Raw genomic sequence first — 121,896 nt, 5'->3', positions numbered from 1 at the left:
CAAGACTGTAACTGTAGTTATGTACGATCATCATCCATCCATCCATTATCCAAGCTGCTTATCCCAACCGGGGTCGCGGGATGCTGGAGCCTATCCTAGCAGTCATTGGGTGGCAGGAGGGTAGACACCCTAGACAGACCTTCAGGCCATCACAGGGCCCACACACACACACACACACACACACACACACACACACACACACACACACACGCACACATGCACACCTAGGGACAATTTTGTACGGCCGAGTCACCTGACCTACATGTCTTTGGACTGTGGGGGAAACTGGAGCCCCTGGAGGAAACCCACACAGACATGGGGAGAACATGCAAACTCCACACAGAGGACAAACCGGGACGACCCCCAGGGTTGGACTACCCTGGGGCTCGAATCCAGGACCCTCTTGCTGTGAGGTGACTGCGCTAACCACTGTGCCATCATGCCGCCCACCATCATCCATCCATCCATCCATTATCTGAACCGCTTATCCTGTCCTCAGGGTCGCGGGGATTCTGCAGCCTATCCCAGCAGTCACTGGGCGGCAGGCGGGGAGACACCCTGGACAGGCCGCCAGGCCATCACAGCCCACCATCATCATAAAAGTCAAAATTTCACTACACTGTAGTTATTATTTCCTCTGCCAAGAATGTTTCAGATTTTCCTTTCCCAGTGTTTAAGAGAAATAATTTAATAAAAAAGAAACAGATTAGAATAGATTGCCCTTTTTGATCTCCTCAAGGAAAGCTTGATATTCATTTCAAATATATATATTAAAAAAAGTAAATTAAAAGTCTTGCACTCAATCCGTCTTGAAAAACTATCACGAGTCTACCCTATCCGAGACTGAGTCAAGTCAAGTCAATTTTATTTGTGTAGCCCAATATCACAAATTACAAATTTGCCTCATGAGGCTCTACAGCAACACAACATCCTGTCCTTAGACCCTCGCATCAGATAAGGAACAACTCCCTAGAAAAACTCTGTAACAGGGAGGAGAAATAGGAAGAAGCCTCAGGGAGAGCAACAGAGGAGGGCTCTCTCTCCCAAGACGGACAACGTGCAATGGATGTTGTGTTTACAGAATAAAACACAATTTACAGAATACAACATTGGAAGAGGATAACAGAAATATAATGGAATGATAAAATATATGAAGAATATAATGAGGACAACGCCAAGCAGTGTCCAGGACCTGAGCTAAGCGACCACCATCACCATGGAGACCTGACAGGAGGACAGACATGTACACAGGGGAGACTCACATCACACCATTCACATACACGGGAGAAGAGACAAGAACAAACATTAGCCACACATCGGAGAGAGAGAGAGAGAGAGAGAGAGAGAGAAGGACACAAAATTGAAACAGTATAACAAAAGTATAACGGATTCATAAGATATATAAAAAAATGTGGAGGAGGATGCCAAGCGGTGTCCAGGCGGCGACCACCGTCGCCATGGAGACCAGGGAGGAGGACAGAGTACATACACTACTGTCAAGTCTGAGTCATCATGCTGTGAAGTCCATGGAACAGAGAGTGTTCACACTCAGGTGCTACAAACCTACCATGGGCCTTAGCCAATTAGCTGCCTCATCAAGTTCGATTATTTAACAACAAAATATGAGTATGTTACATTGTTTGTACCATGGATGAGCATAAGTGGATCTCCACGATGCCCGTATGGGGTGCATCATGTGAAAAGGATGAATGGTAACCCTCACTGTCTTATAAATCTAACCACTACGTGCACAATACCTATTACATAATACTGTGGCGAATTCTACTGGAGTGTTCCTGCTCGAAGTCAGGGGGTTCATTTGCATATTACCCACGATGCAACTGAAGTGTTAACGTCTTGGTTATGTTGAGGGATACTGAACATGTTAAAAACGGGCATACCTGTTACAGATAGCGGGGATGTGGTGGAAGGTAATGGGGACGTTATGAGAGACGTTGTATTAGACAGCATGCTGTTTCCCACCATGAGGGTAAAGGGTAGGCAAATAGGTAAGGTCGCTTCTGTGGCCTAGAAAAGAAGATCAGCTGAGACCAATACTAACTCGTGTCTGGTATGACCGGCTTGTCCTGCGGTCATTAAATGCTTGCTGGTTAACTCTGAAAGATTGGCTGAGAAGTCCATTGTCTGACCACGTCACAACAGGAGCAGATGATCCCCTGTCAGGTTTTCTATAAGGGGAGCCGGCTGTTGGAGGGTGGGAACAGCAGAGGAGCAGCATGCGGGCGGGTGTGGGGGGGGGCGGCTTCAACACGCGCGTTAAGATCTGAAAGCGTGACACCGACGTGGGCGCGCTGAACAGTCAGCCAGTCCGGGGACTTTCGGCTTGCGCACGGATGTTTCCCCCCGCCTCGTGCTAGTTCGTGTATCGCCAGTTTACCCCCCCCCCCCCCGCTTTTTAAAATCCGCAACACATTCAGATCGCTGGCACGGTCGTTGTTGCTGGCAGAGCAAAACTTCCAAGCGAAACGCAACGCGGTCCGAAATGGATGCACACACCAACACCAGCCTGGCTGTTGCGCAGCTGGCAGAGGAGACCACCGGCCCCCCGGACTCTTTCATGACCAGCTACGACCCGGACTACGAGATCCCCCTGGAAGAGGTACCGGACACGACGCGGGGTCGCGCGTTTTTCGTGGCGACCATCGTGATCGCGGTGGTGCTGGTGGTCATCATCCTGGTGTGCGGGGTGGGGAACTGTCTGTTCATCGCCAATCTGGCGCGTTACAAGCAGCTGCGCAACCTCACCAACCTGCTGATCGCCAACCTGGCCGTGTCCGACGTGTTCGTGGCGGTGGTGTGTTGTCCCTTTCTGCTGGATTACTACGTGGTCAAGCAGCTGTCTTGGGATCACGGTCTGTTGCTTTGCGCCTCGACCAACTATTTACGCACCGTGTCCCTGTACGTGTCCACCAACGCGCTGCTGGCCATCGCCGTGGACAGGTGCGTCCTGCGCTCTCGGCGCCCTTCCGCAGCAAGCCACCACAGAAAACAAGCAGGTGCAGGTTCTCGTCCCAGCCCAACACCACAACACTATGTCTCCTCTGTGTGTGTAATCAGTTGGTGTGGTGTTGGATGGAGAGGAAACCCTGCACACCACTCACAACACAAAAGTCATCCCAGTGTTCAGGAAAACTCTCTGATCTTTTTTTTTAACCTTAAAACGCGCCCTTTCTGCCAGATGCCATTTCTAATCTGAACTACACCATCTTCCAATCGCCCTTCATCTGACGATTTCTAACTTTATGCGTAAACTTAAGCGCGATTTACTGCCCTGTCCTGGCTGGATTGGCGAGTTTTAAGAGCAGGGTCACACAGTCTGGCGCGTTTTACATTTTGGTGTAAGAGCCACACAGAACATTTCTTGAACCCAGGGTAGTTAAAACAATTTTCATGTTTTCATGCATGAAACATTTGTCTCACGGATTTCCTTTTGCTGTCTTTTTTCACATTTCTCAGTAAATTCAATTAATTAAGCAATTAATTAATTCATCCATTCATCCGTCCGTCCGTCCGTCCGTTCATTCATTCATTCATTATCCAAACCGCTTATCCTAACTCGGGGTGGCGGGGATCTAGCCTTTCAGCTAGCCTTTACATTGCATTGTTATTATGCAAATGATAATTGAATAGTTTTAAACAGAATGTTGTTGTTATGGTGATATTATGTTATGGGTTTCCTCCGGGTGCTCCGGTTTCCTCCCACAGTCCAAAGACATGTAGGTCAGGTGAATCGGCCGTACTAGATTGTCCCTCTGTGTGTGTGTGTGTGTGTGTGTGTGTGTGTGTGTGTGTGTGTGTGTGTGTGTGTGTGTGTGTGTGTGTGTGTGTGTGTGTGTGATGGCCTGGCGGCCTGTCCAGGGTGTCTCCCCGCCTGCCGCCCAATGACTGCTGGGATAGGCTCCAGCATCCCCGCGACCCTGAGCAAGTCAGATTTATTTGGATTTCAATTTAGTGCCAGGGGGCTTTACAATCACATTACACTGTGTGATTACTTCTGTCCTTATAGATGCTCTATTCTGTCAAGGAAAAGCTCCACCGAACGGGAGAAAAAATCCCTTATCAGAACAACAGTTTACACTGCAGTCTCCGGTGATCATCCTTCCGCCTGCCTGTAATGAAAATTAGTCTCTTCACTCCCAATTTGTCCTCCAAAGACATCGAAGAAAATGGAAGATAAAGTAAACAATCCGCCTCGTTCACGCTAGCGCCCGCGCTCACCCAGCGCCGTGCGCGTGCGCGCACCTCCCCGTGCCCACTCTCGCACCAGTAGCGCCTCGCTGTACGTACCGTTACTCTGCGCGTCCGCTGTCATTGGTCAAAAGTCAGCGGCCTGAGGACTGAATGACTTCAGCCCAATTGATCAGTATATCAAGTGGGCGTTCCCCGACGCCTGTCACTCACTTATTACGAAGATGCATGGAAGCTGATGATACTGTGTTCTAAGTTTTTTTTAAACAATAATCTTCTCATCTTTATTGTAAAAGATAGTAGGGCTTAGCCCTGCTAGCCCATATATACCAGCCATCCATCCATATTCTCTTTAACTGTCAAAATGTTAATCTATTTTCCCAGACTCTCTCCGAACATCACATCACCCACCAGTTATCTGATCTGCTACCCTTGCATTCACTTATCTCTCTCCACCGTAGAAGCTAGTGTGAAAGAAACGGCATAAGAGATTTATTCAAAGACTTAACACAACATATACATGTCAAAAACTCAGGCACTGGCTTTTATTAAACTCCGAACGTTTTTCTTTACTCAGCAAAACACATTGGATGGGAGACATTTTTCAATAAAATCCATTATTAGTAGGCTATAAGAGGTCACAGTCCAAGTTTGGAGCAGAGACAGGGTCCATTTGCTTCATAAAACGATGTGTAAAAGTAACCCTAGTAATGAAAGATGGATGACATCCACAAACCTCAATTTTTCAAATTCCAAGCTGCCAAGGGCACCGTGTGAAGATCAACATGTGCTGCTGCCGTGTATATTTGGGCCTTCATCCTTCTTGGTTACGTGTAGTAACAGACATGGATCAAATGTTGCATGTGGCAGACAAAAGACAAGGTTTTAAACTATTTTCAACAGACAACCTGAAGACTTCACCATCACTGCCGGTAGCCATACCAACATGTACCCTGGCTCTGCCGAATGACAGAAGCTAAGCAGGTGTAGGCTTGGCTAGTACTTGGATGGAAGACCTCCTGGGAAAATGAGTTGCTGCTGGGAGTGGTATTGGTGGGCTTGTAGGGGCCAGTCATCCGTCTGGTTCGAAAAATAAAAAATCCCAGTGCAGTGACAGGAAAACTGTGCTGTAGGAGATGCCGTCCTTCGGATGAAACATTAAAACCGAGGCCCTGACTCACCGTGGTCATTAAAGATCCCATGGCACTTATCGCAAAGAGTAGGGGGTCCCCCGGTGTACTCCCAACCTGGCTCTCTCCATCTTGCCACCTCATCATCCCCCTGTGTAATTTGCTGAATGATTCCTCCCTCTCCACCTCAAGCTGATGTATGGTGAGCATTCCGGTGCAAAAAAAAAAATTGCTGCTGTGCATCACCCAGGTGGTGCTACACATTGGTGGTGGTTGAGGTGAGTTTCTCCCCTTTACTGTGAAGTGCTTTGGGTGTCTAGCTAAAGCGCGAAAGTGGTGCACTATATGATAAGCACCATACATGCCATTCAAATGTTTTGTTAAGGATTTTTCTATTGAATCTAATTCAGCAAAGTTTTAAAATGCTTTAATTTCTGTCAGAGTGTAATAAAGAATATAATATCAATCAGTCAAGATTTATTTTCATAGCACGGTTTACAAAATTGCATTGTCACAGAACACTTCACAGACTACAAACAAAGAAATCCACATTTCGCCCCGCCACCATTCCCACCCTCCATTCACATCTACCACCCACATGGGCTACTGCTGTCTGTCAACAAGAGCTGCACAAGCTGCACAGCGGGGAGTCAGACATGGAAATGAGCTGTTTGCTTGCCAGACAGTGTGCCCAACTACCAATCACTGATCACCATTTCTTTCCCACCATGCAGTGTTCTTTTTCCCCCTTTGTTTTAAACTTCAAGTACTTTGACTTAATTTATAACTTAATCTTATACATTTATTTTATATTTACAAGTAATAAAAAGCTAATCATGCATCCAATCTTCTCTCACTACTGCTTAAACTTTCTCGCAACTCTTTCTGATTTCCTGAGTCCTCTGCCCTTGTACTGGCTTGCTATCGGGTCGAATTCCACTCTATACACTCAAAAGTATAGGAAGGGATGGGAGTCACGTTTTGACTTCAAGGGTTGGTTGAAGCCCTGTATGGGTAATGACTCAAGGGCATACTGTCTTTACTGCAAGGCAAACTTTTATGCCAAGTTGAGTGACATAAAAGCATGTGTCCACTCAAAAGCATATTGAGAGGTCCCAGCCTTACAATTCCGCAAAGCAATCCACAATGCCATTTTTGAACAATAACATGGATTCTTCCAAGCAGGATGTGGCAATCATGGCCATGGCCATTGCTGAGCGCTGCTCAATCCTGGTGTGTGACCACATTGGTGAGGCTTGCAAAGCTGCCTCTGCAGATTCTGCCACTGCCACACATTTCCGAATGCACCACGGAAAGGAATGGTGCGCTGGCACCATATTTCCTTCAAAAATTACTGGATGGTGTTGGTGACCAGAAATACAGTCTTCCCCTTCACGAATCCGCCGATATAAGCATGTCAAAGAGCCTTGGTGTGGTGATCCACTACTTTAATGAAGAGAAGGGAACGGTGCCCTCCAAATTTTTAGGGGTGATTGAGTTGGAGGGTGGGGATGCCAGGTCAATAGTCAGAGCTGTTTTGGCTTTCCTTGAGAAATATGCCCTCAAAAAAAGAGAACCTCCAGGGCATTGGCACAGATAATGCATCTGTGATGACAGGGGTGTACAAAGGAGTACACAAAATTCTGAGTGAGGAGAGTGGCCTCAAAAAGCTGGTCCTCATCCACAAAACATCCTGTACCTCACTTTTTAAAATTCTTTTCTCACTGAGGTACAGTCTGCTGTCAAGGCTTTTGAGAGGGAGCAGACTGACCCTCTGAAGCTGCTTGACTTTCTTATTCTTCTAACCAGGTCAGTCTGCAACAGTCATTAACCCGTTTGCTAAAATTGATGTGCCCAAACAGTCCATTGAAGGGCACATCAGCCCCAAGCCATACCTTGGCTACACATTTGAGGCCTACATAGCAGAACTGAGCCTCTCCCCTGAAAATGAGAGCAATGTGTGGATGAGATGTGTGAGCGACACCATATCCTTGGCAAATGAGCTGAAGGCAAGGCTCCCCGATAACATGGAGACATTGCAGCATATGTCTCTCTTTAATGTGGGGGAGACACTGAGGCACAACAACAGCTTGGCAGACTTATCCAGTATTACCAGCCTTTTGGTATACAGCCCTTCCACCATTGACAAAGTCATCCAAAAGTGGAAGAACATAGCTAACACAATGGAATTCTGGAATGAGGTTAACAGATACAAGTATGCAGCTGGCCTAAGCCCATTTGAGGAGTTGGCTACTGCTGCAGTCTATGTCCTGTCCCTCCAACACTCAAATGATGAAGTAGAGAGGCTACTCAGTCAAACGAGTCACTCCTTCTTAACTCCAATTCTCACTGAGCAGTAGCCAACCCGTATCGTCCGAGACCTAACAAATGCAGTCTGCTTCATTTTTAGCGCATCCTCTTCTTCCTTATTTTCATACAATGGAGGGCACACGCTACATCAGAAGCCGGAAGCAGTAGATGCTTGCTCTCCATTTTGTTTGTATACCTCCCTGTGGTACTCCTGTCTATTGCTGGTGTGTTTCATGTTAACTTTTATGATGTATTAAGAGATTTGAAAAGTTACAAGCAAGCAACAACCACCGAGGCAGGTAGGGACTCCCTCCCTATTTGTAGGCCCTTTCACCCAGGGGTTAACATTGGGTTAAGATAAGTGTTAGGGTTAGGTTAAGATTAGGGTTCAATTTAGAGCCAGGGTTGGGGTGGGGGTTAAGATGAATAATAATACGGTTGGAAATCGTTAATGTGGCGTCATCCCAGTGAAATGCCATACAAAGGGTTAGGGTTAATACTCCTGTCTGTGCTCCTGACCAAGGCAATGGAAAGAACTGGAGTTGGTCCCCGGGTACTGCAGCTGCCCACTGCTCTTATACAATAGGATGGGTTAAATATAGAGAACACATTTCATTGTAAGAATACAATTCGTTATAGGGTACAATGACAAAATAAGTGGCTTTCTAAATAGGGAGTCCTGGGGCAGAAAGTTAAAACCAATGCTGAAGTGCCTTTAGTGACAGGTCAAACCTGGCCACTAGGTGGCTGGTTCCAAAATATTTCCGCTCCGTCAATACATTTTTTTTCCTGCACGAAATTGAAGTCTCAAGCACTTGACTATGTTGAGTTTGAAACAGTGAGGGTGGTTATTTGAAAATTATTGTTCCGTTTCCATATTGTTCTCTGGTTGTCGCTGACAATATGTGGAAAAATGTCAATGTATGGCCGATTCACCTGACCTACATGTCTTTGGACTGTGGGAGGATACCCAAATACTAAATTATCCCTAAGTGTGAGTGTATCGGCCCTGTGATGAACTGGCGGTCTGTCCTGGGTGTCTCCCCGCCTGCTGCCCAATGACTGCTGGGATAGGCTCCAGCATCCCACAACCCAACTTCGGATAAGTGACTTGGATAATGGATGGATGGATGTTCCGTTTCAAAGATATTAAGGATTAAGAAGTGGCATGTTTAGGGCGTATACCTTGATTGACAGGTCTGTCAACATGTTTGCCACCAAGGTCTCACCCTCAACGTCACCAATGGTCCACCTAATTGCCCAAATTTTGGGTTTTCTGGCTCTAACAACAAACAAGATGGCAGCAGGCATAAAGCCAAACTCTAGGCTTCAAAATACCCCTTCAGACACATGTCCATCTTTCTTATAGTCTGTAGTTGTGAGGGGATCATTTAATCAGTCATCCCATGCAATTTCTCCCCACTCATAGAGCAGCAAGATTCAAAAGCAGCATTCTTTCAATTTGACATGTTCTCCAACTAGAAGTCCTGTTGAGTTGTGTAATGTGTACCTAGCATTCAATGAGAATTTGTACATTTCTTACTCCATGCAGGCCAGTGCTGTTTACATCAACCTATCTTTGTGTGTCCAGGTACATGGCTATTATCAACCCTCTGAAGCCTCGTATGAAGCACCAGACAGCCTGCTGCCTGATCCTGACTGTTTGGATCGTGCCAATTGTCATCTCCATCCCCTCGGCCTACATGGCTTCAGAGACCACGTATCCACACGTGACGGGACGGATCCAAAAGACCTTCTGTGCCCAGATCTGGCCTGTGGACCAGCAGGTTTTCTACAGAACCTACTTTCTGTTCATTTTTGTCCTAGAATTTCTTAGCCCTGTGACGGTTATGTCCATCTGCTATGTCCAGATCTCCAGGGAGCTGTGGTTCAAGAGCGTACCAGGTTTTCAGACAGAGCAGATTCGGAAGAAGCTGCAGAGGCGTCGAAGGACGGTGGTAGTCCTAATCCTCGTACTGGTGGCGTACATCCTCTGCTGGGCACCATACTATGGCTTCGCTTTGGTCCGTGATTTCTACCCAACCCTCATTTCCAGGGACAGGAACTCACTAGTGGCCTTTTATGTCATCGAGTGCATCGCCATGAGCAATGGGGTCATCAACACCCTTTGTTTTGTGAGTGTTCGAAACACCAGCAAATACCTACGGAGTGTGGCCCGCCTGCCACTGAGGTCCGTGACTTTTAAGGCACGTAAGACAGTTTACGAGGGTGAGGCCTGCACTTCGTCCCTCCGGGTGACAGAGGAGGTGGAAGGAGCTTGGCAGAGATAAAGGTGCCATCTGCAGACTGTAGGCAACCATGTCACCATCCTGCTGCCCACTAAACGATAGAGTAAGATAAAGTTCTCTGATTGACGGCTGGGGAATTAACAACTGGGTTATGGTAGTACACAAGCGGTTACTGGCAGATGATGTTGCCTGAAAATTGAGCTGCAGCCAACTTTTCCGTGTTGACATATAATGAGCAGAGGTCATCGACATAGGCAGATATTTCTCTGTTAGTTGAAAATAAACGGACCTCCACCTTCTGGTCCATGGAGTGGCTTGTGATGTGTACTGGGTTTGCACCTTCACACTTTTACTACATAAATCCTTTTTTGTGCAAGTCACTATATCAAGGCATCAATGCTTCAATAGTGCTTGTAGACTGGTCTATCCCACCCATGGAATTTGCAGTGAGGTTTTTTTTTTTAACTGTTTTTGGGAGGCAGAAATGGAAAGCATAATTTTCAAAAGGTAATCTCAAAGCTGAAGCAGTCAGTGATGACTGTTGAGCAAAGCAGCTGGTAATCACGTTACGTTGACGTAAGCACTTTTTTTTTTAACCAAGTAGATGAGAACCAACCACCTAAAAAAGGATTGAAACAGCTTACATCATTGAGGGATGGAGTGTTATGCTTGCAGAACATTTCTGGTCAGACATAACACCTTTACCAGCTATCATAGGGGGCAGCGGGGCTTCTTAATGTTGAAATGTGTTTAAGGGTGGAGGTGGAGGCATGATTGACATGACCCAAAACCATTACCTAAGTGTCATTCTCATAGCATGATATTCCTCACCATGGCTGATAGCACTCTCATGGCCCAAATCATCATCTCAGAGCAACAATGTTTTATCAGTAAGGCAGAGAGAATTTTTTTCATACAGCACATTTTACACATTAACATACAATGTGCCTTCCCTGAGAACAAGTTAAAGGAGAAGTAAGACAAATATTTACCTATACATAAAGAGAGAAATGAGGCAAATTTGTCATTTGTGATATTCGGCTATACAGATAAAATTGAATTGAATTGAAATTGAATTGAATACCAACCCTCGAGAGAATGAGGGCCAAGTGCATCAGTGCATTCTTTAAACTGGCTGAATTAAATTCAAGGTGAAAAAGGGATGGAGTCTGTCAGCAGAAATGAGACTGAGAGAAGCGAGACACCTTTAACAGGGCACACTCACATTTCTATCTTTACCCTTGGTCAATTAAAGGTTCGAATCTGCATGAGGAAACTCGCACAAACACAGGGAGAGCATATGAACTCTACAGAGAATGACTGGGATTGAATCCAGGACCTTGTTGCTGTGTGTGAGCAGTGTTAACCACTGATCCAGCATGCTAGGCTTAATTATGCATGCAATGTTGGTAAATTATTTGTACATCCCACTTTATGTCTGAGAGGTGGATTACCAAATGGGACTGGACTTCCAGTAGGTTTTACTAGCCTAGTAGAGAACTCCTAGGCTGTTTAAAAGATGTTGTGTTCCAGAATGAGATTACTGGGTATCCTCTCCCTCCTGGCATGAGGTAAATCACATGACAAGAAGCCAGAGTGTGAAATTGTTCTGTTACATAAACCTGTCAGCTTTACAGCACAAACTGGAGTTGTTATATCTGGCAACATTCCTCCATAACGCCATTTTTTTTAAAGGCCTATGTTTAAAATATGTGACAGAAATATTTGGAATGACTTGGCCACTCTCTCCACGTTGCTGGTTTGTGTTAATTATTTAACCTCTACCTTGCCTTGTTTTAATCATTTACTTTGTAAATGGGGTTCGAGTTTGGGGTGCTCTTCCCTGTGAAACTCAGCGGGAAGAGCATACCACCAACACTTCTAGGGTTAAAGACTGTTTCCACCAGGACATTCTCAAAATCCATGCAGTCATCATTGTGTGAGTGGTTAAAGTGAAGTGTTTACCACAAGGTAGAGAGCAGTTGTGATTCATCTGCTTTGCATTTGATGCTTCCAGCATAAGTTGAGCAAGTTGAGTGGCGTCATGAGCAGAGATGCCATTTAGAAGCTGTAATCTGTTGTATTGCAGGAGGCGACCTCGCTGTTCATGGTCGCTTGATTAATAAGTGGTGCGGAGAGTTTCAATTTTATGACATGCTTGTTGGTGTGGCTACTTGCTGTAAAGCACCCAAGTCATTCAGAAATCCCTTTCTTGTGCTGAATTACACTGGATCACTCCCTGCATGTGGTTTAACACCCACCATAACCACTGGCTTACATCATACCAGTACTGTCTGGTTTTCTATTCTGCCGGGCAGTTAATTATCAGAATCAGAATCAGCTTTATTGGCCAAGTGTGCCTATGCACATGAGGAATTTGACTCTGGTTCACAGGGACTTCTAGCACTTGCAGAATCACAAAAAAAGAAGAAGAAAAGAAAACAAATGAACAAAAAAGAGAAAAAATATCAGTCATCTGTTGCTCCAGTTAGTATTCCAGCCTCAAATCAGGGAGGTTTTACACCTGGAACCAAAGGTGAACTAACTAATAAAACAGAAAACCAGTGGTACTGATGGTATCTGAGGCCCTGTCTGTGATGCATGCTCAGTAATCCAGGTAAGGAAATGTAAGAAAGTTGAATCAGTTCATCCGAACACAATGTTTAGTGGGAGAAACGTTCCATCACTCATCTATCCCGCGGCACAAACAGAGCAATGTATGCTGTTAAGTGCCATGAGGGTTGCCATGAAATGTACATCAGGGAAGCCAAATAGACTCTAGCGAAGAGGATGGCACAACACGGAAGAGCTAACGCGTCAGGCCAGGACCCCGCAGTCTACGCCCATCTACAGGCCAGTGGCCGCTCTTTCACGGATGAGGATGTGCACATCCTTGATAGGGAGGAACGCTGGTTTGAACGGGGAGTCAAAGAGGCCATCTATGTGGAGAGGGAATGGCCATCCCTGAAATGGGGGGGGCTCAGAGTACATCTGTCAACACCTTACAATGCTGTGATTGTAACTTTTCCCCAATCCTCTGTGAATAGTACACATGGCCACTGTAACTGTAAATAATGATCACGGTTATTTGCATATCAAACCGAGCGCCGGTTTCAGTCGTTCTGCAACTGTGCTGTTTATAAGAGTGAGGATACCTGCAGTCAGTTGAGACTGACGAATTCACTTACTAAACGTGACCAGATGAACTGATTCAACTTTCTGATATATCTGAGGACCTAACTGAGAACCACCGACCTGGAGAAAATAAGCAGATAGGAGCTCGGTATCTTCAGACTGGGGATAGTGAAAACTTACAATGCCTTTTCACAATCAAGTCTGCAACCTTCATTCACAGGATGGCCTCTGCTTCTGGGCTTCCTGGATTTATCAAATTAGGAGATTTTATCGCTCACTATTAATTTAAATACATTTTTATCATCCAGTTTCTACTTGGAATAATTTATTTCTACTACCACCAAGCTCTGCTTCCACGCGCACCGCGGCGGCCCTCCTACTCGTCATGGCCCGACGCTCCAGCGCCGTAATTTTAATCACATCTACTTTTACAGTTTAATTATTGTTACCGCCATCCATCATACAAGAGCAACCTGTCATACTGAGACCTTGCAGGGAAAAAGGCTTTTAAAGTTGATGTGAGAAATGCAGTCACCATCTGGCTGTACATATATTAAATCTTCACTTGTTAACATGTCAGCAATCAGATGAACCTTTTAAGGAGGAAAAGTCAATTGGCTCCCATTCCAATTAAATTGGATTTGGTGTTCGAAGGAAGAACACAAGGGCAACACATGGCAATTTCAGTTCATCCGATTAGCAGTCTGAGTGATGCAGGCAAGAAAATTACCAAATTCCATCACAACGAATGGGTCTGTGAATTAGAAGATTTCAGCTTCTTCAATTTCCTTCGTCTTTTTTTTTTTTAACTTTTTACTGAAGAACCCATTTTTGGCTTGCAGACACAAGATTAGTGCCATCAGAAACAGAAGCTGAATTTTAGGAATCTAAGTATTGCAGAAGCTGAATATGCACTGTATAAATTTGGATTTCTGTTTGTGCTAAAAAATCCACCACACTTTTAAGTTCTTACAATACAGGTTAAAATCTCTTAACACAAATTTACACGATTCAAATTCAGTTTCTGCAGTACAAATTCAATTAATAAAACATAAGTTAATTTTCTCCTGGCGCTATTCTCATGCTGTATAGTTCAAGGTGTTAACCAATATCCTTGACGACTCAATCAAATGGCTGTCTTGAGTTGATCATGTTCATCTCCCTGGCGGCAGCCAGTTCATTTTTTGCTTCTCTGTGAAAGACGACTAGAGACATCATTTAACCAAGTGTATTGGGCATATTTGCATGTAAAAACAAACAGAAGGTCATCTCAACATGACAATGACGCTCCTAAAATCCCAGTGTGTGACACATATTCTGAGGACGGATTGGTTGAATGTAGTCTGAATGGACTCAACTTTAAACAAAGTATCTTATGAGGCCTGTTAATCAAAAGAATTCAAAATTTGACAGAAACAAAAGGTAATGTTGTAAAAACGGATTAAATTCCAGTTAGTCAGTCAGCCAGCATTATGAATTGTTTATTATGATGACCTAAATTTACCGGACTCATTTGTGTATTCAAAGTGACTATAAAGGTGTAGTGGAATCATGATTTCTACCCCAAAATAAAATGCCAGCATTAAATGTCCTTTTTCCCACACCTTCTGTCAACAGTATATAGTATACACTGTATTCACTGTGTACATTTTGTATCGGAAGATTTCTTGAATGAAAATTATGTAAACGTGGATTATTGAAATAAAAGAAGGCCGTGCTTATTTATTTCTCTTCATAAAAGCCTTGGCCTCCTTCTGAAGCTGCTTGATGTCCTCCTTGCCGCTTTCATCCGAGTCTGGGGGTACGTAGTCCGAGTCGTCCACGTTGTCATCACTTTCATCATTGATGAAGCTGTCACTGTCCCCAAAGTCGTCTCCATCATCGTCATCATCAGCAGGACTTTTTTTCCCTTGCTTCCTTGTGGTCCTTGCTGCAAAACGATGATCAGTTTTAATACTTGCAAACGACTGAAGGCATGCAGTACGAATTGTACCCGCACACCTCTTGTTGAGATCCCATTACATGCCTATCACACTGCATGTTGTGAGCGCATGCTGTGTTGATTCATTTTTACACTGCAATAATCCAGTCTGTCCTCTGCACATCCACCACTGTCTGGTTTGGATCGGCCACCTGACAGGACAGGGACAGACTACAACGGACAGTTAGGTCTGCAGAGAAAATCATTGGTGCCAACCTGCCCTCTATTCAGGACTTACACACTTCCAGAGTCAGGAAATGGGCAAGCAACATCACTGTCAGACCCATCACACCCTGGTCACAACCTGTTCCAACTCCTCCCCTCTGGTAGGCGCTACAGAGCACTGTGCACCAAAACAACCAGATTTTAAAACTCTTTCTTTCCGTGGGCTGTCATTCAAATGAACGCTTAATATTGTATATTGTCAATACATCCAACCATTTTGTATAAACTGTACTGTACATTTTACGTATACTGGTACACTCTGTCGTGTCCATCTACCTCAGGCATGTATGTAAGTAACTTGCTAACATCTACTTCAGCATCTCTGATATATTTTCTGCACCATTGTACCTTATCACCTCTTATCTCACCTGTATAATTCAACCCTTGTGTATATATCTGAAGATTATTGTGTTGTAGTGTCGTTACCCTAACTTAAGTACACTGAGACAGCCACTAAACCATAGTCAAATCCCATGTATATACAAACCTACATGGTCAATAAACACGATTCTGATATCTGTGTACATATGCAAAGTTTCCATGTTTAAGAATCCAACTAAGGTTCATCATATTGAACTGCATGGTAATGTAAAATATGTCAAACCAAAATAAGTTTTAAAATACTCCCTCAAATATTGCAGACCTCTTTTGGGAGAAGTTTTTGGCAATAGATTCTCATTATTAATTTAGACAACATAATTGTGTATCACAATATGACAATATCTGAATTTCACAACCGTATAAAAAAACTGCATTAACACCCTTGAAAGACAATAAACAATGATATTGAAATACTGCCCAGTCCTATATATCCCACGCTATGTGAGCTTTACAAATTCATAAAGCCTTAAATGCAAATGTTAAAGCTTAACCATTCTCCTTGGCGGTTCATTCCTAAAAAAGAACAATGATGTAAAATACTTTAAAAATCACTCAAGCCTTACATTTGACCTTCTCCTCGACCTTACTCCTCTTCAATCACACTACAAACTACTCCCTATTGGATACTACTTCAATAACACTGCTCCAGGAAATATGGAGGGATTTATACAGTCTAGACTAAAAGAAAAAGAATCAAGCATCCGGGTGGCGTGGCGGTCTATTCCGTTGCCTATCAACACGGGGATCGCCAGTTCGAATCCCCGTGTTACCTCCGGCTTGGTTGGGCGTCCCTACAGACACAATTGGCCTGTCTGCAGGTGGGAAGCCGGATGTGGGTATGTCTCCTGGTCACTGCACTAGCGCTTCCTATGGTCGGTCGGAGCGCCTGTTTGGGGGGGAGGGGGAACTGGGGGGAATAGAGTGATCCTCCCATGCACTACGTCCCCCTGGCGAAACTCGTTGCTGCCAGGTGAAAAGAAGCAGCTGGCGACTCCACATGTATCGGAGGAGGCATGTGGTAGTCTGCAGCCCTCCCCGGATCGGCAGAGGCGGTGGAGCAGCGACTGGGACGGCTCGAAAGAGTGGAGTAATTGGCAAGTACAATTGGGCAGAAAAGGGAAAAGACTGTCCAAATCAAGCCTCAGGGAGCACGAACCAGGCCTTGGTCTTAGATGACACCCTGAGAAAAATGTCTAAACTATGAACGTAAATGTTCTTTGGGGAGAAAAACATTCTGTTCTGCTTGAGAGAGGACATCTCATTACAGCAGGGAAGAAAACCTTTGAGTGCGACAGGTCATTTCAGAGGAGAATAGGTTACAAAGCCATTTCCTCTACAACAGTGGCTTTATGTCCTGAAGAGCACTGAAATCAAGTTATAAAGCTGCTAGCTAAATGGTCGGTACTTCCCAGTGGGGTTTACAGACACGATGACCCAGTGACAGTGTCTGGGAAGCTGAATGTATGTGTGTATTGGGATTAACGACTGGGAGGCTGGGTTAGGTCTTTTACACGACTTTGACACAAGTGGACGTTGAAGCTGTGAATCCGTTTTGTCATGTTTTATTTCACAAAGCCAGGCAAGCTTGAGCTAGGAAGCGGAAAGAAGTGAAACATCTGACACGGTCAATTCTACTCTGAATGCGGTTGTTTTAACTGTTGAGAACTTCTTGGTCTTCACCAAAACCATACGTCGAATGTTTGTTCATGGACTCATTTCTTGGCACACTTCATCCAAAGTAGGGTCATGCAGGGGCTGGCATCTATGACAGAAGGAAACCCTGGACCGGTCCTTTGTCCATCACACACACTTACCCCTCAACACACAAAAACACATTCTCACATACAATCACTCGCACACTACCAGGACAATTTAAGTCTCCCAATCAGCTGTCTTTAGACGGCGGGAGGAAGCCCTCACAAACACAGAAGAACATGCAAACCCTGCACTGAACCCAGATTGAACCCAGGACCACCTTGTTGCGACACAGCAGTGTTAACAACTAAGAAGAATAACGACAGAATACAACATGAAAAAACCCACCTGGTCTTTTGGTGTGTTTGTATTCTTTCAAATGAAGAGGGTTTTTTCTGGAAGGACGAAAGAAAAGTTGAAATCATTATGTTATTCGTGTGGCGACATCTGACAGAAATGGCATTGAAAACCCCCATGAATTGTGGTGTAGTCGCTGAAAGAGTATCACCAGCAGGGGGGGTGAACTACAGGGAAGTCACAGATAGCTCATATTGTGAAATTACAGGCGCTTCCCTGAAAACATGACTTTAGACATTTTGGGGTGGAGGGGTCTCTAAAACATTGATTACCAAATTGTTTATTGTTTTTGCTACAATCAAGCCCTTCGGGACTACCTTGTGAATTTAGGCTATCGAACTCATTCCTAACCCCCATGATACCTTGCGTAAATTATGGGCGCGACTTCCAGCATGTCCTCACTGAACCAGAACCGGTGTTTTCCATGGTAACAGTACGCTAACCGTCTTTCTTAGAGCGATTTGTATGGCGTCTCATTCATTCATGAAGATCTAGCCAGCCAAATTAGCTAATGATGTGGGCCAAATTTTAATGGCTAGATGACTGGGTCAGAGCATCTCTAAAACGGCAGGACTTGTGGGGTGCTCCCAGTATGCAGTAGCCAGTATGACCAAAAGTGGTCCAAGGAAGGACAACTGGTGAACCAGCGACAGGGGTCATGGCCACCCAAGGCTCATTGATGTGTGTGGGGAGCGAAGGCTAGACCGTCTGGTCCAATCCCACAGAAGAGCTACTGTAGCTCAGATTGCTGAAAAAGTCAATGCTGTCTATGATAGACAGGTGTCAGAATAACAGTGCATCACAGCTTGCCATGTATGAGGTTGCATAGCCGCAGACCGTTCAGAGAACCCATGATGACCCCTGTCCACTGTCGAAAGCATCTACAATGGGCACATGAATGTCAGAACTGGACCATGGAGCAATGGAAGAAGGTGGCCTGGTCTGATGAATCACGTTTTCTTTTACATGATGTGGACGGTTGGGTGCTGTCGTTTACCTGGGGAAGAGATGGCACCAGGATGCACTATAGGAAGAAGGCAAGCCGGTGGTTCTGCTGGGAAACACTGGGTCCTGGCATTCATGTGACTGTTATTTTGACACATACCACCTACCTAAACATTTTTGCAGACCAGCTACACCCCTTCATGGCAACGGTATTCCCTGATGGCAGTGGCCTCTTTCAGCAGGATAATGCACCCTGCCACACTGCAAAAATGGTTCAGTAATGGTTTGAGGAACATGACAAAGAGTTCAAGGTGTTGCCTTTGCCTCCAAATTCCCCAGATCTCAATCCAATCGAGCATCTGTGGGATGTGCTGGAAAAACAAATCTGATCCATGGAGGCCCCACCTCGCAACTTAGAGGACTTAAAGGATCTGCTGCTAATGTCTTGGTGCCAGATACCACAGGACACCTTCAGAGGTCTTGTGGAGTCCATGCCTCAATCAATGGGTCAGAGCTGCTTTGGTGGCACGAGGGGGACTTACACAATATTAGGCAGGTGGTTTCAATGTTTTTGGCTGGTCGGTGTATATATGCTTGCATCATGAATGTTTTATTACCAATGACTAATTTTAAGTCCTCGCTGAAGTTTGCCACTCAACAAAAAAACTGAGCTCTCCCAAAAGCCGCACAATAGTTTGCACCTTGAGTACCAGAAGTATCTATGCTTACAGTAAAGACTTGAAATGTTACCAGATACAATCGGATATCAGGGATTTGAGCTGCAAACTTGATAACCCTCATGACACACACACACCTTTACCCATTCCTTTAACATGCAATACAGTAAAGAGGTAAATAAGATTATATCCATTTATAATCGATCCAGTCATCCATCCAAAGCCTCTTCTCAACTCCCAAAGCAGTTTTTTTCAGGTTATTTTTCTGTGCTGCATCTGACACATCACAGATTACACTATGTCTCTATAAAAAGTGACTTCATTAACTGGACCCCCTGCTTGGCTGTTAAGCTGTACATGCTCTTCAAGACTGCAATAAAATGTGTAGTAGGGTGGCGTCCAGGTAGTGTAGCGGTCTATTCCGTTGCCTACCAACACGGGGATTGCTGGTTCGAATCCACACGTTACCTCTGGCTTGGTCGGTCGTCCCTACAGACACACCTGACCGTGTCTGCGGGTAGGAAGCCGGATGTGGGTATGTGTCCTGGTTGCTGTACTAGCGCCTCCTCTGGTTGGTCGGGGCACCTGTTCGGGGGGGAGGGGGAACTGGGGGGAATAGTGTGCTCCTCCCATGTGCTACGTCCCCCTGGTGAAACTCCTCACTGTCAGGTGAAAAGAAGCGGCTGGCGACTCCACATGTATCGGAGGAGACATATGGCAGCCCTCCCCGGATCGGCACAGGGGGTGGAGCAGCGACTGGGACGGCTCGGAAAATAGGGTAATTGGCCAAGTACAATTGGGGAGAAAAAGGGGGGGGAAATGTGCAGTAGTCTTCTACAGACACTAATCTTAGTTTACAGCATAAGGGAGTGCTATGTCAGACCAGACCCTGTGGGTATTTAAAGGCCTTTAGCTTACGAAACAATCAAAAATGTGTCTGGAGACGCATCTTTCCCATTATGATGAATTTCAATCATTGTGTATTGATCGGTTCTCTGTTTACAATACCAGTAGTGGTGGCTATTCCCCTGTGATGCCGGTACAAACCTGTAACAGTCAGTGCCGTAGGGACACTCGGGGAGGTCAGCAGCCTCCGCTTCATCTTCTTTCTCCTCCTTGTAGTCACTGTCGCCAGGGTGACTGCACTCCTGAAAGTGTAGTGGATTTTTCCTAAGGGTGGGGGGGATGGGGAGTGACCAATCAGGGAAAAAAACTAAGTAATTTTCAGTTCGTTATGAAAAGACATTTAAAAGACTTGGATATAAAGCTGGCACTGTACATTAAGTTTCTATTTAAAATTTTCTTCGTACATACTTAGTGCCTACTTATGCCATCTTAAAACTCCTTGCAAGTAAACAAAAGTGCTAAAGAGAAAGAGAGACAGAGAACAAAAGAGAAAGAGCCAAAGAGAGAGAGAAGGAAAACAGAGAGAGAGAGATGGGGGGGGGGGGCTTGTGTTTTTGAAACGAACTGACTTGTTATGGAGAGGTCAATGGAGACAAACTGAAGTGTAAAGCAGGTGATGCCTGTTTGATTCTCAGATAAGAGCTTTTGGAACCAAGTGATGGTTGCATGGTTTCACTCTCGCACTTACCTCATTTTGAGGATAACGGACTACGTCAAAGAGAATGCAGGGCTTTAGCTTCAACAGCAAATCAATAGTAAATCATCTACTTATTGGAACATCCAACATTCATCGTTTTCCCTCTCTTTTTCACTCTAATAGCATTGTTAAAGGGATAATATACCTGTAGCAATCCTTCCCATAAGGGCAGGGTTTTCGGAGTAAGGCTTTGGAAGGGGTTTGGTTAGAGGCAGAGCAATGGTCTGTTCCAAGACGCTTTGCTCTGTCATCTGTCAGTTCATCTTCTGACTTTCTGTCTTGCTTGTCAGGTTGGTTGATGCCAGCGGTTGGGTTTGCTAACTTGTTTCCCTTCCTGTCGCCTGTCCCGTTTTCTGACTCTTCTGCATCAAGGCTGTCAAACTCTTCACTCTCTGAAGCTCTTCTGGCCTGCTGCCTGGCTCTGGGCACCTGCAAAGGAGTTTGCTAGAACTTATCCCAAAACATCAGAATCACAAAGAAAACTTTTGTTTTAAGCATTTGAGTATGCTGCCTATCTAAATGAAAAATAAACTTCTCCTGTTCATTCATTCCTTCAAGGATGGGTTGACTTTTTTTTTTTTTAACCCATACCTCATCAAAACAGTGTCAGGCATAATTTAGAATCAGGGTGTCTCCCCGCCTGCCGCCCAATGACTGCTGGGTTAGGCTCCTGCATCCCCACGACCCTGAGCAGGATAAGTGGTTTGGATAATGGATGGACATACAAAAACGTCACTCATCACTTCAGTATTGAGAAATGTACTACTTTACTTCATCTTCCCACTGGGCGTCAACACGGTTGAATGGGGCAACGTTTCTCAATACTGAAGCGATTGGTGAAGTTTTTTTCCACATGATTCAAAATAATTTCCGACAACATTTTAATGCATTCTGTACACCAAAAAGTGAACATATCCTATCCTTTAGTATTAGAGAGCAACTATTTTATTCACTTAGAATTTAAATGATCAAGTTGGTTAGGTTAAGTATTCAGATATTTACCAACTTAGTTGCTATTTATTCGCCAGTTTCACTTTCATGACAACAAATATTTTCAGATGATGTTTCAGGCATGTTTTCACCATTGTACGTATTTATTATATAAAAAAAATTACGGGGCATTTATTTATTTTTAAATAAAATTCAATTACAGATTGTTTTATCACATTTAACCACATCATTTGTTTAAGTGCACTCAACTGCTTCTGACTGAGCCTTCCTCATCTTTCTCCTCTTCGTCAGCATTTGCTCTGCCCCACTGCTCTCTGACTCCTCCCCCACAGAGGTTACAGGGCATGTGCTCTGTGGGGGAGACCCACGCTTGCTGCTGGTTGTCGGCATTGCTGGTCCTTTACTAGTCCTCCCAGCTCCTGGGGACAAAAAAGGAAAGGGAGGAAGAGAGCGAAGGGGGGGGAGTCACACAGGCAGAATAAAAATGAAAAATACAAATGGGATTTCACTCCTACCTAAAATGACCTTGGGCCTTCAATGATGGCCGGTTTTTAAACTCTATATTCTGTCAAGATAAATACCCAATTGAGATATTAATGCATTGCATATATTAGTATGTCTGTTAAGAATTGACTGACAGCATAATTAACATTTTAACAACTTTAATACTATTTTTCAAACAGTTTAAAATGGCCGCTGTCCAACGCCTGTAAATACTGCAACGCCTCGGTGGTAGTCACGGTGCCTCTGAAACGGCGTCTGTAACCAGACATGTTGGCAATAATAAAAAATCAAGTTTAGACTATTACTCTCCACTGGAGAACGCTAGTGTGTTTCTAGGACAGAGCAATGAACGTCACGAAGGAAATGATGCGACCAACACACGTCATAAATAGTGACACATGACGCGCACGATCACGCGCAAATTACGAGCCGTCTTTTTGACAGCTCATGGTTGTTTTAGGTAGATCTTATCATAACTGTTTTTGTACAACTGATCTAAAACTAATTTTAAAGCAAATATAGACAATTTTAGGTGCATTCAGGGAGTGGCAGGTCTGTATCTTTTTTTCCCCACAAAGTTATTAAACTTTGAAAATCCAAAGCCGTCAAAATGACAGCCTTGGTCGTTCTAGTGTTAAAATAATTTAAGATCCAAACTTTCCCCACTAGGAAGAAGATTGTGAGAATTGAGACCAAAAGATGCACCTGTGAAGATTCACGTAAACTTCTCTGCAGGGTGACACAGAAAATAAGTTTCTGAGTAATCATGGCTTGCATGTGTGTGTTTCAACAGGAAGGCAGAAAACCCAAGGAAAATGCCGGCACTTGGATGGACTGTATGGCTTTCTTGCAAAGTATTACAAACTGTTGATTCAAGAGATTTGAGCCTCTATAAATACTGTGAACTACCTCTGAAAAAAGAATTCAAATGAGAGCTGAATGTCTCATGTCTCATCTCATCATCACCCGCTTCTTCAGGGTCGGGTCACGGTGGCAGCAAGCTAAGTAGGGCACTCCAGACATCCCTCTCCCCAGCAATGCCCTCCAGCTCCTCCTGGGGGAGGAGGCGTTCCCAGGCCAGAGTGGACATGTAGTCCCTCCAGCGAGTTCTGGGTCTACCCCACGGTCTCCTCCCAGTTGGACATGCCCGGAAAACCTCCAAAGCAAGGCACCCAGGAGGCATCCTAATCAGATGCCCGACCCATCTCAACTGGCTCCTTTTGATGTGAAGGAGCAGCAGCTCTACTCCAAGCTCCCTCCGGATGTCCGAGCTCCTCACCCTATCTCTAAGGCTGAGCCCAGACACCCTAAGGAGGAAACTCATTTCAGCTGCTTGTATCCAAGATCTCACCCTTTCGGTCACTACCCAAAGCTCATGACCATAGGTGAGGCGAATGTCTCATGTGTGCCTTTTTAATAAATATGGCACAATTCTGGATTACTGTTCTCATAGTGTCCTTCCACCAAAGTACCTAACTCTTACCAGAGCCATACAGCATTTGGGTTTCTGGCATGTTTTGAGTGCATTTTAAATGGCTGAGCTGCAGCCTTGTCCTAAGACTAAGACAGCATTGAGTTGACATTGTATCAACCAGGACCAATATCACTCAGTTACACCCAGAGTACATCACAAAATGAATGGGTGACCCAAATTTCAATACAACTAAGACTGTATGCTCGCTCTTTTCAGCATACTTGTCTTCCTCTCGACGATCTATCCGCCATCTCATTGTCAGACAAGGATTACACAACCCGTCCCTTTGTTCCACAAGGTGCCTGTGGACACACGCACGCACGCACACGCGCGCACGCACACACACACACACACACACACACACACACACACACACACACACTCACACACAGTGCTCTGAGATCCACTATAATTACAAATCTGATGAGACAGATTATATAAAAAGGTCATATGCAGTGTTGGTCTGTTAGTTATTATCAAAATACTAAATGCTCGATGTCACAGTTGAAAAGACTAGGCAGCTCGCAGATGCGGCTTTGTGAATATGACGCAGAGCAATGGTTGGGAAAAAAAAGAAAAAAGAATAAAAAGGACAATTCTTTCAGTAAAAGCACAGCTTTTATACAGCTATACATATTTTACACAGATCAATGCGGACTCTCCACGCTCTTGAAAATCAATTATCATGGCCCAGTCGGGATTATAATCAGCCATTAAATCATCTAGTGCAGGGGTTGGCAACCTTTATGATGTTCTGTGCTGCTTTACAAAGTAAAATAAATAAATAAATAAATAAATAAAAAAATCACACAACCAAGTGCCAGTTCATTTTCATAATGAGCATTTATCTATTTATTTTATTTACTACTGCTGCTTGTACCCCCGGCTGAAACGAGTACAAGCGGCTAAAATGAGTTTCCTCCGTCTGGGCTCAGCCTTAGAGATAGGGTGAGGAGCTCAGACATCCGGAGGGAGCTCGGAGTAGAGCCGCTGCTCCTTCGCATCGAAAGGAGCCAGTTAAGATGGATCGGGTATCTCACTAGGATGCCTCCTGGGCGCCTTCCTTTGAAGGTTTACCGGGCACGGCCAACTGGGAGGAGACCCCGGGGTAGAACCAGAACTCGCTGGAGGGACTACATGTTCAATCTGGCCTGGGAACGCCTTGGGATCCCCCAGGAGGAGCTGGAGGGCGTTGCTGGGGAGAGGGACATCTGGAGTGCCCTACTTAGCTTGCTGCCACCGCAACCCGATCCCGGAAAAGTGGCTGATGATGATGCTTGTACCCCCATCTAGATTTTGCATACCAAAAGAGCTGCACTCTACACACACACACATTTTATTATTTGTGCAAATGTATGAAAATTACTGGGCACAAAAGAAAATTAATTCAATCTTACCAATTTAGTACGACCCTTGTTTGTAGTAATATCTGGTAACCACTGCTAGACATAGACCATTGTTTACATCCACACTCTCATCAAGAGCTATGCTGAATACCAACACATCTTTCAATGCAAGGGTTTGCTGGTGCCTTATGTTTTCAGCCATGTCTGTAATGCCCCTCCACAATTCTCACAGAAACTAGCATTTCTTTAATCTTGTTGGTGATCGTGTCTTTGTTTGGCTACCCATCAAATATGACCTCCGAACTGCTGAGGAAAGCCTCCTTCATACACTCTCCATAGGAGAGTGGCTTACCGTGTCTAGCAATGCACTGTACGACTTTATACCTGCCCTCTGTAGCTTGGTTTTTGGCAGCACATTGAGTTGTAAACATGCTGCTTTGCTTCCTGTACATTGTTTCAGCTTTATCAGTCTTATCTTTGATGTTTTTCTTATGCCTTGTTTCAAAATGATTAGACAATATTGCTTCTGCTGTCGTCACTTGTTGACATAAAGCAAAGAAAGAAAGCTAGCTAGCTATCTACCAGCTCCTCAACAGATCAGAGGGAGGGGGAGGAGGGAAGAGGGGTATGATAGACCACTTCAACTGTGCACACACACATTCATACCTAGGGACAATTTAGTATGACCGATTCACCTGACCAACATGTCTTTGGACTGTGGGAGGAAACTGGAGCCCCTGGAGAAAACCCACGTAGGCATGGGGAGAACATGCAAACGCCACACAGAGGACGACCCCCAAGGCTGGACTACCCCAAGGCTTGAACCCAGAACCTTCTTGCTGTGAGGCGACTGCGCTAACCACTGCACCAGCATGCCGCCTGTGTTATATAGTTCCTCATAAACACCTTGGTGTTTGTTATGTGCACTTTCATTTAGGGGCAGGTGATTACAAGAAGCCTTCTTTATTGCTTCACTCTGTTCATTCATCCTCATTGACAATAAATATAGGTCAGACTGAAGGACATTAGCAACGGTTGCTATTCACACAAGCCCTCCTACTGGTGCATCAGCGGACCAACCAAAAGGCTGACAAAAGGTTCAATTGCAGAATGAACATGCTGCACAATGCCTGAAGAAAATAACTAAAAGGGGCAATTGCAAGTTGTACTGGTGCGCCTAGTTATACATTTTAGTCGCTCCATCTAAAAAAAAAAAAAGGTCTATACTTGTCAGTAAAATAAACAAAAATTACAAGCTTCAGGATTGTAATTTTAAGTGGCAAGACTAGCATTAGTATTAATAATGGTATTAGTAATTTCATTGTGGTTGTACTGGGTGTAGCAGTGGTAGTTTAGCAGTCGCACCAGCAGTAGTAGTAGTAAAGGTCGTGCTAGTTTAGTATTAGTATTAATAGTAAAAGAAGTGGTACCAATATTAATAATGAGTTTTAGGCGTAGTCGTTGCAGCAGCAGCAACATCAGCAGCAGTGGTAGGCTGGTGGTAGCAACAGAAGTTTATTTCTACTGGTAATAATTTGAGTGGTATCAGTAGTTTAGCAGTACTAGTAGTAACATCAGTGGTAGCGGTAACAGTACTGGCAGCAGTCATATAGCAAAAAACCCAGACCACAGCATTCACAATAAATTCCACAGCATTCAAAATGAATTCTGGGTATTGTAGGAATGGCTGAACCTAATCAGAACTTGACTATAGATGCAGAAAACTGGCATTTTCTCGACCAATACAGGGTGTATTTGAATCTTTTTTGCTTCTATAAATTCAGGTGACATTCAAGATTCACAAAACATCTACAATAATGATGGCTTGTTTTCTCTTTAAGTTACTTTCAGACTTATTATGGGTGGTCAAGGTTGTCAATCTGCATTTTTGGACAATCCTCATTTACAGACTGATTGACAGCGGAGGAAAAGGAAAGGAAAATTGCTGTGAAAAGGTAGGAAATTGTACCTTTAGAGGTGGTGCAAGGATTCACGGGAGATGCAACAGAGGCAGTCATCCAGGCAGGTAAAACTCTTTTTTTGGCAGAACAAACTTCATTCTGGGGCCTCTGCACTTCTTTTACTAATCCAGTCTCTCCCTGAAGAAAACAAAGGAATACGACGTCTTGAAAAACTCTCATCAAACCTTTTTTCTCCACAGAAGGGTGGAACATTATGCTTGTTTTTGGCCTGCTTCAGATCACACCTGGGAGCAGTCCAATACAATCAGTCTTAAAGCTGGGGTATGCGTTCTTTATGGCATCATTGGGAAAAAATTCCATAATAACCTCTTGGAATATTATAATTCAAGTGGTCTGAGAGAAAACTAGACTTGTGCGCCTCTTGTTCTTCAGTTTACTGGCGGACTACAAACCAACATTAAAGGTGCATGCAGCCACCTACTGTACTGGAATGTGTAACATCATGACTTTACAAAGAAATTATATTCTGGATAGTAACCCTGTTTCATTTAAGTACTTAAATAAAGCCTTTTGGGTACAGTGGAGCAGTGGTTAGCATGGTCGCCTCACAGCAAGAAGGTCCTGGGTTCGAGCCCTGGGGTAGTCCTTGGTGGGTCATCCTGGGTCACCCTCTGTGTGGAGTTTGCATGTTCTCCCAGTGTCTGCCTGGAATTCCTTCGGGCGCTCCAATTTCCTCCCACAGTCCAAAGACATGGAGGTCAGGTGAATTGGCCATACTAAATTGTCCCTAGGCATGAATGGGTGTGTGTGTGTGTGTGTCAGCCCTGTGATGGCCTGGCGGCCTGTCCTGGGTCTCTCCCCACCTGCCGCCCAATGACTGCTGGAATAGGTTCCAGCATCGCTGCAACCCTGAGAGCAGGATAAGCGGTTCAGATAATGGATGGATGAAGCCTTTTGCACCGGTAATTGTTTGTCTCCTGTCTCTAACAGACCTTTGATGTTCCACTCTCTTCCCATATCTACCACCCTGCCCTTCAGTCTTTCTCTTTCTACACTGAACTTCTCACAATTTATCTCAACCTCCTCTTGGTTCTGTATTCAGGCTTTAAAAAATTTAGCCCATAACAGAAGATTTTAGCGAATCACGGGTCATTTCAGAGAGAGGGCATTCCTATTGGCTGTTCTACAAATGCAGATGCGCATGTACACAATCAATTCGTGTCCGCCCCGCCAGTTGCTTGCGATTGTAACCGCAAAGCTACGGTCACACATGTGCGAATGCAGGAGAATGACCACTGCTTGCGAATTCGTATTTTGTCATGCTGAATGTGGGCAGTGCAGGATGAGACACACATAGAAATCGGTTTTCTGTTTTGCAGTCCGTTTGAGCGGTTGTTGGTTTTGCAACAGGAAAATGTACACCGAAGTCCAGAGTACGATAATTAATATTTTCACTCAGTTGTCTCACTTGTGCATGTTATCATAGTTTTACAGACAAATATGGAGGAACATTGGTTCATTCATTCATTATCCAAACCACTTATCCTTACTCAGGGTCACGGGGATGCTGGAGCCTATCCCAACAGTCATTGGGCGGCAGGCGGGGAGACACCCTGGACAGGCTACCAGGCCATCACAGGGCCAAAACACACACACACATTGGGAAAATTTAGTACGGCCGATTCACCTGACCTACATGTCTTTGGACTCTGGGAGGAAACCGGAGCCCCCAGAGGAAAGCCACGCAAACATGCAAACTCAACACAGATGACCCAGGACGACCTCCAAGGTTGGATTACCCCGGGGCTTGAACCCAGAACCGTCTTGCTGTGAGGCAACCGCACTAACCACTGCACCACCATGCCGCCTGAAGAAAATTGGTTTTCAAGTTATATTTATATGCCGCAAAATATGAATTGATGTTTATTGTTTATTTGACAGGGACAATGCACAATTTTACAATTGCACCACAGTTATTAATAACTTTTCCATGTATTTGTTATTAATAACTTTTACATTTATTTATATTCAATGCCCGTCTCCCGACTCACTACCAGCCAGACAACATCTCTCTTGTGGGGGCAATTGGTAGTGTTCACAGGCAATTTCGTACAATACCGGCTGGTTAGACACAGCAACAATCAAAGTCTCCTCTATCCCGGCTCACTATGGAAACTACAGCTAATTACAGCCAAGTGGAGTCAACCATACACACTTCTTTGCTATTGGTTGAGGCTACGGATTCATCAGTCGAAGTTCACCAAAGTTGAATTCCACGCAAAGCGAAGACGCACATTTCTTTCGCCACTGGAAGCAAATGTTTTATTTGCCCCTTTGCTCGCATAGAATTTCATGCGTGTGACTGTAGCATAAGCCTAAAAATCAACAAGACCAACTTGAAATAGCTGCTTCAGTGTAAGGGGCTGACGAGCAATGCGGAGGTCATTTGTTGGGAGGGACTTAACGAAGTGATACGAGGCAGCAGAGCGGTGGAAGGATTTGCATTGGAATGTTCAGTTACCTACTGCAGCTTTAAACTTTTGACTAATGCACTCTGACCCTTATACTTTTTATGCCACATTCTTTCTCCATGGTTTTTTTTTCTTTTTTAATTCTTCTATTCTGTATATCTTATGTAATGCCTCATGTAAAGTATTCTGAATTGCCTTTTATGTCTGCAAAGTGTAATGAAACTTGCCTTGCCTTTTGACCACTAAGCAGCTCCACCAAAAGAATTGAGGGTTACATGTTTTGCTCCTGGACAGCTCATGTTTTCCACCAGTAGCAGACACCATCTGCACTGGGATCAGCTACAGCAAGCACCAACACCCAACAAAATACACCATTGCCTTTGTTCGAGCAGGGGAGTAGCCCCAGCCCCAGCCAAAGGCCCAGGGTGGGCTGCTCGCAACAAGGGACTGGCACTTTCTGATCAACCTAGGGAGACAACTGAGGTTCCCAGACACCATCGCAGCTGCCACACTCAGGCCAGACATGGTCCTGATGTTTGTGGCAACCAAGCAAGAGGTTTTGCTAGAGCTAACTGTCTCCAGGGGAGATTGGATGGAGGAGGTGCAATAAAGGAAGAGAGCCCGGTATGCAGATCTGGTAGCTGAGTGTCGGAGGAATGGGTGGAAGGCCCACTGTGAGCTGGTTGAAGTGGGCTGCAGGTGCTTTGCAGGCCAGTCTCTACACCGGGTCCCGGGACTCTTAGGATTTTTTGGACCGCAAAGAAGAGCCATTAGGGAACATCTTGGAAACAGCTGAAAAGGCTTCCCATTGACTTTGGGTGAAGAAGGGTGATGCGTGGCGTAATGCGCTACCTAGACAAAAGTCGGGGCTTGATCACCCTCGGCTGGGTCGCTCGGGCGAGGGTGTCTGATGTCAAGACCCGAAACCCCTGATGACCCCAGGTTCATTACTGATGATGCGTCCAGGTTGCACCACATGGTCTATCAAAGAACCAGCAAGTCCTTTCAATCGCAAACCAACTTCATACAGCGAATTCCTCCACCACCAATCTGATTCCAAATCAAGCAGTGTAAGCCCGTAATATCAAACTTTCATTATAAAACCAGAAATAAGTTATCTAAAATGCACATGAGAAAGTTCACTGAGGTTTAATACATTTATCAAAGATAAAAGTGAACTAAAGGAAACAGGTGGCTTGTAATTTCAATAGAAAATCATACTGTAATCTACTTTCATACCAGCAATCATTTTGTTAGAGCACACTTTTTGGCATGAAATCCTACATTAAAGGAAAACAATCACAATTTTCAACATGATTTATCTCTTATTTGTGTAGCTATGCTGTAGGGATAAACTCCATTAGTAGCAGTAATACTGAGCAGTCTTCTGTGTGTCTCTGAAAGGCCAGCGAAGTTGTTTTTGTGAAATCTGAACACTTACTTCCTGTTAATGTGTAATTATCAAATAGACAGACTCCCTCTTAAACTCTCAGCCTATCATAAGCAAGCCTTACCGGCATGGAAATTGATTTACAAGTACAAGTTTTCTCCTCACTGTTACTATGTATGGAATAACTCTAATTTTTTTTATACAAGCACAAGAGCATTTTCTTTATTAACTGGTTTCATAGAAATATTTTAATGGTAGGACAGCTGCCGAACTCAAGGTTATCTCACAACATACGAGTTTCTTGTACATTTTAATTTCCTGTAACAACCACATAATTTGCTATAGTGATGGCAGCTATCCCCAGTGGTTCAATTTCCTTATTGCAAGGTACTTAACATCCTTCCATTATTTCTTTAGTACATCCAAATGTTCTAAAGGAATAATGGACAATAAACAATGTGTGGAAGGGTTTGCTTCACTGAAGCCATAAAAAAACAATAAGGCTGTCCATACTCTTATTTGATAGAGAGTTTATCACTTCTCCATATGTTGTAGCTTACTGGTCCCAGTTTGACCAGAATATTCCATGGTACAAAAGTTGGACATTATCTCAGATATTTTCTCACAAAGTAAAGGAGGTTTCCTTCAAAATGATTCACAGGCGTTATCCAGGGAAGCAATCTCTTTCTAAATATGTGAGAGATATAAATACATTATGCTCGTTTTGTTCTCTCCATCCAGAAACAATGTCACATATCGTTTGGTACTACCGGTATACAAAAACCTGTGACAAGACATATAATTGTTCATTAGAGAGAAGCTATTGGACAACTTTTGAGTTATTCTGTAAATATAGTTTGTTTGTTTTTCTACACTCGAGATAAGAATCTGGAAAAAGGTGCTTTTATAATTAACATCATTCTCTTTCTGCCACAATTTCACATTCATCAATGCAAGTTTTCTATAAGGACTCCTCTTCACAGTGTTTTCATAAAGGACTTGAAACATTACATGGACACAATATAATTCAGTTACAATAAGAAGGCTGTAAAAACAATGACTATTTCATCCACCCATCCATTATCCAAACCGCTTATCCTTACTCTGGGTCACAGGGATGCTGGAGCCTATCCCAGCAGTCATTGGGCGGCAGGCTGGGAGACACCCTGCCTTACTGGGCACATTCTTGCAGTTATTTTTCTTTTCTTTACTTATTCTATTGTATCAAATTTTCATCCCCTGACATTTATCTTTTGATAAGTGATCATTCTTACCACGCTTGTAAGCTCATGGGTGATTACAAAAAAAAAAACTTAATGGTTTACATTGTATAAGAAAATGTGAATAATAACACTGTACCATGTAACCATGTCATTCACATTTTCTTATACAGTTCAAACTAGGAAGTAAGTTTTCACATCCATGAAATGCTCACCACCAACGTCACCGGTGGACACAATTTCGCCAGCATTTCAGAATTACATAGAAGACTGCTCAGTATTATGGCTGGCTGCTAATGCAGTGTTATCCTGACAACATATAATGAGAATATGTTGAAAATCCTGATTGTTTCCATTTAATATTCCTTTATGATGCAGAAAAGTGAACTTGAGTTGGTAGACCTTATCTGAGGTACAGGTCTTGATAATTTCTTCCTTGTATTTCTGTTGGTTTACAGCAACTTCCAGTGCGGCATTCTGGCTGCGGCGTGTCCCTGTCAGGTGCTGTCCAACAGGACATGGTGTCTGACACATGTCCTCTCCAGTCCAAGGTAGCGTCTGACAGATGTCTTGTTTAATAGGAGGAGGTGGCTCACTTTTTGGGCTGGCAGAACCAGAGGGCCTCGTGGGAACATATTCTTCTCCATCTCCTTGGAAAGCCTGACTGTTTCTGGATAGGAGTGATACAGCACACAGATATAATCCAATCAACACATTTAATTGGAAACAGTGGAAAAAGCAACAGACTGGATAACAAGAATGAATTTAAATATTCCCCCCACTACTACTACTACTACTTTCAGCTGCTCCTGTTAGAGGTTGCCACAGCGGATCATCCGTTTCCATTTCTTCCTGTCTTCTGCATCTTCTTCTGTCACACCAGCCACCTGCATGTCTTCCTTCACTACATCCATAAACGACCTCTTTGGCCTTCCTCTTTCCCTCTTCCCTGGCAGCTCCATATTCAGCATCCTTCTCCCAATATACCCAGCATCTCTCCTCCACACATGCCCAAGCTGTCTCAATCTTGCCTCTCTTGCTTTGTCTCCAAACCGTCCAACTTGAGCGGTCCCCTCTAATATAATCGTTCCTAATCCTGCCCCCCCCCCAAAAAAATTGGAAATAAAGCAAAGAAAAACCTTACAACTGAAAAATGTTCAAACCCTATAAAATTTGCATATACTTGTGTATCCTACAGTAGAAGTCAGTGCTGCGGTTTATTCACTGCTAATACATCCCATTAAGAATGTGTGTTATGTTTAGAATGGACATGTTTTAAAATCCTCAAGCATCTTTTACATTCAGCCTATTAAGACTTTTTAAAAATGAGGGCACTACTAATACTATTTGAATTTCAGTTTGTAATTGAAAACTTTTACATTTCAGAAATAAAGTGAACTGCTCTGTCCTGATGGTGATAATGTCTCGATGTGTGCAATTAGGCCAAGATGTCCTGTGACCAACCTGGCACTGTGGCATGAATTTTACATGAGTCTGGCTTTTTGGGTGGTCTAAACGGTGGTCACATTTGTTTGAGTGTCCTCTCTAATCCTTTTGATCTGAGCTTCAAACAAAAAAATTGCAGCATCAGGACAATGAGTGTTGGTAATTCAAAGACAAAAGATAGCCCCAGCAAAAGAGGGCATACATCAATGTTAATCCCCATGTTAGCTTTTAATGGAGTCACCAGATACTCTTAAAACACTTCTAACTCCACGCCCTCCAATTTACAACAGATGAAAGATAAGAGTTCTGACGGCATACAAATAAGTGCAACCTACTTCAAGTCAATTAAAATGAAACCCACAACATTTGAGATGAGTTTGGAGGCGATACATTTGTTAATTTTGTCCCATTATAATAATGCAGAAAAATGACAAAACATCTTTCTGATGTATAAGTACTTAGGAGTGCTGTACCTGCCACCCAAGGCCACCACTTTATAGATATACTTTCCGGGAAGGAGGGAGAAGATGTCACCGTGATGAAGTATGTGCCAGCGGTCTCTCTCCAGAGGCTGCGGGGCATCCTCCAGACATGCCTGACTGAAGCAAGGGTTCACATGGGTCTAATATGTGGGAAAAGAAAAGTGAAATTAAGGTTGCAAGCATTAAGTATGCTGTTGATGACATCTATGGGTGTTTTCTGACCAGTGCTGTCTTTGCTTTAGATCTGAGCTCTAGACTACGAAGCAAGTTCAACATACCCAGGATATCTTTTCATTAGCTGGCTTCACTAAGCCTAACAACTGCAATCACATGTCACAGCGACAGCAATCAACCCGTTAAGTCAACCCAGGTTTTCCCAATCCAACTATGAGCGCGTTCATGTAAAAGGGACAGTGTTTGCACCATATGACCTATTGCAAACACAGAAAAGTCTGCCACAGCTGTGTATTTTACACAAGATAAGTAAACTATAATATTAAACAAATATGAATCGTTTAAAAAATATAATCCAGGCTAAAAAGCAACACAGTTGCTGCTGCCAAAGGCAGGAAGGAAAGCTGGCAAAAAATTGCCGACTGTGTGAATGCATAGGTTAATAGGCTTATCAATATCACTGCCCCATCATTAAGGCTCAAGAAGGTCTGACTATAATTACAATTATAGTGAAATAAAAAGAAAAAAAGAAACAGCGGCACGACAACCTGCCCATTTGTTTGGCAGGAATGGCTGATTGATGATTTGTCACCACCGGCCGGCACGCTAGGTTAGGGGACTGACTGTATGGCACACACTCAGAGGAAGGAACAGGGTTTCTACACACCTCTCTCTCCACTACAAACAAGACTTGAACATCATCTACAATGAACAGGACTGGCCAATCACGGGAACTGGGATTGCAATTCTTCAGACCACTGAGAGGAGACATCCTCGTGGGGGTCCCGAACCGGCTCACGGCTAAAGTGACGGTAAGCATAGCTGCCAGTTTACTTGCCTCTATTTTCATATCAGCTCTGTGTTTGGTTTTCTATTTTTATTTCACATTGTGCTACTGCAGTGGCAAGTTCTGGTTGTGTGTTTGTCATGGCTGTACCATAACAATTCACATGTTCATGCAGTTAGAAAACACAGACCCAAAAAAAAATAGGTAGGTCCAAATAATGATGAATCAACCTATCTATCTATGTATCTATCTGTCATTCCTAAGTTGTTTTACTCTCTTTGAAACCACTGAGACGTCAAACTACCCAATTGAACACTCATTAGTGGTCAGAGATATAAACAATACAATTTTGTAGTGCCTTTGTCACATAAATAACCATGTCAAGGTGTCCGTGAGCAAGATGCCTAACCCTAACTGCCCGCGACGAGCTGATCGATACCTTGCATGATTGACACCGCGATCGGTGTATGTGTGTGTGTGTGTGTGTGGGGGGGGGGGTAAATGTGAGGCATTTATTGATTAGAAGGCACTTTGTGTGGCTGTTGCAGCTAGAAAAGCGTTATATAAATGCAATCCTTGTACCACCCTCATCCTTTACCTGGAGACTACTGAGCAGTCAAGACCTCCACCCTGGAACCACCGGCTTTTGATCTAATCCCACATCTTTCTCCACTCAACTGGCTACATTAAGACTAAAACCAAATTTTTTAAATACCCTGCAATTTGTTCACCTTTAAAATGTAACAGTTATTCCCTTGTATTATTTTATTTTTGGGGAGATTTTCTCCCTTTTACATCTCAAGCTGGCATGTCCAATTCCCTGTTCTCCTAAGGCCCCACCATTTCAATAACCTGATGGCAGTTGCGGACAGCATAGTCTCAGTCATAGACTTCCATGTGAATCGTCAGAAACTGACACACTCCTTTTTGCATACAGGTTTCTCTGTGGGAACGTAAGTGTGGAGATGATTATGCTATTTCCTGTGCACTTGTAGATGTATAAACACCCCATCACCTGTAGGGAGTATTTAATTGAAATGGCGTAAATATTACCATTTCTGGATCCCCATGTGGGTGCACTACCAACTGCACTCCCTGCAACATCCATCCAAGCTGGAGGTAACACTGGGATTCACACCATGAACTTCGGCATTGGGATGCTAGTGTATTACTATACCTACCTGGGCACCCCATATATTTGAGTTCTTTATGTTTCGGATCTCACCAAATCCAAATGCCTACATTTATTCATCTAATTGACCGTCAACAAAATTTGAGTTTGAAAATACAAATGCTGGTTGCAGTGTTAGCTATACTTACTGGCTTAAGGCGCAGTTGCCCGTCCTGGTTCTCCAGAAGGCTGTGGTGCCTAGACACTCTTTTGTCATTGACCTGAAATATGGGGGGGGGGGGGTAATTTCTTCTAAAGAGCTAAATATCCACTTTTCAAAACAGTAATCACATTTAATGCTCAAAATCTAAAACTTATCAGATCAGACCCTCTTACCCTACACTCACTGTATCCATAATGAATACCTGCCTCAATATTGCAGATACTTCCTAATTATGCAGTTTGTTTCCCCTGTGTTAATAATTTCCTGATATCTTATTTCAAACATCAATCTCAGTCATTATTTTACCTTTATCATATTATACTAATTATTATCATGGTTATTGCATACGCTTGGTTCTATTATTATTATTATTATTATTTTCAGGTAGCAAGGTTTCAGTGGGAAATGAGTTAGAAGTGACTGAAAAACGCCTTTAAATGGTATTTACATGTGAGACAATATTTGTTCTATGCTTTCCAAAAAGAAACTATAAAGAACAAAATAAAATACAATATGAACCTAACCAACGGCAAAGTTTTACTTTGTATATTTGTTAGCACTGTAGAGACCTCTAGTGGTAGACTGATTCGTTGTAACAGGGTGTAAATTCTCCTTGATTCTTTTTTTTCCCTTCCCTCTCGTCATTAGAGCAAATTTCCCAACTATCCACCAATGTTCCCACTTCATACAGGGCGGAATCTTTAACAGTAATCAGTAATGCCAAGTAAAAATAAAAACTCACTCCCAGGAATGGACCCCTGCCGAGCACCGTTTCCCCCTCGGGCAAGCGCACTGGCTCCCCCCCGTCCAACGGTACGAGGTCGAACCCCTCCATCTGCCAAGTCTCTCTGGAGAAAAGTTCCCTTTAATCCAGTATAGGTCGTTTTAACTTCTCGGCACCACTGGTCCAACAGCAGTGACTCTTATTAACCGGATAAGACAGGCCCGGCGAGGCTTCTTTTTCCTTCGCTGCCGTTATCCGAGTAGGTTTATTGCAGCCATCTCAATGGCGAAAGCTATCAACAACACACTGTAGTTGGCATTACAACACGCAGATACAAACCGCCTCTTATACATACCTTTAACAGCTGCAAACCAGAAGTGTCCCGTAATTCACCAGCAAACTCAAGACTAGTTAAAACATTAACTAAAGTTAACCGCAAAAACGGGACAGTAGCATTCAAGTGTTAGCCTGAAATGGCTAAACTTCCGGGCTGCCAAGATTTGAGGGCCATGGGCAGCTCATGTGCCGCTGCTCCTACTTTCAAGTGATGTTTAAAAGAGATCGTAAACCTCCCTGCTTAAAAAAAAAATACTTTGCGAATTTTTTGTTGTTTAATTTAGCCTAGCGTGCTTCTTCTTCTTCTTTCTTTGTTTGTTTTGGTTTAATGGCGGTGGACAAACATATTTTACGTACATTACCGCCACCTACTGTATCAGTGTGTATATTTATGGCATTTGATCGTCTGAGCGCTGGCTGATATTGTCCACCCAAGGTGGTCCCATTCACGACGCTCTGTAACCCAGATCCAGCGGCGTAACATCTACATCTTCTCTAGATATATCCACAACGCTCAGATATCTCCTGGCAGCGTCCAGCACCATCTTGATTCTTTCCCTTTTATTTTAGCAGCGCAATTTATGACCATGGCAAAGAACGGCAAAAATAAGTTTCTTGTCAATGCAGATATTCTGATCAGCGCCATTCCTTTTCTGCTCCAGTTCTTTTTGTACTGCCACCATCTCTTCATTTCTCAGCTTCGGGATACGACAATCCCTTTCCTGCTCTCACCTTATTCACTTTCTCTTCCCGTAAATTTGTAATTTGCGATATTAGGGTATATACAAATAACATTGACTTGACTTAATTCTTCTTGGACACTGTGCTGACCCCGTATCATGATTCCCCTTGCAGTGCAGTCACTTTGCTTGCTCTTTCTTAACTTTACACTCCTCCACATTGCAACTGTCCTTCCCACATCTTCTGACTCCTCTACATACTCCAACATGTCCATATTCTTGGCAGCAAAAACACCTGAGAGCTCTCATATGGCCTCACACACATGCTCAAGGTAGACTCTTTCCGGCGATTCCCCTTCAAATGTCAAACACGCAGAATTACTGTCCCTCCTTCCCCCCTTCTCAGAATCTAGTCATTCTTCTTGCCTCACACACACACACCTACAAAATCCCGAAATGACTCTGACAGTGGCACACCATTCCCATCTTCCTTGCTTTTAATCCGAGTGGGAAGCAAATTGCACAGTAATATTCTTTAAATACACTAATTTTAAGGGTTCTATCTCTCTGACGCTTTGAGATACAATCAATGATAATCATCCCACGTCTAGTTATCCTGGTCGATCGTACGTCTCTTAAGTTTTCCTCCAATAAACTTTCCGACATGATGTGGGTCCTTGAAAATGCCGTTTTCTCTTGCCACGGCTATCGTCCCTGCAAGATACGTCTCCTCTGTTCTCAGTGACTGATTGGAATCACTTGAGAATTTGACGCATTCTTCTTTATTTTCTTCTTACTTTGAAACCCCTTCGGATCCTCGTTTCCATGTCAAATTTCGCTCTCCGACTCCAACGTCATTTCCGCCACTCCTTACTGTGTGTTTCCTGATGACCCTGCCGTCGCCTGGCACTCTTCACAAACATCAGATGTGCGATTGTGCGAAGGGGAGGTCATAAACGTGCGTGTAGGTTTTTAAATGACGGTTGTACGCATGCGCGCAGAGCCTGCGCGATGACGACAGCATTGTGTGTAAACATCTCAGGCGGAGAGACGTTTAAAAGTCTGTCTGTCAGCTGTCAGCGGCGAGGCGAAGAAATCACACCGAAGGTGGGTTCAGATTGGCGACAGGTCGTCAGTCTTTCATTAACAATCATACATACGCATAACGTTCACCTCGTTAGCTATCATAACTAATCTTTGACCTTAAACTTCATAACTATAAAGCGTTGACCCGTTTTGCTAACCGTAGCCGACATCGTGACGCCCGGTACCCGTGTAGCTTAAACGTGACTTACTGCTGATGCTTACGATGTGCTGTTACAAGAGGTTCTTCATTTTAAATCGTGTGCGTGTGTGTGTGTGTGTGTGTGTGTGTGTGTGTGTGTGTGTGTGTGTGTGTGTGTGTGTGTGTGTGTTTATATATAAAATGCAAATCGAAACTGAAATCTTGATTGGGCAAAAACAAACCTCTGAACCAAGGGCCGAAACAATAGTCACTGTATGTACCAGCTTCATGTAACGTAAATGAAAGGGGGCAACAGCGATGCAGTGGTAAATAACAAAGTGGGTCAGCTGTGATCTTCGGTCAGTGATCACCATTAGGAAGCCAATTAGGACATTAGCGACATTTTCAAAAAGAATAGAAAACACGTATTCGTCTATTTTCCCATTGAATTACACAATTTCTCAATAGCTTAGATCAGGTCGATACTACTTTGATGTACAATATGAATTCGTGCAACGAAGATTTATGTTAGCCCTAAAAAAAGAGGGTAAACTGTTGCTAGTCTGCAATTATACGGGTGGATAAATTAAGTTTAGGTGTGTATACCCTCCACTACAGCACTACTGGTCAATTATTCAAATACAGAATGAAAAGTATTCGCAGATCTTATTCACTGTGGGATAACTCAAGTTTATTTGTATCAAAAATCTCATTCTGGGCAATATAATAAAATAAATAAATAAAATAATAATAATAAATAAAATGAATAAAAACAAAATGTATTATTATTAGTAGTAGTATTATTCTCCTCTGTCCTCTGTGTGGAGTTTGAATGTTCTCCCCGTATCTGTCTGCGTGGGTTTTGTCAAGGTGCTCTGGTTTCCTCCCACAGTCCAAAGACATGTAGGTCAGGTGAACCAGCCATACTAGATGTGTACCTAGATGTGATTGTGTCGGCCCTGTGATGGACTGGCAGCCTGTCCAGGGTGTCTCCCCACCTGCCGCCCAATGACTGCGGAGATAGACTCCAGCATCCTGCCACCCCAATTGGGATAAGTGGCTTGGATAATGGATGGATGGATTATTATTATTATCCATCCATCCACTCTCCAAACCGCCCATCCTGCTCTCAGGGTCGTGGGGATGCTGGAGCCTATCCCAGCTGTCATTGGGCGGCAAGCAGGCAGTCACCCTGGACAGGCCGCCAGGCCATCACAGGGCAAACACACACATGTGCGTGCACACACACACACACACACACACACACACACACACACACACACACACACACACACACACACACACACACATTCACACCTAGGGACAATTTAGTACGGCTGATTCACCTGACCTACATGTCTTTGGACTGTGGGAGGAAACCGGAGCACCTGGAGGAAACTCATGCGGGACACGGCAAGAACATGCAAACGCCACACAGAGAATGACCCGGATGACCCCCAAGGTTGGATTAAAGCAGGTCTCGAACCCAGGACCTTCTTGCTGTGAGGCGACTGAGCTAACTATTGTTGTTATTATTATTATTATACATCCATTATCTTTAGACCCCTGATTCAGATTAAAAAAAACAAAAAACACCCGATATACCAAAACCTTGTCAGGACAAGATGCGGGTGCAGATTTTGTATTCTTACATCCAACTCAACTGAGCTCTTTCCCTCAATATTGTTGTTATTGTTGCCAATCTATAAATACATGTGTTGCTGTGAAAAAGTGGTATGTATTGCTTCTTTCCTATTCAATAGACTTAAAGGACATAAATAAAAGGAATCTGTCTGTTACAGTCGGCAGTCTGTGCTAGAATTTTTCTTTTATGAATTGTTTTGCACTTTGAGTTTTCTTCCAAATGCAAATGGCAATATGTCTTGTCTGTAGGCACCAAGTTCTGTCTCATCAAACTGTTGGACTCGGAATTGTCATGCTGCATGACCCTAAGGGAAGTTTGTCCACCGTTTATTGTGTCTGTGGAAGAAGTCCCGTCTTGATGTTCGCCGAAGACACCTGCCTTCACAACTTTGCTGAAACACTGCCGACAGAAATCAGCTTAAAGATCTTCAGTGAATTGGACACTCAGAGCCTTTGCAATGCCTCGCTGACCTGCAGGCTGTGGCATCACATTATCGAGGACAGCCAGCAGTTGTGGAGGAGCCAATGCCTGACTGTGAGGGCAGTTTGTCAGAGGGAGGTTGACCGGGACCGAAGAAATGGGCTTTCTTGGAAGGTGGATTATTTCAGTACAGCTGACTCCCTCTTTTTAACAATCTCCACATTTTGAAACATAAACTTTTTTTTCATTTTCTAGTTTTATCAGACGTTGTAAAATAGACCTTTGCTGTGCTCGACACTGCACAATATGTGGGGGGAAAAATACTGACGATTGTCTTTTCACTGAAAATGCCTCCTTAGTATCATAACCGATAAGGTGACGCTGTTGTTGTCTTTCTTTTTCCTCACAGCTTACCTTAGTGAGAAACTACACAAGAAGTTTCCTGAAGAGGGATTGGTTAAGAGGGCGTTACAGCAATGTACGCTCGGTGGACGAGCTACGGGGCAGGAAGATGTGCCCGCTGGACGTGGAGACGTGGGGCGAGATTCTCGAAGCTGAGCTAGAGCGATAGCCCCGGGATTAATTTCCCAGCACATTTTATATTGTTTCAGTTATGCTTTATTACAGTACTAAGAAGTCTTTTAATTTTTCTAATGCTAATATATTTTATACTTTTAGTGATTTACAAGCTCAAGCTTTATGCATGCCTTTTTTAAAGAAATTCTCTTCTAATTGGTGTGACTGAACAGAGAACAGAACGACGATGGAAACTGGTGTGAACACTATCAATACTACGGATGCACAGATGAACACGCTGAATAAATCAGGGTTCATGGTGAAATTTGAGTTGTGCTGTGCTTATTTAAACAAGTTAGACTTACAGGGAGTCTTATAACTGGACTCTACATGGTGAAAATGTGAACTTGGAAGATCTGAAACAAAAATTGTCCATAATTTACAACAAACTGCCATGGATCAAATTATTCTTAAATACCCGGTTATTGACATTTTGGTATAATGACGTGACACCTGTTTAGTTTCCTGGTAAGGGTCCATGTTATCACATAGGCGTTATTCTTTCAGCACTATGGAGAGGAACTTGAGGCTGTTGGGGGTCGCATCTGCTTTGCTTTGACCACATCAAGTCAATAACAAATTCAGCCTATTGCCGTCTTAAAAATATAGCAAGAATTAGACAATTTGGGTTGCATTCATCTCCTGTAGGTTAGATGTAATGGTCTGTTCTCAGGTCTTTCCAGAAAAAGGTCCTGGGTACCTTCAGCTAGAGTTGACATATAGGCAAGCAAAGCTGAACACGTTAAACCATTTCTCAGATGTCTGCACTGCCTCCAGTGTGTCACAGAGTCGACTTTACATTACTGCTGCTCATCTATAGGCTTCGCGGTGCTTTAGGACCAAAATACAGCTCTTGCTTGCTTTCGTTAAATGAACCCTCTCCTCTCAGGTCCGCTGGGAATGCTCTTCTAGCTATTCCCAGAAGCCCCAGCAAAACATGGTGAAGCCACAAACGCTCATATGGAAGTCCTACATCTCGTAGGTATAAGACTTCTGACCACGTTTGAAACCAGGCTAGCACTTTACCTCTTAGTCACTCTACTTCCACCCTTTTTATCTTATTTATCCGGTTTCTCTTCTTTTTTATCTTTTAAGTTCTCTTTTAAATTTATCTTACTTTGTATTTTTCATCTGTTTTTAATGCACATATCATCATGCCAATCATATGGAATTTTACACAGTATTTGTATGTGTGTGTGTGTATATATATATATATATATATATATATATATATATAGCGTGTTTTTCCCGAAACCGTCAATGGTGTTGTTATAAGTGTTCAACTAATGAGGAGTGGAATTTCAATACAGATGCAGGAAAAAAGTTTAATACATTGCAGTACAGGCCTGTTTCGTGCGTCGCGCACGCATCAGCTACTAATGTGGTTCAACAAGGAAAGACATACCGATTACGTTGCCCAGCGCCACGCCCCTAATTTCAGTTGGACAGCAACCAATCAGATGAGGGAACATTTAAACTATAACAAGCCAATGGGGTAGGTAGTTATGATGCACAGCAACCAATGGCGGGGTAGAAAGCGTTACAACCAATGGGGTAAGGGACTGGGGCTTGTTTTGAAAAGCATTTAGGGATCAGGGCACTGTTGAAATGGCGTACATTTAAAATATAAGGTCATTTATGTAAATATAATGGGGTGGTGTTGGGGCACAGTTGGAAGGACAGGCAGTTAAAAAAAAGACCTCTAATAAATGTCACGTGTATCTAATGGAGGGGGGGGGGTAATAAAGACGTTTTACTTCTAGTTACAAAGGAGTTTTTTTTTCAGGGCCCTCTGTTAATCCCACGTAAGTGTCTACATTGCAGTTGTCTTCTGTTGTCACCGGTGCCTGGTAGATGACTCCCTCTGTCTGGCATTTTCCTTCAGAGGGCCCTTTTAAAAATAGGTTTAACGCCCATATGAGTAGCTCCAGAAATGAACATTAAAAAAAACGGCCTTAAGCCGCCACATTTGGTCATTGGTAGACAAGAATATCAGTGATTCTGTCTCATGGAAAATCCTTGCAAAGAGCAAGGCATATTCAATAAGAGGTAAAAGATGTAGCCTGTGCTTAGCAGAAAAGTATTTTATTATTTGCAGACCTGATATGGCCACCTTGAATAGTAGAAACGAATTGGCCACCAGCTGTAGACACCGAAAAAAATATCCCCTTTGTAACTATAAGTAAAACGTCTTTATCATCCCCCCCCCCCAGTAGATGATACACATGTGACATTTATTAGAGGTCTTTTTTTAATTGCCTGTCCTTCCACCTGTACCCCAACACCACCCCACTATATTTACAGAAATTATCTTTTTATATTTTAAATGTACGCCATTTCAACAGTGCCCTGATCCCTAAATGCTTTTCAAAACAAGTCCCAGTCCCTTACCCCATTGGTTGTAATGCTTTCTACCCCACCATTGGTTGCTGTGCATCATAACTACCTACCCCATTGGTTTGTTGTAGTTTAAATGTTTCCTCATCTGATTGGTTGCTGTCCAACTGAAATTAGGGGCGTGGCGCTGGGCAACGTAATCTGTATGTCTTTCCTTGTTAAACCACATTAGCAGCTGATGAGTGCGCGATGCATGAAACAGGCCTGTACTGCAATGTATTAAACTTTTTTCCTGCATCTGTGTGTATGTATATATATATATATATATATATATATATATATATATATATATATATATATATATATACACTGATTTTTTTAATATATATCAGGCTATAGGTTTACATAAGCAAAAATACTGTTTAAGAAACCAAATTGTGACATTGAAATGTTTGGTAATATAAAGTATAATCAATCAAAACTAGTTTCTAAGTTATAATCCCTCATATATTTCAGACTTAATTTTGTAAGAGATTTCAGGTAATACATTTTTGTGATCATTAATTTAGAGAACAAAATTGTTTATCATGATACGACAATGTCTGAATTTCATCCAAATACGTTGCCATTGAAAGACAATAAATTATATTGAGTTATTGCCCAGCCCATTTCCATGTTTGCTGACTTCATACTACTATTTCCACTATACTACTGTACAGTTTCATCACTTGATAATTTGTCTTCATCTGTACAACAGTAGTACTGAATCTGTACAACAGTAGTACTGACCCTAGAGCTTTTTTAATGTCAACACTGTACTGTACTTATCTACCTGAGGAGTGGAGAAGAAGCATACTGGTACCAATTTTCAAGCATAAGGGTGATGTGCAGAACTGTAGCGACTACAGAGGTATAAAGTTGATCAGCCACAGCATTAAGATATGGGAAAGGGTAATAGAAGCTAGGTTAAGAGGAGAGGTGATGACTAGCTAGTAGCAGTATGGTTTCATGCCAGGAAAGAGCACTACAGATGTGATGTTTGCTTTGAGAATGTTGATTGAGAAGTATGGAGAAGGCCAGAAGGAGTTGCATTGTGTCTTTGTGGATTTAGAGAAAGCATATGACAGGGTGCTGAGAGAGGAGGTGTGGGATTGTATGTGGAAGTTGGAAGTTGCAGAGAAGTATGTAGGAGTAGTGTAGGATATGTATGAGGACAGTGTGACAGTGGTGAGGTGTGCGGTTGGAATGACAGATGGGTTCAAGGTGGAGGTGGGATTACATCAAGGATCGGCTCTGAGCCCTTGTTTGCAATGGTGATGGACACCACGAGCTCAGGCAGGAGTCTCCGTGGACTATGATGTTTGCGGATGACATTGTGATCTGCAGCGAGAGTAGGGTGCAGGTTGAGGAGAGCCTGGAGAGGCGGAGGTATGCACTGGAGAGAAGAGGAATGAAAGTCAGTAGGAGCAAGACGGAATACATACGCGTGAATGAGAGCGAGGACAGTGGAGTGGTGAGGATGCAAGGAGTAGGGGTGACGAAGGCATATGAGTTTTAATACTTGGGGGGTCAACTGTCTAAAGTAACGGGGAGTGCAGAAGAGAGGTAAAGAAGAGGGTGCAGGCAGGGTGGAGTGGGTGGAGAAGAGTGTCAGGAGTGATTTGCGACAGAAGGGTACCAGCAAGAGTTAAAGGGAAGGTTTACAAGATGGTTGTAAGACCAGCTATGTTATATGGTTTGGAAAACAGTGGCACTGATGAAAAGACAGGAGGAGGAGCTGGAGGTGGCAGAGTTGAGGATGCTAAGATTTTCACTGGGGGTGACAAAGAAGGACAGGATTAAGAGCGATTATATTAGAGGGACCACTCAGGTTGGACGGTTTGGAGACAAAGCAAGAGAGGCAAGATTTAGATGGCTTGGACATGTGTTTAGGAGAGATGCTGAGTATATTGGGAGAAGGATGCTGAAGGCCGAAGAAGAGTTTTATGGATGTAATGAGAGAGGACATGCACATGGCTGGTGTGACAGAGGAAGATGCAGAGGACAGGAAGAAATGGAAACGGATGATCCGCTGTGGCGACCCTTAACGGGGGCAGCCGAAAGTAGTAGTAGTAGTAGTAGTAGTAGACTCAGTAGCAGTAGTACTGTACTTAGCCACACTGATGAGCCAAAACATTTTGACCACTCATAGGTGAACCGAATAACGTTGATCATCTCCAAACAATGGTACATGTAATGGTCTGGGTAGATTAGATGGTAAACAAACAATCACTTCTCGTAGACAACATGTTGGATGCAGGAGAAATGGGCAGGAGAAATACCTGAGCGACTTTGACCAGGACCAAATTGTTATGGCCAGATAACTGGGTCAGAACATCTCTGAAATGGCAAGGCTTGTGGGGGGCTCCCAGTCAGCAATGGTGAATAATGACAGACAGTGGTCTGAGGAGAGACAAACCACGAACTGGTGCAAGGGTGTAGGGCACCCAAGGATCATCGATGTACGAGGGCAATGAAGGCTATCCTGTCTGGTCCAAACCAACAGAAGGTCTACTGTGGCACAAGTCACAGAACATTTTAATGATGGTTACGGGAGGAATGTGTTACAGCACACAGTGCATCATACCCTGCAGCGTATGGGGCTGCATAGCCGTAGACCGGTCAGCGTGCTCGTAATGACCCCTGTCCACCGTTGAAGGCACCTACAATGGGCACGCATGCGTCAGTACTTGACCATGGAGCAATTAAAGAAGGTCACCTGGTCCGATGAGTCCTGTTTTCTTTTAGATCACTTGGATGGCTGTGTACGTGTACACCATTTACCTGGGGATGTGATGGCGCCAGGATGCACTGTGGGAAGACGACAAGCCGGTGGAAGGAGTGTGATGTTCTGGGCAATGTTCTGCTGGGAAACCCTGGGTACGGCCATTCATGTGGACGCCAATTGGCCCATGCCACATACCTAAACATCGTTGCAGAACAGGTACCCCTTCACGGCTATGGTATTCCCTGATGGCAGAATAATGCGCCCTGCTACACTGCACACATTGTTCAGGAATGGTTTGAGGAACATGTTCAAGGTGTTGCCCTGGCCTCCAAATTCTCCAGATCTCAATCTGATTGAGCATCTGTGGGATGTGCTGGACCGACAAGTCTGAGCCACGGTGGCTCTACCTTGCAATTTACAGGACTTGAAGGATCTGCGTGTAATGTTTTGGTGCCAGATACCAAAGGACAACCTCAGGGGTCTTGTAGAGTCCATGCCTCAGTGGGTCAGCGCTGTTTTGGCGGCACACGCAAGACCAACAGCATATTAGGCAGGTGGTCATAATGTTTTGACTCATTGGTCTATGTCTATGCACATGTGTGTGCGTGTGTATGCCGGTGCAATAGTCAACCCTCAGTCCGATACTGTGCAGCTTGTATGTTTTACTGTTTATTAACAGCATTATCTGATCCCTCTCACACTTTATTATTATTACTATTTAACCGCCACTGCCTCCATCAGCCCTTTTACTGCTATTGTTGGCTGTTGTCCTTTGCTGCCCCACGTGAACCAAACCGAGGTGAATGCCCTGCACGTGGAAACATACTCGCCAAATTAAATGTGACTCTGGTCTGTGCTGCAGTCGGCCCAAGCGAAGGCACCGCTCGGCTGTGGTTGGTTACCTCCCGCCTCTGCACACGTCACCGCGTCTCCTCCGTCCGTGAGCCGGTGGACGGGGCATCGTCGCATCACCACTGCTCAGTTAAAACGGAGCAAAAAAAAAAGGGGGGAAAAAAAACCCCCAAAACGAAACTGTGAATCATGGACGACATCCCGCCGATTATCAATATCTCCATCTCTCTGAAAATTCAGCCCAACGAGGGTCCGGTGTTTTTCAAGGTGGATGGTACCAGATTCGGTCAGACCAGAACAATAAAGCTGCTCACAGGATCCAAATACAAGGTTGAGGTGGTTGTGAAGCCATGGAAAGGTGAAGCCACGTAAGTAAAAAAAAAGAAAAGAAAGAAAGAAAAAAATCGAATCTGTAATTTGTTATATTCATGACAGCATCCTGTATGCTCCGCGTTGATATCCTCCATATGGCCGCGGAGCATACAGGATGCCATCATGGATATGAGTATAAGAGACTATCTGCTTTCATTTGTGTTTATTCGGTGTAATATCAAAACTAAATGCCAGGAGATATTACTCTTGATAGATTTTACTCCCTGCATCGTAAAAAAAAACAAACAAAAACAAAATGCATCTAAAACAGCAAGACACTAAAGCGCGTTTATATTAGCTTTGGGCCCGCCTCCTATATAGGCCAGCAGCATCCGATGTGACTTTTAATAAATAATGTGGGAAGATAATGTATTTTTAATTGACATGAGGCGTCGTTTGCACGATGCTCGCCCATACAGCAGTGCACGGTAATCTGGAGATGATCTCTCCAGTTATGTTCATCTCAGGTCGGTCTGGGTGTGGTGCGCGTGCGTGCGCGCGTTTGTATGTGCATGTGCGTATGTTTATGTACGTGTTCGTATGTGTGTGTGTGTGTGTGTGTGTGTGTGTGTGTGTGTATATATATATACATCCTCTCCACAGCAACATGAATATCGGCGGTGTCGTCTTCCCACTGGAGCAGCAGTCTAAAGATGAAGAGTCGGTGGTGTACCATGGACAGTATGACACAGAGGGAGTTCCCCACACTAAGAGTGGAGACAGACAACCTGTCCAAGTCAGTATAGAGGTATGTTAATCAGTACTGGACAACACGCCAACAGCTGTTTCAGTTAGGATATGTGTTTGCAATAGTAGCCTCTCTCTTAGTAGTTGTTTTTTCAGTTGCACTCTGCATCAAAGGTTATTTATTTGCATCATGTTTTATTGGCACAGCTCACTTGGCAATATGCCAATATGCAGGGGAGACACTACAGTGTAAGTTCTTTCACAGTAGGGCCTCGAGCGCTCAAAGGCCCTTTAGACGGGCATCAAATGGTGCTTTTACACAGAAAGGCTAAACAGTCGTAAGCACTGAAAAAAACCATTGCAGTGGCATTTCCACTGGCGCACGGTTTGGCGTGAATGGATCCCAACCGTGCTCATTTCTGGATTCTTGGCTATGTTTGAAAACCGTGCTGATTGCCACCAGGTCGTGCCTATGGGAGGGCTTAATGACACCGGTATTCAAAGATTGGTTTTACATTTACATCACATCCAGTGATGTTATATCTGATAGCGTTGATATCCTGCGGCGCCATTATGGCAGCCTGCTCTGATCCTACAGCGCATATTGACTTTGCAACGAGCGTGCATTTGTCTGTGTAGATTGGAAAACAAAAGAGCGCACAAAAATATGTCTGAATCTATGCGACGCTAGCGCCAGCGTTGATCGTTAACACCGATTAAGAAGACGCTTACGATTATGTGTACTTGTTTGTTGCCACTGGAGTTTTAATACTATAAAACATTTCGACCTTGGTACTTCGGACTAGTTTTACAGAAACATACAATTTGGTTGGCTGCGCTGCCTGATGTTACTAAGCAACCAAAAGCTGCGCGCTGCGATGACGTGTAACTTACACGACACGAAATGTGACAATCGGTTCTCGTTACAATCCGACTGCGGCAGGCTGTTGATTTGGCCATTTCATGGGCGAAAAGTTGAGGGAATTGAGCAGTAAGGCTCCCTGACTAAACTAACTTAACTAGAAAAAAAGTCAAAACAAAGATAAATGTATTGCCAGCACCGTAAATCCCTCACAGGTAGCTTTATTGCTACTGTGTATTTGTCCTTGGACGGAAAGGGTGAAGCACGTCATGTGGAGCTGATTGGTTAATTGTTGTCACATGACCTGCGGTGCGCCACATTCAAAAAGTAGAGATTGTGCTGAGTGTGCTGGGGGCGCACCCGAAAAAACAAGCACGTCGCAACGTTGCAGTTTTGAGCGCACTTGTCGCGCGTCTCCTTTGAAAATAATGACTTTGTGCGCGCAAAAGACGCAACATGTGAACGGCTCCTAAAGCTGCTTAAACCTTCGCACAGCCCCTGGCTACATATTGTGGACCTCAGTCAGAATCGATGTGCTAATCATATGCATCACATTTGGGCGGGGGGGCTTGCACCATATGTTGTCAGGGTATCCAGGAGTCCTCTAGTAGCACCCCTGCCCGCGGGGGCTATTACTGTATAAATCACATGCCAGTCAAGTGCACAAAGCAAACATTTTGGTTTTGAGAATGGAGTGAAGACTGCAGCACACTCATTAGCTTTGTCTTTTTTTCTGAAAACAGACTTAACATTTCAACAACTACTGTGTCTTCATCCCAAATTGAGTGCTCCAGTCTTCTCTCCTTTCTCGGCCTATGGTCCTTTGCCTGGGAAGGACCTGTTACAGCCATTTCTTGCCGGATGACATGCAGTGAATTCCTAGTCTGTGTAAACACTTTGGTTTTTGTTTGTATGCCCAGTTCCCCCAGGCGGGGCAGTTTGAGACTGTGTGGCAGGTGAAATACTACAACTACTACAAGAGGGAGCACTGCCAGTTTGGGAACAAATTCAACGACATTGTGTACGAATGCAAGCCCAATGAGACGCGCAGCCTAATGTGGATCAACAAGGAGGTGTTCAACTGAGGAGCTTCACGGCAGCTCGTCCTTCCAAACACATCCAGAGGAGTTGTACTGTTGGGGAACAATCTTTGAACTTAAAAAAAATGAACACTTTATTCCCAGGAAGCATTCAGGCAGTCACCGGGCTCTGCTAGTTGTATTTATATGTCAAAATGGGGAAGGGGGGTGGGGTGGACAGTTGTCTGCTATGCTGGTCTTAAGGTCGGAGTTCAAATGAGGAGTTGATACGAGTCAAAAGAAGTTTCTGAGTTACGTGACAGGATCGCTGGTCACTAAATCGATCTCATCTTCAGATGAGACAACATTATAACATTACCAATCACAGTGGCTCAAATGGTTACTGAGACCAGGATGGAAGACACCTGTGGTTTGAAGAAGTATATAACCTATTTGTTAATGCTGTTTAAGTGTGTGTGTGTGTGTGTGTGTGTGTGTGTGTGTGTGTGTGTGTGTGTGTGTGTGTGTGTTTTACTGTAAAACTTTTGACTTTCCTCCTGTGTTAGATAGCTTAATAATTGAGCCCTCAAAGGCCTCTGTCTCTGAACAGCACAACACTAGCTGAAAAAGGGCCAGCCGTGTTTCTCGCTTTATGAGAGGTTCAAGTGCTTTGGTTTCTCTTTTTTTTGCCTACTGTATTAGTTTTATTTGACTGGATTCATTTTGCCAAAAAAAAATGTTTGTTTCGTCTCTTATTAAGATGCAAAGACATCAAAATGCCTGAACAATCCTGTTTTACTGCATATAAACTGATAAGTATAACATGTTTAAGTCAAACAGATAAGGCCATTCTACTTGAACAGAGCACTGCAATAAATGGAAGCAAGTGGACTCGTGTTATGAGACACTGGTTTGTCGTACGTGTTTTGCAGAGTCGACTAGTCTTCACTGCTAACTCTCGGAGAAGAAATGTGGCCATCCAGCTCTTGTCCTTTTAGTGTCTGCAATGCACTATTAAAACTAAAATCCTGAAGATTTACATGTAAGCTAATGCCCCAATTGATGCTCTATAGCGGACATATTTGAAACAATAGCTAACCCATAGCTATAGCATTTCAAGTCTTTATGGCATCGAAATCTTGAAAATGAAGGCAAGCAGCAGCCAGTTTAAAGAAGAATCTAAGTTGTTTTGGCAAACAAGCAGGTAACAAGTTCATCCAAAACCTTTTCCAACAGATAGCACAACATTAATAGCTAAAACCCAGGTTCAACCATGTTGTTTTGTTTTGGCGATGGGAGTTAAAGTGCTAACACAATAGCACTCAGTTTAGTTCAAATGAATCTCTTTGGAGCCGTCAAACGCTATGGCAGAAGACAAGCTAATGCTATTGTGAGCGATTTCAATTTATGTTTTGATTTGATTTCATTTGTGTTTTGAAACGATTTCATTTATGGTTTGTTTACAATATTGCAATGAAAAAGCATAAATGGAATAAATGAATACACTGTGATAAAGTGTAAACAAAACATAAATGAATAAAGTGTGATACTGTCTATCATGATAAACAAAACAAACGAAATTACATAAATCGATACACCGTGTATCACAACGAATCAAACATTAATGAATACACAATGATCACTGTAGTGCAATGAACAAAACAATATGAATAACACGAATGACTACACCGATACAGTGTATCACAATGAATTAACAACTGAAATAACAAATGTGATCGCGTATCACATAAAAAACATACAAAACAAATGTACACACTGACACAGACACCGTGTTGTTTGCGATTGTCTGTACATGTGGTGTCAGATATTCTTCCATTGTAGCTCTATGAGCTCTAACACCCATAGCTCGGCGATGCAGTGAGCCGAACATGTTCAGAAGAGAAACGGAGAGAGAAAGAGAGAGAGAGAGAGTACCCGGATGTAAGTACAGCCTGCACCTCCCCCTTCTCCCTTTTCTACGTTTCTCTCTCGCTCTCTAACATACACGCGCACAAACACGCGCGCGTACGCCACCTCCTCTCTCTCTCTCTCTCTCTCTCTCTCTCTCTCTCTCTCTCTCTCTCTCTCTCTCTCTCTCTCTCTCACTGCCTCTCTCTCGCCCTCCCTCTCTTTCTCTGCGGATGTACGGTAGCTGCTGCAGTGAAGCAGATCATCCGTCGACACAGTGACAGAGAGACTCAAAGTCAAACCGCACTTGTAACCTACAAGTCAAATTAGGAGGATTTTTTTCTTCTCTCCCTCCCCCGCCCCCCCTTCTCCCCCGACAAAACTGATTGCGTGACTCGGTACAGGCAACTTTTCTTTCCACGTTACACGAAGACCCCCCCTCCCCGGACGACAGCATGGTAAGACAAATTCTGCTCTTCGATATCATTTATATTATAATGTTATCGTTATCCTAAAGTGAAATCAAATGTGCACTCCGTCTCATTCGCCTCTCATTGCACGCACACGCCACGCTATCATGTCAAAATACTCCAAGTCTTTATATCTGCTAATATCAACTCTGACAAAATGTGGTTTGTTTTTTTCCTCCTTCCTTCTTTTATACTCTGCTATACATAGCCACGCGTCCTCGTAACACCCCCACCCCAAGTTAAACTGCTTGCCAACTGGTAGAAGAGGAATAATGGCGCTAGCTAGCGGAGGAAAAAGTAAAACACCGTATTTGTTTTTACCCCCCCCCCTCCAACACGTTAGCTAGCGGGCTATATTGTAGCTCCGTTAAACGCAGTCGGGTCTGTCGGTGTGGTTAAAATCGGACGAGCTGTCGACTCGCTTCAACCGGATGTCACCGTCCAGAGTCCCAACTCAAGAGTGTCATAAACATGACCCGTGTATCACGAGGCGGCAGATGAAGTAACGCCGAGCGACGTCACCTCGTTTTTAAGTCGAGCTAAATAAACGCAACGCAGGCTACACGGCCGTGCAGCGTCGGCTATCACACGATTCCTTCCTACTATATTTGGCTATTCAGGCCTAACTACCCGTGTTTGGGCGAATAATGACCGTAGCTGAGTTTACGTGGGAGTAAACGGGACATAAACGCCCTGCTGGTGTGGTCCAGGACTGGCGTTTGTTTTGTAAAGCGGGTCGTTTGTGCTTTTCAGGTGTCAAGTGAGTCTGACAGGCACCGTTGGCTCGCGCTGAAGAGACGTGTGCTTGTTAGGTAACAGCTAATGTAAATTCAAAGGCGCAGTTTCACCCCTAAAATCCCGTGTGATTTTTAAACCAATTAACGAGGAAAAGTAACTCCCAGAGGAGTCGGGATGGCTCCTGGATGAGCGCATATGAATGAAATAAGCTTTTCAAAAGCTTAGAGAGAGAATTTTTTTTCTTATAGTGGTAGTGATATATTGAAGGCCCCATGAAATGAAAAATACATTTTCGTTCTCGTTACCTCTTATATCTGCACTTAACAGTATATTCTAGAAATACACAAAAGAAAATGATTTATGAGAAGACTATTTTCTCTTCCTGACAAATGCATTTTTTATTACGTCATCCTGCACTTGTGGACGAACACTTACAAAAATGCCTAGTGCAGTGTTTCCCAACCCAGTCCTCAGGAACCCCTATCCTGCAGATTTTCTTTGCAACCCTGAATAGGTACCTGTTTGTAGTTAATCAACCAATCGGCAATGAATTATGTCAGATGTTGCACACCTTGCATAATTAAGTGCTGTGAGATGATTGGTTGAGTAAGTACAAGCAGGGCTACCTATGCAGGGTTACAATGAAAATCTGCAGGATAGGTGTTCCTTGAGGACTGGTTTGGGAAACGCTGGTCTAGTGAATGCGCGAGATTGAGAGAAATTGAGTGATCTTCTGCCACCAAACTGAGATGAGCCTTCTACGGTGCAGAGGTGTCCTCGTTCTTCTAAAATTACCCAGCCTGTTATTGGCTGTCAGTCAAATCAAACTCCCTCCTCCCACAAAATCCCACCTGACCCCTCCGTTTCAGTGGGATATGTGTCGAATAGTAGAAGTCTGCTGTGCTGTAAGGCTGTGTTTAGACCGCCTGCTACAAGTGACCTACTTCCAATTCTTTGCTCACATGTGGCTCAGACATCTTATGACCATGTAACCAGGAAAAAAGCACATGGAACTTGACATTTTCACATCTGATTTTGGCCACATTCATATGTGGAAATAAAATTAGATAGGAATTTGATATCTGCCAATGTGACTGTCATGTTACCACACAAATCAGATTTTTCAGGTCATTGCACAACATCAAGAATGCCACGCTCACACTCGAGATGCCTTTGAATGATGTGGTGTACATGTGTGGTTGTTTACTTCTGCATCGGTGACCAAACCCTTGTGTAGGTCTACACATGCAGGTCATTCTCTGAACCCAACGGCCAATATTTCAGGGCTTCTGTTTCCAGTGGAGACTTCCTCTTCTGTGCGCCCATCATTGGTTACAGTCATATTAGCAATTTGAGATGCGAGGATGGAGTTGAAGTTGAGAGACGTCTACGACTGGATGTAAATTCAAAGGCGCAGTTTCGCCCCTAAAATCTCGTGTGATTTTTAAACCCATTAATGAGGAAAAATAACTCCCAGAGGACTCGGGATGGTTCCTGGATGAGAGCATATGAATGAAATAAACTTTTCAAGACTGCATGCATTATACCAAGAAAATGGCTTTCTTTTTCTTGTACTGGTAGTGATATATTGATGGTCCCATGAAATGAAAAATACATTTTCATTCTTGTTACCTTATACCTGCACTTAATCTACATATATCTAACAGTATATTCTAGAAATACATAAAAGAAAAGGATTTATGAGAAGAATATTTTCTCTTCCTGACAAATGCATTTTTTATTACATCATCCTGCACTTGTGGATGAACACTTGCAAAAATGTCTAGTGAATGAGCGAGATTGAGAGAAATTGAGTGATCTTCTGCCACCAAACTGAAATGAGCCTACTACGGTGCAGAGGTGTCCTCGTTCTTCTAAAATTACCCAGCCTGTTATTGGCTGTCAGTCAAGTCAAACTCCCTCCTCCCAAGAAATCCCCCCTGACCGTTCCGTTTCAGTGGGATATGTGTCGAATAGTAGAAGTCTGCTGTGCTGTAAGGCTGTGTTTAGACCGCCTGCTGCAAGCGACCCACTTCCAATTCTTTGCTCACATGTGGCTCAGACGTCTTATGACCATGTAACCAGGAAAAAAGCACATGGAACTTGACATTTTCAGATCTGACTATGGCCACATTCATATGTGGATTTAAGATCAGATTGGAATTTGATATCTGCCAGTGTGACTGTCATCTTACCACACAAATCAGATTTTTCAGGTCATTGCACAACGTCAAGAATGCCACGCTCACACTCGAGATGCATTTTGAATGACGTGGTGTACATGTGTGGTTGTTTACTTCTGCATCGGTGACCAAACCCTTGTGTAGGTCTACACATGCAGGTCATTCTCTGAACCCAACGGCCAATATTTCGGGGCTTCTGTTTCCAGTGGAGACTTCCTCTTCCGTGTGCCCATCATTGTTTACAGTCATATTAGCAATTTGAGATGCGAGAATGGAGTTGAAGTTGAGAGACGTCTATGACCGGGTTGTTTCACAAATAGTTGACACGAGTTGAACATTGAAAATTTTTCCAAAACACAATACTATATATATATATATATACACACACACACACACACACACACACACACACACACACACACACACACACACACACACACATAATCCATCCATTATCCAAACCGCTTATCCTGCTCTCAGGGTCGCGGGGATGCTGGAGCCTATCCCAGCAGTCATTGGGCAGCAGACGGGGAGACAGCCTGGACAGGCCGCCAGGCCATCACAGGGCCGGCACACACACACACCCACCCACACACCCACCCACACACACACACACACACACACACACACACATTCACACCTAGGGACAATTTAGTACAGTTGAGTCACCTGACCTACATGTCTTTGGACTGCGGGAGGAAACCGGAGCACCCAGAGGAAACCCACACAGACACGAGGAGAACATGCAAACTCCTCACAGAGGACAACCCGGGACGACCCCCATGATTGGACTACCCCGGGGCTCGAACCCAGGACTTTCGCTAACCACTACTCCACCATGCTGCCGGACCAATTGTCTGCACCACCAATCAAAAATTAGCCTTGATGTTACACTTTATAAACTACATATATATAGTACATACTATATATATATATATATATATAAATATCTGTTAATAGAGATTACATGCAGGGTGTTTCAGGTGCAAATCTAAGAGTTATGGCGTAAACCCAGGAGTCAGATATGGGTATATGGGTCACTTTTAAAGGTGGATGTAAACAGGGGTTCAAAAATATCAGATATGTATGGGCAAAAAATTGGAACTGGGCATCAAGACCTGTGGTGTAAGGGTAGCCTATACGCCGTTTCTAGGGACCCTCAATCTAGCTAGCAAGCACAACTTAAAATACACTAAGGATTACCTACTCTCAAATAAAACTATTGTTGTTAGTGTAGGTGTCTCTCGTTTGCTGTGAGATTTAGGTTTAAAACAATCACCCCCCCCCCTAAACTACAGTAAATGAGTAATAACCACCTGAGTTACATGTGGAAAGCAAAAAATTATGTTTGGTATCTTTCTCATGAAGAAAACCGTAAAGGGGCTGTTAATCTGTTGTGTTTGCATTTCTATAAACCAGTGTAGACATTCACACACCTGTGCAGTTGGCGGTGGAGCCTCACCCCTTTTACTGATGTCTTCCCCAAGCTAGCAACTACCCTGTTGTATTTCTGATTGTTTTTAAAAAGTTTTTTTTTTTGCACAGTGTGACCTCACAACAAGTAAATACCATAACTCTAAACCCTCAATCCACTTTAACCTAATGCTGTATGTGGTGTGGTGTCATGAGGGGCTGAGCCTCAAATAGAGTTATGTTGGGCATAGCATACTGCACCGGGTGTATGGAAACTGCTGGAAGCTGTTGTGCAGATTAGTGTTTTGTTTTTCTTTTAATGAATTAAGGTTAATGAATGAAGATTGGCTGATATTATGTCGAAGGGGAGCTTGTGAGACGAAAGTGGCTTTACCTGTGAGGGAGATGATATGTCACATGACCACAAGAATCCCTGGTAATAATCCCCTGGAATCTATTATTGTGCTAGCTCGAGAGAGCATGGTACTGCGCGAGAGGATGAGTTCCACCCCGCGAGAGGGATCGAGTTCCACACCACAGATACAACTTTTTCCGAAGTGACTTGCATATTCAATGATTAATTATTAGTGCAAATAAATACTCATATCTCACACCCACATATTATATATAAAGGACAAGCCTCTGTTTTTTTTTTGTTGGGATTTTTCCCCTTTTCTCCCCAATTTTCTCCGGCCAATTATTCCACTCTTCCGAGCCATCTCGGTCATTGCTCCACCCGCTCTGCCGATCCGGGGAGGGCTGCAGACCACCATATGCCTCCTCCGATACATGTGGAGTCGCCAGCCACTTCTTTTCACCTGACAGTGAGGAGTTTCACCAGGGGGATGTAGCGCGTAGGAGGATCACACTGTTCCCCCAGTCCCCCCCGCCAGAACAGGCGCCCCGACTGACCAGAGGAGGCGCTAGTGCAGCGACCGAGACACTTACCCATATTCGGTTTTCCACCCACAGACACGGCCAGTTGTGTCTGTAGGGACGCCCGACCAAGCCAGAGGTAACACAGGGATTCGAACCGGTGATCCCTGTGTCGGTAGGCAACAGAATAGACCGCTACACTACCCGGATTCCAGGACAAACCTTTTCAGAAATGTGGTAGGCATGTGTCCTGTTTATTTCTGATGAAGCACAGACTGATAAAGATTAAGCACCATGCTGTGGGATTTTAACTAACAAAATATGCTCTGAGTAAACCAAGATGTAGTGTGAATTACTGCAAGTAGGCCTACCATCAGAGTAAAGTAATTAAAATTAAAGAATGCCTGCCAGATGGAAGCGTCAAAAACAAATTGTGCGCCGAGTGGCGGTGGTCCTTTGTGATTTTATGTGCCTTCCTTAGGCACTGAGAACAGTATATTTCTTGTAAGGGTGGGAGACCACAACCAATGATTTGCTCAGCAGTTCTCACCACTCTCTGCAGAGCCCTGCGGTCATGGGTGGGGCAGCTGCGGTACCAGACAGTGATGCAGCTGCTTCTAACCTTTTAAGTCCCTGTTGGAAATCAAGGCGCTGATGGACGGTTCTTACAACTTTTTTGGCATGTAAAGACCAAGTGAAGACTATCTGTGAGGACTGTACCTGGACCTTACACTCTGAAAAAAGTACTTCTGACCATGATGTCAGAAGTAAATAAAATAAAATAAAATATGCTGCTTGTGTGGGCATAGACATACCCACCTGGCATCAAGTGTTGAATCCACAGTAACGATTTAATACCCTTTCTACTATGATACTGTATGTGGTTTTGTTACACAACAGACTGGTGGCAGTTGTACAGCAAAGATCTTGTTTTTGGGGGGAACATTTTAAATGAGAGAGCTGTTTAACTCAGAGCGAATTGCATCTGGATATTTTCACAACTTAGAACTGGTTCCAAATCAGAACCAGCTATCAAACCGCAGCCCTGTCTGATTACAAGTTTACACAAAACTTTACCAGATTAACTTAAACCATCAAGCAAAGTGGTATTTTTTAAAAATATTTTCTCATTTTCCATCATACCTATACAAAACCATACATATCCACACAATGCATCACAAAAAAGACAAATACACAAAAATGAAGAAAGAAAAGTGGTATTCTTTAATGATACTTTTCTTTGAATCTTGACAGTCATTTGACACACTTCATGGTCATTCAAGATTGACGCCTATAAGCTATGGCTCATAAAAGCTGTAGCCTCTTCTTTGCCTCCTGAATTAATTTCTTTGTGTCCTACAGAGATGAACCAAGGAAAGCCAGTAGATTGACCTAATTTTCAGCTCCACCAAAATCCAGTTTACTCTCTCATTCTCATGCATAATAGAGAGCATGACTTCTGTGTGTAAAATAGAAGCCAAGATGGGGATGTGGAGAATGGCTCCATTCTTTTTTTTTTTTTCTTACACTACAGTAGTACAAATACATTCTCAGAGACGGACAGTGTACACTAATTTGTTCCTAATAGGGTTGTGCTGAGATGTCAAGGCACCATTCCCCTCACAGTTAGGACTTGTAGTGCTGGAGTTTGATCCTTTGCCAGTTGATGTTATGTGTTTGTTTTGAAGCTCAGTGGGCAGAGATTGGAACTACAAGTGCTTTTCCTTACTTAGCAAGGCAGAATGGTTCTGAGCACCAAAAGAAACCATTCCAATGGCATTTCCATTAGCACATGCTTTGGCGAGGGATAGTTCCAAACCGTGCTCATTTCTGGAATTTTAGCACCATTTAAAAACTGCTGAACAAGGTCAGATTGTGCTGGAAGGAGTGCCTTGTGACATCAGTGTTGAATGATTGGTCTCACATTTATGTCACATCCAGTGACACCACATCTGATACAGTAATGATATCCTACGGCACAATTTTTACATCCAGCACTGATGCTACAGCACATACTGAAGTCCCAACGAGCAGGCATTAGTTTTTTTCGATCACAAAACAAAACAAAAATATCTAAACCTTTGTCATGGTCAGTGGAGGAGATGCTGGTGCCACTGTCTCATTTGCATTATGTGGACGGAAACTGTTGTATGGCATCATTTGTTGTTGTCATTGCAGTTTTTCTGTGGGACTTCCCAGTCCTGATTTCCGCTCCAGCACTAATGGAAACAAATGAAAACTATGCACACGACTCCTTGATGGCACTGCACCCAGTGAGGCCTCATTACGGCCTCAGTACGGTACACGAAAAAAGTAACACTGCCAAGGTTAGAAGTGTGATTCTCACAGACGCCCCCCATTCTGCTACAGTGCACTTGGGATTGAAGTGTCCATTAGATTTTAAGTTTTTCCTAATGCCAAATATTTACCATGGGCAACACGGTGGCCCGGTGGTTAACACTGTTGCCTCACAGCAAGAAGGTCCTGGGTTCGAACCCCACACCGTCCCAGATCCTTTCTGTGTGGAGTTTGCATGTTCTCCCAGTGTCTGCGTGGGTTTCCTCCGGGTGCTCCAATTTCCTCCTACCATCAAAAGACATGCATGTTAGGTTAATACTGATGTCTGTGCCCCTGACCAAGGCGTAGCAAGGAGAGCTGGAGTTGGTCCCCGGGTGCTGCAAGGCGGCTACCCACTGCTTCCAGTGTGTGTGTGTGGGGAGGATGGGCTAAATGCAGGGGATGAATTTCCTCACAAAGATTAATAAAAGTACATCTTATCTCATCTTAAAAGAAAATTCCCACATTTTTTAACCAAAGCCCAATTTTGCTATTATTAGGAGTCAACCCTAGTGATGGTTAGCAGAATATTTCAAACTGACTCTGTATTGAGCAAGCTCACATCAGTCAACTGGCTGTGTGCCAAACTGCAATGAAATCCTTCACTAAGTAACCTTCTCTGAAGGAGCTCTTTTTTGTTACTAACAAGGTCAGAATGTTTTGAGAAGTGTTTGAAAAGACCTTCTGTTATAAAAAGACAATCGTAGTACAGTCGGTGACGGCGAGCACAGTTTTAGACCTTTTTTCTTGAATTTTCTTTTGTGTACTTCTTTACAACTTTCACTGTTGTTTCCTGCAAGAAATCACACCTCGCTGGATTGTAGAGCAAGATGTCTGCTCTGGGTTAGAAGTGGATTGATATTTATGTAATTCCATGATTGGTATCGGGGCTGAGGCTTTGTAAGCCATCAACACACAATGAGCAGAAAACCCGCTGTAAGCTAGCTGAGTCATTGTTTGCCTATGGAGAGAGCAGTCACTTAACCTAGCAGTGATGCTACCTTGGGTGTTGGGGACCGATTGGATTTTCCACCTTGCTCTGGTGTTCAGAGTTCAAACTAATTAAATTTGCCATTGACCTTTTAAAGCATGTCTAATCACAAAACGGCTTTATGTGACATATAACGTGTCTGGCTCAGATATGGAGTAGAAGCTAATGACATCGAGAACACTACATAAGATTAATTTGAAATCATACCACAACCTAGAATGAAAAAGCATTGCATGGTGACATCTCATCCATACAAAACAAAGCTACCAGATTTAGTTTCCTGTTCTGTTGTAAACAGCAAAGCTAACTACAGCTAGCAATTTAGGCTACTATGCCGTTTTAGCTAATGTTTAATGTTTAGCCAATGTCAGCACTAGCTGCTCTGCGCACAACCAAGTGGTGAGCGCAACTCAGACAGCACTTCATGTTGATGGCTTTAGAGCCTGTTAATGCCAAAACGAACTCTTTTAGGGGACGTCATTTGGCAAACACCATTGCTCCAGAGAATTACACTGCAGCTTGGTGCGCTGTAGTCAGCTGACACAAGGTTGCCTACTATTAAGTCATTTTAAAAGATTTTGTAACCCATCACTTGGTTTGACTCGAAGATGGGAATGAGGATTAGGTTAAAAAAACACCAGATTCCCTAAAGGTCATTTCTACCTTGCCCCATACCAACTTCCTTTTACTCGTGTCACCAGTGGCCCACTGAACCAGACTAAAAAAAAGAAGAAAAAAAAAAGTTAACTCTGTTCTGGTATGTTTACCTGAAGAAAATGACAAATTGTTCTTCCTTTGATGTAAATAAAAGCAACTCTTATTTCTCCTTTCTTTTCAGGGAAATGAAGCCAGTTACCCCTTGGAGATGTGCTCACACTGTAAGTATGACAGGTTGTTGCCAAGGAAAAGCATTGTTTGAAAACATAACATGACCTGAAACACTACCAGTCATTAGGTTACATAAATGGACTGTAATTAGTAATCAACAAATTAATTAATTAATTAACCAAGGAGAAATGCTTTGATTATAGAGTTTGGATTTTAGAAGTTCATAAGCTTTGGGTCATTGGGCTGGGGACATGTCCCCTACAACTTTTTGTCATGGCCCATTTTGTCCCCACCACTTTTTGAGAACCTTTAGTCAGTTGAACTTAATGAATAAAATTACATTGGTACATATCAAGAGAGCCAACATGCTTACTGATCGCCACACTCTAACAATTTTTAAAAAATTAATGTAATGTTAAGGGGCAGGAAACTCTCTGAATGGCTGATCATCAGTTTCTCTCTCGAAAACAAAAAATACAATTGTCATTCATGACTAATACTTGTTTCATGGATGTGGTTAAATAAAGGTGGTGTAGTCATAATGAATTACGCTGTTATTGACTTTTCATTCACATTTATTTTATGTAATGGTAATGGTGGACTTGTACTCATGACCCTGGTTACTCATATTTAATGAGATGACCCTAACAACACACACCATTTACTTTTATCTGCCACTGGAAACCACACTGCTTTTAGAAAGTAATCAATTAACTTACTATGAAAATAACTATGTACACAAAAGAACACTGTACTACGTGGATCATTTCTAGTGGACCATATGAAGGTAAGACTGGTTTATTTATAAGCTTTGCTGTTGTTAACTAAGTTCAATGGGGATTTGCCCACAACTGCTTGGGCTATTTTAATGCTAGCCATCTATCCTAGCTAAACTTGGGTATTACAGGCAGCAGTTGGCAGCAGGAAGTAGCTGGTGCTAGATAGCTAACCCAGATAGCAAAATTGCTGCCTGGACCTGCCCCACACCCGACACTTTCATCTGGCCCACATACCCCGTGGAATGATGGCACTTGAGTGGTCTGCTCCTGTTTGCCAGATCTGGGCCAGAACCAAGACATAGCAATGCCGCGTGTGCCACATATTTGCCAAAGGTAGCCCATATTTGTTTTGTGATTTTTGGGCCATATTCACCATTTACCACACGGGCCACTTCAGGGTCACATCCAGATTACATGTTGCTGAGAGCACTGCATCTTTGCCAAAAAGGGCCCACATTTGATTTGGCATATTTGGGCCATATTTGCTATTACACGTGGGCCACTTCAGGCTCACATCCATTTTGTCAGGGCCAGAAGAAGGCCATCAGTGCCGCATCATTGCCTGAAGTGGCTCACATCCGGATGCTATCTGGGAACGTTATCTAAACTGATTGGTTATTAGATAAATATTGGGTTATTTTGTGTACAGTCACAGGCTGATGCTTATAACTAGGCCAGTCAGTCTTCATATTGGTTTATAGCAGGGATAGGATAAGTAACTACCCGGGTAATTTTGGTAGCCCAAACCTTTACTTTGTCCTTTGCTTGCATTCACCTCTGGGATATCCTTCGTATTCTAGGGACTGTATCGAACTTGGCTGTCAGTGTCTAATGTCGGCATGTTTGGGGGCTGAAAACGGATGTAACTTCTACCAGTGACACCCTTGTCGATATCGGCATGTCAACATTACTTATTTCTAATGTGCTGCAATATGGCTTGGAGTAGCGATATCTATAGGTATAACACGGTCTCGGTATTTGGGAAAACATGCATAGGTGGTGTGCTTGACAGACACAACTTAGACATGTCGGTTATGTGGCTTTCATATACTTTTTATTGTTTTACATGACAATGACTTTCAAAATACTAGAATAAAAGATGCAAATGGTTCTACCTTACCATGACATATCATGTCATCCATGTAAGCAGCTTGACATTATAGCATCATAACACATAAAAAGTGCAAGCAGCTTTTAAAAGCAATCCTTAAAGGGATGCCGTTTACAGCTATTGGCAGTATATGGCCCACCGAAAAAAGGTGTGAACACATCAAACCGGTCAATGTCCCCAGCATTTCTCAAAACAAACTGACACCCATGATTGGGTCTAGTTATGAATGTAATCGTCGGGATGTGTAAGTGTGTAAGAGAGAAGGCAGGCGTGTACCAAGGGGTTGGGTTTACATTGAGACAGGGACACCTAACCAAGGAACTTAGCAGGGGGGAAGTGATATAATGGTAATCTGTGATGGATATGTCCATCACCACATGCCTTACTACATTCTCCAGAGCTCTGCTCTCATCTCCACCCGCACCCCACCCCCATGCATTAATGGTGTGACCCAGTCTCCCAATAGATGGAGGCTAAAAATGTCTCATTGCATCATAAAGGTCATTTCCAAGACGAGTGGGACAGCCTGCTTTATTTTTGGAAAGATTAATATCCCATATTTAATTAGTCCACCTACCCCCCAGTCCTATTACAAAAGATACTGGCTACTGTATTAAAGTAGTACCAAGTAACTTTTTTGATGTAACATATCATTAAATTCATTTGGTGGAATAGTATGATGACTATAGGAGAATGAAACAATCGCTGTTTATATCAGTTCTTTAGAAGCCTTGTTTGCGCTTCACATTTTGTTTACCACAGGGCAAAAAACCCTCCCAGGAAATAAAACAATTTTACGTTACCTCATCTGTGAACATAGCTCCTCTTCTTCTTTATCTATTGTCTTTTGAGCTGAGCAGTTTTAATTTTGGCAGGACATTTCAATTTAGTTTTGGTCTTAGTCTTCTCCTGCAGTCTGTAATTAGTTTTAGTCTTGTTTTAGTCATTCATTTTACCTCAGTTTTATTCATGTTTTAGTCAGTGGAACTCAGTTTCAATATTAGTGTAGTTTGTCACAGATGTTTTAGTCACAATTTAGTTGGAAGACACAACTTTCTGCATTGAGAGACAGACAGACAGAGCCAGTGCCAACAACTGTCAGTAGTATTGTCAGTGCTGGCTGATGTTAACTGTAACTAGCTTATGAAAACTGGCCAAACTGAGTGAAGAAGATAGCACCGCTCTGAGGTGAGTGCCACTGTCTCCTCAGTGAGAGCAATCACTATGACGCGTAACATTAATGTTTGCCTAATGTTATCGAATCAATCAAAATACATCATCGATATTTACCTCGGCAGACACTGTGGGATGATGTGTCTTCAGGCATCTTTTCAGATTGGTTGTGTTTCTTCCGCCCATCTTGAATCCACAAGGCACTCTTCTTTCGGTTTGAATATAGGAGAAATGTGTCCACAGATCATCTCCCCTCTTTTTTCATCATTTGAGAGGCCAGCTAATGGTTTCGTTCGGCTTTTTAAGATAGCTAGAATTATAAGTAGGCTCTGACAAGGTTAGCGTGTTCACATTAGTTATAATGGAAGCTGGCGTTTGCCCCAACATGCACCAAGGCCAACAGAACAGGAAAAAAAGCATCCAATTCGAGAGATGTATGGAGGCAGTGAGAATTTGTACTTGCACTTGCAGATTTATGCATGTAAATGACTGGTTAAAAAAAGCAAGACAACCGGTGCTTTGAGATGACTACTGTGATCTAGGTTGTCCGCCTGAACAGAGCCAGCTATTTCATCTCATCTTACTCGACAGGGCATAATGAACAGAGATTTCACCCTAATTTTTACTGTCAATATTTTTTTCATTTATGTTGTCGTTACAATTTAGTCATGAAACAAAAGGTCGTCAACGAATACTTCTGGTCAAAATTTTTGTTGACAAAATTAACACCGGGCTAAGGCTTATAAATTAATGCATTTGTTGCTATGCTAAGGAAAAGGGGAAAAAAATAAGCATCTCAGTTGTCTTTGCGATAGTTGACATAAAAGACATTGGCAAAATTCAAAGTGTTACCTGATCTCAACTTATAAGTTATGCCCTCTTGGGGCCTGATAATGTAAACAATGACCTCAAAGCGAAGACCAACCCTGGAAAGCTGTAGACTGCAATGTTGAGTCTCAATGCAACTGGCAGTTCCAGCGATCCTTTCACATTGCAGGGAATCATTTGATTCTCTATTAATATCTAACATATCACTTAATGCTGCTTTAAATGTCTCGTCCTACTTTTGGGGACCTCCCAAGCAAGTGGTGATCTGAACTCAGGTTCCAGAATGACAGAATGATATCCCAGTCGCCGGTGTCGGGTGCATTCAGGGGCCCCCACCTCAGCTCCTAAGCAAGGTGTCAAAAACAGGGGGAACCTTGGATCAGGATTTAAGACCCCCCCCCGCCCCCAACACACACACACACACACACACACACACCAGCTTCAGGAAACTACTTCTGTTTTACCAAAATACCCCCACAAAAAAAAAAAAAAACAGCTTTGCACTGGACGATGCCGCCTCAGCAAAGTTAAAGTGACATCTTTGGTTTTCTAATCTCCTTGAGAGAAACCAAACCCTGGAGTGTTACTTTGGCAAAAGTTCAAGCAGCCGTTTATGCTTTCACAGGAGTGTCTTGGGGATCCTGCCCCCCCCCCCCCACTTTGGCCAGCTTCTTGCTGACTGCACTCAGACAGATCCACCCTCCAACCCCCTGCTGGTGCCGTCCTCACCACAAACACACCTGTGTTTCTCTGTGGAGCCATGTCCGGATCATACACCTGGAGGACCAGATGGTGGTGGGGGTGGCAGTGGGGGCAAGACCCCAAAGAAATTACTGGGGGGTGAGCCAGTGGACTGTGTCAAGCTGGCTGTGCTGTCTTTCCCCAGCAGGCCAATGGACTTCCCCCACACTGAGATATTTATGGGAGTCCCCCCCTCCACTACCACCAGTCTATCCACCCTACACCCTCACTACCCTACTCTTCTCTCAGGTCAGCTGCTTCCCATGTCAAGAAGGCCCACAGCTTTAAATCGACTATTAGCTGCCAGGCTGGAGTCACTGGACTGGCCATTACATAGGATTGTCTCATGTTGACTCAATCATTAGGATTTTAACTAACATAAAAAAAATCTGACAATAGGTAGACAATTTAATCCAAAGTGTCTCAAAGTACCAAAGGTGAATATGTTTTCTAGAATGTGTGGCCCCAGAGGCAATGAAACTTCTTTCCGTTTGCATAGGCGCCAGCTCTGTGGGTGCTGAGGAACTTCCATCCCACCACCCCAGCTGCCAAAAATTATCAAAAATAAAAACTAACAATGTGCTTAGCCAATTCAAAAAGACATTGTTTAGTAACCAAATATCTGTTAAGAAGTGTAATGAAGCATGATTTTAACTTCGTGACCCTACTAAATATGTGATTTTAACCAAAGCTGTAGGCTACTTAGACCTTCCAGTTTTGTGTAAAAATCTGCTAAACATCAGACTGCTGGCTTTAAATAGTAACTTGTGTGCATTTATCAATAATGCCTCCAATGATGCCTCCCTGCCAGACGAGGTAAATCATTTCTATGCCCGCTTCGACAAGGAGAATACTGGCCCAGCCACAAGAATCCCTGGCCACCCAGAAAACCAGGTGCTCACTCTATCGATTGCAGAGATCAGAGAATCACTGCGCCGAGTGAACACACGGAAGGCCACCGGACTGGGCGGCATACCGGGTCGGGTCCTGCGGGAATGCTCCGACCAGCTGGCTGAGGTCTTCACAACTATATTTAACCTCTCGCTGTCCCAATCCATAGTCCCGGCATGCTTTAAGACCACCTCTATCATTCCTGTCCCCAAGAAATCAACACCCACATGTCTGAATGACTACCGACCCATAGCACTCACCCCCATTGCCATGAAGTGCTTTGAGAGACTGGTTCTGGCTCAGATCAAAAACACTACCCCCCCACACACACACACACATTTGACCCACATCAGTTCGCCTACCATCCCAAAAGGTCTATAGAGGATGCCATTGCCACTGCCCTACACTTTGCTCTGACCTACCTTGAACCTAACAACACATACGTCAGGATGCTGTTCATAGATTATAGCTCTGCCTTCAACACTATCATCCCTGACAAACTAACCACCAAACTCTTCTCCCTCGGCCTCAGCCCCTCCTCTGTAACTGGACCCTAGACTTCCTGACCAACAGACCTCAATCTGTTAGGTTAGGTGACCACACCTGTTCCACCCTGACCCTCAGCACAGGTGCCCCTCAAGGCTGTGTTCTGAGCCCCCTCATTTTCTCCTTCTTTACCCACGACTGCCTGCCAACTTACCCTTCAAATGTTATAGTTAAGTTTGTGGATGACACGACAGTCATTGGCCGTATCACCAACAATGATGAGATGGCCTACAGGGATGAGATTCAGCACCTCACATCATAGTGCACTACCAACAATCTTGTTCTCAATGTGCAGAAGATGAAAGGAGCTGATTATGGACTTCAGGAGGTCTAGAAGCTGCAGTCACTTCCCCCATACACATCAATGGGGTGGAAGTGGAGTGTGTCACCAGCTTTAAATTCCTTGGAATCGACATCAGCGAGGAACTTTCCTGGACATCAAACACCCAGGCCCTTGTGAAAAAGGCCCAACAACACCTGCATTTCCTGAGGAGCGCCTGTTTATCCCCCAAAATTCTCACCAACTTCTACCACTGCACCATAGAGAGCATCCTGACTAGCTGCATCTCAGTGTGGTACGACAGCTGCACAGTAGACCAGAAAGCTCTGCAGCAGGTCGTCAAGGTGGCCCAGCATATCATTGGTACCCAGCTCCCAGCCATAAAAGACATTTATCACAAACGCTGCCTTCGAAGAGGTCTCAGCATCAGCAGAGATCCCACCCACCTCAACCATGGACTGTTCTCCCCCCTGTGCTCTGGGAGGTGCTACAGGCGCCTCAGAGCCCACACTACCAGGCTCAGAAACAGCTTCTTTCCCCAAGCTGTTGCCCACCTGAACCTGGCCACCCACTGAATGTCTGTGGATATTTTTAAATATTTTGTACTCGTGCTCTTTTTTAACTTATTTTTAGCTTTTGGTCTTCATCTGTGTACATCTTATAATTGTGCACCCACAATCATTTTCACCAGTTGGCGTCAGTGATCTTTAGTGTAAGTATTTAGTGCCTTTTTTTACCCACCGAGCCACACAGGGAGTGGTAACTCCAACCCTGGCAGTGCCAGTGCCATGATCTGATGACTTATACTAGACATGGACGCACTAATCCCTGCAGTATTTGTACCTTTCTCTGCATTGAGTTACACAGGCAATGGAGCCATAGAAAGGCTGCTTCTTCCTACAGGTGCTACTTCTACTTAAAATAGTATCTGTACTCGTAGGACTAAAAGGCACTTTGTGTAAAAACAAATCCATTAAACGGTTATATGATTGATATCAGCTAGCCAGTTTGAGAGCAGGCTCTCTATGTCTTGCGGTGACAAACACCAAATTTTCAGTATTTCCCAGAGGCCACTGTCTTCCAAGGCGGCTCAGTGCCACAACCCGACCAACATTAGAGGTGCTACATTTCTGTTGCCATAAATAAAATAAAGTCAGAAGTGCAGTGAGAAGGCACCCACTCTGTTAGTAAGTAGTCAGCGCCATCACATGATCTGGTATCCTGAACAGCATGGGGCTGGGGAACTTCATGAGCTTTGGTTTCCCTCATTGTCAGTAGAACGTATGCAGGTTTTCCTTACCTAGCCAAGACACCGTCATTGATCATTTTGGACAGAAACATCTAGAACAGTGATGTCCAATCATATGCTATGGCAGGCCATGTGTATATGAGTCTACTTTCCAACCCAATACTACACCAGCTGATTTCACTGATTAACATACCTTTAACCAGACAGGGCCATAGAATTAAAAAACTAGAGGGTGCTGTTCCTATCTACAAAGTACAGCCAATGCAGTCTGACAAGTATTGTGCCTAGTGGCAAATTCAGGAAACTCAATTTGTTGGCGTGAGCAATGGGCTTAATTAAAAAAAGAAAAAAGGCACTGTCAGACATTTTTTCCCCAGTAATATATTATTTCTCGTTAACATTTTTATTGGGGTCTGAATGTAAATATCTCAAACACAGAGAACAATTATGACACTGGTGATGCAATAATTATGTTGTTTTTCTATCTCAACACTCAAAGTTGGCACAACCCTTTAAAATGCAGCTTGTTTTCATTTCTCTTTTCTAAACATTCAACCATAAATACAAAAATGCTCACAAAATTAGTTGTAGCCTTGCTATACACATAAGGATGGATGTGCATCAAAGGAAGCCAGCTTTGGATCATTCACCTCATTATAGAATAAACTGGCAGCCATTAGATGGTGGTATACATGAGAGAACAGTCAATCGTCCCCTCACATATTGTAGAAGAGGATCATCAGATTAAAATGCCAGATATTTCAGAATTGCACACTAGCTTTTTTTCCAGCTCTACGGAGAGGACTAATCAGTGAAATCAGTTACTGAACTATTGGGTTAGGGAAAAAAACCTGCATGCATATGGCTCTACATTTTAAACTGGCTTAGAATGAGATGGAACATATGTTTTCCTGCTTGGTTGGGTTAGTCACTCAGCCTAGGCCCTGGGCAGATACCTGTCACATCACACTGATTGATCATGATGTACAGTGGTTAATGACGCAATTTTAATTTGTCATGAACTGTCTTGTATGATCATATTTGTCAGTTGATAGGTACTAGGAATGACTATTGACTAGATGCAACAGTCCTAATGCAGGACAAGCAGCAAGATTTTGTGGGAAAATGTGAGACAGATATATATTCCTGCCAAATCTTTCTTACTTCTGTATTCAAAACGGTCTTGTTTAAGCCACATATGTGGCTTGGCTTAGCTGTTGGTACAGCCACGAACAGTGCAAGTTGTGCCTGAGCTCCATGAGGACATTTTTGTCTGTTAGGCTATTGGGCAGCCCAGTGGCCCAGTGGTTAGCGCTGTCGCCTCACAGCAACAAGGTCCTGGGTTCGAACCCCAGGGTTGTCCAAACTTGTGGGGGAGGGGAGGGTCATCCTCTGTGTTGAGTTTGCATGTTCTCCCCGTGTCTGCAGTGGGTTTTCTCCGGGCGCTCTGGTTTCCCCCACCATCAAAAGAAACATGCATGTTAGGGTTTATACTCCTGTCTGTGCCCCTGAGCAAGGTAATGGGAAAAGAACTGGAGTTGGTCCCCAGGCGCAGCATGAAGGCGGTAGCCCCCTGCTCCTAGCTACACAGATCACAGCTAGGATGGGTTAATTTGAACTAACTGAATTTCCCCAGGGGGATTAATGGCCTGGCGGCCTGTCCAGGGTGTCTCCCTGCCTGCTGCCCAATGACTGCTGGGATAGGCTCCAGCATCCCCATGACCCTGAGAGCAGGATAAGCGGTTTGGCTAATGGCTGGATTAATAAAGGAAACTTAAATTAAACTGGAAGTGAATTTGAAGGTACCACCATGAAAAGAAAAACTACTACATTGAGCCACTCACACCAATGCTTAACTTTCCCTTCTAAAATTGCACTCCTGAGAATAAAGTGGATAGGTTTTCAAAAGGGTGGAAATGGGATCCTGCAGGGGCCTTTGGTGATTTTCTATTGAATGAGCGATAGAGAAAATGGGGAAGAAAGAGGTCTAAGAGTAGGGCCTAATGGAGGTAGTGAGTAGGTGGTTGGTAGGGAGATTCTCCACTGAGTGGCTAAAAATGTTCCTCTTTTCCTTCCATGTCAACTTATAATGGACTTGGCTCAAGGGTAGTGTCCTGAGGCTTGACAGTCATTCCTTACCTGCGGTTACATTGACAATATTTCTTCAACCCGACTGAAATAATTCTGATTACAGGTTCTAAATTAATTGTTTACATGGACGCTAAGTAAAGTGATCTGATAAGGTGTGTGTTTACATGTCCCAAGGCTTTTAATCAGAGTGTAACTTTTTTTTGACATGCGCGAAGTGGTCCCCCCTGCTGTGAAGCGTCTAATCTGCCAGAAACATAACAGAAGAAGATGAAGAAGAAGTGGTTCCGCCTGTCAATACAGTTTACAGGTTTTCGTTTGGTCGATGGTTCGGTGGATTCCGGCTTCATTCATTTTCTCAAACACTTGTTTGAACAACTCGTTTCGAGCCTAACGACCGTTGAGGCGTTCAACAATCCTTAAATCTTTTAAGGTCTCCAACAAAAAAAAGTTTTAGCAGACACACACCAGTTTTGTTTTGATACTGCTGTTTCTGGCCCTCTTGGAAAAGCTTTCAGTTTTAGGTGACAAACCTAATGTTACCCCCACGTGGGGCAAACATGCGCAGAAAGAATATATTTAATCCAATCAGAGAGAAACGATTCCAGAGTCCTTGTTGTCAAAATGGCCATCAGTAGTGTTTTCAGTCTGCAGTTATCACAGAAGAGAAATAACGAACAAATAATGTACACAAAATTATGTATGAAATTTATTAAAATGTCCAACTGCAGTCCTAATGGGTTACCATGTATTCCTGTGTATCCCCTTTAAGTCTTAAAACAAAATTAAATGCTGCACATGCATCAACAGGACGTCTCTGGTAGTTACTAGTTCACTAATCTAGGATGGACAGAAGCTCCGCCTAATCCTTACATTTTAAACCAATGACATTTGTGCTATTTAAATAGAGGGTCACAGTTAATCCTGACTTCAAACCTAAACGTGAACCCGACCTCGTCCATAACGTTGTGTGTGAGACAGTATTGACTTCTGCTCATTAGCTACTCCACTGTGAGGTGTTTTGAGCCATCGTGAGTCTACAGCAGAGGCGGAGCTTATGTTTTGGTCAGTGAACTATTAACTACCCCTGCCCCCTCACCCTGTTGATTAACACCTATCAGCTGAGTGATTAGTGTGTAAGGAGGCGTCACGTGACCTTGTCTTGCGGCTTAGCTGGGTACCCGGAGGTCTGCAAGTTCAAGGTACCAACAGCTCTCCGCAGCCATGGCTAACACTCGCAAGAAAGCCGGTAAGATTTTGTCCAGGATGGGAGGCAGTTGTTTTCTACTAGCGGTGAGGAGGAGGGATAGGCAGTGTTGTGTTGGCCCAGACTCCTACTCTGTGGTGAAAGTGTCTGTGAAACCAGGCAGTGGTAGGACTGCGTTTACCCTGAAACAATGATCTTTCTTGTTCCATTAGATTTCACAAGCTTTTTTTCTTCGTCCTAGTTTCTGTACATTCCTTTCTTTCCACTTTATGTGCCTGTATGTGTTAGGTGCCTAATTTTTTGTGAATGTCTTTCTATAGCTCTAATGTATATTTATGCCTCTCTCTCCCAATTGGTATTAATCTTCATCTTCAGGAATGTCTCTCAAAATTTCCATGTAACATTTCTTTTAGTCTCTCGTTCCGTCTTCACCCATCTCTGTACATTAATCTTGCTTTCTTTCCTTCTTTCTCTGCCCCTCAGTTGACGCTGATGAGATTAAGAGGCTAGGAAAGAGATTTAAGAAACTCGACCTTGATAACTCGGGCTCCCTGAGTGTGGAGGAGTTTATGTCTTTGCCGGAGCTCCAGCAGAACCCCCTGGTGCAGCGAGTCATAGACATATTTGACACCGATGGAAACGGGGAGGTCGACTTCAAAGGTAAGGGGGGGGGGGCAAGGTAAAAACAACAGTTTGTTACCATTACTGCTAAAGACAGTTCCTCATTTTCGATGAATTACTTTGGCATTTAGACATATCACAAAATTTAAAGTCTATGTGTAATATTTTGTCTTTCATGAAGCATAATATGACCTCAATAGCAGTTGTTGTATGTACTGATAAAAACAAAGTAAGCAACAGCCTCAGCACACCACTGTGTGTGAGACCCCCACCAAAAAAAAAGCAGCAGTCTTAGTCCTCAGCAAACTATGCAGTGATCACAGCCAACTTAAGATGGCAGATTTCCGTAAACATCCTGTGTATCAACTACCTTTCTTGGGGTGGCCCCCAACATGCCACTTTTGTAATCCTTAATATCTTCTTAAAGTAACGGTGATTTTCAAAATCACCACCCTCACAATGTGTGCCAGACTTGAAATTAGCGATTGAGACCCTAACTTCTTATAGTAAAAATGTATTGACTTTGTCTTGATACGTAGAAGCTGGAAATTTCCTAGTTCACTTACATTCGTTTACATTATTGGACGTTTTTTGGAGCCAGCCACCCAGTGGCTATGGTGAAACTACAACTTTAGGGCACTTCTGCATTGGCTTCAACTTTTAGCCCAGTGGTTGCTGCTTCGCTGAAACCCTGTGATCAGCATGCTGTCACTGGAGTGTCGCAGTCGTTGTTCCAGCCCTACACCATTCTTTTACAATTTGTTTGCTTTGTTTTTGTTGACACATAGCTGAATGAGATTTAAATACAATAACACATAGCACTTTTAAGAAAAGTTAAACTAATAAATATAAAGCAATATAAATATGCAGATAAGTGTGTCTTTCTCTGTATGACTCTGGATTTCTATATCTGCAAAAAGTTAGTACAAGTGGTATTCAGTGCCAAAGTTTATGTATACCACGTGGTAAGAGAAGTCTGCAGTAAACACATTTCATAACTATGTGTATTGGCGCTTGTTTGACAAATTCACAATAATCTAAGGTTACACTTTATTTTAGGGGGTCAGAGGGGGTCGGAAATTACCTAGTAATGTCCTAGTAATAAGGTGGTAATTGTCACGTAATTTCTTAGAAATAAGGTTGAAATTACCTTGTAATTTGGGTTAGGGTTAGCTGTAAAATTACCTGTAAAAACCACCACCTTATTACTAGGAAATTACTAGGTAATTTCTGACCCCCTAAAATAAAGTGTTACCAAATCTAAAGAATATATTTATGTACAAATGAGGTACTATTATCAATGTACATTTGCTATGAAATAGTGGTTCTTTGTTTTACAGTTTACATTAACAAGAATCGATTATAAGCTGGGTAGCTTTCTCAGCTAGATACCTGTCTCATTATGTGCATAAAGCACTTCTAATTCAAATTCAGCCATTTTCACTTCAGTCACCTCACGGTGTCACAGGTAGCATGAGCTGCAGTTAATTATGGCCCTTGGTTTCAATAAGGAATGCTAGCAATGCTAACAAACCTATGTTTGCACAAGAAACACACATGCACAAAACTTGTAATATGTTAATTGTTTTTCAAAATTGCCTTAATGAATTTGGAATCCTTTTGTAGAATTCATCGAAGGAGTCTCCCAGTTCAGCGTCAAAGGTGATAAGGAACAGAAGTTGCGATGTGAGTATCAGACAAATGCAAACTAGCATTTGATGCCAGGTCACTGCCGTTAGACAAAACCACATTATCTGTAAAAACATTTAACAGCGTTCATGAGTCTCAAGGCTCACTCCACTCATGTGTCTATAATATAAGAAAGATGTGGCACCTTCATCTTTTGATATATAACACTGGGAGGTGTGTTGCTGCTTGTGGTGCCTTGCTCAAAGTTAGACGCTCGTCTTGGCAGTTGAAGCAATGCCCTTTGTAAATCCAGCAAACTTTTTGTCTGTGTTGTTGTTTGCCCACAGTCGCCTTCAGGATCTATGACATGGACAAAGATGGCTACATATCCAACGGCGAGCTCTTTCAGGTCCTCAAAATGATGGTGGGCAACAACCTGAAGGACACCCAGCTGCAGCAGATTGTCGACAAGACCATTATCAATGCGGACAAAGACGGCGATGGGAGGATATCATTTGAAGAGTTTTGTGCGGTAAGTTTGGAGAAAGAAAAAAAATCCTTGTCCAATATATTCATCACCTCCACATCAACCAAATTAGCTTCAACTGTAGTGGACTTATAAGACATATAATATAGGGTGTCTGCGTGTGTCCAAAGCAAGATACCCTTAACCTCTGGTCTGCACCAGCCATGGCTTTCTATTGTTCAGTCTGGCAACAGAAAAGCTCTCATTTTAATCAGTGCTCCATTTGGACGGGAGTAGTTTCACAAACAATGTCTGATATATAATAGATAACACAGCTGTCTTTTCATGTATCCATTCATGGTAATGGAATCGCTGTAGTTTCTTCCCAGTATAACAGAGGAGTATTGCAGTAGGAGTGACCAGTCTCGGGACGTGTTGATCACGCCTGATATGATGACTCGTGTGTAAAGATGACCGAAAACATGTTGAAGATGAAGGTTCAAGTCTGGCACTGGACAACAGAAGAAATGTTAATTTTAATTTCTGTTTGGAGCAAACTCAAATTCCAACACAAATTTTGAAAATTGTTTTCACAACCACAAAACTCCCGTCTGAATTGGGCTATGGTATCCAGCTGTAGCTGTGTTTTAGGAGAATTTGGATTTCAGTCTTATACCATCCTTTATCAAACGTTGTTTTTAATTGTGAGGCGTCTGGGTAGCATGGCGGTCTATTCTGTTGCCTACCAGCATGGGGATCACCGGTTTGAATCCCTGTGTTACCTCCGGCTTGGTCGGGCGTCCCTACAGACACAATTGGCTGCGTCTGCGGGTGGGAAGCCGGATGTGGGTATGTGTCCTGGTCGCTGCACTAGCGCCTCATCTGGTCGGTCGAGGCACCTGTTTGGGGGGGGAGGGGAACTGGGGGGGAACAGTGTGATCCACCCACGCGCTACGTCCCCCTGGTGAAACTCCTCAGTGAGGTAAGAAGAAGCGGCTGGTGACTCCACATGTATCGGAGGAAGCATGTGGTAGTCTGCAGCCCTCCCCGGATCGGCAGAGGGGGTGGAGCAGAGATCGGGATGGCTCGGAAGAGTGGGGTTGGGGTGATTGACCAAAATTCGACTGGGGAGAAAAATGGGAGGGGGGTTCTTTAATTGTATCAAGAGTTTTATGACATTCTGACTAGATTCCATAAATGCTGAATGTGAATAAATGGTGGTTGGTTGAACGTCTTTCTTTCTCCTGCAGGTTGTGGGCGGACTTGACATCCACAAAAAGATGGTGGTGGACGTGTGAGTGATGGGCCAACTAGAAGCCACGCCACACCTTCCCGCTCTCTTCTACAGCCACTGAGGATCCGCTCAAAATTGTCGTCCGGCATTAAAAAAAAAAAAAAAATCGTTATCAGCTTTTTCTTCTTACTTAAGTATTTTCTCCGTGGGAGCTGCCAAGCCACCGCCGCCCCACCACCATCCCCAAATAACCCCAACAGCCCTTGACCCCCGTCCTGAGGCTCCTGAGGCCAACTTTACTAAGTGTTATCGAACAGGAACTCTCAATAAGCCAGTGTAGCACTTTAAAAGCTGGCAGGCAGCTTTTCCGTCAGGAGTGAGCGTTTCCGATTTCAGCGGAGAAGGGGAGGAAGGGTAGTGGCTGACTGTGTATGTAATGTATGTGGGTTTTGTTTGTGCGAGAGCAGTTTGCATTTGTGTTTAACCTTTTTTTTTTATGAAGATTGGAATTTTTTTTTTTTAATATTTATTTTTGTCCTGTCTGTTTTTCTGTTTTGTTTTTTAAAGAAAATATATCTTGGAGGTGTGAGTACTGGCAGTGATGTAACTCATACTGGATTTGAGCGCCAACACACACAGAGCATTAAGTGCCAATCAGAATTTACCAACCGACCTGTATCTGCTGGTGAAATTATAAGAACTGCTATGTTTGTCTGTTTGTTTTTCAGGAGCGGGGTCCTAACTGCACTGTTTGATCACATTTGATTTCCAGGGATACCGTGTTATTTTTCTTTAGCTTACACGTAGTGGTTGATGGTAAAACTGTTTAATTTTACATCATGTGTGACTATATTTTATAAAAAAAAAATTATAAAAAAACCAGCCAAAACAGTTAATAAATAAATAATAGAGGGGGCACTCTAGATGTTTTTGCGGTTACTAGGCTGCTACCTTGTTGTTGTTGTTTTTTTTTTGATGAGGCCTATTAGAGAGAAATCGTACACATATACAAACATTTTGGTTTACTTGACCTTACGAGCAGTGGCGCAGTTTGCTTTAGAGAGTAGTTGTGACTGAAGACAGCCTTCCATGACCTAATGAGAGCACATTTATCCAGTTTGGTTGAACACCGTCGCATGTACACACCTCCGTTGGTACGTACTGCTCTGCATTCTGACAAGATAAACTGATATTTTGCCCCCAAAGGAAACAGTCAAAATCTAGAAATACAAAGACTTCCATTTCATTATTTACAAGTTTGCTCGATAATGCATTTGAAGTTGGGGATGCCATTGCAAGGCGAGTTGGCCATCATATGCTGGTTTCACCGTGACCGGTACATTGAAGGACGCTAGAGAAACGGGGAAGGTGCAAGTGAAATCCTCTCAAGCATGGTTTGAACTCTGAACAGCTCTCTTAGAAGACATATTTGGTATAAATTTGATGTTTTTTTTTATCCCCCAACCCCGGCCATTTATTCTCTCATTCTTTCCATGTGAAGAAAGCAGATATCTAAATGTGTCGATCACGAAGCAACTGGCTCGTTCTACGTTGAGATTTGGGATTACAGATTACATAACCTATGTAAAACGACAACTTCTGAGTAGACGTGTTGCTTTTAGTCAACAGAGTACTCTTCTGGACCTGTGGAACATGTCATGGTTTCTGTGAGTGAGAGATATACTCAAGTCAACCTTTGTCATGTTGATCTTGGGCTGACCCGACCCCTAATCCGGACTGTACAGTATCCCTGATATGAATCTGATTGGGGGGGGGGAAATGATATGACCAGGGACATCAAGTCCAACATGAGAACTCGCACTTTGCAGAAATCAGGAGGATCAGCTGTGGAAGTCCACGATGTGGACCCTAAGGAAATGCTTTATGCTTTGGCTTTCCATGCGCCTATGTGCAGGCGTTCACCTGTCTGACTGTTCACAGTACTTTACAAAGGTTTCTTTTAATGGTGTGCTGCAGGTCATCAGATAGTACTCAAAACTCAAGACATCTTTAGATGTATTTGCATGACATGGAGTTTTTATCTCCACTCCGTTCCTTTGTGCATGCAACTAGATCAATTTTTAAACACTGTTTACATATGAATAGTATTGTTAATACATATGGTGATGCAATGAAAACTACTCATAGGTAGATGTTGCCAAAAAAAAGGTAAATATTTAAATGGGGAATTGACTGAGAAATAACTCCACTATATTAAAATTGTTATACCCACAATAATCTTATCTGTCACTTTCCAGTGACACATAATTTCCATCCAATATACAACTGCCACATGCAGTTGTGGATTTATCCCGTTTGGTTTGTCTCTTCACTTTCTTTTTTTTTTCATTTTTTAGATGATTTTTTTATACCGATATTTATTTGTAAGCTTTAGTTGTTGAAACAGGATGCCCCCTACTCAGTTCTTTTCAGGTCATTGCTCAGATGTCTTATAAGATATCGGATGAATGAAATATTAGCATGTTAATTAGTAATTTTGTTTGGGTGGAAGCTATATAATTTCAGTCTTAGCAATTTTTTTTGTCTTTTTTTTTTCCATATGCATGCATCGCCATTATGATGTTGGCACCATTGAAACTTCATACAAGGAAATGAGTAATAAATTGAAAGTTGTTAAAAGTGGTGTGAAGAGTGTGGCTGTTTAAAAATGTTTTTTATTTTATCCTTTATTTAGCCAGGAAGGTCCCATTGAGATACAAGATCTCTTCTTCCAGGGAGTCCTGGTCAGGATGACTCACGTGAGAGAACACATGCCAATACATAAAAGCAACACAAGACAAACAGTAAAAGAAGAGAGGCATACAGGCCATACCAGTGCTACCCATAATGCAGTCCACCTCAAGTCAAGGATTATGTAAAACAGCAACATGTTTCCTTCAGGGCAGTTTGTAAAAGACCTTAAAAAGTATTCAAAGAAGGGAGTGCCTCTAAGGCAGTGGTATTTTGCAGCTCATTCCATGCCCAAGGTGCATAAAAGCGGAAAGCAGTTTTATCGAGCCCTGGGTGCACCCTGAGAACATTGACAAGAATCTGAGCAGGAGATCTGGTGCTACTATAGTTACTACTAGTAGTAGTTATGACAGGAGAAAAGGCTGGAGATACTATAAGTAGGTTGTTTACCTAACAATGACTTGGCTGGATACACATCTCTCTCTCTCTACAATATGCAGAACTCTCCCCAGAGGAGATGTCCTCTACAGCTGACTCTGACCTCGAAAGCCGTTAGATCAGTAATTTCAAGACTACTTTTTAAATAAGCATGTGATTTTATCATCTGAGGAAGCAATGTAAAAGAAGAAAAAAAAGCACATTGCATGGAGCAAGTTTTCTAACATGCTTCAGATCCCATGTAGAGGCATTATCTTAGAATTGGCTCCCAGAAGAAGTTTAAGATAAAATTGGGTGGAGGTGACATATTTGATTATTATTGTTGTTAAACAGGAGAAGTGGAGATGATAACAGTCATTGTGAAACCAGAAAAGCACTGCCAGAGGGTTTCATCATTCACAGAAGTCGACGGTACCCATAAGATTTGTTTGCACACTTTTCAACTGACCAAGTGTGACATTTCATGTGTAACTCAATGCAATACTGCAACATCCTAAAGCAATAGATTTCAAATTATGACCCATCCCTTCCTTTCCTGTGTATCACATGTTAAAATAAGAAGGAATTACATTCAAATCATACAAGAATCCTTCAAAATTTCCCAACTCTTCAAAAAGGTATAGCTGCAAAACACCAGAAGGGTAGAGGTAGAGGTGTAGTCCAGGCCACAAGCGGCGGACAGGTGTGTTCCTTTTATCCCACCAATAGGTGGCAGTATAAGTTAATGTATGACGAATAAGTGGAAACGGTGCATCTCCAAGAAATGTATTTGAAATAAGAGTTCTAGTTCAGTGTTTCTCAAACCAGTCCTCAAGGACCACCTATCCTGCAGATTTTCAATGTAACCCTGCATAGGTAGCCCTGCTTGTACTTAGTCAACCAATGACCTCATAGCACTTAATTATGCAAGGTGTGCAAACTCTGACATTCATTGCTGATTGGTTGAATAACTACAAACAGGTACCTATTCAGGGTTGCAAAGAAAATCTGCAGGACAGGGGGTCCTTGAGGACTGGGTTGAGAAACACTGTTCTAGCTGACTCGCCCATTTTGGTTCCTTTGAAATGTTGTCAAAACCATTGTCAGGTCTGAAGTCAAGCCCCCTACCTTAAAATAAAGCATGTTATAAGTTTGAGCATCATTTATATTTGGGGGTCAAGCAGCGAAGCTGTGTGAAGGACCCATGTGGGTTTCTACCTTTTCTTATTATTGTGTGTCATTTTTCTACATATCTTTATTGAATGTGAATATTCATTGTTATATTTTGAAACATCAGAAATTGGACTTGGATATGATCTGAACCAAATATTTTAGCTGTACTAAAACCCCTGTCTTTATTCCTCTCAATCTACAAGACTGAGTGAATAATCCAATTCACTTTTACTTCCTGAGGCAGTTTAGTCCAAATAAAAAAGAAGCAAGGCAATGATTTAGTTTGGCAACGATTTAGTTTCCAATTTTTTTTAAAAATCTTCCTTGATGAGGGTTGTCCTTGACAATGTACTTCTCAACAAACCGTAGGCCACATGTGTCAAACTCAAGGCCCACGGGCCAAACCCGGCTCCTCAAAAGTTCTGATCCGGCCCACATATCAATTTAGGTTCTCATTAAATGTTGGCCTGCACAGTTGTAGCTGTGGTCTGCACAGCGGCATGCGCCAGACCAGACGGGTACGCCTCCACTGCACCCTAGCCGAGCTTGAGGATGAAAACTGGCTATATGGCTTGGTTTTTATGTGTGACATAATGGAGCATCTCGGCATACTGAATATGAAACTGCAGGGACACAAACAGCTGCTCACGGATATGCACGACCCAGTGAAAGCCTTTTGGACAAAATTGCATTTGTGGGAGAACCAAATGCAGCAGGGAAGTTATGTTCACTTTCCGCCCTGTCAGTCAGTGGCAAACATACTCACCACTGCTTTCCCAAGAGAGAGATGCGTGGAAAAACTGGAGACACTCAACGGAGGATTCGGCAGCAGATTTGCTGATTTTGAGACTCAGAAATTCAGGTTTGAGCTTTTTATAAATAGATTTGCAGTTGATATGGATAGTGCTCCAGAGCACTTACGATTAGAGCTGATAGAGTTGCAGTGCAATGGCCCACTGAAGGCCAAGTGTGACTCTGTTAGGGCAGACGAATTCGCGCCATTCACACCAAACACGACGCCACAGCGCCGCCTTCAGGCTGCCCGTGTCCTGAGCGTGTTTGGGAGCACTTATTTGTGTGAGCAAATGTTCTCTGTTGATGAAGATCAACAAGTCCTCTCACAGATGCCTCCTCACAAACATCTTGCCTCCATGCTGACAGTGACTACAGCTTAGGACTTTAAGCCAAATATTTATCAACTTGCATCAAAGAAAAGATGTCAGGCGTCTGGTGGCTGAAAATAGACTTATCTATGTGGCTAAATAGCATGCCAACATTGATACGTCATATTTAGGTCTGTGACCTAGGCTGCATGTGAGTTTTGCTTGACTGCAAAGTTTATTTGTAATTTTTAGGGTTTTGTGTGCAGCTGATTGCATGCCAGAAGGCTAGGCTGTACGGGACATGCAAACTACATGCTCAAAGAACCTTTACTTTTTTAAAATTATTATTATTAAATGTTCCACATAACTATTGAGTTGTCATATTCAGGCCTGTGAAACAGTTTATGTGAGATTTGTTGAAATATGGGCAAGAACAAATTAAAGATTCATTATTTTGCTTTTACATCAGGATGTATTTTGCTTTATTAAATGGCCCCACACAACCACTGAGCTGCCATAGCCAGGCCTGTGAAACAGGTGGTTGTGAGGTGGCTGTGTGGTAGCCTACTTGTAAAAATGTAATCAGAATTAAGCTACTCTGAGTATTAGAAGACTTTGAGTATATAAGAGTATATAAGATTTATTTATTATTATTGTTATTAGAATGCACTATTTCGCTTGACCAAATGCAATGATGGCTAAGCAACTTTTCTCGTTGACTTTTTCAGGGCTTTGTGTGGACAAAAGTTTATGTGAAAAGGCTATATGGGACATGCAACAATATAATCAAAGGTGTTTTATTTTATTTTTATTTTTTTCGAATAAATAAAAGCATGTCAACAAACTATGTGTGCCTGGCTCTTGATGTGATTCTCAATTTCCAGTGGGGCCCTTAGTGAAATAGTTTGACACCCTGTGGTAGGTGCTCAGCAACGGTGTCCAGGCATGAAACTTCTAGTCGTGATCCGAGACATGCTTGTAATTAAGCGTTTGGCAAAACATCTCCAAGATGTAATTTTTTCCCCCCAATGCTGTCACAGGAGATGTGAGAGAGCGGCTGATCACTTTAATTTTTTTAAAAAATCATTTAGATGTGTCTTCCCAGTGGCTGACACCTTGTGAACCTATCTACTGATGGTCTCCCTCAAGCTAAATTCAGCCAACCTGGATCAAACTGTAATTCATAACACTGCACATTATCACAGAATCTTTTGTTTTGTTTTTATGTGTGTATTTTTAGGTCAAAGAGTTTGTGTCGATGTGTTAATGTATGTTTTTGTTGTCGTGATCACCTGCCCTGAAAGTCTTCATTCGAGTGATAATGTCTCAAGGTGAAACTGGTGGCCCGAGGGGGTTGATAGATTTGGGGAAAGAAAAAAAAATATCTGGATTTAATCTCTCTGTTCAAAGGAAAGGAGACTCGGATTGCCGTATTTTGAAAATTCCCAATGAAGGCCTTTTTTTGCCATCTGTGTGCAATGTGCTCCTTTCTCATTACAGGTCAGCGAGATTCTCTTCTCCAGATAAAAGTGTCACAGCTCCCTGAATGGTCTTAATTGAACTGGGGGGGGGGGGTGTGGCGAGTTGTGCCCGTCACCGCCGATTAAAAGCCCCATTTGTTTCCCCTCTTCGCTGCACACATGGACCTCCAAACCCGGCGCTTCCCATGAAACCTGCTCATCTGTTTGCGATTTGGACTTCAGTAACTTTCCAGATTTATTTTCACACTGGCCGACATGAAAGCCCCCGTCAGCATAGACAACTTGGAAGAAGAAGAAGAAAAGAAACGGTCTTTGTGGCTCTAAGTAATCCAGGCAAAACAGCTACACCCTACATAGTCATAATTATTATAAATATGTATTGTCACTCAGTGACTTTGAACACAATATTGTGTGATTCAGGCAGATGGTATTTTGTTTTTTGGCTGCAGGGGTTAAAGGGCGGCTGGATCATCAACTGACAAAGTACAGTTCCTCATATCAGTTTATGTGTTAATTGTTTTGATCTAATTTTTCACACAAGGTTAATGAACGAATTTTCTGTGTCAGGTTTAACTTTGAAAAGATTATTTGTTTGAATGGAGGCCAATGTTTTTGAGATTAAAGTTTCCCGAATGTCTTGTTTTTTTGCAAAAGATGAAATAAAATTTATGGCTGCGCAAATTTACAAAAATTAAATACTTTAATCAAAAAAATAGGATACCTACCATTTGGAGAAATATTAGTTCACAACTTTATGCAAATGAGCTGTTTAGAAGGCCCATTTCAGATTTTGGAATGGGAATCCTAAGAGTGTAGCTTTAAAATACTACGCCCAACCAAATTTTTTTGGAGAGAGTGTAATCAGCATTTACAATTCTACAAGTGGTCCGTCTATAATAAACATGACTGTTTCAGTGTTTGAATACAGATATTTTATAAATTCTATAGCAGCCTACTGTGAGAAACGCTTCTGTTTTGTCAGAGCAGGCAAGAGGCTAAATATCCCTCAAATGTTTCTGATCACATTTTGGAATGGGGCTCCTGTAGAAGAATTTGAACATTTCAGAGTGTCCATCAAGTCTGTAGCCACACCTAGAACCCTGGCAAAATAGTCTAATGCAGGCATAGATAACCATGTGCCATGGCGGGCAGTATGCAGGTTTTCCATCCGACCCAACATTACACTAGGCGATTTCACTGATTAATCAGGCCTCTTTGGTTGAAGACGTAGTTATCAGTAAAATCACCTAGTGTAGGGTTAGGTTGGGTCGAATGGAAAACCTGCATACTCGTGACAGTCCGTGGCTACAGGGTTGCCAATACCTGGACTAATATGTAATCCATTTCCATTGTTTTAGACCAGAATATATTTCATGTAGGACAATTGCTTAGCCTACATTCTCTTATTTGAGAGATTTGCACTATTAGTGATTAAAAGGGAACTTTATGCAGGTGACTTTAAGAGATCCTTCAAATTCCCCTGTAACACAAGGAAAGTGCCCTAAACGTGGTTGTTTCCTCCTCAGTAGTCCGGCTGTTGGACCGGTGCCGTAGAAGGTCCTACGCCAACCAGTGTCCTGTTAAGTTGTCATTATTCTGTGCGATCGCGGCGGGAATAATTCATGGGACACCACAAAGTACCAGGAGTGAAGAACGGGGTCATTCAGGGTTCAATGCAATTCTCAGATAACCCCATTTCACCTGGCGCAACTGTCGGTTGCTGCGCCGAGGGAAGAGGATCCACGACAAACACTTCTGCCGTCTTGTTGTCGGAGTTGGATAGGGCTGTTAGGTGTCAGGTATACAGGTTAGTATGTAAAATGACCCCCCCCATCCCCAAATGGCCACTTCCCTGAGACATTAGCCTAGTCTCATTTCATTGCCAAAATGGGCAACTATAATTAAAACATTATGTGCTATGGACATGAGTCAGTCAAATCTCCCCTCTGCGCTGAATAAACTAATTAATGGAACAACTTTGAGACAATGGCGGTGTGATTAAACCCTACACTACATCTCCGTGTCACTGATTTGCTGCTATGCCCCGGGACTAAAGTTACACACCTGTCTGGCGATAACGCGACTCGGTTTACGCTTGGCAGCCACTATCTCTGTCAATCAGACAGCTGAAAGCCTCCTAATGAATGGACCTGGCGAGTCTCTCCGGACGGGTTGACTGCACAGAAACAGGTTCAGAGTCCCGTACAGTCCTCGGGTGACACCAACGGTTCTAGACTACTCGGAAGTCCAACATTTCAAGTTGGAAATTTCCGCCTTCCGACGTCGGTGTTCACACTCTCTACACTACACTTATGTCGTAAGGGAATGAAAATGTAAGCGACTTGCTTGCTGGTGACAACAGCTTGGAAGTGTTCACGTTTATGTTTATATTTATTTAGATCCCCATTACGCAAGGCAACAGCTACTCCCCCTGGGGTCCACATGAAAAACATCCTACAACAACATCCATGTATACACATGCTTTCACATGCATACATGCATACATAACTAAACACAATTGCATCATTTAATTCAGTTTAACCCCCACCCTATCCCACCCACCTCAATTACACCAGCATTATTAGAGAAGCCAAACACATAACCTCCGCCCCCCACACACACACTTACAGCAGCATCTATCACATATTACTCCTATTTCAGAATAAAAATACAAAAAGTTATGTATTAGACATTTTAGACATTGTGTATGTCTGTACCCCAAAATAACCTCTTACGTTGCTTTTTATAACTTTCTTTACTTGTTGCTTGAGTAATAACGTATGGCAACCTATTCCACTGTGAAATGGCCCTATACATAGCAGTTCTTTTCAGAAAGAACTGCTATGTATAGGTGTTGCCCTCGGGTGAACCTGGTTTCTGCCAAGAATATGGCTTACCGGAAACTTTTGTTAGTTATTAGTTTCTGCCAGACTGCCGCCTGTTACAACTTCCTACCTTGTGCTAAAAGGCATTGAAGAAAAGCAGAATCTAGTCGGGTGGTCTAATTTATTAAAGAACCTAATTAAGAAACGCCAGTGTGGAGGGGTCCCATGGAACTGACTGGCCTGAAGAGGAATGAATTGCCTTGGATAGGTGGGCACTTGATTGGCCGATCAGTGACAGTCAGGAACTGTGGGCCTATTAGGAGAGAAACGTGGGCAGAGGGCGGGACTTCTGCGACTGCGGAAAGAAGAACATGATGGCTAACTAAGGAAGACGGTAAAGTTTGAGTGTGGAGAAATTGATGTTTGATTGTGATAACGTAACCAAGAGGTTAGTAGCTGCAAAACGGAGTTGTGCGAGTTCGGGTAGGCTGTCGAAACACAAAGAAATGGACGACGGTTGCCGTGTTTTGAGGTGAACGGTCCGCGATATTATGAACCCTACATAGCCCTCGCCAAAATCCCGTACCCTGTCCCAAATCTCGCGAACGGACGCCGGATTTCCGCTGCGTTGCTAAGGAAACAATCAACTATCAACTCGGTGCGAAGCAAAGCTAACGTTAGCTACCTTCAATTTTGTAATTTTGTATTTTTCGCAATTTTGGACAGCTGGCTGCTTTTGTAATTTTGGACTGCTGGCTGTCAACAACAGAACGGAGGTAAGTAACGTTAGTTGTCTGAAAATGAACATATATCTAATAAATAGACTTTCTCACATTTAAGAAAGCTGATCAGTATCCTATGCTCAAACGTGGAGCAAGCAAAGATTGAGTTAAAAACGTTAATGTTGATTGTGGATAACTTAGACAGGTTAAATTGTGGGTGTACAGCGTTTCCTTGATGAGCGCTAACCCCATAACAACATATTTTCGCGTTGCTACGGTGGCGCACACGTGACAAAGCCAGAAACGGGATTTTGGCGAGGCCTATGTAGGGTTCATAATATCGCGAACGGTCCGTGCTGCAGTAGGAGTGGCATCATCAGCGAACCTGCTCTGCAAGTTTTGCTGTTTCTCCCTCCCTTTTCTGCCACCTCCCTCCTGTGAGTATTCCCTGCCACTTGACTTCGTCAACTTTAGCACTGGGCTTAAGGAGGAATTCGTCTTTAACACAAGGTTTTCTGCTCTTGTGCGGCGGGGCGCTGCGCTGTCGTTCTTCATCCAGCGGAACTGTTGACGGTTTAAACGAGTGGAAATTTACGAACCTTATACGAACTGTTCGACGGAATGTATGATGGCTGCAATACCATGGTGAAGTGTATTGTTGTGAAATGTTTGCTTTATTGCTGGAAGAGCAGATTGAGTGAGGTTGCAGGCCGGGGTTGTAGCATTCAGTCTGGTTTTCAGCGGTGATTAGGGCATTAGGGTTACATTCTGGAAGCCCAGCCTTAAGCTGCCTTCACCTTTTTCTCAGTAGGCAGAGCAAAGCAGTTTAGGAAGGAATGTCATACTGTCAATATGAATAATGTTATTTTATTGTCCCGGGACACTTAAAAGAAACTCCACCGGTGTGAGAAAAGAGTGCATTTATTGATTTAAGTTTAAATAAATGTCTTATTGTTCCAGTTCACCATTCTACCAATTCTGTCTGCTAGCTTGAGAGAAAGGGGTGAGAAGCTGAGGTGGATACATGTAGCCCTATACCAGCACAAAAATGCAACACCCCACTACATGAGTACAGTTTACCTGTTAAATTTTTGGTGTACACGAACCGGACGAACTATATTGCATAATTCCATTGTAGCAACTCTTGTTTTGATTTTTCCCTAATTAGCTTACGTCGTGTGACAGGGCCCCAGTCCTCAGTTTGCGTAAGCATGGCAGAAGGAATGGATGAGTTAGGCCAGCAATTTGAAGACCTTCAAGCCAGGTTTGCTGAACAGTCTGCTCATATGAGAGAGCAAACAGCACTTCTTGAACAGGCCAGGAGCGACCAAAGGGAAGCACTCACCTCGGCAAAGGTAGTCCTCAAAAAGAAAAACCAAGCCATGATTTATATACAGAAAGACAGAAAGTGCTCAGACTTTAGTGTTAATCGAAGTAATGAAGAGCAATGCATAGAAGAGTGGGTAGCTTCAATGAAGCCCTACTTTATAGTGTGTAAGGCTGCAGAAGAAGCTCAAGTTGAACTTGTTAAACAACACTTGAAGGGGGAGGCAAAGCTAACTGTAAGGCTCATGCTAGAAGATGGCACCACACATCAAAACAGTCTTTAAGATACTTGAGGAAGTATATGGCGACAAAGCCCCTGTAGGCGCAAGATTGAGAGAGTTTTACAACCGCAAGCAGGGGAAAAAATTAGAGCACTTGCTTATGACCTTGAAGAAAAACTTCGAGGTCATAGGCAAAAACTAAAGCGACAGGAACCAGACCGCTTCCCTGACCCAGATGCAATATTAAGAGAGCAGTTTGTGCTGGGTTTGCGTGATGACTCCCTGCGCGGAGAGATGAAAAGATAAGCAAAAGGGCAGCCTGCACCGAAATTCAGCATACTAATGCAGGCTGCGATTGACTGGTCTGAAGAGGAGAAAGCCCCCTCAGCCATTCTAGCCAAGGGTCCCAACCAAAGCGCAATCAATGCAGTGGCTGCTGAAGATGCTTCTCCTGCATTGTCACTACAAGCACTGCATTAGTCAATACAGAAACTCGCTGCTAGACAAGACAAGTTTTTTAGAGCATTACAAAGGGCAGAGCTATGTGGCACCCTACTGGGAGAGATGAGAAGGCCACCCCTGAGAGATGAAGGTGGTAGACTGATTTGCTACACCTATGGGCAACCTGGGCATATAAGACGAGTATGCCAGCAGGGCAAGGGAAGGCCACGTAGAGCTAGTCGCACGACATCAGGACAGGAACAGGCACAGGTGACCATTAGCACGGCCTCTGTTAAGCCCTCTACACCACCTCTGGACCCACTGGAAGTGCAGCAAAGAGTGGAACCAGTGAGTGCATTTGGGAATTGCTTTACCAAAAATGCAGACATACTGTTCCGTATTCCAGTGGCTTCAGAGCCAGAAGTCGAGGACACCGAGAAAGATTTCTTGGTGATAAAGGAAGATGAAGTGCACACCTGTTTGTGGCCTGCCTACAGAGTTAGGTCCAAGGAGCCAGTGAGACACTCATTAGCTCAGTCCACGCTGAAAAGCCAAGTCTGCGGACACAGCTGGAATAAGCTTCAGGAACTTTGGATGCAAGATCCTGACATCGGTCCGGTGTTGACTGCCAGTAAGGTGCATGAAAGGCCTAAGAAACAGATACTGCATGCGATGAGCTGGCCACAACGGAAATTGACTGGACAGTGGAAGCGATTGACGTTGCAGTATGGTGTCCTGTTTCAGTGCTTACGAGACCCCAGAGATTTTGAGGAAATGTGACAGCTGGTTGTGCCTGGATCCTTACAACGGATCATGTACGAGACACAACATGACCATGATGGGCACTTTAGTGAGAGGGGCACCATGGAGGCTTTGAAGTGAAGCTACTATTGGCCCACTATGGCTAAAGATTTTCGATGTTTGGTACAGCAATGCAAGTGTTGTGCCCTCGCAAGAGATGTGTTTCCAAAGGCACAAGCCCCAATGACCTGCACAAATGTCACAGCTCCCCTGGAAGTGCTCGCCATGGATTACACCCTTTTGGAGCCATCGGCTTGGGGGTAGGGAAATGCCCTGGTGCTTAATGATATGTTTACCAGGTTCACCGTTGCAGTGCCAACGAAGGATCAAACTGCACGAACCACAGCAACTGCGCTAATCAAACGTTGGCTGGAATTTTGAGGCCAATGTGAATAAGGAGCTCTGCTGTGTTTATGGGATTGAGAAGAGTAGAACGAGTCCCTACCATCCACAGTGACTACAGGCAGCAGCCAATGTGGCACAGACACAGGAGACTTCTTGGAAGCGCAAGAGGATATATGACCGTGGGGCTCATTAGACCAGGCGACAAGAGTCCTTTCGTGAAACCACGGACCAAGGGGCAGGAACAAGATTCAGGATCGGTGGGAGTTGGATCCTTATTTCGTCGTAGCTCAAAACCATTCTTATATGCCAGTGTTCACAGTTAGGCCTGAGTCTGGTGATTCTACTAGTCGTGCACAGGGATCAGATGAAACCTCGTGTCCTTGAAGTGCCTTGCTCAAGAACAGTTCCCCATACTCGCAAAAGGGCCCAATATCCATCCACATCCAACACCTATGATGTAGTGTATTTGCCCCATAGTCATCCTCGCACCACTTAGACTTGCCACACACCCATCCATAGTACAACACACAGTGACATTCTGACACAGACAGGGAGCAGTCAGAACTGGGTGAAAACCAGGTGATCACAGAGGATGAGTCAGAAGGGGGAGTGCCGTCTGAGGATGCATATGAATCCAGTGAGGATATGCCAAGGCCTAGTCGGCCTCAGAGAAGTACAAGAGGTCAACTTGTAAATGACCCATATTCTTTTGTCATAATATTTTTTATTATTATTGATTTGTATGGTGCTCATTATTGATTTGTATTTGGTGCCTAAAGTACAGTCCTGATTGATATTAACAGCGAATTACACTTCCTTTTGTTATGTGACCTTTATTTGAAAAACTCTGGTCTCCCATGATGCTGTGCGCCGCTGCGAGAAAACGGCAGAACAAAACTGAAAGTTGGACACGATGGTCATGTTCGCTATGCACAGAACGAATTCACAACTTATAATCCATTGATCATCATCATTTATTTAGCACCTAGCTGGAAGGCGAGCAGGTATGAGTGCCGATTGACTGTTTAATTCGAATTTCGTTTTTTTATTTACAATGTGTTCTTTGTGATTTGGAGATCGCTAATGATAAGCTAATGCTAGCTAGTGCTATGCACCCCGTACTGGTGGCTAGCTATGGGGGAAATGTGGTTGCACATATAATTAAATGATTGTTTTATGTATATGCTTTCAGCTCTTACGGTGGTTCTATGGTGTGTCTACGGTGTGACTAGTAAAATGCTGCAATAAATGGTCTGATACCGCACCATGGACCCATCAGTCGTTATTGGAGTGCATCGTCTGAATAAAGTCCGGCTGGAATGCTACACAACTCCTCATTATGTTCAAGGATTATAACACAAAATAGTCCTGAGTATCATTGTATTTTGTCTTGCACTATCAACGTTTGTTCCACGGACGTATGTTATGTACAATGTCTTTTCATTGTTGGTTGTGAATGCTTCGCCTTAAATTCCTACCAGCTAAACAATAACAGTGTTAAGCAATGGTAAATGAAGAACAATTGCTGTTGAGTCCCAGTGCTGTGGAGAGGTCTCTGTTCTGGCAGGGTTTGGAAGGGGGAATGTGGCGGGCCACATGGGGCTGACTGGCTTGTAGAGGGTTGAATTGCCTCTGGTAATGGGTGGGCTGTTCATTGACCGATCAGTGACTGTCAGGAACTGTGGGCCTATTAGGAGAGGAACGGTGGCAGAGGGCAGGACTTCCGTGACTACGGGAAGAAGAAGAACATGATGGCTAACTACGGTGAAAGTTTGAGTGTAGAGAAGTTGATGTTTGATCGTGATAACGTAACCAAAAGGTTAGTAGCTGCAAAACAGAATTGTGCGAGTTCGGATAGGCTGTCAAGACAAAGAAATGCACGACGGTTGCTGTGTGTGAGGTGAACGGGCCATGCTGCAGTAGGAGTGGTATCATCAGCGAACCTGTTTGGCTGTTTCTCCCTCCCTCTTATGAGTATCCCCTGCCATTTGACTTCGTCCACCTTATGGCTTAAGGAGGAATTCGTCTTTAACACAAGGTTTTCGGCTGTTGTTCGGCATGCGGCAAAGTGCTGTGCTGTCATGCTTCATCCAGCGGAATGGACACTGTTGATGGTTTAAACGAGTGGAAATTTACAAACTTTGTACAAATTGTGCAACGGAATGTATAATGACTGCAATACCATGGTAAAGTGTATTGTTGTGAAATGTTTGTTTTATTGCTGGAAGAGCAGATTGAGTGAGGTTGCAGGCCGGGTTTGATGTAACATTCAAAGTCTGGTTTTCAGTCAAAGTCTATCGGGGCATTGGGGTTACATTCTGGAAGCGCAGCCTAAAGCTGCCTTCACCTTTTTTCTCAGTAGCAGAGTAAAGCAATTTAGGAAGGAATGTCATACAGTAAATATGAATAAGGTTATTTTATTGTCCCGGGACACTTAAAAGACACTCCACCGGTGTGAGAAAAGAGTGCGTTTATTGATTTAAGTTTAAATAAATTTGTTATTGTTCCAGTTCACCATTCCACCAATTCTGTTTGCTAGCTTGAGAGAAAGGGGTGAGAAGCTGAGGTGGGTACACATTCACTTAGGCCTATACCAGCACACAAAATGCAACACCCCACTACATGAGTACAGTTTGCCCATTACACGAGCTTAACGAATGACATAATAATAATATTGTAACGTGCATGGATAAGAAGACACGCTGGCCGCTGGCCGGCGGGTCTGACCGTTTAGTCGAGCGGTTAGCGATGCCTCTTGCGGTGCGGGCGACACGGGTTCGCTTCCCGGCCGTGGCAGTTCCTGTGGTTGCGTTGTCCCTCGAATTCGCTATCTATCTATCTATCTATCTATCTATATAATTAGTGAACTCTCGGTACAGACCTCAATTCAAAGAGTAACTATCACGTGATTTTGGAGTAAGCTAACGATAGGCTCCAGCGACCCTGAGAGCAGGATAAGCGGTTTGGGTAATGGATGGATGGATTGATAACGTTATTTAGCTAAGATGGCTAACGAGAAACGTTGTATTTTTAAACTTAACATGTTGCTATAGTGAATGCAAACCTAAATGATACAATGTATAAAGATGATAATCACATACCTGTAATAAACCCTTTTGGTGTTTATTGTTAAAATAATCCAATGTCCAGTCTTATGATGTTCATTTTGTTAACCTTTACTTAGCGTATTTCAAGCACTACATTCACCGTATTGCAGTCGTCGTTCTGCCCACGTCCAACCCCCTTCACAGCTATCACGTTCTGCTTTATGTCACTCACACTGTCGCAATCAAGCATACCATTACATCTCCCCCCTTAAACTCTTCCCCCTCCCACCATAGTGCAACTGCTCAACATTTAAGTAACAGTGAAGCATATTCTGGCTCACTACAAAACATAAAGTAATTTGAACTAGAACATTACATTTCTGTTATGTTCCAATTAGCTGCTTTTACTTTTCTAGAACTTTTTGGAACTCTTGTTTGCAGTTTTCTCTGGAACTGTTTTTTCTTCCTTCACATTACATAACCAGGAACTTACAGTATTTCAGCGGTCCATTTCTTGCCCTATATCCCCCCCCCCCCCCACAAGTCCAGTCTCTTGACTGGTTTACTGACTCTGTTGGACCTGGTCCGTATCAGTCCATCAGTCTCTTTTTCCCCTTTTTTAAAAAAATAATAAATTTATTTCTGATTTTTCCCTTTTTCTCCCAATTTAGTGGCCAGTCACTCCCTATTCTAATTCAAACACCCACCCTCGTACTGCATGCGTTCGCCAACTGCATCTCTCCAGCCGGCAGTCTCGAAGGAGACGCCTCGCCACTTTCGTGACAAGGCGAATCCAGGCAGAATCACTGCTTTTTCCGACACACCCAGAGACGCATTCATGTGGTGAACACAAGCCGACTCCGCTCCCCTCCCAAAGACAGCATTGCCAGTTATTGCTGCCTCATCGAATCCGGCCATAGTCGGATCTGACGAGACTGGGGCGCGAACCCTGGTACCCAGTGGGCAACTACATCGACACAAAGCCAATGCTTAGACCACTATACCACCGTGGAACCCAGTCCATCAGTGTCTTTGGGTTTACTCACGTTCAGGACCAGAGGACCATTCTTTGGCCTTACCAGCTCCTGCGTGGGTTGCATCTTCTTGTCTCCATGGCTTGTAGCCTCTACAGCCTCCGTTCTTAACTTGGCGTAAAATGACTATGGAGTTTTATAAAGACACATCACAGGCTGCATTATAATGCTGAAGTAGCGATGCCACTTAGATATGATTTAAGTAAACTTTAAATTGATTGTGCTATTACAGACAAAATAAGCTGTATGACCTGTCATTTGTGAGGAAAATCTGAATGTATGCATCATTTTTTACTGAACAATCATTTGTATTAGTACTCTTTCTCTAAAACATGCACTAACATGAGTGAGTGGGTCCTGCATTCAGAGATAAGGTATGGTAATTAACACGTAGTCTGTAAACATGGTGGACCATGGCAAGGAGAGATGATAAATTCTGAACTGCCTGGGACATGGAAGACCTTGAATGAGAACAAATATAACATCAAGCTATCCTGAGCTACCTTGTTTGTTGTACCACGATATGTTTGCTAACGTAGGAGACTACACCCGATGGTCTCATGAAGAGAGTACCTATGCAGACGTACAGTGCATCCGGAAAGTATTTACACCCTTCACATTCCCCACATTTTGTTATGTTACAGCCTTATTCCAAAATGGATTAAATTCCTTTTTTTTCTCACCAATCTACACACAATACCCCATACTGACAAAGTGAAAAAGGGTTTGGTAGAAATTTTTGCAAATTTATTAAAAATAAAAAAATGAAATATTGCATGTACATAAGTATTCACACCCTTTACTATGACACTCAAAATTGAGCTCAGGTTCATCCTGTTTCCACTGATCATCCTTGAGATGTTTCTACATCTTGATTGGATATCCAAAGGAATTGAATCAAGTGCAACTGGACTTGGTATATATCCGTGAAGACGTTTCACCTCTCATCCAAGAGGCTTCATCAGTTCGTGCCTTTCTGACTAGACCAAGCTAGTCAGACTAGCTTGGTCTAGTCAGAAGTAAAGTACAGAGAGATCCTTGATGAAAACCTGCTCCAGAGCGCTCAGGACCTCAGACTGGGGCGAAGGTTTACCTTTCAACACAACAACGACCCTAAGCACACAGCCAAGACAACGGAGGAGTGGCTTCGGGACAAGTCTGTGAATGTCTTTGAGTGGCCCAGCAAGCGCCCAGACTTGAACCCCATTGAACATCTCTGGAAAGACCTGAAAATAGCTGTGCAGCGATGCTCCCCATCTAACCTTACAGAGCTTGAGGATCTGCAGAGAAGAATGGGAGAAATACCCCAAATATAGGTGTGCCAAGCTTGTACCTTCATACCCAAGAAGACTTGAGGCTGTAATCGCTGCCAAGGGTGCCTCAACCAAGTACTGAGTAAAGTGTGTGAATACTTGCATGCAATATTTGTTTTTTATTTTTATTAAATTTGCAAACATTTCTACAAAACCGCTTTGTCATTATGGGGTATTGTATGTAGATTGATGAGAAATAAAAGGAATTTAATCCATTTTGGAATAAGGCTGTAACATAACAAAATGTGGGGAAAGTGAAGGGGTGTGAATAATTTCCGGATGCACTGTATGTTGTCAGAACTAAGCCATGAACTTATTTTAACTTGTCGGTCTACTTCTCTGGAAGCTTCCAATCACCAATGTACCATCACATCTATTCAACCTTAAAGTACTTAGTCCTTTGGGCTTAGCAAACCCTTAGAATAGATTGAAAAAGGGATTTCTAGGCCACATTTGGGTTTTTTTTTTATATGTATTTTACAGTTCATTGCTGTATATATTCTAGAAAGCCCATGATTCCAATTACTATGCTTTTCTTAGGTTTTCACTTTTTCTCCCTATAACCATAACCCTAAACCTAACGACACTCACGCACATGTTGGCAGGACAGCTTTAGCTGGGATGAAATGTTACAACACTGGCATGAGCATAAACGGCCACAACTCACCAAATCCTACTTGTTACCTAGCTGGCATATTTGTGAGCACGATAAAGACCGAGTGAGCCTTTGGAAAGTGATGACCAACAAAATGGTTAGTAACCCATTGTGTCAGTGGACCTACACCACCTAGATGTCATATTAGAGTCTAAAAGACGTAACACCACTGATCAGGTGGCATTTCCATATGAAATCACCTCGTACTATTAGCCTGATTATCATAATAGTAGGCCAATAATAGAAGGCTAGTGATGATAAAACTTTATTTGCAGTACTTTTCAAAAACAGTAAGAGTATGACAAAGTGCTTAGCAAAAATTCAGACAATAATAAACAGAAATGTAGGAGAAAAGCGAACTTGTTGAGAGGAGGCAGTAGTGTTTCTGTCTTCCTGTAATGATGGTCCAAAAGAGAGCAAGTCTTCCCATAATTTTAGCAGCTTTAACTTGAGGACAAAGATGTATTTATAAACAGGCTTATTCTAAAGTGAGACATGCACCATCTCAAAGGTCACAGCTGTTCTTACATGATGACTAGGAGCTTGCTTTTAGTTGTTTTTTTTAAGAAAAAAAAAGTTAATGGGAAACAGTAAAGTTAAGTCCTAGGAAAACCCATGCTCACGTTTTCACATTTGAAATACAATAATTGTAACGCTACACTTTGTTGTGAATACAGGGTCAGATTTGATAGACATCAATGACAATCTGGGGCCCCAAGTAGTGCATCCACAGCTGAGGGTTCATCTTATTTGATAAAACAATAAAACTGGCCTAAATTAGTTTGCCTTCAATGCAGTTCATCGCCCTCAGGTGGGTGCCCTCATGTTCTGTGATAATTGCATCCTCTGTCGCCGCCTCTCTATGGCCTGCTGTCTCTTCTGCTCGATCTCTGCCGCAGAGCATTTCCCTGGCGCTGAAAAAACCCCAAAAACATACAGACTGAATCTGGACTGAATGCTATGAATAACAGATTTCATCTGATCCGTGGCCGAGACCCAAATGATACTTCACCTAAACTCCCCTCACCTTTTAAGTCAAATGAATCGCACATGTCGATCACATTGATCTTTTGTGAGAGTAAGTCTGGCTCCCTCTAATTGAATGGTTTCAAAATACACCGAGCAAAAATTTAAATGAAACACTTTTGTTTTTACACCTACTTTTCACGAGTTGAAGTAAATGAGCCCAGATTTTTTTCTGTGATTTCAGAATTATTTTTTTTACATTTTGCACACAGATTTGTATACGTCTATTTCATCTGTTGCCAATGGGACAGGTGTGACATGTTGATTAAATTAAACAGCATGATTGTCCCACAAGTGTTTATGATGGGGAGAATAAGGCACGAAAATCTGTAGTTTTTGCTACACAGCATCATGTCAGAGATGCCACAAATGTTGCGAGATCTTGCAATTGGCATGCTGATAACAGGAATGTCCACTAGAGCTGTTGCCAGAATACTGAATGTGCATTTCTCTACTATAAGCTGCCTCGGGAGTCATTTCAAAGGTTTTGATGCTACAGCCAACCGGCCTCACAACTGTAGACCACATGTGACTACACCAGCCCAGGACCGCCACATCCAGCTTTTGCACCTGCAGGATGGTCTGAGACCAGCCGCAGACAGCTGATGAAACAGTTGGTTTGCACAACTGAAGAATTTCTGATCAAACTGTCAGAAACTGTTCCAGGGAGCTTCTTCTACATGCTCAACATCCTTATCAGGGTCTACCCCGGAATGCTGTACAATACCTAAACTGCCCTGAGTTGGCAAATGTTCACCGGCGATGACCTATCGGCTGTATCAGTCAGATGGAAGGCGGTTTGTATGCTGCTGTGAGAGTGAGTGGTTTGCTGATGCCAATGTTGCTGTAAGAGTAGCCCACGGAGGTGGTGGGGTTTTGGTTTGGGCAGGCATATCATAGGGACAAAGAGTGCAGGTGCAAATTGTCAACGGAAATTTGAATGCACAGAGATACTGGGATGATCTCCTGAGGCCTATTATTGTGCCATTCACCCGCCAACATCAACTCATGTTTCAACATGATAATGCATGGCCACATGATCTGTACTGAATATCTGGCAGCTGAAAATATCCCAGTTCTTCCATGGTCTGCATACTCACCATACATGTCACCCACTGAGCACACTTGGGATGTTCTGGACTGGCGCACATGACAACGCTTACCAGTTCCTGCCAATGTCAAACAGCTTGGCACAGCCATTTACGAGGCATGGGACATTATTCCACAAGCCACAATAAATAACCTGATCCAAGTCTATATGAAGATGTTTTGTGCCGTATGAGGCCAACGGTGGTCACACCAGATACTCGTAATTCTGCTCCATGACCCCACCTTGGGTTTTGGGGGGTATATGTGACCAACTGAGATGTATTTATAGCACAAATGATGCGAGATCGATTGATAAGTGCCTAATAAATAATTTTCAGCTGGTGTTTCTATTTATGAACTCCAGTTTCATAAAATCTTTGAAATAGAGCGTTGCATTGACATTTTTGCTCAGTATAGTTGGATCGTCTGAAAGGTGATCCAATAACAGCTTTGGAGACTGATCCAAGAAGGCAACAAGAGGCAAGAGTGGAATTACAAACAATAATGATGGCAATGATGAATGGTTGAGCTGATTATTTCAAGGAGGCCATACCACCCAACTACAAGCCATATGATGCAAGCACAGCGCACAATGTCTGAGCGCATCTAGACAGTTTTCCTCTTTTGAATGTAGCATTTTTTTCTAGATTTTATCTCAGAATGTCTATATATATATATATATATATATATATATATATATATATATATATATATCGATCTCTTATGCCGCCACTCTACCTCTAGTTCCATTAGGTTAGTCACTTTCAAACCAGTCCTTAGCGACCCCCACTACTGCTGTTATTTATTTTTTAAATTCTACTAGGTACCTAGTTATGTTCATTTGTTGTGTCATACACTACAGAAATATAATAAGGGAGTTTTTTCCTAATTTCATTTTATATTTCATAATTATTTATTATCATTCAACAATTAATTGACACCTTATTTCACTTCATGGTAATGGGGTTCTGTAACCTATACCATCAGGTATTCTGCAGAAGAAAGGGGGACACCTGGGGCAGGTCACCAGTCCATTACAGGGCCGACACAAAATAACAATCACTCACTTTCAGATCAGTAGAAAATGTAGTCTCCAGTATTTGCATATATTAGACTGTGGGAAGAGGGTGCTCTAAAGAAACCAATGTAAACACAAAAGGAATGTAAACTTTACATGTAAGGGCAGAGACCTTATTAAAATAACTAAACTGTTGCAAAAAATAATGTAAATTAAGATGCATTTCCACCAGATTTGGTTAAGCAGATCAAACCCTGAACATAAGCCTACGTGTTCTACATCATCTGTCCATACTTCCAACGCCCACGAGAAAAATAGAGCCGTTAACATGAACAAACGGCTAATCATGTGATTAAATTCTATTCATTGTCTTTTTTTTCTATAAACGTGTTTCCATTGCAGTTAATCACATTTTATCAAATAAAAAATATATTGACCTCAAGCAATTGTATAAACTTTTATGGGAATTGTGGGGGAGTTTATGCAATATTTGCTGTTTCCATCAAGCTTTTTGATTCAAAATGACAAAATTCTCCAAAGAGTCGGATGGAAATGCAGTCATTGATTTCACTACATTAACATGACAAGGCTCAGTCTTACCTTTGTTAGTCATTGTGATGACTGAACCTGTGGGCCTCTTAAAGGTACTCTGACTTTTGACAGAGTTTCCTGATGACTGTAATCCTCTGCCTGATGGACAGGCTGAACTGTTTGTTCTAGAAGAACTGCTGGCTTGCACATATCTGTTCGACTCTTTTCCAGGATTGCTCTGTATCCTTACAGTGTGGTTAGAGGAAGCATTTCCAGCAAAAGAATTTCTGGTTTGTCCACTTGGCCCAGAGACTAAAGAAATGGCTGTTACATTTTTGGAAAAAGACTGTGTACAAGCACCACCTCTGCCAGCGGCTGACTGTGGATCTGTAAGAATAGTTTGCAATTGTCTGCCCTTAGTCTCTTTATTCGTGTTGTCCCAGACTCTTTGTGAAGCCACCAGCACTGGTCTCTCATTTTGTGTGCAGCTGACAGACGGAGGCTTCTCCACACTTAGGGCTTGGCTCTCCAAGTCTTCACACACCTCACGAAACATGTCATCATCCTCCTGGTCACCCCAGACTGAGTCTGACAAGAAGAAGGCGTCCAAGTCTTCATCCAGGAAGTTCTCCTTGCTATGCTGAGCGGGGACAGTGGCTATCTCCTTGTACACAGTTGGTTTGTGGTTAGAAATTACCTCTGCTTCAGGGGTTCTTGTTGAATTAAGTTTAACAGCTGAGTTGTTAGAGTTAACAGCAGCAGACAGGATACAGTTTGTGCCTGAATTAGAAATAGATGTACTCTGATTAGGCCACAGATCCTGTGAATTTAACTTGTTACAATGATGCTTTTGCCAGCTACTTTGCAGGCCTGTTTCAGCTGAAAGAACCTTGCTGGATGAAAACACATTCTTCTGTGTGTGTGTATTCACTGCAGTTGTGCCATGATCTGAGACAGAGAAGTGGTTTGTTGATGCATCTAAAAGGTCTTTCGTGACTCGAAAAGCAGGGTTGGCTTCCAATATGAAGCTTATTCTTGGTGTAGCGTTTTTCTTCTCCATTTTAGAAACAATTGATTGGCTATCCTGTTTTCTTTTGGGACTTCTTGCAACGCCAGTGGTATGAACACCCAACTGACCATCCCTCTGATAACCTGTTTCATTTGGTCCTCTCTGAGCTGAAGAGTGCCTTGGAGGGGAAAAGTTCTGTGGGTTTTGGGTCATCTCAAAGAGCAAAGAATCGTTTAAGAAATCATTTTCCCAGCCCTCTACATCTTCAAGCAGCAAGGGGGCATTTGTTACAGGTACAGTCAAAGTTGGACCATGCTCTGGGCAGGAATCTCTCTTGGGTACCTCTGTGGAGGCAGGTGTTACTTCTAAAGAACGAGTTAGAGGAACCTGACTCAAATTTCCACTGATATGCTGGGTTGGACCATCAAAAAGAATGTTCAGATCATCTTCCAAATGGTGATCTTGAGTTAAGTCGTTTGGGCAATCTTTGCCACCAACTACACTGACCACATCTTTGGCTGGTTGGGAAGTTTTAGCAAACAACAGCTGAGGGCCGCTCTCAATGTTACTCTCAAAATCTAAATCATTAAAGTGTGTTGAGCGAAGCATCAAACTTTGTTTGTGCACATCTTCAGCTTCCTCTGCATCTTGCTGAAACATTTGTAAATCAAACTGTTTGGCAAGCTTCAAGAGATCATCAACTCCATTTGGCCTGTGGCAAAATGAAGAAAAAAAACAAACCAGTGAATTGAAAATATTCAAAATGGGATATTTTGATAGTCAGTTTTTAGTTATTTAACAACAGAGGAAAAAATCTATACTGGTAAAACATTTTCTAAAAGCAGATACCACAAGAACAAGTAAAGAATGCTAACTGTGCTGACATATCTGGTTAATTCATGTGCTTAAACAGAATCATTAAAAAATATATATATATATATATATATATATATATATATATATATATGTATAAATTTATTTCTGATTTTTCCCTTTTTCGCCCAATTTAGTAGCCAATCGCTCCCTATTTTAGTTCAAACACCCACCCTCGTACTGTATGCGTTCGCCAACTGCATCTCTCCGGCCGGCAGTCTCGAAGGAGACGCCTCGCCACCTCCATGACAAGCCAAATCCAGGCCGAACCACTGCTTTTTCTGACACACACAGAGATGCATTCATGTGACGAACACAAGCCGACTCCGCCCCCCTCCCGAAGACAGCATTGCCAATTATCGCTGCTTCATCGAGTCCGGCCATAGTCGGATCTGACGAGACCGAGGCGCAAACCCCAGTCCCCAGTGGGCAACTGCATCGACACAAAGCCGATGCTTAGACCGCTACACCACCGCGGACCTGTTAAACAGAATCCTTTTTAGGAAAAAGGAAACACTTCAAACCCTTAAATATATATTAAAAAAAATCATCACCATTTATATTATTTTATTTTAGAATATATGAAGAAAACCGAGAGGGGAATGTAAACCTCTAGCCCTGTGAAGCCAGCCCAAATCTCACAAGCTGTTTGAGATGTAGTCTGGAAAGTATCCATTGAGAATTGATTAAGCCTAGCAGTTGGAAGCCGGACTAATCAGTGAACTATATGGGGTGGTTAAGATGATGACAATGAGCAGCACTGTATTTTGAAAACCATAACATTGGTAGCTCTAGGAGAGGTCGGCATTGGTGCTGTAAAATTAGTTTCATCAACGACATTTGCAAACACCTTGCCAATTTCTTTCTAGGCCTGGAAAGTTGTATGTCTGGAGTGCAAGGGATAGCAGCACTGTCTCCAATCCACTGCTGTAGAGTTGGCTCTACTACCTCTGGTCTGCCATGCTGTAAAGAGAAAAGAGGAAATGAGGTCATCATAGTGGCAAAGAAACAACACGTAGATTCACAAAAAAACAATTATAGAGGACCGATGATTGTATTACATCTACGCAAACCAAGAGAACAACATGAAGCTACTATAGCAAAGCTACAATCCTGAAAACCAAAGGTTGCATTTGAAATAATAATCTCGAAGATTCTCACTTAAATAAATGTTTGCTAAGAAACTATCTTTAGACAAACAAGGTGACGATTCAGCCTATTGCCCACTGTTGAAAGCCCTTGCATTTGCAGTAATACGGAGCAATACAAACGGGTCTGTGGCAACTTTCTCACCAAATATTCCAAGCATTGCACAGGTAGTGACATCAAATTACTCTTGGGAAGTGAATGACAAAAGAGAACATAACCAGAATCTTTGAGATTGCCACTTTAACTTACCTATGGTGACCAACCTATTACCTATGGTGATAAGTAGTAACTGGAGTGGTGTTTTAGCCCTCAAAATGCCAGAGATCAAAGCAGAGACCAAAACAAGTCACCAGTGCTGTTGTAAACCCAACTTGCAAATAAAAACTATGGTTTAACCTATGGTTTAGATATTACTCTGGTAGTATCTGTTGTTAAACATCCTCATCTGAGCTTCTCTGCCATATCTGTTTGTTAGCCACAACATTACTTTTACTTCAAATTCATCACTACCTACCTTATTCTTCCAAATTTGGCTGCAGTGGTAAACATAAAACATACACCCCAATACCTGATTTTGTCAGTTCTTTTATAATCTCACGTTATATGTGTTTTATGTGACACCCATTAAGGGAAATTTGCATGTACAAACATACTTGGTTATTTGAAACAGATTCTGACTGGCTTGGCTTCATGGAGTTGTGAACAAACAAAACAAAAAGCCCAGGAGTATTGAGTAATAGTCTAGGTCAGTGCCACTAACCTTGGGAGCGATCCTGCTGACTATCTCTGAGATGTCCACGATGCTTCCTTTTTTTGAAAGCCCCTTACCTCTTTTGCCTGCAGAGACAGTGTCACTCAGCAATTCAAACAGAACACAGTGCTGAACCCAAATTAATCCGAAATACTCAATTCAAGTCCAGAAAAAGTATAGGACCTTGTCTTTGTGGTATTAGTGCACAAACATGAAGATAGCACATGGTAAAAATTATTCATGTTCTCATCAGCCATTCAACGACAGCATACTTGGTAGATGTATTCCACATAAAAAACTACACATCACTTGATAGTATAAGATTAGCACTAAATGGAAAAAAGGGACAACTGCTTTCACAAATGGTTTCCAGATATTCAAGATTACATATTCAAACAAAGAAAGGTGTCTTAAAAATTGTGACTACTTCTGTCTTTGGTTAATTTAGTCAAGTACATTCCCTTTACAGATCATCTATATCATACAAATATTCAATTATGTTGTTTGAATTTCTAGGACGTGTATATTTGTAAATGAACTGGCAAATGCCCTCTCCAGGGCACAAGTTGTATTTTTGCAGAATTTAGGGTTATGCAGGAGTAAAATGTGACATTTGTTTTATGTCAATTTCTCTTTTGTGTCATATTGAGGCTGCCCTATGGGCAACCTTCCAAGAGTGGGGGTGTTATGTCCTCAACATTGCCTTGTCTCAGTCCTCTTGTTTTACATTTAGAAGCAGATCTGCTGAAGGAGGCCGACTGATAGCAGATGTACCCCACCTATGTGCTATGCTAAAAGCCACCTCTCCAGCCACATGCACACGCTCTCTCTGGCAACAGACCTCGGAGAACCAGGGCCTTCCAGCCATCACCTTATTCAGCTAAGTTTTTTTTAGTGAATAAATCAGTTACTTCTGGCAAAACTATATTCTCAATGTTCCTTTTATGCTGCTTCCCTCTGAGCCGGGGTTGTAACACAAATGAAGGTAGTTTTTTTTTTTTTAGTGAATAAACCAGTTACTTCTTGCAAAACTATATTCTCAATGTTCCTTTTATGCTGCCTCCCTCTGAGCCGAGATTGTAAAAATATTCAAAATAAAGTTTTTTTGTTTTTAAATGGTGATTACTTAGGTCTTCGGTTAATTTGAACCACCACACCTCCTCTACAGATCCTCTATATTATACAATTATTCAATTATGTTGTTTTAAGTTTCTAAAATGTATATACAGACATTTGTAAATGAAGCTGGTAAATATATACTTAAGCATTAGATTTGATTTTGATAGCTAAATATTACTTTCACTGCAATAATGGGTCACCCCCTACCCTATTTCATGGAGCTTTTATATTACTCACAAATCTCTTTTAACTGTCTCCAAGTTTATAATAAAGTCACTTAAAGTGCTTTTGCAATCAACGCCCCTGAACTCTAGAATGTCTTCGAAAGAGAACAAGAGTATCTACCACTGTGTCTTCTTTTAAGACGACACACATAAAAGTAAGTCTTGTTTTTTTATTGCATTTAACTTGACTATGTTATGGAAGTGTTCTTTTTTTTTGGTTGAATTCCTCTTGCTTTTCTGTTTTAGAATTTAATGATTGTTATTGTTATTATCATTAAATTAAGATTAATTAGCCCAATAACTCAAAATTGTTATCACTATATCTTTGTTGTCTTAGATTTATATTTGTTCTATATTTTTCGCTCTCATCACATTTCATTCTATGTGAAGTGATTTGTTACTCATGAAAAGTGATATACAAAAAAAGTTTTTACTTAGTGGTTTTGTTATCATTATAGTTACCTCTTCTGACAGGTGAGGGAGAGGTGGCGTCCCAAATTATGTCTTGTTGAAACTCATACTCGCTGAGTGGAGACTCAATAGTGAAACCCTCGCAGTATCTGGACTTTGGCCTTCGTGTTGGGGTCTTAAAATCTGAAGATAAAGATAGACACTCATCAGGTGATTCTAAAAATGTAAGAGATATTATTTTCAAAAATACAATGCAAGCAAATAACACAGCCAGCAAGTGACCAGCAGCACAAATTAAAGGTTGACTGTGGTGGTGAGGAGTACACAAAAATTATGAGCCATATGAGGGCCAAAATACAGTTCTCAATACTTTGCAGCACATTGATTTCAATGAGAGGTGAACGTGGGAGAAGACCGCCATCAACAAAGCCGCTTTCGGAGATATCGTTCAATCTGATACCGGAAGCAATGCAGTATGAATGTTTTCAAAATATTGGGGGTATCTATACTTTTAATGATTTTTGACTGTGTTGTGTTTTTGATTGTTTTGTTGACTCTATTATATATTATTGTAAATAAAGTTCCTTTTGTATAAGAATGTCGACTCTGGCTGGTAAGTTAATCTTCACTGGCAACTACTTTTGCAGGTAACAATCACAGAAGTTGAACACAGTTTGCTATAAACTTAGGACTGTAAAGTGGGTACTGGGTGATATTGACAAAATCAAATACAGCATCTTTGACTTAACACTTCGAAATTAATAATGAGATAATATTTGGGGGATGACTAGTGGTGCTTTAAGATATTCACACACACAAGAAAATGTTGAGAAATGATCATTAGTAATGTGGATATGACAACCAAGCAGGTGTAGGCAATGATTGTTAATTTCACTGAGCTAAAATAATTAGTTCAGAAAACTATCACTTTACTGTAACGCAGCTTTTGATATCAGGGAATGACATAACCAAAATCCCAGACGATATCTACTATCATCACAATATCGAGATTAAATCGATACATTGCCCACCTCTAAATGATGGGAATTACACAACGGGCCTGAAACATAAGACATCACCACTCATTGATCTGAAGTCTCTTCCATCTTTGGACTGGATTCCTTCAGGCACCTCAGCTAAGCTAGCGTTCGTGTGCGCGGTGACTCCCCCTTCGATATAAGTCATTTAGTAAAAATACTGACCAATGTGGCTCGTCTTTGGCGAGTCTGTTTCTTTTGGTGGATGTTGTGGTTGCTGACTTTGTCTGAAACTTCTACTCAGACGATTTGTTTTTGCTTTTGAAACACTTGACGGAAATCGCTCCGTCTCAACCTCTGGCAGACAAGATGAGAAGCGCTTTCTCTCCACTTCGGCCATTGTCGTCAGCGACCAGCTAGAAACTACCGGATGTAGTTTAGCGACATGTAAATACACAGGTAGCGTAGCTGAATTTCGACATATTTAGAAAATGAAATGGTACAAGGGCAGAACCGAAAACGCTTCGAAAGCCCCGCCATTTTGCCGTTTCCAGGATTATTCTTCTTCGTTGGTTTTCTTTCTTCTTCTTTAGCCGTATTGGCGGTTGGCAAAGAAACGATTTGGTGTATTACCGCCACCAACTGGAATGGAGAGTGGACCAGAACGTCTACTTTAAAAAAAGTCTTCTCAAACTAGTTATTTCACTGGTTTCTGAGAGGGACTAAAAGCCTCTCTCAGCAGCTGCTGCACACCTTCTCCAGAAACTCCTGCAAAATCTAGAAATGTCCTTCTTGCATCTACTACTACTACTACTTTCGGCTGCTCCCGTTAGGGGTCGCCACAGCGGATCATCCGTTTCCATTTCTTCCTGTCTTCTGCGTCTTCCTCTGTCACACCAGCCACCTCCTTCTTGCATCTACAATTATGTCAATTCTCTAGATTTTCTTTCTACTGCAGCAGTAGTTAATTACCTTTGCCAAAGCAAAACAGCATGCTTTCTGACTGACTTGCCCTCCTTTCTTGTGCCTATGATTGAGCATTAAAACCTGCACCTTATTCCTACTACACTTTAATTCTGGAAGTAGATCTCTAGCCACTCCCGGCAGGGGAGTGAGTATGCGTTTATTCTATTTTTTTGTACTTTGTATTTTCTTTTTATAGTACCCGTCTTTTAATTAATTATATTACTCTTTTAATTACTATTTCAAAGTACTTTGTACTCTTAATTATATTTTACATATGATTGTTCCTGTTTGGCCGGCACAGTGGTGCAGTGGTTAGCGCGGTCACCTCACAGCAAGAAGGTCCTGAGTTCGAGCCCCAGGGTAGTCAAACCTTGGGGGTCATTCCAAGTCATCGTCTATGTGGAGTTTGCATGTTCTCTCCATGTCTGTGTGGGTTTGCTCCCGTTTTCTCCCACAGTCCAAAGACATGTAAGTCAGGTGAATCGGCCATACTAAATTGCCCCTAGGTATGAATGTGTGTGTGTGTGTGTGTGTGTGTGTGTGTGTGTGTGTGTGTGTGTGTGTGTGTGTGTGTGTGTGGGCCCTGTGTGATGGCCTGATGGCCTGTCCAGGGTGTCTCCCTGCCTGCCGCCCAATGACTGCTGGGATAGGCTCCAGCATCACTGCAACCCTGAGAGCAGGATAAGCAGTTCGGATAATAGATGTTCCTATTTGTTTTTATTTACTCTCTTTTAATTATATTTTATATGGTTGTTTCTTTTCTGTTTTTGTGTAAAGCACACTGAATTACGAAATGTGCTATTGTGGAAACTGCAGGAAAGTAGAGACGGACAATTTCTCTCACTGACTACACGAATGTATGTCATTTATTCTTCCGTACAAATTCACCATCTCAGCAACATGGTGCTGCTCCAACCATCCTAGTCCTCGCTCCGCCCTCTCAACCCAGAAACCCTTTCCTAAAGGGCCAGTGTCTACCAATTATGGTGAATTGTTATAATATAGTCTGCTAAATACCCCCCCCCCCCAGAATTCCCAATAATAAAAAAGTCAACATGTAGGGGGCAGATGGCACGGCCGCAACGGCTTCGCCGAACAGGTGTGGGGGGCCAGAGTGTCTACAGGAGGGGCCTTAAGGACTTTTTCTTTTCATTCTTTTCATTTTCTCCACTTTGCAATTTCCACAATGCAGTTGTCCTTCCCACAGCTCCCACACCTTCTGACTCCATTACATACTGCAGCAACATGTCCATATTCTTGACAATTATTGTTGTCGTTATTTTCTTTTTCTTCTTTGTTTCTTATTCTTCTTCTAGTTTTAGGCCTGTGGGCATCCATAAATGTTACATTACCACCACCAACTGAAATGTAAGAACTTCGCAGTACTCTTTTACACTGGACAACTAAGATTTTGCTTCCTTAACACTTTTGGGTGTATTTTATGGATTTTGGGCTGCTGATCACGAAAATCACCTTGACATTTTCTTATCACATACCGTTTTGTAGATATAACCTATTTTTGTGATTTTCCATCATATTTTAAGTCTACTAGTATATTGCCCACAAAGCAAGCTGTTTTGGTTAGTCCAAGCATGCCTGGGCATGCAAACAGTGTAGGTGCTATGCAAATGTAGTCTTAGGCATGACTGGGCATGCTTAATCAGGTTAGATGCTGGCAGACAGGCTATAAAAGCTGCTCACATTCAGAGATGCTGTTTGGACGCATGTTGATGCACATGTTCTTCAGGCATTAGCATAGTGAGTATATTTAACAATAGGATTTATTGTCTTCAGGAAGATTTAATACAGCAGAAATGTCTTGTCAGTGTTGCAACAGCTGTGATACATGCTGTTACATTTGTGGTGAGCATATGCTTAAGGCTCCAAGATGCACCATGACTGCACTTATTAAGAAAGCCTATGAGCTCTACTTTGGATGTGAAATTGGTGACCAAGAGTGCTGACCAAAATTGGTGACCTGGGCTCCTCACATTTGTTGTTCAACATGTGCAGTCAACCTGAGAGCTTGGCTCAGAGGTACTCGGAAGTCAATGCCAATCCAATGATATGGCAAGAACAGAGGATCACGTGAAAGACTGTTACTTCTGTCTCACCAATGTATCTGGCTTCTCTACTAAAAATATGAAATCTATTGCATACCCCAATCTGCCTTCAGCCATGAGACCAGTGCCACACGATGACAGTTTGCCAGTACCGAAGGCACCAGAGACATGGAGCCTAGATGACGCAGATGAAGACGCCACAACGCATGAACCAGATGTGGAAAATGACACTGATCCAGATGCTGAACCCTTTATGTCTGGTTATCCTCATCTGATAACACAGCCAGAATTAAATGACCTGATCAGGGACCTGGACTTGTTAAAAGCTAAAGCAGAACTACTTGGTTCAAGATTGCAAGGATGGGGTTTGCTGTCGCTAGGTACAAATATTTCTATCTTTCAGAACCATCAAGAACATTTGACAAACTTCTTTATGCAGGTTGACAACCTGTTTCTGCACTGACATTGATGGATTGTTCATGGCTTTGGGTTGTGTGCACGACCCACACCAATGGTGTCTTTTTTATAGATTGGTCAAGCCTGAAAGCTGTCCTGTTACACAATGGCAGTGTCCACCCTTCGATACCCATTGGCTATGCAGTACACATGAAAAAAACCTACAATAGCATGAAACTGTTTTTGAAACACATACAGTCCAACAATTACGACTGGAACATCTGTGGTGATCTAAAAGTACTTGCATGGCTACTAGGAATGTAACTTGGATATACAAAGTACTGTTGTTTCCTTTGTGAATGGGATAGCCGTGCTAAAGAGTCACATTACATTAAAAAAAAACTGACCGCTCCGTGAGCATTTTGTTTCAGGGCAGAAAAGTGTGGTGCATAAACCACTTATCAACCCAACAAAGATATTTCTGCCTCTTCTTCATATAAAACTTGGATTGATGAAAAATTTTGTGAACGCAATGAACAAAGAAGGTGATGGATTTCGCAATTTGAGACAAACGTTTCCAAGAATAACTGATGCCAAGATTAAGGAAGCCATTTTTGTTGGTCCACAAATTAGACAGGTCATCAATGACAGGAAGTTAGAAGATCTGCTAGTGGGGCCAGAGAAAATAGCATGGAAGGCATTTAAGGATGTTGAGAATTTTCTTGGCAACTATAGAGCACCAAACTACATTGAGCTGCTTGACAACATGCTTAACAATAGAACTACTGGGATTTCCCGCCTTCCTAAAACGACCATGGGCCGTCAAAACTTTTAAACTTTATATTCTGTCAAGATAAATACTCAATTGAGATATTAATGCACTGCATATGTTAGTACATCTGTTGGGAAATGACTGACCTCAAAATTGACATTTTAACAACTATAATATTATTTCTAAACAATTTAAACTTCAGAGAGACATGGTCAAATTTGAATAGCAAAATTGAAAAACTGAAAATATTACCTGAAAAACAAAACAGAAAACACATATTGCTAATCCAACAAACGTAACAAGGCCTATAAAAACGTGAAATGTAAAAAAAGAACAGAAAATAAATATTGAAACAATCCCAAACAACGACCAAAACTTTAAAACTACTAGAACGACCATGGGCCATTAAAATGACCGCCCTCAGTTTGTCAAGATCACGGTTGTCTAGATAAATACCCATTAACGCATTGGATATGTTAGTATATCTGTTAAGAAATGACTGACACCAAAATTAAAATTTCATCAACTTTAATACTATTTTTCAAACAATTTAAAATCGCTGCTGTCCAATACCTGTAAATACTGCAACGCCTTGGTGGGCAACATGTCTGGTTACAGACATGTTGGCAATAATCAAAAATCAAGTTTAGACTGTTACTCTGCACTGGAGAATATTATGTTCAGTCAATGACCACACCCAGAGCCACGTTTACAACTTTTACTTAACCAACATCAACTCATGACATTTTTCACCTTGCTGTAAATCACACTGCTCCCCGCCCCTCTCAAAGGCACAGTAACTGCTAGTGCTCAATCATACAAGTCAGACTTGGGCATAACACCACCCAACCAGACACAACATTTTCTCCCCCCACCCCCCTTGAGAAAGTAACATAACATAACATATCAGACCCTACCCTAGATGTCCCTTAACCATTCGTAACATAGTCCCTATGCCAGACAGGCAGAACCCTCACCCTCTGAGGGCGAGCAGGCTGGGGAGCAGGGCCTGGCAATGGCGGTGGATTACCACCCACCCAGTTTGCCTCCGGTCTGGGCTGCCAACTGAGAGCAGCAGCTGGGGACAGGGATGATGCAGGGTTTGTAAGGGCTACAACCCTATGCAGGCAGTTTGAGTGCCAACGAGTCCCATTGTTCAGTCTGTAGGTAGCCAGTCCCAGCTGCTGAGTCACCTGATGGGGCTCCGACCAGTATGACCGTAGCTTGTTCTGGCGGTGGGCGTGTTTGATCCTGACCCAGTCCCCCACAGACAGAGAGGGAGTCTGTACTCGGCGGGAGGCATCAAACCTCTGTTTCATCCGGGCCTGTGAGCTTCGGACCCGAGTTCTGGCTTTCTGGAGCCCTGGGCTCTCGTGTGAAGTGGCTGGCTCTGCTCTCAAGCAGTCCAGTGGTTGCTTTAGTTCCCGCCCGATCATGAGCAGAGCCGGTGTCACCCCCGTGGTGGATTGCTTAGATGCCCGGATGGTCAGGAGAGTTTTGCTGAGTGCAGTGCTGAAGGTTTTCCCTTCCTCCAGACAGGCTCGAATTCCATTCTTGAGAGTTTTGTTCAGTCTTTCCATCCCTCCGTTACTCTCCAGGTGGTACACTGCTGTCCTGATGTGCTTGATGGACCACAGTGACAGGAACTCTGAGAACTCCGCCGATGCAAATTGGGGTCCATTGTCCATCGTGATGACACTGGGCAGGCCCCAGCGCCCAAACAGCTTGTCAAGGCAGTCGATGATGGTGTGTGAGGTGATGGAGCCAAGTTCGATGGCCTCTGGCCACTTCGAATGAAGGTCATGCACGACCAGCAAGTAGCGGGCATGCGCAGGTGCCCCGTGGAGCTCTCCACAGAGGTTGATCTGGATGTGCTCCCACGTCGCAGACGGCCACGGGTTTGGAGTGAGGGGTGCTGTGGTAGGCTGGCCGGTTTCCCCACTCAGAAGGCAGCAGATGCAGTTATGCACCAGCTCCTCTGCGTCAGAGTCTATGTGAGGCCACCACACGGTGTCTCTGTAGCGCTGCTTCACCTTGACCACCCCCAGATGCCCATCATGTGCCATTTGCAGCACTCTGGCCTTTAAGAGTCTCTGGTACAATGGTGTGGTGGCCACGGGAGAGGCACACCTCCCCCCAGCAGGAGAGCTCATCGCGGACTTTATGGTAGGGGAGCAGCCTGTCATTCACCTTGGCAGGCCAGCCATCCTGGACGTAGGCACAAAGGGTTGTGAGTGTCTCATCCTCAGCCGAGGCCTGCTGCAGCTCGGCCAGGGTGACTACTGTGCTGAGGGGCCCATGCAGCATGTGGACACAGTTGTCGTCGTCGTCATCCTCTGGCATCGCCCCTCTTACCTCTTTGGTCAGAGAGATGGCTTGGGACAGGAGGTCGGCCACCGTATTGGTACGCCCCGGCATAAACTCGAGTCTGAAGTTGTACTGATTCAGCCTATCTGCCCATCTCAGTAGTCTCATGGGCCTGTGCCCCAAACCTCAGGTCGCCAGCAGAGCCATCAGTGCCTGATGATCTGTGCGGATAGTGAAAGCCCTGCCGTACAGGTAGACATGCCAGCATTCGCATGCCCACAGGCAGGCAAGAGCTTCCCTCTCCCCAACTGAGTACTTCTGCTCTGCCAGAATGAGTGCCCGCAAGGCAAAAGCCACTGGACGCTCTACTCCCTCATGGACCTGGGAGAGCACTGCACCAAGTGCCACCCCAGAGGCGTCACAGGTGACCATGGTGGGCAGTCAGGCTGAAATGGGCCAAAGTGGGCGGGGATGTGAGCTGCTGTTTGATGATGCCTACAGCCTCCTGGCATGCTGGGGTTCAGTCCCATACAGCATCCTTCCGTAGCAGCTGGCGCAAGGCGGCCGTTGAGTCAGAGTAGGGTGGCATGAAATGGAGATAGTAGGCAGCCATCCCCAGAAAAGAGGACAGCTGGGACGGTGACTGTGGGTCCGGCAGGGACAGAATGGCCTCCGTGTGGGACATGATTGGGGCAATACCCCCCTTGGAGACCCGGAAACCCAGGAACTCGACCTCCTTGGCACTAAACACACACTTATCAGTGTTCAGTGTGACCCCTGTGTTGCTTGAAGACCTGTTCCAGGCGAGCACCGCGCAGTGTGGCAGAGGGTACGTGTACCACCACGTCGTCCAGGTAGATGGCGACCCCCTGAATGCCAGCTAGGATGAGTGACATTATTTTCTGAAAACAGCTTGGGGCTGATGACAGCCCGAAAGCCATGCGCTTGTATCTGAACACCCCCACATGTGAGACGAAAGCTGTTAGGTCCATGCTGGCCAGTGCCAGGGGAACCTGCAGATAGTCGTGGCATAAATCCATTTTGCTGAAAACCGTGGAGCCATGGAAATGGCTAGTCAGCTCCTCAGCTGTGGGGAGGGGGTATTTGCCGGGGATGATGGCTTTGTTGACGTCCGTCAGATCCACACAGAGGCACAGTCCACCACCCCGCTTCTTGGCTATTTCCAGGTTGGAAATCCAGGGTGAGGCATTGACTGGTTTGATGATGTCCTCCTTCACCAGGCGGTGTATCTCTTCTTCCACCCCATCCTGGAGGGCCAGTGGAATGCATCGTAGTGGCTAAATTACCGGGCGGACCAATGAGTCCACAGTATGCTGGTGCACAAACCCAGATATGCAGCCCAGTCCTCCAAACAGTTCTGGGTAACGTTCGAGCCAGGAGGTGGAGACCTGCAGGACACGCAGGCCCACAGCGTCAGTCAGTGTAAAGCCCAGGGCATGGAACAAGTCTAGCCCCATGATGTTAGCCCCTTTCTGTGTGATGTAGAACCTGGTTTTAGGGACGTACTGGTGATTATACTCTACGGGAAGGCAGACTACTCCCAAAGTGGCGATGGGGGCGTGGCTGTAGCCTGACAAGGAGTTGGCTGCCACTTCCAGGGGCATGTGATGGAAAAGCCGGTCATATGTGGGTTTGTTCAGAAGTGACACCTTTGCCCCCGTGTCAACAAGGAGCGGTATGTAGGCTCCGTCCACAAGGCATGTGCAGTGGCTGAATGAGGCCCGCTGGCTCTGAACTGTGTTGATAGGAACTGCAGCAGCCGGTGGGTCTGCAGGGGGGGAGAGGCACCAGCGTGCAAAGTGATTCATTTTGTTGCAGTTATGACAGCGCTTGCCCAGAGCAGGACATGATTTGTCCCGAGATACATGCTTTGTGGAGCCACAGTTAGTACAATGCTTGGGCCCACTCTTCCTAGATCCCCTGTCTGCCACTCTTTGCACATCAAACCTGTCACTGTCCATGTCAGCCGCCCCTGCCGTCTCCTGGGCAACAGTAGGTACTTTAAGCAGAGACGCGTTTAAGCGGTGAACTGCCGGCAGCAGTGACGTCACGGGCTCCTGCACAGCGCGAGAGAACTTGTGCGCTTCCAGCAGAGCCGTTTCCAACTGCTTCCCAATCACTATAGCGTCAGATAATGTCATGGAGTCTGGTTCGAGTAACAGTCTTTCCCTCAGCTGAGCACAAGACGTTTTCTCTATTAGCTGATCAACTATAAGTCCACCCTCCAAAGCCCCGACGTCACAATGCTTTGCTAGCCCACGTAAGGCAGAGACAAACTGGCCCTCTGACTCACCAGACTTCTGGGCTCTCTGACGAAATTCAAACCGGTGCATGCGCCGGCTCCTTCCTGAGCTGAAATGGGACTGTAGTGCGTTGGTAGCCGCAGCGTAGGCGTCATCCGCCACCGAGAGTGTAGCGAAAATACGTTGCCCCTCCTGACCGAGGCAGTGCGTAAGAGCGCACACTTCCTAGCTGCTGCTAAATCCGAATGCCCCAGAGCCAGTAAATAGTCAGCAAACGACGATATCCATCGGTCCCAAGGAACAGCTGGGTCACCGGGAACGGGCAGGAAAGGTGGAAGTGGCGACAGAACGAAGCCAGCCACCCTCGTCGCCAAATATTATGTTCAGTCAATGACCACACCGAGAGCCACGTTTACAACTTTTACTTAACCAACATCAACTCACTACACTTTTTACCTTGCCGTAAATCACACCGCTCCCCGCCCCTCTCAAAGGCACAGTAATTGCTAGTGCTCAACCATACAAGTCAGACTTGGGCATAACACCACCCAACCAGACAGACAGAACAGAGAACGCTGGTGTGTTTCTAGGACACAACAATGAACTTCACGAAGGAAATGATGCGACCAACACGCGTCGTAAATAGTGACACGATGCGCACAATCGATTCTGTTCAGATTGCGGTTCCGTTCAGAATTCTGAGAACCTTGGCGCTGTGTGGCAAACGGGCCCGCATTTCGACCAGTTTTTAGCGGAACCGTTGTATGTCATCAACGGGGGACTTTGCGCGTTGCACACCGGATGTAAACATTGGCTACATCCCACTGAAACCCACTAGCTAGCAAGATGGAGTGCATTGAACACTTGCGAACTTTTGTTCTGTTGATTCAAATATTTATTTTCCTCCAAAAACACAAAACATGGACCATCTACTGATGTTGAAAAGACATAGAAGATTCTTACGTGCAAGACGAATGGTATGTAAATTATTTTTATTTGCAGTAGTAGGCCAACAAGGAAACCAACGTTAACATTAGCCTACACGCAAGTATAAGGAAAACTAGGGTCATCAAATTGGTTTTAATGTGTCATATGTACCGTATATAACAACGCATGTTAAGTGAAATGTGACGTTAACGCACATTTCAACTTTACAGGCATCACGTGATGTTAACGCACATTTCAACTTCACAGGCATTGGTAAACGCCCTGAGAAGACGGACGGCTGTTGTGTGGACACACTGGCGTGCACAGCTATGGTGGAACACTGTTGTACCTGGTTTCAAAACGAGCAGTTCATGAGCAACTCTCGTGTGTCACGGTTGTCCTTAAATTACCTATGTCAACGTCTTCGCCCCATTCTGCAAAAGGAAAACACCAACTACCGTCTGTACATACCAGTGAATAAACGGACTGCCATAGCCCTGTGGAGACTGGCCACCAACAGTGAATACCGGAGGTCGAGTCACCTTTTTGGCGTTGGTATTGCGACTGTTGGCAATTGTGTGCAGGACTTCTGTGATGCTGTACTAAAAATGCTGCTTCCTCAGCACATCAAGAAGACCCCGGATGCTAGGAAGTTGATGGAGATGGCAATTTTTTTCAACAACAGATGGAGAGCACCGCAGTGTGTTGGAGCAATAGACAGCAGCAACATACCCATAATAACACCAGAACTGTACCCACGTGACTATCACAATAGAAACAGGTGGCATTCCATCATACTCCAGGCTGTTGTTGATGGAAAGGGTCTGTACAGGGATGTGTGTCGGCATGATTCACGAGTGCTGCAACAATCACGTTTGTGGGAAATGGCAATGGATGGGACAGTTTTTTAGCCAACCCACTATCAATATCTGTGGTCATGAAGTAGGACACTACTTAATTGGAGACCCTGCATACCCATTACAAACTTGGCTGATGAAGCCTTTTTCAGATACAGGCAGACTGACCCCACGGCAGCTGAGGTACAATGCCAGATTAAGCGGTACAAGGGCTATTGTGGAGACTACCTTTGGGAGACTCAAAGGTAGATGGAGGTGTCTTCTAAAGAGGAATGACTGCCAATTCGACCTTACAAAGAAGATGGTTCTGACCTGTTGTGTGTTGCACGATATTTGTGAAGAGCATGGGGATCAGTACATTGAACATGGTCCAGTGAGGCATGTGAACATGGAACCTCCCGTTTGCATGTTGCAAGAAGGTGAACAGCAGGAAGGAGCTGATGTGAGAGCTGCATTGATAGAGTACTTCAACTCTGACTGATAAGACTGTCCAGAATTGTACTGTACACTCTCCTGCACATACATGCTGTAAAAACAGCTGTTCCAATGCATTTTCTTGTAGCAGACACACTGTTGTTTTTATTTAGTTATTTCTACTTGTATTGCTCTGCTTTACATATTTTCATGTATTTTTAACTGCATTCTGCAAATGCATTCTGTGTATATGTAGTTTTAGTGCACAGTTGAGGGTTCAGTGGCACTGTACACTGTCGTAGAAACAGTTTTTACAAAAGTTTTCTATGAAAACAATGGCATTAAACAGTTTCTTCAAAACAAGAATTTCTTTACACCAAAAATTGAACACTGAGGACATACAGTATGTAAAAAAGGTTTATAAACTTACCACCTGACAACCTGGTTTAAGTGGGCCTATGAACACTGAAGACATAGGCTATGTAAACAAAAAACAGTCAGGTTTACAAACGTGAAACCAAAAAATGACTACCTGACAACCTGGTTGAAGTAGGTCTACTACGACACTATTTCTGATTGCTGTTGACTGCCTCGATTGCAGACACCATCCTCTCAACCAGGCCTAGCATAGCATTGTTAGAGCCCTGCATCAGCTGCATCATCCTCTCCTCTCTCTCCTCAGCCCTGCCATCTGGTCTCTCCATATATTCAAGGACATCCTTAATTTCCTGTTTCCTCTTCTTTCCTGAGTGAAGTAACAACATTGGTTTTAAAGACAACTTGTAATCAATACAGAAATAATTTTGTGTTAAAACTAGGATGTCCTGCCCAACAAACACACTCTCTCTTGTCTTTGGTTGCTCCTCCTGTTCTTCTGGAATTTCTCCATCCTCAGAAGCAGCCCTGCTATGCCTATTAGGTGTTGGCCTACTGGCAGAGGGCTCAGTATCGGCGTGGGTGTCTTCGCTGTAGGACAATTCTAAAGGCAATATAAAATCACAAAAAACATTATGGTTACTTGCACGTCACACATGAGGCAAATGTATGTAAGACAGCTTGGAAATGTAGGCATGCGTAAAATTGACAGTAAAGTCAATAGCATATCCCTAACATTTACTTGGTTTTAATTATAGGCTTATTAAGCTATAAAAGTGGGTTGCAATTAGACTGTCCACTTGTCTTCCTGCCTGCCTGTCTGTGTGTCCCAATATGAACTTTGCATTGCGTATTTAAAAGACAAAATGTAAGACTATAATATTAATGCAGTCAACTTACCATCAGATACCGGCATGGACGGATGAGGTTCAGTGGACTCCGCTGTTGCTAATGTGGCTGAATTCAGTGCCCCACTCATCTGGTTTGCTGGTCTGTGACCCATCACGCCGTCGAGTACATCATAATATGACATCATATTATTACGCCGTCCAGCTCCACTTTTGGACAACTCTTTTTTATCGTCTCGGTAGTCCTTAAGTTTTTTTTAACTTGTTAATAATTTGTTCTTGCGTTCGAGTGAACCCATTCTTGGCCGTCTCTTCTACTAATTCGCCATACAACTTACTCTTTCTCGTGCTACTCTCTAGTTTTTCCTGAAACTCAGAAGATGCCCAGATAAAAACCAAACACTGAGTTTCCTCAGCTGACCACTGCACACCCTTGTTATCTGCAAATTTTGCCATTTTCTCCTCTTTTCTTCCTCTGGAATGTCACGCGCCCATTGATGTCGTCACAGTTCGCACTGAAGAACCTGCTATTTTCTGGTGCCGGTTCGGAACTAACTTTTCGGGTTCGGAACCAATTTATTTTTGGTGGAAATGCTCTGAACCATTCAAAAAAGGGTTCGCAAACCGGCACCGAACCCGTTCCCTGTTGGTGGAAAAGGGGCATGTGTGGAGTTTTATGTGTTTTCCCCGGTCTGCGTGGGTTTCCTCGAGGTGCTCCGGTTTCCTCCCACAGTCCAAAGACATGTAGATCAGGTGAATTGGACATCCTAAATTGTCCCTTGGTGTGAATGAGTGTGTGTGTGGGCCCTGTGATGGCCTGGCGGCCTGTCCAGGTGTCTCCCTGCCTGCCGCCCAGTGACTGCTGGGATAGGCTGCAGCATCCCCGCGATCCTTTGAGAACTCGTAGGTGAACTCACTGGAGCTGTTATTTACAGACTGTCCCTGAACGCACCGGCTGCCGTGTTATGATCTGGTGACATGAAGTCTAGTTCAGTTTTTGTATGTGTGGTTAATGTTAAGACAGAGGTGTTTTTCCTTTCCCGTTTTCGCTATCCACCTATCCAACCTCTGCTTATTGCTTTGCATAAATGCTCAAAGGTACGTGCTGATATTTATAACTGCAAACCAGATATTAGCGCGATTATTCAGTAACTGCACATACTATATCTCTGCCAGTAATGTCTAGTTTATAAACCTTGTGGGGGGCAGTATGCTAGCGGTGAATTTGTCGTTGATAAATTAATAATTACAGTCCTTAGCTGCATATGAGTATGTACTCAATTGTATTGTTTGTTATACTGATAGCATTCCCTTGTTTGTATCACTGTTACAGACCACGGCCTAAATCCGTTTCTGTGTTCTTTAATCAGGACACACACCTGTACCTTGAGCCAACTCTAACCACCAGATTCCCTGGAGCCTCCATCTCGTTTTTATGGTCCTTCGAGACAGATTAGAGTACCAACCAAGGTATGGAATATACAGATAGGGATGCCCAGACACACCACCATGCTTCACAGAGTGAATGAAGCCCTCCAGCGTATCTGAACGACTATGTGGTTGCAACTCTCCCTCATGAGGGCCAAACCCAAACTACACAACTGGATACCCCCTCCCAAGGTTCACACAGTGAGCAAATGCGGAGCTCGTCCCAGAGGAGCACCAGTTCCAGGTCAACATGCTCATCGGTGGGCAGATTCCCCTCTAATGTTCTCTCTGAGCTACAAACGGCCCTTCTCGAAGAGCGGGTGGGAAGCAGATGGAGCTTGAGGAGTTGCAGCAGCAACAGGAAGAGGACCAACAACCCAATGTTGAATGTCAACGACTCCACACTCAAGCCAGCGAGGCGCAACAGTTGCAAGATGAAACCCAAGGAGCCCGAGTCATTAACCAGACAACTGTAACAACGGCAACAGCTAAAGAAGAGAGAAAATGAGCTAGTGATAGCTAAGCTTGTCACTTCTCTCCTTAAAGAGAACATACAGGACCCCGATGGCGCCACAGCCTCACCATCTCCATCAGATAATGGAAAGGCAGACCCAATTCCATTATCCCCCAGCTAGCGTTACCTGACAACAACAGACCTCTACCATCGATGCCACACAGAAACATCAGTGCAACTCCTCCTCCAGCGTCCCTGGCCCCACCTCCAGCGCCACATGTAGCCCACCTCCAGCATCCCTGACCCCGCCTGCAGTACAACATGTAGCTCCTCCTCCAGTGTCCCTAGCCCCGCCTCCAGCACCACATGTAGCCCCTCCTCCAGTAACTATTTATGACGTGTTTTGGTCACATCATTTCCTTTGCGAAGTTCACTGCTCTGTCCTAGAAAAAAAACTAGCATTCTCCAGTCAAGGGAAATAATCTAAATTTGATTATTGATTATTGCCAACATGTCTGGTTACAGACACACAATGACTACCACCAACCATTTTAAATTGTTTGAAT

At 43.4% G+C, this 121,896-nt stretch overlaps 6 protein-coding genes across 6 annotated transcripts; 4 read left to right on the top strand and 2 right to left on the bottom strand.

Moving 5' to 3' along the window:
* Nucleotides 1-2,503: 2,503 nt before the first annotated feature.
* On the top strand, nt 2,504-9,940 carry prokr1a (prokineticin receptor 1a). Its single transcript, XM_056280412.1, has 2 exons — nt 2,504-2,961; nt 9,241-9,940. The coding sequence occupies exons 1-2, from the start codon at nt 2,504-2,506 to the stop codon at nt 9,938-9,940; spliced, it is 1,158 nt and encodes a 385-aa protein (XP_056136387.1).
* Nucleotides 9,941-14,270: 4,330 nt separating this feature from the next.
* On the bottom strand, nt 14,271-37,749 carry aplf (aprataxin and PNKP like factor). Its single transcript, XM_056280720.1, has 11 exons — nt 37,478-37,749; nt 37,141-37,261; nt 36,385-36,456; nt 34,095-34,243; nt 32,578-32,845; nt 27,142-27,271; nt 22,098-22,267; nt 21,043-21,326; nt 20,342-20,464; nt 17,664-17,710; nt 14,271-14,963 (listed from the first exon to the last, which is right to left on the bottom strand). The coding sequence occupies exons 2-11, from the start codon at nt 37,231-37,233 to the stop codon at nt 14,752-14,754; spliced, it is 1,548 nt and encodes a 515-aa protein (XP_056136695.1). The 5' UTR covers nt 37,234-37,261; nt 37,478-37,749; the 3' UTR covers nt 14,271-14,751.
* Nucleotides 37,750-39,087: 1,338 nt separating this feature from the next.
* On the top strand, nt 39,088-42,798 carry LOC130113322 (F-box only protein 48). The gene is made up of 3 exons (XM_056280908.1): nt 39,088-39,245; nt 41,257-41,602; nt 41,838-42,798. The coding sequence occupies exons 2-3, from the start codon at nt 41,300-41,302 to the stop codon at nt 41,997-41,999; spliced, it is 465 nt and encodes a 154-aa protein (XP_056136883.1). The 5' UTR covers nt 39,088-39,245; nt 41,257-41,299; the 3' UTR covers nt 42,000-42,798.
* A 5,351-nt stretch (nt 42,799-48,149) lies between these two features.
* Nucleotides 48,150-50,966, top strand: cnrip1a (cannabinoid receptor interacting protein 1a). Its single transcript, XM_056281031.1, has 3 exons — nt 48,150-48,328; nt 48,936-49,080; nt 50,802-50,966. The coding sequence occupies exons 1-3, from the start codon at nt 48,150-48,152 to the stop codon at nt 50,964-50,966; spliced, it is 489 nt and encodes a 162-aa protein (XP_056137006.1).
* A 2,051-nt stretch (nt 50,967-53,017) lies between these two features.
* Nucleotides 53,018-78,094, top strand: ppp3r1b (protein phosphatase 3 (formerly 2B), regulatory s1ubunit B, alpha isoform, b). The gene is made up of 6 exons (XM_056280024.1): nt 53,018-53,266; nt 62,655-62,694; nt 74,021-74,197; nt 75,785-75,844; nt 76,135-76,319; nt 77,504-78,094. The coding sequence occupies exons 1-6, from the start codon at nt 53,264-53,266 to the stop codon at nt 77,549-77,551; spliced, it is 513 nt and encodes a 170-aa protein (XP_056135999.1). The 5' UTR covers nt 53,018-53,263; the 3' UTR covers nt 77,552-78,094.
* Nucleotides 78,095-97,346: 19,252 nt separating this feature from the next.
* etaa1a (ETAA1 activator of ATR kinase a) lies at nt 97,347-107,796 on the bottom strand. The gene is made up of 7 exons (XM_056279806.1): nt 107,485-107,796; nt 106,334-106,465; nt 104,538-104,614; nt 103,479-103,591; nt 102,383-102,467; nt 100,816-102,313; nt 97,347-97,996 (listed from the first exon to the last, which is right to left on the bottom strand). Exons 1-7 carry the CDS (start codon nt 107,657-107,659, stop codon nt 97,890-97,892), a joined length of 2,187 nt encoding a protein of 728 aa, XP_056135781.1. The 5' UTR covers nt 107,660-107,796; the 3' UTR covers nt 97,347-97,889.
* Between the last annotated feature and the right edge of the window lie 14,100 nt (nt 107,797-121,896).

Source organism: Lampris incognitus, chromosome 5 (assembly GCF_029633865.1).
Source record: "Lampris incognitus isolate fLamInc1 chromosome 5, fLamInc1.hap2, whole genome shotgun sequence".
NCBI classification, from domain to species: domain Eukaryota; kingdom Metazoa; phylum Chordata; class Actinopteri; order Lampriformes; family Lampridae; genus Lampris; species Lampris incognitus.
The sequence above is the reverse complement of the archived record's forward strand: the minus strand, read 5'-3'. Positions and strand labels throughout refer to the sequence as shown.

Excerpts from the sequence above, each read along its gene's own strand:
- prokr1a (XM_056280412.1), top strand. The coding sequence starts at position 2,504 with ATGGATGCACACACCAACACCAGCCTGGCTGTTGCGCAGCTGGCAGAG. Across the intron at positions 2,962-9,240 it reads CTGGCCATCGCCGTGGACAG|GTACATGGCTATTATCAACC; the intron begins GTGCGTCCTGCG and ends TTGTGTGTCCAG.
- aplf (XM_056280720.1), bottom strand. The coding sequence starts at position 37,233 with ATGGAGGGGTTCGACCTCGTACCGTTGGACGGGGGGGAGCCAGTGCGC. Across the intron at positions 27,272-32,577 it reads AGACCTGTACCTCAGATAAG|GGAGAGACTGGATTAGTAAA; the intron begins GTCTACCAACTC and ends TGTTTTCTTCAG. Across the intron at positions 20,465-21,042 it reads TATGGGAAGGATTGCTACAG|GAAAAATCCACTACACTTTC; the intron begins GTATATTATCCC and ends CCCCACCCTTAG.
- LOC130113322 (XM_056280908.1), top strand. The coding sequence starts at position 41,300 with ATGCTGCATGACCCTAAGGGAAGTTTGTCCACCGTTTATTGTGTCTGT. Across the intron at positions 41,603-41,837 it reads GAAATGGGCTTTCTTGGAAG|CTTACCTTAGTGAGAAACTA; the intron begins GTGGATTATTTC and ends TTTTCCTCACAG.
- cnrip1a (XM_056281031.1), top strand. The coding sequence starts at position 48,150 with ATGGACGACATCCCGCCGATTATCAATATCTCCATCTCTCTGAAAATT. Across the intron at positions 48,329-48,935 it reads CCATGGAAAGGTGAAGCCAC|CAACATGAATATCGGCGGTG; the intron begins GTAAGTAAAAAA and ends TCCTCTCCACAG. Across the intron at positions 49,081-50,801 it reads CTGTCCAAGTCAGTATAGAG|TTCCCCCAGGCGGGGCAGTT; the intron begins GTATGTTAATCA and ends TTGTATGCCCAG.
- ppp3r1b (XM_056280024.1), top strand. Across the intron at positions 74,198-75,784 it reads CGGGGAGGTCGACTTCAAAG|AATTCATCGAAGGAGTCTCC; the intron begins GTAAGGGGGGGG and ends ATCCTTTTGTAG. Across the intron at positions 76,320-77,503 it reads CATTTGAAGAGTTTTGTGCG|GTTGTGGGCGGACTTGACAT; the intron begins GTAAGTTTGGAG and ends TTTCTCCTGCAG.
- etaa1a (XM_056279806.1), bottom strand. The coding sequence starts at position 107,659 with ATGGCCGAAGTGGAGAGAAAGCGCTTCTCATCTTGTCTGCCAGAGGTT. Across the intron at positions 106,466-107,484 it reads GCCAAAGACGAGCCACATTG|ATTTTAAGACCCCAACACGA; the intron begins GTCAGTATTTTT and ends CTTTATCTTCAG. Across the intron at positions 103,592-104,537 it reads TCAGCAGGATCGCTCCCAAG|CATGGCAGACCAGAGGTAGT; the intron begins GTTAGTGGCACT and ends TTCTCTTTACAG.